Raw genomic sequence first — 144,179 nt, 5'->3', positions numbered from 1 at the left:
GGAACTATATGAACACAACTACAAAACACCCTCCACACAATTAAAACTAGATCTAAACAACTGGAAAAACATTGATTGCTCATGGGTTGGACAAGCTAACATAATAAAAATGACCATCCTACCCAAACTTATCTATCTATTTAGTGCCATACCTATTGAACTACCAAAAAACTTTTTTACTGAATTAGAAAAAAACATAACAAAATTCATTTGGAAGAACAAAGGATCAAGGATATGCAGGGAAATAATGAAAAAAAAATACAAAGGAAGGAGGAATTGCAGTCCCAGATCTCAAACTATATTACAAAGCAGTGGTCATCAAAACAATTTGGTACTGGCTAAGAGACAGAACGGAGGATCAGTGGAATAGAATTGGGTAAATGACCTCAGCAAGACTATGACAAACCCAAAGACCCCAGCTTTTGGGACAAAAATCCACTATTTGATAAAAACTGCTGGGAAAATTGAAAGACAGTATGGGACAGATTAGATTTGCATCAACATCTCACACCCTACACCAAGATAAACTCAGAATGGGTGAATGACCTGAATATAAAGAAGGAAACTATAAGCAAATTAGGCAAACACAGAATAGTATACTTGTCAGATCTCTGGGAAAGGAAAGACTTTAAAACCAAGCAAGAGCTAGAAAAAAAATGACAAAATGCAAAATCAATAATTTTGATTACATCAAATTAAAAAGGTTTTATACAAACAAAACTAATGCATCCAAAATCAGAGGTGAAGCAACAAATTGGGAAACAATCTTCATAACAAAAACCTCTGACAAAGGTCTAATTACTCAAATTTATAAAGAGCTAAACCAGTTGTACAAAAAATCATGCCATTCTCCAATTGAAAAATGGGCAAGGGACATGAATAGGCAGTTTTCAGATAAAGAAATCAAAACTATTAATAAGCACATGAAGAAGTGTTCTACATCTCTTATAATCAGAGAAATGCAAATCAAAACAACTTTGAGGTATCACTTCACACCTAGCAGATTGGCCAACATGGCAGCAAAGGAAAGTAATGAATGCTGGAGGGGATGTGGCAAAGTGGGGACACTAATTCATTGCTGGTGGAGTTGTGAATTGATCCAACCATTCTGGAGGGCAATTTGGAACTACGCCCAAAGGGCGCTAAAACACTGTCTGCCCTTTGATCCAGCCATAGCACTGCTGGGTTTGTACCCCAAAGAGATCAGAAGGAAAAGATTTGTACAACAATATTCATAGCTGCGTCTTTGTGGTGGCAAAAAATTGGAAAATGAGGGGATGCCCTTCAATTGGGGAATGGCTGAACAAATTGTGGTATATGTTGGTGATGGAATACTATTGTGCTCAAAGGAATAATAAAGTGGAGGAATTCCATGTGAACTGGAAAAACCTCCAGGAAGTGATGCAGAGTGAGAGGAACAGAACCAGGAAAACAATGTACACAGAGACTGATACACTGTGGTACAATCGAATGTAATGGAATTCTCCATTAGTGGCATTGCAATGTCCCTGAACAGTCTGTAGGGATCTATGAGAAAAAACACTACCCTCAAACAGAGGACAAACTGTGTGTGTAAAAACACCAAGGAAAGGCAACTGCTTGACTACTGGGGTGGAGGAGATACGACTGAGGAGAGACTCTAAACGAACAACTAATGCAAAAACCAATAACATGGAAATGAGTTCAGATCGAGGACACATGTGATACCCAGTGGAATGGCACGTTGGCTAGGGGAGGGGTGGCGGGAGTGGGGGGGAGGAAAAGAAAATGATCTCTGTTTCCAATGAATAATGTATGAAAATGACCACATAAAATATTGTTTTAAAAACTAAAAAAAAAAAAAGAATCACATAGCTAGGAAGTGTCTGAGGTCAACTTTGAATCCAGGACTTCCTTCTCTGGGCCAGACTCTCAATCTATTGAGTCCCCTCTGGTGATGTTTTAATTTGCTTTACAAGTCAACTTGGCCATGACAACCCATCAAACAAAAAAATATATAAAATGATACTCAGATCTCCTTTTGCTTCTGCAGTGACTATGGCAGAATGGCATAAAAGTGGAGCAGAGAGTTCTCTAGAAACATACTTGAAAACTTATTTGTATTAAAAATAGTATTTCTTCTACCTAAAAACTTTTCCCTTTGGGAAAGAGGATAGAATAATCTCACTTATCTTAACCTTGATTTACAAAATAGAAGCAGCACTGATTTTTATGGTCTGTGTGTTAATAGTCCAATAGTGATCATTCAAAGGACCTCTTTTGGATTTTTGAGGGGGTAGTTTAGGAAGGGACTGAGGGAGTGCCTATTTTGGAATGTTAACCCTCAAATTGTATTTTAAACATATTGTGATCTTTTTCCTTGTCCAAGATCCCTACTAATGTTATCTCAAAATTGTCCTGAAGCAGCAACTATCTAATGGTATAGGGTAACTGCCATTTTGGACATCTCTCTAAATCAGAAAAGAATGACAATCTAAAATTAAATTAAATTGCTTCTGACAGACTGGCACCTAAGGACAGAGTAGAGTTCTAGTTTCGCTGGCATTTCTCAGAATCACAGTTTTTAGTCTGCAAATTAATACTTTTAAAAAACAAACATTGACTATTAACACCTTAAATGTGAGTTACTTTTCCTATGACATATAAATAGACAAGTTTTGGAGGAACAAAATCACAGTAATCTTGATTTTATTTGCTAAAAATGACAACTGGAAACAAAAGAAAATTGCAGCAAAGTGAAAAAACCTTCCACAAGTTACTTGTGAAAAGTCAATAAAAAAAAAGTTGGAGGCCAAAGATAACCACCACTATCATTTCATTGGGCACTTGGTCATTTCATAATGCAGTGCTCTTGGTAAGTGGAAGAGGTTGTTTTCTCTATAGAGAAATAGTTTCTGTTTGCCTCCCAAAGGTGTGTGTTCTAGATAACTGTTTAGAGTACAACCTCTACACAAACTACCAGTAAGTGCTCCGGGCTTGAGCTGGGACCCCAAACCTATTTTGTACAAGTACAAACCCAGGTTGCCTGCCTAGATTTCTGAGGGTTAGCTGGAAAACACTCCTAGTTACTCATTGTTGGCCCTTAGTTTGATGTGAGATTTAAAAGATAACAAGTTGAAGAAAGTTGATGAGAGGGGATTCTTGATCAATTTTACAAGCTCCTTATACAGTACTTAACATGGGGGGGGGGCAGCTGGGTGGTTCAGTGGATTGAGAACCAAGTCCGGGCTCAAATATAGCCTCAAGCATTCTCTAGCTGTGTACCCTGGGAAAATCCCTTAACCCCCAATGCCCCTCTCTGACTACTCTTCTGCCATGGAACCAATATACAGTATTGATTCTAAGGAAGGGAAGGGTTAAAAAAAAAAAACAACCCAATGTGATTAGACTTCAAGAGTTCACGGGGTCACACCGTCTACCCACCCATCCAGTCCTTTACTGGCTCCACCCCCCAAGCCACCCCTACCCTCGAGCTTGCCTCTCATCCCTCTCCACTTTCACTTTCCAGCCCCAACATGGAGGAAGGAGTCAGCCAAAAGTGGTTCGAACCCTTCTTGGCCATAGTTGGTTGCACATGTGCCATAGTCTTCAGCAGTTTGGGTGCAGCTTATGGCATAGGAAAAAGTTCCGGTGGTATCACAGCCTCAGCAGTCATGCGACCTGAGCAAATCATGAGGTCAATCATTCCTATCGTCATGGCCGGGATCATCGCCATCTATGGCCTGGTGGTGGCCGTTGTCATTGCCCACAGTATGGAGGAGGACATCTCCCTTCACACTAGTATACTTCAGCTGGGATCAGGCATCACCGTGGGCTTGTGCGGGGTAGCAGCTGGTTATACCATCGGCATTACAGGCGATGCTGGTGTTCGCGGGACAGCACAACAGCCCAGACTGTTCGCGGGACTGGTCCTGATCCTGATCTTCTCCGAGGTGCTTGGCCTGTACGGCCTGATTGTGGGCCTCATTCTGTCTACATCACTGTAGACCCCCTTCTCCCCGTCTTCCAAGTACTCCTTCTCCCCTGCTCCCACCTGTCTTCAACCACCTCGTGTCTCCTAATTTGCTCCAGAACAAATGGCCTGACCCTAGGTGGAGTAGTCCAGTTCAGCCCGTAGGAGTTCATCCAGTAAAAGCGCCAAGCCTTGGGGACTCTCATTGCTCGGAGCTAGATTGTCTTGCCCTTGAATGGGCCCATTGCAGTCTCTGTTTACCGTTACTACTCTGGGTAGAAAGATGAATTCGAATCGTCATTTTTCTCTTCAACGGATATTTATAAAGATTGAACATGTTCACAACGTTTATGGAGCAAGGATTTTCCATTTCTGGTGCCTTGACTAACCTTATTTAGTTTATATTTATTTATTTAGTTAATAGGTAGATTATTGCTCTGGGGGAGGTGGAGTTAAGGTCGAGTGCTGAGAATTCCTTCGCTGTGATCATCTGAAATTAGAGGTTGCTGTAGTGTTCTGGCGTTAGTAGAAAATTGTATGATTTGGGAACGTGTGTTTCCAGTGGGCAATGGGCAAAGGCTTTCAGTGATGTTTCCAAAGAAGAGTCTGACTGGAAAAACAAAGAAACAAAAAAACAATGTGATTAACATATCCCATGACCCCCTTTCCTAATAAGATTATTATTTTCTTTCCCTATGTTGTGTCACCCAGAGGAGATATACTCACTTTATTCATAAATGTAGGAAAATACATTTATCCAATTGTATCAGAATTTTTAAAAATCTAAGTTAAAATTCCAGTATCTTTTCATCACTCTGGTGAGGAACAGAAAACCACCACACCCAGCTCCCTTCCTTTCCCCGTACTCTAACCTCCAGTCTTTGTGTATTCCCAGCACTCCCTAGCTATGTTTTAGAAGAACACGTTCCTATATTATAGTGATGGCAAATGGGGATGGGTGAAGTAAAGAATATCTTCAGTGGCCCAAGTGGGTCAAAGAAGTGGCCCAAGAGCTCTGCTCCCCTCCAGCTCTGCCGCTTGTGAGCCCATGTTCCCTATTATGGACTTGGCACATAAAGCACTCTCTATGGGGACCTGGCTGCCCTCCCCCATCCCAGTTTGTTACTAGAAAGGCAGAGGGACTCAAGCTGAGCTGCTCCCTTAACCCTTAAGCACAGGGATGGTCCTGATCCTGATCTTCTCCAAGGTCCTTGGCCTGTACAGCCTGATTGTGGGCCTCATTCTCTCTACAACAGTGTAGACCTCCTTCTGGCTATCTTCCAAGTACTTCACCCATCCCTCCACCCAGAAGCCCAATGGGATTGGTTTCTCTCTCCCCTGTGTGGGGTAAGTGGGAGGAGGGCATGCCTAGCACTTGGTGGGGAGAAGGGACATGGTACAAGGTCTGGGGGGGGGTGAAGTGGGGTGGGGGGAGGGCCTGGCACTTTGTCTCTAAAAGGTTTGCCCTTGCTGCTATATTTTATAGTTCCACAGTTGCTGGGGAAAAGCGAAGAAACTATCTCACTAACTCCAGCTCCCTTTGTCTTGGTCAAGCAGACTGCCAGAGGATTCAAGGTCTGGTGCATTTTTTTTATCGCTCCTAGGGGCAATTGCTCACCTATTTCATCCTGGCCAAATGATTTGCCTAGCACACTTTCACACCAGCATCATCTTCTTCTCTGGGTAGGATCAATCAGGTTTTCTTTGGTGTTTCTTGCACCTCCCTACAAGTGGCGATACTGTCATCCTCAACTTCTACTCTTGGTCCGCTACTCCCCAGTCCCAAGCAGAATGATCCTTGGCCAGAACCTCCATGCTATAAGTCCATTGCCTGTGGAGTCTGTCCCTTGATGCTGGTCATCATTGCACTTAAACAGCCTACAGTCTTTATTATACATGTCCGGCTCAACACTAACAATGACTTTTTTGACAACTCCCTTTAACAGTTCTGAAGAATTCAGTCTTGCAATCTCTGTATTTCTTGTCCTTGTCTAGTACTTTATTTTATTTTTAAAAACCCTTACTGTGTATTTATTCTAAAGCATATTATTAGTAATGGCTAGGCAATGGGAGTCAAATGATTTTCCCAGGGTCACAAAGCTAGGAAGTGTCTGAGGTCAGATTTGAACCCAGGACTTCCAGTCTCTGGGCCTGGCTCTCAGTCCACTGAGCCACCCAGCTGCCCCCCTTGTCTAGTACTTTAAAAAGTTCAGAAAATCACAGAGCAGGAAATTCAAACTTTTTCAAGGACAAGATACATAGCTATTAGTAAAAAGACTACCATGAAGATAATTGTATCTTATATCAACATGATAAAGAGGTAGAAAGATTATAATGAGAACTTTACAGAGGTTTCAAAATTAAATATATGCTTACTCAGTGGCCTAAAAGCAGAAATGAATAGAGGACAGTGAAAATGATGTTGAAAATCATGATTCAAAAGTAAGAAGTTAGCTGGCCCAAAGCTTGTAGACTATAAAGAAATCTTGTGCCTATAGAGTAGTGATGGTGAACCTTTTAGAAATGGAGTGCTGGGCCCCAGCCCCCCGCCTGAATGCCATGCCTGTCCCTCTCCCCACATACTTACACCCTGTCCCTCCCTTTACCCCATATAGGAGTGGGAGTAAGCATTCCCTTTGGGTTGTTAGGTGGGTGAAGTGAGGAATGTCCTCAGCAAGTGTAGAGAGGGGGAGGGGAGTGGTCCAAGCACTCCACTCCCTTCCAGCTCTGCTGCCTATGAGCTGCTGACCTTACCTTCTGTGTGCTCCCATTGGGCTGCTAGGCAGAGGAGCAGGGGATGTGAAAAAATGTCATCAGGCCTGGTAGAGACAGGAGGGGAACAGTTCCACCAGAGTTCCTCTGCCTTTCTAGTAATGAATTCTGGGAATTGGGGTTGGGGAGGGAAGGTGGCTACATGCCCACAGAGAGCACTCTACGTGCCATCTTTGGCACTGTGCCATAGGTTCACCATCACTGCTATAAAGTGTGAATATTTTCTCCAAGAAGAGAGATAGTGATCACCAAGTTATATGTGGATTATATTTCAACAGATAGTAAATAACTGGGAATTTATATAGTAGTCATTTTGAATTTTATTGTCAATGTACAGTTAGATTATTAACTAGAGAGAAGTATTGCCTCATAAAACAAGAAACAGAGAAGATCTACTAAATTTCTATAACTATTTTCTTCCATCAATGACAATGGATCCACCATACCTGGACTCATACTATTCCTTAGTGTGGAGGATGTAAAGTTATGAGGAAGTAAAATAACATTAAAAAAAGCTGGAAAAAGTAATTGGACTTAGTAAAGAATATGCCAAGGTGAAGATATCATGACTGTGGCTTTTAATATTTTATTTCTTCTTAATTACATGTAAAAACAATTTTTAACATTAATTTTTTTTAATTTTGAGTTTAAAATTCTCTCCCTTTCCTCCTCCTTTTCCCCTCATTGAGAAGGCAAACAATCTGATAGAGGTATGACCAACATATGTGTATATATATATATATATATATAAACATAAACTAAGTATATATACTATAAGTATATAGATAATATAAATACATATCTGACCAAATGCAAGGTATCTGGTTTTAGACCCATGGAAAAACTCAAAGAACTTAATTGCACTGAAAAAAACAGTGATAGAAAAACCTCAATAACTACCAATTTGTGGTAAGAGAAACATCCTAACCACCACCTCCATGCTAGTTAAGCTAGTTTTTTCTTTAAAGGTACTGAAACTGTCTTCCAGACTGATATTGATTCTAGGAACTAAAACTTCCTGGTCCCCAAAGTACAAAGTGGCCATGAGAAACTCTAGTTTTGCTCTTAAATGGAATGTCTTCCCTGAATATTAGGTAGGTGATACTGAACTGAAAATTACTAGTCTTGGTGGCAGCCTTGTGAGTTCGAGGCGTTGAGTGTCTGGGTCACCAGAAACATGAGGAATTTTCTACACAGGAAAAGATGACTACTGACAGGAAGTGTAATGTAAGCCAGAATTCTTTTGAATTACCTGAGCTATCCCATGAAGCAGTTCCTACCCCCATCAATTATAATGGACCAGCCAGAAGTGACTCTGGCTGATAGCACCCTGCCCTAGCAGAAAGTAGCCCAACTGGTCCTAGAAGAAGGTGAAGAGCAGGAGATAATGGATTATCTTCTAGTGGCAGTGAAAGAAGAGTAGATGTGTATTCATAGTAGGAAAAGGCAGGGCCATTAAAGTGTTCCATTGTTTACTATAATATGGATCTGATTGGCAGCTCCATACTTCTGCTCGTTCAGCACTGAGTGTACAATACAGGGAGCTCCTAGTCTGTGGTAGGTCCAAGTCCTTGATTTGGAACTGAGCAAAATAACTGTAGGTTTGCCCCTGGGTGGAGGCCCAGTAGGCAGTTGCTGAACACATTATCAGTTAGATGGAAATAACTACAGATGTTTATAGAGGACAGTGAAAAAGATGTTGAAAATCATGATTCAAGGGTAAGAAGTTAGTTAGCCCAAAGTTTGTAGACTAGAATGCCATGCCTGCCCCTCCCACCACATACTGAGTACACCCTGCCCCACCCTTACCCCACATAGTGGTGGGAGGAAGCATTCCCATTGGGCTACTGGACAGAGGTTTCGAGTAACAGAGCTTTAGGTCTATCTGTGGTCCATAGCCACCACCTTGGTAGCTCATCCTTAAGTTATCAGAATGAGAGTTTCCATTCTGGAACAGAGTAATAACACATCTGCAGACCCATCCTTGATTTGACCCTAAATCCCAAACCCACCTCTCTTCCAAATTTCTCTATTAATATTTTCTTTTTTTAGACTCTTACCTTCCATCTTAGAAATAAGACTGTGTCCCAAGGCAGAAGAGCAGTAAAGGCCAGGCAATGGGTGTTAAGTGACTTGCCTAGGCTCACACAACTAGGAAACATCTGAGGTCAGACTTGAACCCCAAACTTCCCATATCCAGGCCTGGCTCCCGATTCACTGAGCCATCTAGCTGCCCCTTTCCCCTCAATGTAGAGGTTAACACCATGTTTTTATTCACCCAGGTGTGAAATCTTTGTGTCATCCTCCAGTCTACTCTCACTAATCCCATATAAGCAGTCAGATCTTCTCACTTCTACTTCCACAACATCCTCCTCATCATCCCTTCTTCTACACTCATGCAGTCACCAGCCTAATTCCAGTCCTTCTTGATGCCTAGATTATTGCAGTAGCTTCTCTTTTTGTCTGCTTACTTCAAACAGCTTTCTTGCTCCTTGGTGGAGCTTTATTTATCCACCTATCCTTGCACAATTCCAATCCATTACACATATAATCACTAAAATTATTTTTACAAAGCACAGATTTGATCATGTCATAACCCCACTCTATAAATTCTAATTGGCAAATTGAAGGATTTGGGACAGCAAGTAGTAGTGGAAATTGAAGCAATTGAACCATGCTGACTCTATCTTGACTCAATTCTAGAGCTAACTTAGTTTCTAGTCAGTTATGGATCTAGTCTAAATTCTGTCTTATTTAATTGTGGGAAATGGGGAAAAAACCTTATTTCACTGTTTGAACCTAGCCCTGCTTGACTAGGAAACCAAACCACCTGTACTTGCTGTTTAGAGACCTTCAACCTTGAGGACCTAGGTTATTTTGACCAGAAAGAGTCAGATTCTAAGATTGATGCAAGAAGAGTTTTCTCATAATTGTACATGTCAAGCAATCCATATGCCTTATCTGGAAGCTGGCCTCATAATGCTCCATCAATTATTGTTTCCATGTTCCTTTGATTGTATACACATCCTTGGGGGAAGAGGAACATCTTTTTTCAGATTTCAGGGAATTGTACCTCAATTGTCACTACTCCTTCTAATTTGGAAAGTCCCTAATCCTTCCCCCAATTAGAAATCAAATTACCTAATGTTATATTGTTTCCTTATAATTAATTGTTCTTATTTGATTATGTATAAAAGTCTGTCTTCCCCTTTAATGGGGTCTAGCCCTAAATGAAGGAAGGGACTTGGTCTCATTTTGTTGGGCAATTGCCATGCATTGCTTTATAAATCAATTTGCTCTGCTCAGAAGATTGACCTTTGTTTCCTCAGTCATTTCATCTTTCATTACAATAGTAGGAACATTACCTTGTTGCTTTGAGTCCTCATCCCCTATTTAATTCTTCTACACATGTGTAGATGAGATTTACATTGTCTGCATGTTTTCCAGTTTTTCCTTTAAGTGCCTTTCTAGACTTTAATATAAAATTAATCTATGTTAATCATCTAATCTATTAATCTCCTTAAAATATATATTTCACTTGGCTTGATTGCCCCCATTCCCATAGGATTTTACTTTTTCATCTTTGTATGGGCATAAAAAATTAATCTTTTATATATAGATCAAAATCCCTTTACTAAGAGAAATCAAAACACATGCAGTCTAGAGTCAAAACCAACTAGGCTTAAGTGAGCCACAGCCAACAAAATCAAAGTCTAAACTTTCTGACTCTCCCTACTCAGTCTTTTGTGCTGAGTTTTTCAAAGGCTTAGAATTTTGGTGTCAGAGGAAAAAAGGCATAGGGTAGACTTTCTCAGCTCACCACATTAGTTTCCTACCATCAATCTTTTTCCATAATAAATAGCCACCATTCAAACTCCAAGCAACTTGCCAGGAAAGGCTTCCATTGGATACCTTAGGCAGGGCATGCCCTCAGGATCCTTCTCTTTTACTTTCTGGAATTCTCAGGAAAAGACATCTACTACGAATGCCTTGTTCATTCTCCAGTCAACTTTCTTTATGGCCATCAAGTCAGTTATATGAATCCCTCTGAAAGTACACTACCAACTCAGACTCCCAGCAGATTGAGGAGAGCTCTGTGATTTGAGAAGATGAGCATTCCCAAAGTAAGGGTTAGAGAAGAGGCTAGACGGAGGGATTGACTGAGAGAGGAAAAGAGGAAGACAGAATTACAAAGTACTGACTCCTTTCAAATTCTCACTAGGGATCATTATTTTTCATATCTCTCTAGTTTGTCCTTTAGATAAGCCAAAAGTTTCTTCACTAGTATGGTGGCCTGACAGTACCAGATATTAAACTATACATAAATCAATGATCATTAAAACAATATGGTACTGGCTAAGTCATAGGATGGATGAATGTAATAGACCAGAGGTGAATGATCTCAGCAACTTGAGTGTTCAGTAAACCCAAAGATCCCAGTTTTGGGCAGATGAACTCACTACATGACAAAAACTGCTGGGAAAATTGGAAAATAGTATGGCAAAAATTAGGTTTTAAGCAATATCTCACACACCCTATACCAAAATAAGTTTGAAATAGGTATATGACTTAAATATAAAGAGTGATATTGTAAGTAAATTAGGTGAAAATAGAAGAGTATACCTGTCAGATCTATGGGGAAGGGAAGAGTTTAAGACCAAGCAAGAGATAGAGAACATTACAAGATGTAAAATATATAATTTTGATTATATTAAAAGGCTTTTGTACAAACAAAACCAATGCAACCAAAATTCGAAAGGAAGCAACAAATTGGGGGAAAAATTTTACAAAAAAATTCTCTGACAAAGGTCTATTTTCTCAAATATATAAGGAACTAAGACAAATTTGTAAGAAATCAAGCCACTTCCCAATTGACAAATGGTCAAGGGATATGAATAGGTAGTTTTCAAATGAAGAAATCAAAACTATCAATAATCATATGAAAAAGTGTTTTAAATCCCTCCTGATTAGAGAAATGCAAATCAAAACAATACGAGTACCACCTTATACCTAGAGGTTGGCCAATATGAAAGTAAAGGAAAATAATAAATGTTGGAGGGGATGTGGCAAAATTAGGACACTAATGCATTGCTTGTGGAGTTGTGAAGTGATCCAATCATTTTGGAAAGCAATTTGTGATTATGCCCAAAGGGCTTTAAAAGAATGCATGTTCTTTGATCTAGCTATACCACTGCTGGGCTTGTATCCCAAATTGACAAACAAAAATAGGAAAGGATCTGTTTATACAAAAATATTTATAACTGTGCTTTTTGTGGTGGCAAAAAAATTAGAAAATGAGGGGTTGTCCCTCAATTAGGGAATAGCTGAACAAATTGTGGTATATAATGATGATGGAATACTATTGTGCTATAAGGAATGGTGAATCACTTGATTTCTATAAAAACTAGAAGGACCTACATGAACTGATGTGGAGTGAAATGAGCAGAACCAGGAGAACACTGTACACAGTAATTGAAACATTGTGGGATGATCAAATGTAATAGACTTTGCTACTAATAACAATACAGCAATCCAGGACAATCCAGAGGAACTTATGAGAAAGAATGCTATCCGCCTCCAGAGAAAGAACTGTGGGAGTAGACATGCAGATAGAAACAGATGATTTATCACTTGTTTATTCAGGCCTATGATTTGGGGTTCTGGTTTTAAAAGATGACTCTATTACAAAAATGAATAATATGGAAATAGGTCTTGAGTGATAATACAGGTATAACCTAGTGGAATTACTTGTCAGTTTTGGGAGGGGGGACAGAAGACAGGAGAGAGAGGACATGAATCATGTAACTGTGGGAAAAGTTTATTTTTCAATTTGAATTAATTTATTTAGTCAATTTAGAAGGAAATTTTTAAAAAAGAAAATTATATTATAAAATTAAAAAAGTTTCTTCCCTGCTCTTTCTTTCTTTCCCCCCACCTAATAGAAAATAAAAGCACCTATGGTTGTGAGGTGCTACACAGTTAAATGTTCTATAGGTCTAGAATCTCTGAGTTTTTATATCTCTTCTATTTCTCTCAGTGTTTCAGAATCTTGACTATGCCATGCTAGAGCAAATAAACCCTAATAGGCAAAGCAGCTGTAGGTGGGAGAATAGAAGATGAGTTCTCTATTAAGAACTGTTGGGTAGGTATGTGGCAATAGGTGTGTTAATTAGTTCAAGGGACAGCAGGCAGATAGTTTCTGACACCATTTCTTACATAAATAAGAAAGTGACCACAGTGTGCAAAGCCGCCCATTCAAACATGGTTCTTGCCATGACAAGCTTTGCCTAAAACCAGTTTCTCAAGCTTGTTGCAGCTTTACATAAGGTTTGTCCCTGTCAAAGAAACTGGTTTTGCATGAAACTCCCATGGCCCAGAACAGGTTTGTGTGACTTTGCATGCCACTGGTACCTTACCTCTCCCAATGTGCCAACAAAGATGAAGTGCGATTCAGTGGATGATAAAGGACATCACTTCAGTGTCCAAAGTTGAGAGAGTATTTAAAGTATGTGAAAATTCCAGCATTTCACAATTATTCATTAAGTGCCTTTAAAAGACAAGACAGAACAATCAGTGAAGAATAGTGTCTTCCTTATAAAGATCAACCTGACTTCAGCTCATACAAATTTCTTTTTTCTCTGAAATCTTATAGCATTTATTATATAGATCACACCTAAGATGGAGGTTAGGGTTTTGAAAAAGCAGTATCTCTGGTGGGTTTCAAATTTAGGTCTTTACTGACTGAGTTCAAAATTCTAGCAATTATGTCATCTAACTGCCTATATTTAATAACTATGCTAAATTGTGTTGAATTGATAATATCAGCATCCTTTGAGTGGAACAGGTACACAGCAACAGCCTAGGAGAAAAAGGTATTTTTTACTGCAGCCCCTAACCCATTTTCTGTTTTGTTTTTTGTTTTTTTGTCCCTAGCCTATCTCAGAAAGTCTAGAACAATATCAAAGAATTTTAGAGGCAGAATATACCTTAAAAATCAATTAGACTAGAGTCCAACTCCCCACATTTTACAAATGAAGAAGCTAAGGTCACAAAGCTAGTTCGTACTAGATCTGGAATAAGAACCCAGGTCCTCTGTTTAATATTCTTTGAGCTAAATAACAAGACCTTTCTCTAGTGCTCTGGTGACATATAGGATTCAAGTTATTCATTTCTTAAAAAAGAAAATTGTAGAAATTCTCACCCTTAGAATTCAGACACTTCTTAGACCCAGTCAATGAGACATTTCTATCTACCTCCAAGATAGAAAACCATAAAGGAATATGTTCTTCAAGTAAAACTCAAGGACAAGAATTGTTCTGCTTATCTCTGATATTTTTTGGAATTCTGTACTCCTAAAGTAGTCCCCAATGCCTTGTACTCTTTTACAAAATTAAAAAGATTCCAGAGTCTGAAATGTGCTGGTGCTTTATCATGTAACGTGATAAGCACACATACTTCAGGGCTGACTCATCACTTGGCTGAAAGCAGTTAGGGAGTTCATCTTCTTTAATGTGTCCAAATGTTGAGTCACCACAACCCCAGAGTCCCCTGAAGTTTCTAGGAGAACTCTATACACACACACACATACACACACACCCTAGGATGGTCCCTCTAGAGCAATTCACCCATCGATACACAGGTAGGAGGACATCCTATACAAAAAAGAATAGAGAAGAGGGATTGAACTCTGTGAAGCCAGAAAATAAGTTAATTTAAGGAGAACAGAATCTATAAAAGGAAGTGATATGTAAAAAGTCTGGAAAGGTAAGGCTGGAGACAAGTTGTAAGCTTCCAGTGCCAACAAGTCTCAATACTAAAGGCAAAAAGGTACTATTGGAGCTTTTCTTTTAGAGAACTGAGATGGTCTGAGTTGAATTTTGGAAAAATCACTTTGATGAGGATCTGAATTAAGTGCTACTAGCCATAGGAATGGAGACATGGGGATGGATATAAGAAGCATGAAGGTAGAATCAAACCAACTTGATTATGTTTGGATTGTGATTAGATATATGGTAGGGGAGTGGGGAGGGAGGTTCTACCTTTATATTCTTTTTTTTTTTAATTTTTAAATGAATTTTATTTTTTCCAGATTACATACCAATACAATTTCTTTTTTTAATTGAAAATTTTAATTAATTAATTAATTAAGAATATTTTCCCACAGTTACATGATTCATGTTCTTTCCCTCCTCTCCTACTTCCCCTCCCCTTCATAGCTGACATGAAATTCCACTGGGTTTTATTTGTGTCATTGATCAAGACCTATTTCCATATTATTAATATCTGCATTAGGGTGATCATTTAGAGTCTACATCCCCAATCATATCCCCATTGAACCATGTAATCAAGCAGTTGTTTTTCTTCTGTGTTTCTACTCCCACAGTTCTTCCTCTGGATGTGGATAGTGTTCTTTCTCATATGTCCCTCAGAATTGTCCTGGATCATTGCATTGCTACTAATAGAGAAGTCTAATTATATTTGATTTTGTCACAGTGTATCAGTCTCTGTGTACAATGTTCTCCTGGTTCTACTCCTTTCACTCTGCATCAATTCTTGGAGGTCTTTTCAGTTCACATGGAATTCCCCCAGTTCATTATTCCTTTGAGCAAAATAGTATTCCATCACCAACAGATACCACAATTTGTTTAACCATTTCCCAATCGAAGGACATCCCCTCATTTTCCAATTTTTTTTTTTGCCACCATAAAGAGCACGGCTATGAATATTTTTGTACAAGTCTTTTCCCCTATGTTCTCTTTGGGGTATAAACCAGCAGTGGTATGGCTGGATCAAAGGCCAGGCAGTCTTTTTAAGCCCTTTGGGCATAGTTCCAAATTGCCAGCTAGAATGGTTAGATCAATTCACAACTCCACCAGCAATGAATTAAGGTATCAATTTTGCCACATCCCCTCCAACATTCATTACTTTCCCTTGCTGTCATGTTAGCTAATCTGCTAGGTGTGAGGTGGTACCTCAAAGTTGTTTTGATTTGTATTTCTCTAATTATAAGAGATTTAGGACACTTTTTTCATGTGCTTATTGAAAGTTTTAATTTCTTTATCTGAAAATTGCCTATTCATGTCCCTTGACCATTTATCAGTTGGAGAATGGCTTGATTTTTTTTGTACAATTGACTTAGCTCCTTATATATTTGAGTAATTAGACCTTTGTCAGAGTTTTTTGTTATACTTTCCCCCAATTTGTTGCTTCCCTTCTAATTTTGGTTGCATTCGTTTTGTTTGTACAAACCCTTTTAAATTTAGTCAAAATTATTTATTTTACATTTTATAACTTTTTCTAACTCTTGCTTTGTCTTAAAATTTTTCCTTTCTCAAAGATCTAACAAGTATACTATTCTGTGTTCACCTAATTTCCTTATACTTCCCTTCTTTATATTCAAGTCATTCACCCATTCTGGATTTATCTTGGTGTATCTACCCTTATATTCTCCTGAGCTCAAGTTTCCTATTTCCAACTGCCTCCTATATTTCCATTTTGAATTATCAAAGTTATCTTTATTTCAAAATATTCAAAACAGAATTCTTTCTCTTTCTTCTTAAATATACCCTTTTTCCTTACTCTTATTTAGGAACCTCCCTCAGTTAATTGGTTCCTATTTCTCCTGCATATTACTTGCTTTATAGGTTTTTGTTTGCATGTTGTCTCCCCCATTAGAAGATACACTCCTTAAGGGCAGGGACTGTTTTCTGTTTCCTTTCATGTTCCAAGTTCTTAGCAGAGTGCCTGGCACTTAATAGGAGTTTAATGTTTATTGACTGCATCCTAGAAGTGATCTTGATTCCTGACTGTCTCCTCATTTCCAATAATTTCCAGGCCTTATTGATTCTACCTCTCCAGCCTCTATAACATTCATGCTCTTCTCTTTAGGCACACTTGTGGCCATTCTTCCTTCATTTTCAAAGACCCAAGTGACCTCACAGGGATGATATCTTCACTTACATGTAAACTGGATTTACATGAGGCAGAGTTTAACAAAGTCACAATCTCACTCTTCCAGGGTCACCAAAATTGTGGCAAGACAAAAGTCAGAGCATCTGGTGATGGCCCTGGACCCAATGGATGACCTTGGCATCTTCAATGTCCAACTAAGCTCTAAACACCCTACAGTACCTACTTCGGCCACTTTCATGGCCTTGGAACAAATTGTTCCCATTGGCTTTTTCTGTTGGGTGAAGTTTTCACATGCTTGAGATACATATCCCTCTAATTCACTGATGGGTTTGAGGCCCATTGGTTACCCTCAACAAAGTTTCACCCATCTGCTAAGATAATTTACCAGGTTGTGGTCACTGCTAATGCTCCAGCTTCTTGGAGCCACAGGTGAGAGTTAGTGAATGATGGACACCAAAGGTAGATAAGCAGGTCTGAAAATCCATCATACCAGAAGGGCTAGTCCTCCTACTACACTGCAAAGAGCCCTTATTCACACTCCCACCACCACATTTTGGGTCCTCATTACCTCTCATCTGGACTATTACAGTAGACTCCTAACTTGTTTTCCTATTTCTAGTCTCTTCTTTCTCTAAGCCATCCTCTTGGCTTGTTATCAAATTGTTACCCCTAAGCACAGATCTGACTATGTTACCTTCCTTCTTAAGAAGCATCAGTGACTACCACTTGTCTCCAGGGGGAAAAAAATAATTTGTTTATTTGGAATTTAAGGCCCCTCACAAATCTGACTTTCTTTCCAGATTTATTTGACATTGCTTGCTATGTGTTCCTCATTCTAGCCAAACTAGCCTACTTAATATTACCTGTACCTTGGTTCAGGCTCTCTTCCATGCCTGGAATGCTGTCTCTCTTCTTTCTACCTCTTGGAATCCTAGTTTCCTTCAAAGCCCAGCTCAGGTGACATCTCCTACAAGATGACTTTCCTGATTCCCTGCAGTTGTTAATGCTGCCCTCTCCCCACAAATGGTTTCATCAGTGTGTTCAACTTCCCAAATTCCTTTAACTGATTCTCATTCCACTCTGCTCATCTTCTGGCCCACTGCTATGCATGTTGTTACAAGATCTGCTCAACCACTACACCTGCCATATCATTAGACCTCCAAAGACCTTGCTGTGGGGGACTTAACCCACTCCGTTTTGGAACTTCTGCCCTGGGGCACCTGCTCTCCTGATTGGTGAGTTCATCACTCTATTTCTGGCAAGTCCCAGTCATGCCTCACATTCCACCCCAGCCATCTTCTTGCCATCTGTTCTGCAAGTGTTCTTCACTCCTTTCCCTACCTTCATCAGTTCCATTTTCCAGAAAAATTGTCAGCTCAATGTCCTCTACCACTAGAGAGTATATATCAACTTCCCTATGACTCTACTTATCATCCCTGTGACTTCATGTACTTCTTTCTGGACACTAGTATCCTATATGTGTTTTCTCCTCTTTATTAGAATGTAAGCTCCCTGAGGGAATGGGCTTGTCACTTTTGTATTTGTATTTCCAATGATGGCATATAATAAATATATGAATTCAAATCCATCCTCATGTACTTAGTTGTTCTGTGACTTTGGGCAAGTCATTAACCCAGTTTGCCTCAGTTTCCTCACGTATAAAGTGAATTGGAGAAGGAAATGCAAACAATTCCAGTATCTTTCCCAAGAGAACTCCAAATGAGATCATAAAGAGTCAGACATAATTGAAAAATGACTGAATGAAATGCTATAGAAATGCTTTTCATTCATATGGCATCCTCTTGAATCTTTCCATTATTTGGGTTTCCCTCCTCTATGAATTCTTCAGCCTCCCAGGGTCCTTTCCAAAGTGTTATCAAGAATCAAACATAGTACTACAGATGTGGTCTGACCAGGGCAGAGGACAGGAGCCTAAGATCTCCTCCTCACTGGGTGCTATGCCTCTTTTAAAGTAACCTAATATTATCATTTACTTTTATTGAGTTCAGGGTTCCCCCCACCTTTGCCAGACAGATTACTGACAAGACATAGGTCTCCCCTTGTCTCTTTTTGTGGTTCTTTGGCTTGACCTACTTCTTTCTGGATCTTGTAGTATTTTTTCTTTGACATGCAAGATCTAAATTTTGGCTAGGACATTCCTGAGACTTTTCCTTTTGGGGTTCCTTTCAGGCAGTGATTTGTAGATTCTTATCATCAAGGATATATGTTGACTTGAGTTTATAAGGTAGATTTATAAACTACAACCTGATTATGAAATCATTGAAGTATGGGTAGTTATGCAATAGATCATGCGTATGTCCTTAAGAGAGCATAACTGTCTCAGAATGGGTTGGGAGTGGAGCTTCCAACCCTGGCAATTAAGAAAGATCCCTCTTCTCCTGGTGGCTACCATTGTTCTCTCATTCCAGAAACAAAGAGACACTCAATAATATAAGGACATGGTCACCATAAGTGTTCATGAGAAATAATACTAAATATGGTAAATGTATTCTTTGACATAATAAATGTATGATAATACAAAATGGGGCAGCAAATAAAACTGGATCAGGGTACTGTTATTTGATGCAATTTAAAAAAATCCTTACCTTCTGTTTTAGTATCAATATATTTTCTTAATCCATTACCTTCTGATCTAATTCTGTGTATTGGTTTCAAGGCAGAAGAGTGGTAAGAACTAAACAATGGGGAGTTGAATGACTTGCCTAAATTCACAAAGCTAGAAAGTGCCTGAGGCCAGATTTGAAACTGGGACCTCCCATCTTTAAGCCTAGCTTCCAAACCTTTGAGCTACCATGCTCTACCCCCCATCCGCTAGTATCATTTCTAAGAAAAAGAGTGATAAGGATTAGACAATTAGGTTGTGACTTGTCCAGGGTAATACTAGGAAGTGACTGAGGTCAAATTTGTAGAGATATTTTATTTTACTAATTACATGTAATAATAGATTTCCACATAAATTTTCTGAAGTTATATGATCCAAATTATCTCCCCCTTTCTCATCCCTCCCCCTTCCTAGGGCTGACAATCAATTTGATTTTAGTTATATATGTATTATCATGCAAAACATATTTCCATGTTGTACATTTTTATAAGAGGGTAATAATATAAAACCAAAAATCCAAATAAACTAAAATGAAAAATTGTATGCTTTGATTTGCATTCTGGCTCCTACAGTTCTTTCTAGGGAAGTGAATGGCATTCTTTGTCATCAGAATTGTCCTGGATCATTGTATTATTGAGAATAGCATCATATGATATTACTGTTACTGTGTACAATGTTCTCTTGGTTTTGCTTATTTCACTCTGCATTAGTTCATTAGTCTTTCAAGTTCTTTCTGAAATCATATCATTTGCTATATATTACAGCACAATAGTATTCCATCACTATCATATACTGCAATTTGTTCAGCTGTTCCCCAGTTGATGGACATCTCTTTAGTTTCCAATTCTTTGCTACCACAAAAAGAGTAACTAATTATTTTTGTGCAAATCGGTCCTTTCTCCTTTTCTTTGGATCTCTCTGGGATAAAGACATAGTAGTAGCATTACTGGATCAAACTGTATGTAATGTTTTATAGCCCTTTGGACATAGTTCCAAATTGCCCCTCAGAATGGTTGGATCAGTTCACAACTCCACCAGCAATAAATCCGTGTCCCAATTTTGTCATATCCCCTCCAACATATATAACTTTCCTTTACTGTCATATTAGCCAATCTGATAGGTGTGAAGTGTACCTCAGAATTGTTTTATTTTGCATTTCTCTAACTAAGAGTGATTTAGGACATTTTTTCACATGGTTATTGATAACTTTGATTTCTTCATCTGAAAATTGCTTATTCATTATCTTTTGGCCATTTGTAAATTGGGGAATGGTTTGTATTCTTATAAGTTTGATTTAGTTTTCCATATATTTGAGAAATGAGACCTTTATTAGAAAAATTTGTTATAAAAACTTTTTGCCCAGTTTGTTGTTTCCCCTCTAATCTTGGTTACATTGGTTTTGTTTGTACAATAACTTTTAAATCTAATATAGTCAAAATTATTCATTTTATATCTTGTAATGTCCTCTTTCTCTTATTTGATCATAAATACTTCCCTTCTCCATAGATCTGACAGATAAACTATTCTTTGTTCCCCTAATTTATTTATAGTATCACCCTTTATGTCTAAAACATATACCCATTCTAACCTCACCTTGCTATAGGATATGAGATATTGGTCTATACATAGTTTCTGCCATACTGTTTTCTAGGGTTCCCAGCAGTTTTTGTCAAATAGTGAGTTCTTTTTCCAAAAGCTGGGGTATTTGGGTTTATCATACACTAGATTACTTAGGTCATTTACCCCTAATCTATTCCATTGATCCACCATTTTATTTCTTAGCCAGTACCATCATGTTTTTATGAATACTGTTTTATAGTACAGTTTGAGATCTGGTACTGCTAGGCCACCATTGGTCAAATTTTTCTTTCATTAACCCCCTTGATTTTTTTATCTTCTGTTCTTCCAGATGAATTTTTGTTATTATTTTTTCCAACTATAAAATAGTTTTTTTGGTAGTTCTATACATATGGCACTGAATTATTTTAGCTAAAATTGTCATTTTTATTATATTAGCTTGGCCTACCCATGAGCAATTCATGTTTTTCCAAAATGTTTATATCTGATTTTATTTGTGTGAAAAGTGCTTTGTAATTGTGTATATATAAGCCCTGTGTCTTTGTGGGCAAATAGATTCCCAAATACTTTATGTTGTCTAGTTATTTTAAATGGAATTTCTCTTTCTATCTTGCTGTTGGACTTTGTTGGTATATAGAAATGCTGATAATTTTTGTGGATTTATTTTGTATCCTGAAACTTTCCTAAAATTATTTTTCATGTAGTCTTTTAGTTGATTCTCTGGGATTCCCTAAGTATATCATCACATCATCCACAAGGAGTGATAGTTTAGTTTTGTTATTGTCTACTTCAATTCCTTCAATTTCTTTTCCTTCACTTAGTGCTAAAGCTAGCATTTCTAGTACAATATTAAATAATAGTGGTGATAATGGGCATCCTTGTATCACTCCTGATCTTATTGGGAAGGCTTCTAATTTATCCCCATTGTAGATGATACTTGCTGATGGTTTTAGATAAATACTACTTATTATTTTAAGGGAAGGTTCTTTTATTCCTATACTTTCTACTGTTTATAAAATAGGAATAAGTATTGTATTTTGTCAAAGGTTTTTTCTGTTTCTTTTGAGATAATTATGTGGTACTGTTAGTTTGGGTACTGATATGACCAATTATGCTGATAGTTTTCCTAATATTAAATCAGCTTTGCACTCCTGGTAAAAATCTCACTCAGTTATCATAGTAAATGATCCTTGTGATATATTGCTGTAATCTCTTTGCTAGTATTTTGTTTAAAATTTTTACATTGATATTCATTAATGAAATTGGTCTCTAATTTTCTTCTCTGTTTTTGGTCTTCCTGGCTTAGGTATCAGCACCATATTTGGGTCATAGAAGGAATTGGGTAGGATGCCTTCTTTGACTATTTTGCCAAATAGTTTATATAGTAGTTTGATTAATCGTTCTTTAAATGTTTGATAGACTTCACTAGTGAATCCATCTGGCCCTGGGAATTTTTTCTTAGGGAGTTCATTAATGGCTCATTCAATTTCTTTTTCTGAGATGGGATTATTTAAGTATTCTATTTCCTCTTTTGTTAATCTGGGCAATTTATATTTTTTGTAAATATCCATTTCAGCCAGATTGTCAGACTTATTGGCATATAATTAGGCAAAATAGCTCCTAATGATTGCTTTAATTTCTTCTTCATTGGTGGAGAATTCACCCTTTTCATTTTTGATACTGGTTATTTTATTTTCTTCTTTTTTTAAATCAAATTAATCATTCTCTATTTTTTCATAAAACCAACTCTTTATCTTATTTATTAATTCAATAGTTCTCTTACTTTCAATTTTATTAATTTCTCCTTTTAGTTTTTAATTAAGGATTTTTAATTTATTCTTTTTCTAGTTTTTTTAGTTGCATGTCCAAATCATCAATCTGCTTTTTCTCTATTTTATTGATATAAGCATTCAGAGATATAAAGTTTCCCCTAAGTATTGCCTTTGCTATGTCCAATAAATTTTGATATGTTGTCTCCTCATTGACATTTTCTTTAATGAAATAAATTGTTTCTATAATTTGTTCTTTGACTCACCCCCTTTTTTAGAATTAGATTATTTAGTTTCCATTAATTTTTGCCTTTCCATGCACCATTATTGATTATAATTTTTATTGTGTTATGATATTAAAAGAATGTATTAATTATTTCTGTTTTTTCTATATTTGGATGTGAAGTTTTATGCCCTAGTACTTGGTCAACTTTTGTGTATGTACCAAATGCTGCTGAAAAGAAAGCATATTCCTTTTTAGCCCCATTCAATTTTCTCCAGACATCTATTAGTTCTAACTTTTCTAAAATTTCATTAATTTCCTTTTCTTCTTTCTTATTTATTTTTGGTTGGATTTATCCAATTCTGAAAGGGAGCCTTTGATAGGTTTTGATAGGATTTGAGAGGACTCTTAGATAGGAGAATATATGATCTTTTCCAAGACTTCTTTTTAGAAATTTCTATCCAGAAGGGTGTCCAGTTATCACCTCAAAATGGATATATTTGACACAAAATCACTCTCCAGATCACTCCCTCCTTTATCTACCTGCCCCCCTTTTCCTTTCAAAAGTGCTATTATTGATTCAGGACAATGCTGAGGGGCTGATGCCAAAAAATATGCTATCTACCTCCAAAGAAAGAATTGTTGGAGTCAGAATGCAGATCAAGGTACACTATTTTCACTTTAGTTTATTTGAGTTTTTATTTTAGGATTTTGGTTTTCTATGAGTATCCTCTTACCATAATGGATATAGAAATATGTTTTGCATGATAATATATAAATAACCCAGATCAAATTGCTCTCATCTCCTGGAAGGGGAAGAGGAGAGAGGGAGACGATTTGGATCTTATAATTCCAGAAATGTGGAAAATTATTACATGTAATTGGTAAAATAAAATATCTTTACCAAAAGAAGTGTTATTGTTCTCCCAGTCATGGAGGATCCTTTGAAACATTTCTACCTCTCCCCATTTCTTGTATCCAATTGTCAGCAAAGGTTGGCAGATTTTTTAAGTCTGGTCCTTTCCTCACTATTTTTGTGTTGCCATTTCACAGTTTAAGCCCTTAATACCCCATGTTACAGTAATCACCTCTTGTCTCCTCTCCCCAACTGACACGACAAAATTCCATCAAATTAATATTCTTACTCTGTGCAGTGGGGAAGGGGGAAGCCTCTACAATGTAACAATTTCTTCCCCCTCAAGGATCTTATAATTTCTTGAAGTTTTTCTTAAAAATTCTTTTTTGTTTACTTGCCTGTCATCTCCATGTCATTCCCTCTCCACCTAGGCCATCATTTTCATCTCATCCCTAGTAGAAATTTGAATTGTCAGATGCTGACCTTATTTTGTCAGGATCCAACCCTCTACCTCACTTCCCAGACATTTGTACCTCCTCCCATGTCATCCAGCTTCCCTTTCTGTATTGTCCTTCCCTATATGAATGTAACCTACTTGAGGCTAGATATGAACTTGTTTGTTTGTTTGCAGTATATGGGTCCTTAGCACTTAGAACATTTCCGGTCACAAAGTAAGTACTTGAGAAATTCTTTTGCTGCCTCCTTCTCTCTCTCCCTAACCCCCATCATTCCCTTATAATACTTGCTGATTTTCCTTCTTTCCGTTCTTGGGCCTTTCATCACTGGTGAAGATGTAGAGATGCATTTCTTCATTTTTTTTTGCTTTTTTCTGGAAAATAGCTAATTATGTAGATATGTTTTGCATGATTTCACATGGATAATTGATATCATATTTCTTGCCTTTTTAATGGTTTGAGGAGGGGCAGGAAGGAGGGAGAGAATTTGGAACTTGAAAATGTTTTTAAAAGAATGCTAAAAATAAATATACAATAAATGTATGGGGGAAAGAGAATAAGGGAATTGGTCTGGAAACTAATCACGGAAAAGATAATGAAGTGTTAAATCAACTGTAAAATTATGACCACAATAAATGATCCACTTAGGAGGCGCAAATAAAGTTCATCCCTGATGGCTTTAGAAGACACAATATAATTAGTCTGAGGCAGAAGTCAGATTTCATGAGGAACTGGGGCCTTGAAGCAGTGAGTGAGTTGCTCAGAAGATGGATAGAGCTGAAGGAGAGGTCAAAGGAAAAGGCACATAGAGCTGAGAGTGAAAGCATGGGTAAATGTGGCCATCACAAAAGGGGCCAGAATTCTGGGACTGTAAGGATTGATAGATAGACAGGACTGGAAGAATGCTGGGTCAGATGCATTGCTAAAACTTCCTCTGGATCCCAACTTGGTAGTCCTGTGTTGCCTCTATCCCTTTGGGCTCTCTTGTTGAAGCCTGAAGTTTTTCCTTCTAGGCACGGGAGAGTCTATTTGACTTTCTTTGTTCTGAATGCTTACTTTGTCTTTATAAACAGTGTTAACTGCAGACCTTTGCCAATCATAGTGTACTTATTGGAAATAAGAGGCAATTGAATTGGCAGTCTCCTCAGAGAGAAGAGAGAAGCAGATCTCATTCTGAAGCATTTTGCCAGGTTATTATCTCTTCCTGGGGACTAAAAAAAGATGGTATTGTTGATCTTTTGATACAACTTCCCAGAACAGATGAGAAATATTTCTATTCATTTGGGCAATTATGAACAATCCTTCTCACCTGTCCGTACCATCCCTGCTCTAAAGCACAGATTTTGAGCTAAAAGGGACTTCATAAATTATCTTCTATCATACCTTCATTTTGCAGAAGAAGAAGAGGAGGCTCTAACGGGTAAGATGACTACTCATGGCCATACAACTTAAATAGTTTAACAAGTAGCAGACCTAGGACTTAAACCTTAAACCTGTTATAATTTCTCCTTTTCTGAATTCATGTCTATCCTATTAAATTGGCAAATTATCATGTTGTAATTGAACTAATAATTGCTTATGGTTAATTTCTTCTAATATTTTAACTTTTTAAAAATTCTATTATTATTGATTGTTGAGAGTCAACAAGGATTAGTGGATGGAAAGAATATTAGAGCTAGACCCAGAAAACCTCCACTCAGATCCTGCCTCTGATACATCTTACCTTGGAATTTTACTCAAGTCATTTGACATTTCTAAGCTTCAGTTTCTTCTCATAGGAAATAAGAAAAGAGCCAATGAGATTAAAGATAGAAGGGAAAGTCCCAGGAAGAACAAAATAATCATACTAGCACTTTTTGTTGTAGTAAAGAACTGGAAGTAAAGTGGATATTGAGCAACTGGGGAATTAATCAATGAATAAACATTCATTAAGCACCTACTTTGTGTTGGGCACTGTGCTAAGCACTGGGAATACAAAAGGAGGCCAAAAATAGCCCCTGTCCTCAAGAAGTTTATAATCTAATCAGGGAGACAGCATGCAAATATATTAAAAGCAAACAATATACCTGAGAAATAGCAAATTATTAACAGACGGAAACATTAGAATTACAAAGGGTTGAGGAAGGCTCCCTATGGAAGGTGGAGTTTTAATTGATATTTAAAGAAAGTCAGTCCTTAGAGTAGAAGAGGGGGAAATGTCCCAGGCATGAGGAAAATGAATGGACCCTGGAAATATTTGTTGAACAGCCAGGAGATCAGTGTCACTGGATTGAGTGAGACTACTGGAAAGGTAGAAGGGGATCTACATTATGAAGGGCTTTGAATGGTTAACAGACCATTTTGTATTCACATCTGTAGGCAATTGGGAGCCACTGAAGTTTATTTAGTATAGGTATGATATGATTAGACTTGTGCTTCAGGAAAATCATTTTTGTGGGTGAATAGAGGATTGAATTGAGTTGGAGAGACTTGAGGTAGGCAGAACCACCAGCAGCAGGCTATTACAATAATCCAGGTGTGAGGTGATGAGGATTTTCACTAGAGTGGTAGCAGCGTCAGAGGTGAGAAGGGAGCATCTTTGGCAGATGTTATAAAGGTGAAATTGATAGGCATTGGCAATAGATTGGATGGGGGGGGGAGGAAGAATGAGAGATAGTGAGAAATCCAGAGTGACTCCTAGGTTGAGAGCAAAAGGCATTAGGAGAACGGTGTCCTTTACAGTCACAAGGTAGAGGAATTTAGGGGAATGATAAATGAGTTCAGTTTTGGACATATTGTGTATAAGACATTTACTGAACATTCGATCCAAGATGTCTGAAAGGTAGTTGGAGATCTTAAATAGGAGGTCAGCAGAGAGTTTTGAGTAAGATAAGTAAATTTCAGAATTATCAACATAGAGATAGTAACTAAATCCATGGGAACTAATGAGATGACCAAGGGAAGTAGTATAGAGGGAAAAGAGAAGAGAGTCCAGGACAGAACCCTGAGGGATATGGTTAAAAGGAATGATCTAGAGGAGAATCTAGCAAAGGAGACAAAGAAAAGATCAGATAGATAGAATGGCTAAACAAATTCTGTTACCTGGAAGTAATAACTATTACAGTACAGTAAGAAATTATATATTTTAAGGTTCCTTCCTCTTCCATGGAGCAAAACCAAAAGTAATATCTCTTCTCCATACAAATTTTGGGATACAGCTCAAAATAGTTCACAGATAGTCAGGAAGAAAGAGGCAGAAGAGTTGGTTTATCTCTTTTGTAAATCCACAGAGTCATCATCTCCATTGGCTAATTAAGGGACTCTTCCTCATCTCTCATTACAAAGGAGTCCCTCAAGCATTCACCTGGTCCTTAGGAATATCATCTGAGGATGTTCCATGGGAAGATAGGGAAGTACCTTTGGTACAGATGAATAAAAAAGAATTCAGAGAAGAATAGGAAGTGTTACATGAATAAATGCAGAGAGAGGTAAGCAGAAATAAGAAAACAATAAATACATTATAAGAATGTAAATGGTTATATTTCAGGGAGACCTGAAACATCCCCTATCTGAACTAGATAAATCAAACCAAAAAATAAATAAGAAAGAAGTAAGAGAAGTGAATGAAATCTTAGAAAAATTAGAGTTAGTAGACATGTGGAGAAAAATGAAGAGGGACAAAAAGGAATACCCCCTCTTTTCAGCAGTACATGGTACATTCACAAAAATTGGCCATGTATTAGGACATAAAAACATTGCAAACAAGTATAAAAGAGCAGAAATAATAAATGCAACCATCTCAGATCACAATGCAATGAAAATAATAATTAGCAAGGATACATAGAGAGATAAATCAAAAATTAATTAGAAATTAAACAATATTATTCTCCAAAACTGGTAAAGCCTCCCGCCAGCAAGAAGCTTTATGGTAGGAAAATAGAAAAGGGATAAAAGTTTTTGATCCCACGAAGGGCGTGAAGGAACCTACCTTTGAGATGTCAATAATGAGTCAGTAATCAATTATTATTAATATTTGGGAGCTGCAGCCATGCTCCGATCAATGGATGTTACTAAAAGGCTATATTCCATCCAGAGATCCCAATTTAACACTGCACTGGTCAGAGGATGATATAGTTCAGCTGGGAGAATGAATAGAGACTAATAGAATTAGAGAATGCTAGGTATTAGTATTGGAAAAGAAAGAGAGAGACACCTGGCCTAAGGCCAGGTCTCAGGTAAAGATAGAGAGGAGAGAGAAAGGTGGAAAGACAGTGTAAAGCAAACCTGTAGGCTTGTCCTGGAAAAAGAAGAAAAAGAAGAAGAAGGAGGAGGAGGAGGAGGAGGAGAAGAAGCAGGAGGAGCTTGCTGCGGCTCCCCAATTTATTGTCTTTTGATACGCAAATGAACTCAATACATATTGATAAGTTACATGATGCCTCAATACATATAGATGAGTTACATAGTATATTGCCATTGGATCATTAAGACAAGGTAAAGGTGGGGTTTTTATCCTCAGGTGAGTGAGACAAAGGGAAGCCAGGTTTCGCGCCCTAAGTTCAGCCACGCTTGGAACAGAGTTCATTGCCATGTGCAGAATGGCCATGTGCCCATTCACAAACCTTGTCTCTTTATAATACCTATGGGCTGGACTGCTACAACTGGTTAGTTAAAAACAATTCATAGAAACAATTAATAACTTCATTGAAGAAAATGACAGTGATGAGACATCCTTTCAAAACCTATGGGATGCAGCCAAAGCAGTACTCAGGGGGAAATTTATGTTCTTGAGTTCATATATCAACAAATTTAGAAGGGCAGAGGTCTATGAATTGGGCATGCAAATTAAAAAACTAGAAAGCGAACAAATTAAAAATCCTCAGATGAAGACTAAATTAGAGATCCAAAAAATCAAAGGAGAAATTAATAAAACTGAAAGTCAAAAAACTATTGATTTAATAAATAAGACTAGAAACTGGTACTTTGAAAAACAAATGAAATAGACAAAGAACCTGTCAATGTAATTAAAAAAAGGAAAGAAGAAAACCAAATTGACAGTATCCAAAATGAAAAGGGAGACCTCATCTCTAATGAAGAGGAAATTAAGACAATCATTAAAAACTACTATGCCCAATTATATGGCAACAAATATGACAATCTAGGTGATATGGATGAATACTTACAAAAATATAAATTGCCTAGACTAACAGAGGAAGAAATAAATTACCTAAGCAACCCCATATCAGAAAAAGAAATTGAACAAGCCATTAAAGAACTCCCTAAGAAAAAATCCCCAGGTCCAGATGGATTCACAAATGAATTCTATCAAACATTCAAAGAACAACTAATCCCAATATTATACAAACTATTTGATAGAATAAGCCAAGAAGGGGTTCTACCAAATTCATTTTACGACACAAACGTGGTACTGATCTTAAAGCCAGGCAAGTCAAAAACAGAGAAAGAAAAATAGACCAATCTCCTTGATGAATATAGATACAAAAATCTTAAATAGGATACTAGCAAAAAGACTCCAGCAAATGATCACGAGGGTTATTCACTATGATCAGGTAGGATTCATACCAGGAATGCAAGGATGGTTCAAATATTAGTAAAACCATCCACATAATTGACCATATTAATAAGCAAACTGACAAAAATTGTGATTATCTCACTAGATGCAGAAAAAGCCTTTGATAAAATACAACACCCATTCCTATTGAAAACACTAGAAAGTATAGGAATAGAAGGGCCTTTCCTAAAAATAATAAACAGTATATATATCTAAAACCATCAGCAAGCATCATCTGCAATGGGGATAAACTGGAAGCCTTCCCAATAAGATCAGGAGTGAAACAAAGATACCCATTATCACCTCTATTATTTAACATTGTACTAGAAACACTAGCAGTAGCAATTAGAGAAGAAAAAGAAATCGAAGGTATTAAAATTGGCAATGAGGAGACCAAGCTATCACTCTTTGCAGATGATATGATGGTTTACTTAAAGAATCCTAGAGAATCAACCAAAAAGGTAGTTGAAATAATCAACAACTTTAGCAAACTTGCAGGATACAAAATAAACCCTCATAAGTCATCAGCATTTCTATATATCTCCAAACCATTTCAGCAGCAAGAATTAGAAAGAGAAATTCCATTTAAAATCACCCTAGACAATATAAAATACTTAGGAATCTATCTCCCGAGACAAACACAGGAACTCTATGAACACAACTACAAAACACTCTCCACATAATTAAAACTAGATCTAAACAATTGGAAAAACATTGATTGCCCATGGGTGGGACGAACTAACATAATAAAAATGACCATCCTACCCAAACTTATCTATCTATTTAGTGCCATACCTATTGAACTTCAAAAAACTTTTTTACTGAATTAGAGAAAGCCATAACAAAGTTCATTTGGAAGAACAAAGGATCAAGGATATCCAGGGAAATCATGGGAAAAAATGCAAAGGAAGGAGGACTTGCAGTCCCAGATTTCAAACTATACTATAAAGACATGGTTATCAAAACAATTTGGTACTAGCTAAGAAACAGAAAAGAGGATCAGTGGAATAGACTTGGGGTAAATGACCTCAGCAAGACAGTCTATGATAAACCCAAAGATCTCAGTTTTTGGGACTAAAACCCACTTTTTGATAAAAACTGCTGGGAAAATTGGAAGACAGTATGGGACAGATTAGGTTTGGATCAACATCTCACACCCTACACCAAGATAAACTCAGAATGGGTGAATGACCTGAATATAAAGAAGGAAACTATAAGCAAATTAGGCAAACACAGAATAGTATACTTGTCAGATCTTTGGGAAAGGAAAGACTTTAAAACCAAGCAAGAGGTAGAAAAAAACACAAAATGTAAAATCAATAATTTTGATTACATCAAATTAAAAAGGTTTTGTACAAACAAAACTAATGCATCCAAAATTAGAAGGGAAGCAACCAATTGGGAAACAATCTTCATTACAAAAACCTCTGACAAAGGTCTAATTACTCAAATTTATAAAGAGCTAAACCAGTTGTACAAAAAATCAAGCCATTCTCCAATTGAAAAATGGGCAAGGGACATGAATAGGCAATTTTCAGATAAAGAAATCAAAACTCCAAAGGGCGACAAAAGAATATCTACCCTTTGACCCAGCCATAGCACTGCTGGGTCTGTACCCCAAAGAGATAATGGACAAAAAGACTTGTACAAAAATATTCATAGCTGCACTCTTTGTGGTGGCCAAAAACTGGAAAACGAGGGGATGCCCATCAATTGGGGAATGGCTGAACAAACTGTGGTATATGTTGGTGATGGAATACTATTGTGCTCAAAGGAATAATAAAGTGGAGGAGTTCCATGGAGACTGGAACAACCTCCAGGAAGTGATGCAGAGCGAGAGGAGCAGAACCAGGAGAACATTGTACACAGAGACTAATACACTGTGGTATAATCGAACGTAATGGACTTCTCCATTAGTGGCGGTGTAATGTCCCTGAACAACTTGCAGGGATCCAGGAGAAAAAAACACCATTCATAAGCAAAGGATAAACTATGGGAGTGGAAACACCGAGAAAAAGCAACTGCCTGAATACAGAGGTTGAGGGGACATGACAGAGGATAGACTTTAAATGAACACTCTAATGCAAATACTATCAACAAAGCAATGGGTTCAAATCAAGAAAACATCTAATGCCCAGTGGACTTATGCATTGGCTATGGGGGGTGGGGGGGAGGAAAAGAAAATGATCTATGTCTTTAACGAATAATGCTTGGAAATGATCAAATAAAATATATCTAAAAAAAAAAGAAATCAAAACTATTAATAAGCACATGAAAAAGTGTTCTAAATCTCTGATAATCAGAGAAATGCAAATCAAAACAACTCTGCAGATCAAAACACCTAGCAGATTGACTAACATGACTGCAATGGAAAGTAATGAATGCTGGAGGGGATGTGGCAAAGTTGGAACATTAATTCATTGCTGGTGGAGTTGTGAATTGATCCAACCATTCTGGAAGGTAATTTAGAACTATGCCCAAAGGGCACTAAAAGACTGTCTGCCCTTTGATCCAGCCATAGCACTGCTGGGTTTGTACCCCAAAGGGATAATAAGGAAAAAAACTTGTACAAGAATATTCATAGCTGTGCTCTTTGTGGTGGCCAAAAATTGGAAAATGAGGGGCTGCCCATCAATTGTGAAATGGCTGAACAAATTGTGGTATATGTTGGTGATGGAATACTATTGTGCTCAAAGGAATAATAAAGTGGAGGAATTCCATGGGGACTGGAACAACCTCCAGGAAGTGATGCAGAGAGAGAGGAGCAGAACCAGGAGAACATTGTAAACAGAGACTGATACACTGTGGTACAATCGAATGTAATGGACTTCTCCATTAGTGGCAATGCAGTGATCCTGAACAACTTGGAGGAATCTATGAGAAAAACCACTATCCACATTCAGAGGAAACACTGTGGGAGTAAAAACACCAAAGAAAAACAACTGCTTGAATACATGGGTCGAAGGGAAAGGGTCAGGGATGTAGACTCTAAATGAACATCCTAGTGTAAATAACAACATGGAAATGAGTCCTGATCAAGGACACAAATAATACCCAATGAAATTGGGTGTTGGTTGTGGGAAGAGTGGGTGGAGGGGAGGGAGGGAAATAGTGGGATTATTGTAACCAAGGAATAATGTTCTAAATTGACTAAATAAACTTATTCAAATGGCGAAAATTTTTTCAAAAAGAATATAAATGATAAGAATGATAGCAAAAACCAAATTGAACACTGCATAATTATAATGAGCAAGATTTGTCCTAGAGAAGGGCTAGGAAAATGTACTTCCCTTTATTTTTAGCAGAGCTGGAGGACTGTGGAAATTTGCAAATACTGCCAGATATGACTGATAAGGTTTGCTTCATTGTTATGAAATAATTCAGTGGGTAGGGATTCAGACTCTGGCTCACTCTCCCATCCCCCGCTCATACTGTCTGGTTGGGTCCTCACAGGACCCCCACAATTTTCAGTGTGTTTCCTCCAACAATTATCATTTTGTATCAAATCATCTGTGGGATGTTTTTAGTTTTTAGAACCAACTATTTAGTTGTATGGAGGCAGCTGGGTGACTCAGTGGATAGAGTACTTACCTGGAATCAAGAAGACCTGAGTTCAAATCTTACTTCAGACACTTACTAGCTATATGACCCTGGACTAGCCATTTAACCTCTATTTGCCTTATTCCACTAGAGAAGAAAATAGCAAATTACTCTAGTACCTTTGCCAAGAAAACCCTGCAGACAGTATTGATGTACTATGGTCCACAAGTCACAGAATCAGACATGGCTGATGGTGTAGTTGGTATAAAACAATCCCCCAAAGTCTGTGATACTTTCTACCATTAAAAGTACTCCCACAAATTCATACTGTCTTGAGGAAAGTAGGTTCAAACCTAGAGCTCACGTGGCAAAGGATATATAACTCATAGCTCCTTGAAGTCTTTATGATGGAGTCTCCAAGATATTCTCCAAAGGTATGATTTTTGTCTTTCTGATATAGAGTCTTAAACTTGTCTTTTCTCATTTCATTCATTTTGTCTTTGGCCCCTGTTGGAGACACCATTGTCACTTGTGGCTGTCTTAGGGACACGACTAAGGATGCTGATGAAAAAGCCCAATTCCTCTAGTTCTTCAAAATTCATGAGGTCCTCCTCAAGCCAAAGGGAAAGGGAGAGAGAGAAGATTGGAACTGAGACCAAGACAGAGTACAGGTCCAGGATCCTTCTCCTTCTCAGAAGGATTCCTTCTCAGGGATGTGGCTTGGAAGACTTCCACCCTAAGCTACCAAATGCTCAAAGTTCTTGGTTCCAAACCCACTCAATATTATATCTATAATTCATAAAGTGTGACCAAGCTTCCTTAACCAATCTGATTATTCTTCCTGTGCAATATCACTCCAACTTATCTAGTGGTTTTCAAAGACATCTAAGAATTGTTTGTGCTTAGCCTGAAGACTGCAACCGATTTATTCAAGGAGATTTCTAGCTTTTTTTTCTTAGCCGATTCATACCCGAAAGAGTCATTGATTCAATTGAGATACATTCTCAACAGATAAAAGTATCAGTTTGACTCAATCCACCTATTCTCAAATATATTTGAAAATGAAAGTGATTGAAAAACCAAAGACATTCATAATTTTTTCATTAAAAAATTCAGGAATTGGTCTAGCAAAACTCTAAATTATCTTTTTCTGCTAAATCTTACAATGTTTTGCCTCTCTAAATAGATTATATCCTCCATGCTGGAAGGATCCTGTATTGCCCTTCTTTCTATGTATTTTCCATGGCAGCTAGTACAGTACTTTGCTTTTAGTGACACTCGCAAAATTAATTTTATTTGAGTGGATAATATTTATTCAATTTTCAGAGAGGACTTAATTTGAGATTCTTACTGAGATTGTTAGTTATGGATTCAAAAGTTTTGAATTCACAATAGAGCTAGGTGTTTGTAAAATTTAGGGATGTTAAGGGGAAAAGTTCATTATCTTTATCATTCCTTTAAAAATCAATTTAATGTAATTTTAAAAAACTAATCAAACAGATATTTAGAGGTTGGTTGGAATGTTCCATCTCCCAGTTCAAACAAAATTTTACAATAGGCTCAATTATTGGCCCTCGACTGTCACTAGAGGAAAATGTTTACATTTATAAACATGAATGTTGTTATTGAATGTTACCATTGTTCACACTGAAAGTCACTGTAATTTTAAACTGGGGCATAGTTGAAACCCATGTTTACTTAGAAAATGGAAGAACTAGACCTTTTAAAACCAGTGCCCTCTAAAAACAAACATTAATTATTTATAAATTCCCTTTCAATCAAAAATAGGACACCACAGTATTCATTCCAACTTTAGGATTTTACTAAAAGCTGTATTCCTTCCCTCTTAGTGATTTACACCTTTTTGGTGACTGTAATACTACCAAACTGTCAGCCCAGTTTTTTAGTCCCTTCTTGTTTCTTTCCTACTGCTGTGGCAAATTTACTTTTTTGCATGGAATTAAATGAAGTTTTGCATTGTGATTTTTTGAGAATTTCATAGAATCCCTTGAAATAACCAGAGATATTCTGGGATATTTCAAAACTAGGATTGGAAATAAAATTTTCTGGTCAGCAAAAAAGGACAAAAGAGAACATTGTTAACTACTTTTAAAGATTTATGTAAATAGCTCTCAACACAGAAATGAAATTTTCTTTGTCACTCAATATTTATATTGTAAAACTGGTGTCTGAGTATGCCTCTTGATGTATGAGTTTTATTTTAAGAGTACCTCATAGAAAATCACTTTAGCTTGTGTTCCCATTCAAGGTAAACCTTGGCAACTTCAGGTCTTGGATGATTTTGCTCTTCACAAGAGTTTTTGGTTTCCTTGTTGTATCAAGGAAAGGTAGCAATTGCAAAGGATTGGCAGGACTTAGACTCTCATGAGCCTACTGGGTCAAGGTTCCAAGCAGTTGAGGAGGGGTTTTTCCAGCTGCCATTCTCTTTGGAGGAGCAAGAGAAGGAATAAGGTGTGTGGCTGAAAAGATCCTGATCATCCATCAATAACTGGCCTTTGAGGATTTCATCTAGGGTGAGACAGTATATATCTGGTCAGCCTGCTGGACAGCCTGACTGGAGAGCATCTGTGAACATCAATTGGGACTCCTGGTTCATCAAGGACTCTTGTGTGTGAGATTCTGTTACCCTGTTGGACTTAACTTTAAGAAGCTTAGTTATTTAGATTTTAGGATAGGTATTAGAGGGTTTAATATCTGGGATAAGTGTTAGCAATTACCTTTCCCTTCCTTCTATTCCCAAATCCTTCATCCCTTTTCCTGTTTATAAAATCAATATTTTTACATGTTTCCCTCTGTATTATTATCCTTCCCTTCATCCAATTAATGTACTGTAATTTTTAAAACATTATGAAAAGACTAGTAAAGGCATTTAAATAAAGGATTTAATTATTCAAAAAATGTAGAAAATCCCCAAACTCAAGCCTGTCAATAGTCAAGCAAATCCTCATCTTTCCATAAGGATAAAGTCTGTCTGATTTATAATACTGCCTTCATGTCTCTAGGGCACTAAAGTTAACCAAATCCCCTCTATTGCACTGCCTCCACTATCCGTAGGTCAGAGCCTGCACAATCCACACCACAAATTGAGTGACACTTTATGGTACTTGCTCCTTCTGTTCCCTTAACCTTTGATGCATGCTTCTTTCTAGGTTCACTTCATCTATGTCTTGATCAGCTCTTCTCTTGTCTCCAGGTTCATCTGATTTGTCATTGTTGGTATTTATGAAAGACATGGAGATGAGGATGATATGTGTAAGATGTGGCAAGAAGGCCAATTTGGTTTGATTACAGAGTACAGGAAGGGTAGTGCATATTTTAAAATTGGAAAAATACACAACTTTTTAAGGGGTTGGGGACTTTTTAGCCATAAAACACATTCAGTATCTTGTTCCCATCTAGGTTTAGCATTAGAGAACTAGAAATGTTGATGTGTGATAAAGAGGATCATATAAGATGAAATGGATAACTTCAATTCTGCAAATTTAAATGGTTTTATATAAACAAAACTTGGGGGAAAATATTTGCAACAAGTTTCTGACAGATACATAAGAATAAATAAATGCAGAAAGATAATTAAAGAACTGATTCAAATTTGTAAAGAAGAAGAGTCATTCCCCAATAGATAAATGGTCAAAGGATATAAACAGGCAGCTTTTGAAGGAGGTATTTCAAGATATGAATAATATTAAAATGCTCTAAATTATTAATTATTAGAGAAATGTGAATTCAAGCAACTTCGGAGGTTCTGCCTGACACCTAACAAACTGGCAAAGATGACAAAAGAGGAAAAGGATAAATGCTAGAAGGACTGTAGGAAAATAGATACACGGGTGTACTAGGTTAAGCTATGAATTTGTCCAGCATTCATTTAAAGAAATTTGGAACTATGCTTAGAAAGTTACTAAACCGTAACCAAAGAAAGAGAAAAAATCTAAATAATAGAAAAATATATTTTAGTAATTCTTTTTTGTGGTAGTCAAAATTGGAAACTAATATGCCCCAAACTGGAAAGTAACAGATTATGTTATCAGGAATAATCAAATACATTGTGGCATATGAATATAATGGAATATTATTTTGCTATAAGAAATGATAAAATGGACAATATAACAAGAAATTGGAAAGAGCTTTATAAACTAATTAGAAGAAAGTTGACAGGCTTAGGACAATAAATTATATAATAAGAACAATATTATAGAGAAAAAAGAAAGACTTTAGGGCTCTGATCAATGCAGATAAACCATAAATTTAGAAGATAAAACATGTCACTCACCTCCTGACAGAGAAATAACAAGTGTAGGATTCAAAAAGAGATATTCACTTTGGGGCATGGCTAATGTGGGAATTTGTTTTGCCAGACTATAGGTAGTTACTAAGAGATTTATTTTTTTATCTTGTTTGTTTTTAATTTTTCTTGGGGATGGAGTTGAGAAGGACAGATTAATTTTTAAAAACCCACTTTATTTCTTGAAGAACAAAAATAATGAAATGTTTTAAAGAGAAGAACAACGATGGTATTAAGAATAAAGGAACTGCTGACCTGCAGAGGGCAGTGGATAGAAGGAGATCTGAATGGCAAGGAGAGCAGAGTGCAGCTCCAGCAGTAAGATGACAGGTAACACCTAATGAAGGTTGAAGGGTGTTACAATGGAAATTTGGAAAAGAATAGTAATCAAGAATAGTCTCACCAGCATTCTCTGCTTATAGCAAGGGTAAGCAAAAGCTTCTGGAAACAAGCAACTCTGAAGTTTGAGGGAGAATGAAGGTGAGCACTGATACAGGAGAATAAACTCTGACAGTCCTTACCTAGAGTACTAACCTATTTTTTAAAATTATAGTTCATCTCTTTTTCCTCTCATTTATTTTGCTTTTCAATTAACAAGCATTTCTTTTCTCTCCCTCCCAGTCATTCTTGATTTCAAAGGAGAAAAGCCCCAGAAGCAAATATACATAAACAAAACAAATTTCTGCATTGTCTGTTTCGAAAAATATATGTCTCTTTCTGCATCTTGGATCCATTACCTTTCTGTCAAAGTAAGTAGCCTAGATTATCACTAGTTCTCTGGTGTGGAATCATAGTTGGTCATTGCATTGATCAGAGTTCTTAAGTCTTTTTAAATGATTTCTTTTTGTGATTATTGTTATTGTACAAATTGTCCTCTGGTTCTGTTCATGCTTGCTGCCTCTGTAGAAGTCTTCTTTGATTTCTCTGAACCCATCAGACTCAAAACCTAATACCCAAGTCTTCTCTCACTCATCCTCTCCCATATCGAAATGTTGCCAAATCTTATTAATGGTACCTTTGTAGCATCTCTTCTATATATCCTTTTTTTTTAAAAAGTCTATCCCTTTTTAAAAAATTATATATAGAAATAATCTTCAACAATTGTTTTCTGACATTTTGTGATCTAAATTATCTCCCTCCCTCCCTTTTATACTCCCTGACACAATAAATAATCTGGTATAGGTTATACTAGTGCTATCGTGCAATATATATTTATATTAGTCCTATATTCGTTATATTATATATAAATATTGGTCCTATCACAAGGATATATGTATATATCCTTGTGATAGGACCAATATTTACTAACATTTCACCTTAAATAAAAAGACTCACTATATGTATCAGACTGTTGAGACTTAAGACTTGCTTCTTTTAAAGGTAGGGGCAAGGAGAGAATTAAAAGCCTAGACTCTCTGGCTTTGGTTCTCCATATTCTCCTCCACCTCCTCCTCCTCCTTCTTCTTCCTCTTATTATGGAATAATAATAATGATAATACTAGTCTACTTTCATCCACAACAAGAGGAAGCCTAGTTCCACTTCCTTCAGTAATCCTTAGAGATGGGCTTTCCCTAAAAGAAGACAAAACAACTTCATGGTCACCTAAAAGCTTAAAAGTACTATCTATGGGCACTTTTTAATGACATGACATAGTATACCATTCTACTGACTCAGTACCTTTTCACTGACTGTTCATGCCTAGAATGTGCTTCCACATCGTTGCTGCCTCCTGTTTTCCATGACTTAAAGACTCAGCTCAAATCCTGCCTTCAGCAAAAGCCCTTTCCAGATGACTTCCAACATAAGTGTGGTTCTTCTGAAATGACCTCCAATTTATCCTGTTTTTATTTTGTAGGTACATAGTTGCTTGCATGTTGACTCTCCCATTAGAATGCAAACCTCTTGAGGGCAAGGGCTGTGATTTTGCTTTGTTTTGGGATCCTTGTCCCTACAGTGCCTAACATAGAGTAAATTCTTAATAAAAGTTTGTTGACTTGGCCAGACTTTGTCACTTCTTATTTCACAATAATATTCCATGACATTCCTATATTTGTTTAGCCATTTTTCAAGTGATAGTTATCTCCTTCGTTTCCTTCTACAAGAGGGCAATAATATAAATCATGGAGATTATACAGATCTTGTGGGGGGTGTTTACTAAAGGCAATTGTTCATTTCTGTGGATTTGGATTTATTAACTTGAATTTTTAAATGTCTATTTTATTTTTGAAACATTGGCAAAAAGCTGCAAAACATTCCTCCCTGAAGACTCTTTCCATAAAAACCAGTTATCCCAATAGACTGCATTAGACTGATTACAATAGAAAATATGCACTTTAAATCATCTGAAAAGAAAACTACTCATGCTTTGAGCCTTGTGAACCAGATTGCTTGTAAGAGGAGTGTCAAATATTCCACTTTACTAGTCATATAGCTAGGGACAATGAAACAGAAAAGTTAGAGGTCCACAAAATAGGCATGGACTATTTTATACAAAAAAGGAACTTTTATATATAGACTGTGTATACAGTCTATAGTTGTTCTTTGACCTGCTCATTCTTTAGAATAAGATTAGTTTCAATTGATTTTAGACTTCCTATTGCCCTTTATTGAATTTAATTTTTATTGCATTATGGTATGAGAAGGATTCATTTAATATTTCTGCTTTTCTATATTTGGTGATGAGTTTTTTATGCCCTATTATATGGTTAGTTTTTGTGAAGGTGTCATATACTTCTGAGAAAAAGGTAAATTCCTTTCTATCCTCATTCATTTTTCTACAGAGGTCTATCTTACCAGACTTTTCTAAAGTCTATTTACTTTCTTAACTTTTTACTTACTAATTTTTTGGTTGGATCTAATCTAATTCCAAAAAGGGAAGGCAAAGGTCCCCCACTAGTATTGTTTTATTGTTTCCACCTGTAACTTATGTAATTTCTCCTTTATGAATTTGGATGCTATGCCATTTGGTGCATATATACTTAGTATTGATATTGCTTCATTGTCTATGGGGCTTTTATCAAGATGTAATTCCATTCCTTATACCTTTTTAAAAAAAGTTTAATTAATTAAGAATATTTTTTCCATGTTTACATGAATCAAGTTCTTTCCCTCCCCTCCTCCCATTCCCCTCCCATAGTCAATGAGCAATTCCACTGGGTTTTACTTGTGTCATTGATCAAGACCTATTTCTATATTATTAATATCTGCATTAGGGTGATTATTTAGAGTCTACATCCCCAATCATATCCCCATTGAACCATGTAATCAAGCAATTGTTTTTCTTCTGTGTTTCTGCTCCCACAGTTCTTTCTCTGGATGTGGATAGTGTTCTTTCTCATAAGTCCCTCAGAATTGTTTTGCTACTAGTAGAGAACTCTATTATATTTGATTTTGTCACAGTATAGCAGTCTCTGTGTATAATGTTCTCCTGGTTCTGTTCCTTTTACTCTGCATTAATTCTTGGAGGTCTTTTCAGTTCACATGGAATTCCTTCAGTTCATTTTTCCTTTGGGTACAATAGTATTCCATCACCATGATATACCACAATTTGTCCAGCCATTCCCCAATTGGAGGACATCCCCTCATTTTCCAATTTTTTTTGCCACCACAAAGAGCACAGATATGAATATTTTTGTACAAGTCTTTTTTCTTATTATCTCTTTGGGGTATAAACCCAGCAGTAATATGGCTGGATCAAAGGGAAGGCAGCCTTTCAACACCTTCCAGAATGGTTGGATCAATTCACAACTCCACCAGCAGTGCATTAATGTCCCAATTTTGCCACATCCCCTTATGTCTTTTGATTTGATCAATGTTTACTTTTACTTTGAGATCATGATTGCTACCCTTGCCTTTTTTATTTTTCTTTTACTTTAGGTGAGGCACAATGTAATTTGGTCCAGCCCCTATTTTTACTCTGTATGTCTCCTTGCTTTAAATGTGTTTCTTGGAGTGTGATAGAGGTTGGCACTAGAGAAAAAGTGCCAGACTGAAGAGTATATGAAATTGATCACCTCTATGGGGGAGGGGCCCCAGGAGTGAATTTCCTGAGGAGAGAAGACTCTGGTGAGGAGATGTTAGATTTAAATTAGTTTTGAGTGTTAAATAGTTGTGGGAGCCATAAATTGTGATAATTAAAATGTTTGGGAGCAAGGGAAATATATAACAATTATGACCGCTGAAATACGTTTTCTACTGTGTCTTGGTTTTATATAAATATAAGATGGTCGCCAGGGAATATATTCCCAATTTATGAATATGCCCAAGCCAACTGGGTTTTATAGAGAAATTTAATTTAAAATACACTGATTAAATAGAAAAAGAGAGAAAGTAAGAAAGGAATAAGAATGAAGGGCCTCAAACCAATAAGGCCTAGACCTCAGTCCTAAGAGATAAATCAGTCAGTTGGTTTTATCACTCACCCAAGATCTCTCTAGGTAAGGCTTCTCATGCCAACCTCAGGCTCCACCTTCAAGAGAGCCTCCTTTCAAGATCCTTTCAAAAAATGTTTTCAGAGAATTCTCCTTCTGACTCCTCCTGAGTTCTCCTTCCACAGCCTCCTTCAAGACCTCTCCAGGAGCTCTCCCTCCAGGACCTCTCTCCTCTCAGACCTCCTTCAGAGCATCCACCCCTTTTCAGTCCTCAGACCCCGCTATCTTTAAGCAAACAATCTAAGTTCCCTCCCCTCAGTTCTCACATCTACCAATCACTGTCCATGTCTCCCCTGTGCCAATGGTGGCTCTAGCTTAACCCAGGGCCGCCCAGAGGTCTGCCCCCTTTGCACATGTCTGTTGAAGGTCATATTCTCAAATAACTAAATCTTGATCTTTGCTGCAGCCCTTCCTAAATCCTGTTACTCTGAGTAGGGTGGAGATTGTAGTTTCTAAGACCTGGTTCTGTCATTCCAAGTATCTCTATTGTATCAATTCTAAAATCAATCATGACTCAAAGAACTTCCTGTTCTATGCTTAAGCATAGGTCAAAGCCCTTTCCATTGTTTAGCAAAAGGTTTCTGCCCTAAAGTAGTCTTAAGTAGGGAGGAGAAGGATCCTCCCATGCCAAGGAGTTTCATATTCTAATAGAGTTCTTACTATCAGTAGGAGATTTTTTCAAGTATGAAATTTCCCAATGGGGAAATTTCCAACATTCATAAGTCTAAGAAATTTTAAGGTTTACAGAGAGCAGTGAGGGTCTCTCCGTCTTGAGACATCGAAGAGAGAAGGTGGATAAAGACTTTCTCCTGAGAGTTACCCATTTTTCCTGGTAACTGGAAATCCTCCCCCCCCAAACACTTCCCAATTGAAGGGGCTTTCTGAAGAGAAACCTGAGCAGATTTTACCTTAACTCCTGTTGCCCAGGGGTGAGTCAACCTGACTTTCTCTTGGGGGATGGGGGGTTCAGGCTGTCAAGGCCTGAGTTTCCCCCAAACTTGAGGAGGGAGGAAAAGGATTTAGATAGAGACAGGGACCCCCTTTTCCCACTTTCCTTTTCCCATTATTCCCTGCCTGTTATTCCTTTTGTTAATAATAATATTATTATTATTTATTATATATAAAAGAAAAAAATAATAATAACCTGATTGAGTTAATATTAAAAGTTACCTGTTCCTCAAGCTGAGTGTGAGTGAATGGATCAAGGGGAGACCTTCGGTCTTGAGTAGTGGAGGGGGGACAAGAGAGTCAAGAGCAAATTGGGGAGAGCAGCTTTAGCTAAGGAGGGAAGGCAGAAGGGGGAAAATCTTCAAACCCCTTCTCCTCTCTCTGAGCCAACCCATTACATCTGCTGTCTCCCCTGAACCCCACTTTGTGGAAAAGGGTGGGGTTCTCCTCTCTTTCCCTCTCTCTCCATACCTCGGGGTCCATGCATCCTGCCGTGGGGGTACATCCCTCTCTTTTTAATTTTTTTTTTAAAACAGGAGAAAGCATCTTGTGGGGTCCACTCTGCTATCCTCTTCCATTTTTTATGGGTTAGTTCATCCCATTCACATCCACAGTTATGACTACTAATTGTATGTTTCCCTCAATCTTATTTTACCCCTGTTTATCCTTCTCCCTCTCTCTCCTTCAGCCTTCTCCTGTACACAAGTGTTTTGTTTCTGACCACAGTCTCCCCTAAGTCACACTCCCTTATGTCTGCTCCCTCTTCTCTTATTCCTCCTCCCCTCCTACTTCTCTATAGGGTAAAGCAGGTTTCTATAGCTGAGTATGGGTATTATTCCATTGTTGAGCTAATTCTGATGAGAGTAAGGCTCAGTATTGTCTGCCCCTCTCTCCCACCTTCTCCACTGTACTGTGTGAATCTTAAAAATTGCTCAGACTATACCTTAGAAGATTTGGTTAAGCTAGTTCCCTATTGTAACAATGGAGGTACTTGATCAGGAATGTATTTAGAACTTTAAAATTACTCCACCCTGTTCAAACAGTGCCTTAGGGGAAGATAAAGTTGTAAAATTCCTTACTAAAGTAAAGCTAGAACCTTAAGCTAGGTCTATTTTTAGATCTAATACAAAATGGTGCTAAGTACCTATAAAGGTTAAATTAATCACTAAAAGGTCAAGCAACTTACAAAAGGCAAGCTTAACAAAAGAGGTGTGAAGTTTTAGTCTATGCAGAGAAGGTGATAACAAAAGAATATGTGAACTAAGAATGGTCAGTCCTGGGGAAAACGTCTACTGTGATTGGTAGATGTGAAAATTTAGGGGAGGTGACACAAGAGAAAATTTTCTTTAAAAGGAAGGAGCTCAAAGTGGAATTTTTTTTAGTTGGAGTTTGGAGTTAATTGGAGGAGCTGGGTCTCTGAACTCAGTTCAGGAGTTGAGGATTTCAGTGAAGGACCAGAGTTTTGCTTGGGACAAATCTTGTGGTGAGTGGATAAAAGACTGACTGGTCTCTCTTAAGGCTCAGGCCTAGGCCCTTCCTACTATTTCCTCTTACTCTGTCTCTCTCCCTTCCCTTAATTCCTTCATTTGTATTAATTAAAATCTCCATAAAAACCCAGCTGACTTGAGCATTTTCATATTTGGGGATTTTCCCATGGCAACCACTTATTTTTAATATAAAATCAAGATACTAAAAGTTATCTTTACAGTTTGGCCAAAACCTTTACAGTTTTGGCAATTCACAGTCTTGAAAACCATATTTTCGTGGTCACAACTGACTATTATGAGCATCTTCAGGTGAGATAATTTATCTCCTTCTTTCTTTTTCTCTTCTCCCAGTATGTTCCTGTTATTCATCCTTTGATTTTTTTGGATATCATCCCATCTTACTTAACTGATTCCTTTCCATCTTTCTGTGTATATGCCTTCTCACTGCCTTAATAGTAATAAAGTTCTTAAGTATCTCAAATATCTTGCATATTTTAAGAAGCTTAAGTATTTTAAGTATCATAAATATCTTTAGTATCTTGTCTCCTTTCTATGTAGGAATGTAATCAACTGAACATTATTGAAACCCTTAAGTTTTCACTTTTTATGTTTTACCTTTCACTTGACCTTTTTATACTTCTTTTAAGTGTTGAATTTGCTTGTTGAATTTTCTCTTGTCTTTGTTGTTGTTGTTTTGGTCAGGAATGCCTGGATATCCTTTATTCTGTTAAACATCAATTTTTCTACGTGGAGAATTATATATACTCAGTTTCTCTGAGTAAATAATTCTTGGTTGTAATCCTAGATCCTTTGCCTTTTGGAATATCATATTCCATGCCCAAAATGTAGAAGCTGCTGGGTCCTGTGCAAATTTGATTGTGACTCTATGATGTTTGAATTATTTTCTTCTGGCTGTCTGCAGTACTTTTTCCTTTGCCTGGGAGTTATGGAATGTATTTATCATAGACCTAGGATGTTTTATTTTGGGGTCTTTTCCAGGTGGTGATCAATGAATTCTTTCAATTTCTATTTTCTTCTCTTGTTCAAGGATATCAGTATAATTTTACCTGATGATTTCTTGTAATATGGTGTCCAGGCTTTTTTTTTTATGATCATGACTTTCAGGAATTTCAATGATTCTTAAATTATCTCTCCCAATCTATTTTCCATGCTATTTGTTTTTCCAGTGAAGTATTTCAGATTTTCTTCAATTTTTTGATTTTGTATTATTTTTTCCTGGTGTCTTGTGGAGTCATTAGCTTCCATTTACCAATTCTAATTTTTTGGAAGTTATTTTCTTCCTTGACCTTTTGTGTTTCCATTTCCATTTGGCTCATTATAGCCTTTAGGAAACTGTTTTCTTTGGTGAAAATTTTTCCCAAGCTGTTAACTCTTTCTATCAATTCTCTTGCTATTTTATTTTTTAAAGTTCTTCTTCCAGGAGTTCTAATTGGGGATCTTACACCTTTTTGCACTTTCCTTTCAGGTTTTACCTATTTCCTTTTTGGCACTGTTGTTCTCATCTTCTGAAGTTGTATTTTGATCTTCTCTGTTGTATAACTGAAAATCTGTTACCCTAAAAAAGAACTACATTTCCTGGGAGCCCACTGACTTCCTGTCATTATGTACTTCCTATAGACAGAGGATATTAGCAAGTGGGTGGTACTGTTGGGCTTTTTTCTTGGGCTTGCAGCCAGCATGGTGGAGGTGGTAAGCTAAGCACGGGGATTTTGAAATGGCTAATCAGTCATGGGCACATGTTCTTTATTTTGTATATCCTCTTTATTCCTTGATTTCTAATGGTCATTAATAAATCTCCTCAAATATATTTTTATTATTGAGATTTAGTTTTAATTCTTATACTGTCAATTAATTTTCTGAAGTCAGTTTTCCTTTTCCTTTTTCTTTTTTTTCCTAGGACCCCATGCACCATTACCTTGCCTATCTGTTGAGGTTATGCTCTATTCCTGGAAAAGAGAAAGTAGTTACAAGTTTGCAGCGGATTCTTCTGTGGTGCTTTGGGTAGGCCTGGCTACCTTTGGGACCCACAATGTATACTTTGAGGGGGTTCCCCAGCTGGCTTGCTATGGGGAGGCTTGTAGTTGTCTTATCCAGCTAGATCCTGTGCTGCCAGTTCCCCTATTGTCTTGTGGACTGGGCTGGCCCCTGCTCTGACAATTCATTATCCTGGACCATGTGAAAGTGCATTGGGCTAGTTCTCACTCTGACAGTGAGTGTTCTGTACCTCCTGGGCTACTCTTCCTTCTCATCCTAGTGAGATGTGTTTCTTCTTCTTTCTTTTGTTTTGAGGTGATTTTTGAGGTGTTGAGGATCCGGGCAAACTTCAAACATTTCTTACTATGCCATCTAAGCTCCTAGCATGTATCACCTTACCCATTTCATTGTAAAGTATTATAATGAGTTATCTAGGGCCACTCAAATGGCCCAAATTTGTGTTAATGGAAAGCACTTGAAGGACAGGTCCAGTTTCATCTCTCAATAACTCTAAATATATGTGAATTGTAAGGAAACTCTAATGAAGGAAGACAACATATAAGAGTGGGTAAGGCAGAGGCAGCATGGAGAAGTCTAGATTGCAGCCTGGTGAAAAATGAGGAGACCCCTGGCTTGAGAGCTTTCCAGCGATAGAAGAACAGATGATACTTCAGATGGAGGGTTTTTCAGAGCTGTGAATTCTAGGGCTGAAGTGTTCTTCTCATGATGAAGAGGTTTCTGGGGTATGGCGGAGAAGTCCAGAGTTTAGTCCAGTGAGAAATGAGGAGACAGCTGGCCCGGGATCCCTCAAATGATGACATGAAGGAGAAGTAAAATTCCTTAATTAAGTAAAAATATTTAATGGCTCTCCTTTATCTATAGGATTAAGTACAATTTCCTAATCTCACATTCAAGATCTTCCATCAATTTCTTTACAACCTTATTTTCCATCATGGCCTAATACAAACTCTCCAGTATGAGTGGCCCATAGGACCCCAATATAATGCCTTACAACTATATGGGTAAGGAGAGACATGCTAGGAGCTTAGAGGGCAGAGTAAGAAATGCTACAACACTATCTTCCTACTGTCCATTAAATAAACCATACTTGGAGTCACTTTCGTGACCTTTAGTCCCCTGCGATAATTAAGTCTGGAGAATGGCTTTGATATCTTTATTTCTTTTTGAACCCCTTATCTTCTATCCTAGAATCAATACCAAGAATCAGTTCTAGGGCCGAAGGGAGATAAGGGCTAGACAATTGGGGTTAAGTGACTTATCTAGAGTCCTACAACTAGGAAACTTCTGAGGCCAGACTCTGATAGTCTTTTAAGGAAAATTTAGCCTATGTGGCAAGGTATTAGGAGATATTATTTCTATTATAATACTTAATTAGTCATTACCTGGTAATTATTAATTTTTAATATGTATCTTTCTTGATTGACCAACTAGATTATTATGGAGGCATAGGGGGTAGGGAGACAGGAATCATAAGATTATAGATTTCTATTAGGAAGAATTTTATTTTATTTTTAAATTTTTTTTCTTTATTTTATTATAGTAACAAATCTACATACACGTTTTCCAAGGTTACATGATTCATGTTGTCTCCCTCCCCTCTTCCCTCTTCTCTCTATTAGGAAGAATTTTAGAGATCGCCTAGTCTGACACTCTCAATTTACAGGAAATGAAAGAACCAATTTAACCAAGTGATTAAGTGATTTTTCCACAGTCAAACAAATAACAAGGGGCAAAGTCAAGACTTGAAAACAGGTCCTCTGACTCCAGATTTAGCATTCTTTACCCTAAAACAATCATGGTTTACATCTTATGTTCCTTGGCAATGACTATATTGCATCTCTAAGTATTTGTTGAATAAAGCATAATGGTTCAGGGTTTTTTTTAATTAATTTTTTTTTACTTATGAATGTAATAACATGAATTTCCACAAGTTTTCTGAAGTTATAGGATCCAAATTGTTTCCTTCCCTTCTTCCCTCCCCTCTCCCAGAGCTAGCAAGCAATTCAATGTGGGTCATAGTACAGTATCATGCAAAAGGGTTCAGGATTCTAAGGAGTGAGATCGTTAACATAGAGTCAGGGCACAGCTTATGAAGGGAGCACCATTAATTTGCCCTGGCCCTTCTCCACACATTATTTCTTTCTTAGCTCTGAATGCTGTCCATCTACCTTAAGACCACTAAGTATTTGTCTTGTTCCATTTGGGGATCAGAACTGTGATTTCAACTGGAATGGGAAGTGATGTGATAGCTAAAGTGCTGTCCTGGACAAATCTCTCTAAGCCTTATTTTCCATATCTGTAAAGTGGGGATAATAATAACACCCCCCTAATAGGGCTGTCATGAGACAAGCTAGGTGGCACAATGGATAGGGTGCTGCACCTGTAGTCTGGAGGACTTGAGCTCAAATTCAGTCTGAGATGCTTACTAGCTGTGTGGTCCCTGGGCAATCTATTTAACCCTTTTGCCTCAGTTTCCTCATCTGTCAGATGATCTGGAGCAGGAAATGGCAAACCACTCCAGTCTCTTTGTCAAGAAAACCCAAATTGGGTCATAAAGAGTGAGATATGATCAAATTGACAAACAACGAAAAGACTCAAAAGAAAATCTACATGTATATTTATTCATATCTGTGTATCTATAATGGCGCAATAGTATTCCATTCCATTTCCATGCCATCATTTGTTTAGTCATGCCTCCACTGATGGCCTGTGTCCTTCTGCAAGAGGACAAGAATCATGTGTATGTGCATAACTATAGCTCTCTCTGTATATATGTATAACAACACTTTGCACATCCTGAAGGCACCATATATATAACCGGTAACTATTTTCAGTACCTCCTTTCCAACTTCTCTACAATCTTTTAAGTGTAAGTGGCTTGCCACAGCTTGTGCCAAAGGAGGCTTTTGGCATCCATCTCTGTACCTGAAATTCCCCATTCTCCATCCATCCTTCCCAAATCGAATGGAGTTGAAGTACATTTGTCTTCCAAGCACTTTGCCCGGATTCTCCGACATTCTACACTTAGCTTGGGTGAGGCCAAAGAGGCTACAGTGACCTCTTCTGGCCACCGCTGGCCCTGGACAAGTCAGAAAACCTGACTCATCATCTCCCACCCCTTCTTCCTCTCACTGGCCCTCCTCCTCTCAGGAGAAGCTTTTCTTTTTAAGAAAGTTTGATGTTCATGTAATGCCCAGTGGATTTACGCGTCGGCTATGGGGGGGGTGGGGGGGAGGAAAAGAAAATGATCTATGTCTTTAATGAATAATGCTTGGAAATGATCAAATAAAATATAATTAAAAAAAAAAGAAAGTTTGATGTTCCTCCAGGCATTAATAAATAAGGAGTATTAATAACCATTTAGATTTTTGTGGATTTAGTTATTAAAAAAAAACAAGCAGATCCGGATGTCTTGTCAACCTAGTGTTTTTCTCAGTCTTTTCTCCAGTTTAAAAAACAAAAACAAAACCAAAACAAAAGAGCATCAAAACCCCAAAGTCCTTCGGGGCGTATATGCCTGTGAATATCCTATAACAGATGTGCTTGAGACACATTGCAAAGGCAAATATAATGTTATATGAGCCATTTTTTCCAGTGTATAAATTCTATGGGAATAAGTTTGGCTAGATTGGAATCCACCTTATGTTCTAGGGCACCTCTTCAAACACTGAATGGTACTCTAGTGGTCCCAAAGTATTACTGCAGCACCTTTCCAGAAAGCGCCTAATGTACTCCTCGGGATTACTTTAAATGCACAGAGAGAATCTGGCTCACAGAGCATTTCCACTCGCAGTGTGCTTTTCAGTCATTAATCACAGCTTTGTTATTTGATAGCCATGTGAATACTCCTAAGTAAAAGCAGTTCTTGCTCAAAGTATATTGAAATAAAGCCCTGATTATCTGATTGAGTGATTCTCAGCCCTGGGTCTGTGCCACTCCAGTATGTCTCTAGTTATCCAAAGGGTATCACAGAACTCTAAAAGCAACAAAAAATTATTTTTACTCAACTCTCATTTTTTTTAAAGTAGGCTATTTATATAGCACTTTTTGGAGTGTGTGTGTGTGTGTGTGTGTGTGTGTGTGTGTAGTGGACTCAATGAGATGTTGCAGCTCCAGGAAGACTGCGAACCACGGCTTTATTTAAAAGGCTCTCTCGTTGTCAGGTGTATAATCTTTGAGTTATGATCATTTAAAACATAATATTTACCTTTGCTCCATAAAGTCCAGTCATTTAGGAAATCTTAGCTTGAGGTTTTACCTTACAAACAGCAGCGGGTGTGAGAAGTTTGTACAGGTTACCCCATGGGAGAATTCGAACAGGAAGCTCACATGTTTGGGTTCTGAGAAACTTACATTTTAGATTTGGCTACCACAGGTTGTACGATGTTTTCTTAAACTTCCTTTAAGTTAATGAGTCAACTGAAAATCCCCTGGGAAAACGAGAATGGTTTTGAGGATGAAGTAAGGAAGAGATTTCTGGAACATCCATCCATCCAGCCTATCAAGATGTTATGGGGAAAAGAGCAGGGGAGGGAAGAAGGGCATCGGGGCTAAGAAGAGTGCCGGGATGGAAAGGAGAGGAGAGAGGGAGTGGAGAGAGGAAGACTGGGAGGAGGGAAGGAAAAAAAGAGGCGGGAACTAAAGGGAGAAAGAAGGAAGGAGTGAGGAGCGACTTATTTGAATAGCGCCTCATTGTGCAGCCAAGCTCCTCCCAGTTGCCGCTTCGGAACCTACTTGTGAATCAGTCGAACGCAAGGAGGGAGAACGTAATTCTATGCCTGGCGCTGATGACAGAGAGAAGAAGAAACACTGTACTATTAAGCACGGAACATTAGACCTAATAAAAGCCGGGTTCGGGTCACTGGGATGGAGGAGCTGGAGCCGCTGTCTCCTCACCCTGGCTCTCTTCTCTCTCTGCTCTCTTCCTCTGCCTGTCTCCTCCTTTCCCCGGGGCTCTGCTGAGTTCATTCACTGGGATTGGTTTCAAATGACGCCATCGCTTTATTTTTAAACCAATGACCTCATCCTAGCTTGAAGTTTCCTGACCAGCGACTCTTTCTCTTTTCCCCCCCGACCTTCCCCCTCCCCCCTGTCTTTCCCCTACTTCAGTGCATCTGTTTTGTTTTTTTTTATTTGAGGGGGGAGAGATTTAATTATTTTAGAAAAAAACTTTATTATCTACACACATACACCCCCCCCCCCTCCACTTTCTCTACTAGTCCCGTCTTTTCTTCCCGAAGTTTTTCATCCTTTTCGACTTTTTTTTTTTTAAACTCCAGGCAGGTTGGGGGTGGGAGAAGAAGAGTTGCAAATTTCCTCTCTTCCTAACCCTCCCATCGCCAACCCTCGAAGAAGGAGAAGATAATAGAGAAGAGAAAGAGGAGGAGGAAGAGGGGAGGAGGAGGAGAGAAGCCGGGCCAGCGTTGGCGGCGGCGGCGGCGGCTCCTCGGAAGGGGAAGAGCCCCCGGGAGACGGACGCGGGTGACAACTTTCGTTTCTTCCCGGGAGAGCGAGGGAAGCGCAGGAGAGAGGTTGGGGAAAAGTAAGTGGGGTGCTGAGTCGGGTTGGCTTTTCCAAGAAGCGGACGGATGAGGGGGTGAGTGAAGGCGCCGCAGGGGGCCCCGGCCCAGGGACGGCACCCCCCTCTAGCAGGGGACCCCGGGAGCCGCGGTGCGCCCCGGCTCGTCGCGCGGGCCCAGTCTACGCAGCGCTGGGCAGCGCAGCGTGGACACCTCGGGGCTGGCGGGCGGCACGGCTGCGTCTCTCTCTCGGGGTTTTCATTCACTTTTTCCCGACCCCGACCCCCGCTTTTAAAAGGGGGGTGGGGTGGGGATGTTGGGTTTGGGGTGGTCTCGGGACTGGGAGGGATCTGTAGGCCTCGCCGGGAGGTCCGCGGGGAGTCGTGGGGAGAAGCTGCTCCCGGAGTTGGGGCAGGGGCCGGCACGCGGGGCAAGGAGGAGCCGGGGGGGCGCGCCCGTGATCCCCTCGGAACCCGCAGCTCGCGCCTAGCCCGGAGGCGCCGCTGCCCCTCGGGGGGCGGCCGGGGCGGCGCTGCTCATTTCTAGGCACGCCTGTTTGCCCCGCGCTCCTGCCTGGAGAACGTGCTCTGGCTGCCGGGAGGATCCTGGTGTTGTAAACGCGTCTCTGGTCCACAGGCGAGTCACGCGCGGGTTTGGCGGGTGAGGATAGAAGGCAGGGCAGTGTCACTGCCAGATTTGGAGAGGTGGTCGCGACGATCGCTCTTCGGAGGGTCCGGAGCTTCAGGTGGCGAGCCTCTCGGGTTCTGTTGAACTGCTTGGGGTTTATGTAACAATAACAGTGACTCACATTTCTATAACCCTTCTGAGATCCACCGAGCTCCTTCCTCTTTCCCCCACCCCCAAACTAATCCAGACTTTAACCAATCCATCAACCAGCCTAGATTGAGGGCCTACTGTGCGCCAGGCAACGGACTAGACTCTGGGGGGCGCCATGACCAAGAACAAGCCGAGCACCCTTGTGGAACTTGTGTTCGGTGGGGGTAGAGGGACCCCATGAATGCCTGAAAGAAAATCACAAAATATTTACAAAGTAAACACCAGGGAATGGGCGGGTGGGGGCAGGAACAGCTGCGGAAATTCAGGTAAGAGGCCTGTAATGAGGGGGGGGGGGGGGGAGCAGTAGCCGCTGCGGGCATCACAGGCCGCCAGAAGAGGTGGCTTTTAAAGATTTAAAGTTAAACTTTGAAGGAAAGGGGGGAGGAACTCCGAGGCGGCGATGAGAAGAGTGCATTTCAGCTAAAGGGGTCAGACAGCGTGTGCAAAGGCACGGAGATGGGAAACGGTATTTTGGTTGGAGCAAAAACTGCCGGAAAAGCGTACTCATTCAGGAAAAATATCCTGGACCCAGGTGTTTGGAAGAAGTTTAGATGCTAAGCAGAGAAATTTGTATGGTAGAGGTCTTTTTGTATCCGGAGCAACGAAGAAGCCAAGGAGTTAGGCATTTGGTTTGTTTCTAAAGGAAACTAGAAGCTTCGGGAAAATAAAATCGAGTGTTTTTAAAACTCGTGTTTATCCTTAACCTGCTGTACCAAAATAAATGGCTAATATAAAATCTTAATTTAAAAAAATCTCTCTAGTCTGGCCTTGTGTTAGGTGGCATATTATTTATTCCATTAACTTTTTTAATTGCCAGGGGCTAACATCTCTGTGTTGTGAATGTATCAGATGTGACACCCCCTCCCCCAAATTTTTCTTTTTAAGAAATATTATAGAAGTGGAGAAAAGATGGGAACAACCATCCAACAAGCCTGGTTTGAAGAGAGTTTGTTTTGGACCACCCTTTACAACAGAGATCTCTTGGACCTAAGGGGGAGGAGAAAATGCAGGACATAGCCTTTGAAACCTTTTTATTTCTCCAAGAGTCATTCCCTCAGCCACTTTTTCTCCCTGTGCCCTTAAGAATGTAGAAAACTCATTGAGAAAATGGTCGTCGGACTGATTTCTCTGAGTAGAACTACATTTTTCTACTGGCACTTGGGCTTGGAGGACATCTTGGGAGAAGAATACCGGTTTATGTTGGAATTTATAGGGCTGATTGTGTGTATCCTGTTAATATAACCATTTCTTGAAAGTATGTAACAGTGCCTCATCTCTGGTCAAGAAAAAAATCATTTTTTTTTCTTTTTTCAAGTTCTAACTGAATTAACCACATTAACAAATGGACACAAATTCAGATAGACAAATCTCTGGATCACCCATGTTTGCTTTTTAATCTCCAGAAGTGTGTGGATGCACAATTTAGATGGCCATAATTAAGAAAAATTTGCTGACTCGTAAGTGGCAGAGGTGGCAGTGAGAAGGCAATTACATTTCTTTGTAAAGAGACTGTTGGCAAGACAGTGAATATACACTTTTATATTTTTCATAAAAAAATTTTTTTTCCAAATGTGCAAAAATGATCAAGTACAAGGACTTTTTTTTTAAACCCTTACCTTCCATCTTGGAGTCACTGCTGTGTGGAGTCACTACTGGCTCCAAGACAGAAGAGGGGTAAGGGCTGGGCAATGGGGGTCAAGTGACTTGCCCAAGGTCACACAGCTGGGAAGTGTCCCAGGCCAGATTTGAACCTAGGACCTCCCATCTCTAGGACTGGCTCTCAATCTACTGAGCCACCCGGCTGCCCCCACAAGGATTTTTTATATGGACTATCAGTATTTTACAAATTTCAATACAATTTTGAATTGCTGAAAACTTATAATATTAGCCCTAAATTGGGTTTACAGATAAACTGACGTTAGTGCTGACTGCATTAACTAAAAGTTCATAAAGCAACAAATAACGTGAAACTGAGGTCTGCGTTTCTGTCAGGAATAAAGTGATTACTGTACATTGAAAAAATCAATCCAAATACTATCTGTGTAAATTCAGGGCTAATAACTTGCTATCATCTTACTAATATAACATAGAAAAAAAATCTTCAAACTTTGGTTCATGGGATAGTAACTGAAAGGTGACTATATGATATCTGTGATCTTGAAAATATCTGTTTTATTTGAGAGTTTCTAGTCTGATTATTGGGATATTACATATTACTGTGTAGAAAAGGGATAATAAAAAAATTTAAGTTTCACAGTTCCATCTTCCTGGCCTGAACCTTTGCACAGTCTTGTCTTTTGGTATCAAGAATCAATTGGATTCAATTATGGCATATTAAACCTCTGTTAAGTTCTTATGCTAAGTGATTGGGGTTCTCTGGGCAAAACTGAAATAGACTCTGTCCTCAGGGAGTTTATATTCTTGATAGGGGGGTCGGAATATAGAGATAAGTCCAGATAAGTAAATGCCAGATAATTTCAGGTAGTACCTGACCTGAGGCTTGAAGGAATTCTAGGAATTCTAAGAACTGGAGGTCAGGAGTGAGTGCATTTTTGACGTGGAGTCTAGCTGGTAGGAAGGATGGAGTCATACTGCCTATTAAATTTATCTTGCGTAAAACCAGAAGTTTGAGACTTTGTCCTTCCAAAGTCTTCCTGGAAGTAGCTGGGGAAAGGATCTAGAGCCTTCTTGGCCATTAACTTTCCCTTTTGGGTCATTTTGACTCTCCTTTTTTCCTACCTATTAAGTTCTAAAACTGTGTCTAAACTACAATATTGGGTTTGAGTGGATGCCAAGGTCAGGGTTTAAGAACAGGACCCAGAGTTGCTGCTGGCCTTGGTTAGTCACTGGGAGCAGAGCCAGGACTGGTGTTGTGGGTTTGTTTTGCTTCGGTGATATCTTCCTCTTCTCTCCTCCCAATTTTTTTTAAATTGCTTATGCTGAGAATTTAATTGACCTGAGCAGGTGTGTGATATGGGATGGTCTTGATCAAATAAACTGAAGGGGATGTTCAGCATTCAACTTATTCAACCAGTGATGATTTTAGCTCAGGGTTACATAATTGATCATTGATAAAATATAATAAAACCACGTTTTCCTAGGTTATCTGGTAAAATTGTTCCCCCCCCCCCCAACTCAAGTTAGCCAAACTATTTCATTGTAGACCAGATATTCTGGAAATATAATTTTTAGGCTTGGATGAAAGGTTATTGACAATAAAACTATAAACCAATATGGTATAAAATGATTATGATAAAAACACCCAGAAAAGGAGTTTTAAAAGTCAAGCCCAAGAAAAAATGCCATTTTAAGGGAGATCTATGAAATGACAAGATTGTTTTCTGTCTCTTCCACTCACTCAGACTTCCTCTGATTATATAAAACAGATGGTGAGAACTATCAGGAAGACTCTTTATGATGTCAAGATTATAGCCAGATCTTCTTTTCCACTTATTTGATCAGGTGAAAGAAAGTCTTAATCTCGAGCTATGTTCTCCCACCAAACAGGCTTCTGGACAGCCTGCTTCTTTTGCTAACTTGAACACCTGTTAATGGTAATTTAATAAAAACATATGCAGGAGTAGGTAAATATTTTATGGTGAAAAATACTCCTCTTCAAGTCCATTCCATAAGTAAGGAGATCGTAAGAGAGCCCCTAGCTGCCTTTTATGAATTCAAGACTCCAGACTCAGAGGAGCTACGGACAGTTCTTGCTTTATGTACGTGAACCCTTTTTACACAATGTGAATTTACCCTCCCACTTGAGAAAGGGAGGAAGGGGGAGTTTGGTTCAAGGACACCTGGAGGAGGAGGAACAGGCAGGGCCTGGAGGAAGAAGGATGGGGAGACACCCAGGCACGGACTGGAGAGGACAGACGTGTGAAGGGAACTGCCTGGAGAGAGACACCAACCTATGAGCAAGTCAAGGGAGGTCTCCAGCCAAGCCACGGGGACAGCCCTTCCTCTCTATCTCCATTCTTCCACTTTCTTGTGACGGACCATATTTTTTAGGGGTTTTTAGGTTTGGTTTGCTTTGGTTTTGGTGGGAGGCAGAGAGCACCATCTTGTATAGTAAAGTTAATAGGGGTGTTTTTTTGGAAGGAAGATTTCTTTCAGAATTCTTTATGTGAAATCAAATTTGTGTAATATGAATTTACATATAGAGAATTGTACATTGCAGTGTGCTGAAGGAACGGATGCATGTAGCCATTGTCAGGGATCCCTGAAAGCTGGAGAAGGAGGAGAAGAGTTGAACATGAATCAACAATATAGCATGACAACCAGAACAGCTAATGAGGGGAAATGATGATTGCTGTAGCTCAGTAGTTAGTCACTAGTAGACAGATAGGGAGTTTCTTGGGAGCTGGACTGTCTCTTGCATTTTTTTAAAATATTCAATCAATCAGTTAATACTGTTAAATTCCCACTATGTGCCAAGCCCTGTGCTGGGCACACAAAAAGAGGCAAATGTAGTCCCTACCCTCAAGGAGCTCACAATCTAATGGGGGAAGCAACATGCAGACAAATAGGTATGAAGCAAGCTAGATATAGGATAAAAAGGAAATTATTCTTTTTTCCCATTCCCTCATTTTATTTTATTATTCTAATTTTTATTTTTTTAATATTAAAAAGAAAATTATTAACAGAGGGAAGTCACTAGAATTAAGAGAGATTGGGGAAGACTTCTAGGAAAAGATAGGATTTTGGTTGAGACTTTAAGGAGCCAGAGAGGTCAGAAGATGGAAGGAAGGAGGGAGAATGTTCCAAGCATGAGAGACAGCCAGAGAAGATAATCTCTTGTTCATGGAATGTCCAGGAGGCCAGTCAGTCCAGCACTTAGCATAGAGCCTAGCACATAGTAGGGGCTTAATAAATTCTTGCTGAATTGACTGGACAAGCATCCCATTTTGAGTACTGTGAGTGAATGAATGAATGAATAAGTATGAAATAAGTGCTTATCCTATGCCAGGCACTTCTTGAGGAAACAAATACAAAAGTGAGACAGTCCTTGTCCTCCAGGAGCTTATCTTCTGATAGAGTAGATACTCTCTCCAGGGGAATGATGGCCAGGAAATAGTGCTTTGGGCTGGGAAGACACAGGAGTGGTCAGTGGATTAATTGGTCAGTCAGGTGTTACTCTATCTTTAGAGCCCAGCACCAGGACAGGATTTCCGCAGCTCAGTCTGGGGGTGTCCAGTGGGACAGCGTAGTAGGGAAATGCCTACAGTGAAGGAGTATGGCCACCTCTGGGCTTAGCAGAGGAGTTAATGTTTACAGGCAGACTCCAAAACAGTATAAATTTTAACAGCCTTTGCCCCCCTTTCTGCTGTCTGTCACCATCATGGGAGAATCCGAAGGAGACTCCTGAGGGCAGAGACCTTTTCTGTTTTTCTTTGTTTTGTGCATTTCCCCTGTTCAAAGAATTCATCACTAAGTGACCAGCCTGCTTGGGATGAGCCTCTGGGTACTTGGCCAGGCTGGTCCTTGGAAAGCAGACACGCTCTGTTGCCAGGGTCATACTTGAAATTTTTCCTTTGAGGGCTATTGCAATAGCCTAATTGGCCTCTTTCCTTCAAGTTTCTCCCTGCTCTGAGGAAGCCTTTACATAGATGTCAGAGTTCCCCAAAGCACCCATCTCCCATTTCCCTCTCCACTAACACTGTACTTCATGCTGTCTACAGGATCCAATGGAAACTCTTCTTTTGACCTTTTTGGCTCTTTGTGGCTCAATGTATCTTACTCCACTCCTCGCACCAGACCAAACAGTTCATTCAGGGTGGCTTATTGGGTGTTCCTCACCCACAGAGCTCCTTTACCATTTCATCGCCTTTGCCTTGTCTGTGCCCCGCATCTAAATCCCTCTCTCCCTTTGCTTTTTAGAGTCTCTCTTTTCCTTTAAGAATCAACTCAAGTTGGGGCAACTGGGGGGTGTGGTGGATCAAGAGCCAGGCCTAGAGATGGGAGGTCCTGGGTTCAGATGTGGCCTTAGACACTTCCTAGCTGGGTGACCCTGGGAGAGTCTCTTAACCCCCATTGTCTAGCCCTTACCACTCTTCTACCTTGGAACCAATACACAGTATTGATTTTAAGGTGGAAAGTGAGGGTTTTTAAAAAAAGAATCAATTCAAGTGCCAGTTTCTGCAAGAGGTCTTTTCTAGTCTTCTATCTCCTGCCCTCAGTGTTTTCTTTTTTAAAGTTGCCAAAATCTACTTTATATGTCTCTTGAATCCATTTCTGTACAAGTTGTCTCTTCCCTTAGAAAGTAAGCTTAAGGGCAGGGATCTCCCCCCCCCCCTTTATCTTTGTATCCTCAAGATTTAGTTCAATGCCTGGCACATAGTAAGCTCCTAAATGCTTGCTTGTTTGATTGAGAATCCAAGGCCAAACACTTGACATAATGAAGCACAGGGGACTAAGACTTTGTAGAGAATCTGTAGCTAAATGGAAGGATGGCTCACTTCCTCTTGAAAAGGGGAGTTGGCTTTATCACACATCCAAATGCAACAAGAAATATCATTTTCTGGAACACTCAGTCATCTCATACTGCAGTGCTTGTTATATACTTTTTCAAAGTGATCACTGTGAAGATAATTAAAGCTGAGAAGTCAGCACAAGTGGTGGAGATGATGAGGTAGAGAAATTTTTTAAAAACTATAAGATCTTAAAAATTAAATCATCTTGTTCTCTTATACTTAATGGATATAGGGCAATGTGGACATAGGAGAGGATGATGAAAATATACTGTTCAAACATGGTTAAAGAATAAGAAATAAGAGATTCTTTCATCCTCTGTCTTGTGATACAAGAGACCAGAGGCTTAGAGATAACATACAGAAACTTTCTTCCTATTATGTTTTTTTTTTTCTAGAAGAATTGGGAGGTGTTAGGCTAGCCAAAATGATTGATTACTAATGGAGTTATGTCTGAGTCAGCTGTCTATATATAGGAAGGACACCAGCCTGTTAGAGAAAAGAAGAAAAAATACTAAATTAGGAGAAAGAAGAAAAAATATTATATGCAATTGAGTTTTTCCCAACCTGACCTATTTAAATGAGTGGTTGATACTGAAGAATAGGAAATGGATAAATGAACAGGTATTGACAGACTCAGTATTTCGTAAGGAAGTTTATTAAATGTAAATGTAAATTTAAATGAATGTAAGTTAAATAGTGAGGAAAACAAAAGAACTGAGAAACTACCTTAATCAACAAACACTTAATCTCTTTGCTGAACAGAGAGAATTGTCAGTCAAGGGCAAGAATAGTTTAGACTAATAAACTCATTGGTAAAATATCATGGAGGGGGCAGCTGGGTAGCACAGTGGATTGAGAGCCAGGCCTAGAGATGGGAGGTCCTAGGTTCAAATGTGACCTCAGACACTTCCCAGCTGTGTGACCCTGGGCAAGTCACTTAACCCCTATTCCCCATTGCCTAGCCCTTACCACTCTTCTGCCTTGGAGCCAATACACAGTATTGACTCCAAGACGGAAGGTAAGGGTTTAAAAAAATATATCATGGGTAGGGATAAGGGAAAGATTATAAACTGTGGAAGGGGAAAAGTTTGCCAACATTGTGACAAGATCCAGTTAATTCAGGTCATCTCCAAGATGTTTAAGGATAGTATTATTAGAGAAATTGACAAAAAGTGGAAGTTTTAATAATAATTTTGTAAACAGTCACATTTGGATTCTCAGAATCTTCCACATGAGAAATAAAAGAATAAGATTGAGATTGAACCTGGATTAGACTAATATGGGTACTGAAGTATGTATGAAAGCAAAATGTTGAGGGTATTGAGGAACATATTCTCAAGACATCTGAAAGAGAAGAGGATGCTAAGTGTGGAAAAAACATATTGAACTTTATTATTAAAAATTATTATCCAAAAATATACCAGAGAAAATAACTTAATTAATGAGCCATGACTACTTTGCTGTCTCTACAAGATTTTAATAAGAATAATCAAGCAATCAATTAAGAAGTATTTATTAAGCCTCCTATTTACCAGGCATTGTACTAGGTGTTGGACATACATGTAAGTCAAGTCAGGTCAGCAAGCTTAATGGAAAAAGTAATTAATAAGACCTAATTTTTTAAAAGTATCTCCTATGTCTTAGGCACTGAAGAGATTTTTTTTAATAGAGGGGGTGGGAAATCAGACCTGCTCCCAAGGAGATCAGAGTTTAATGGTGAAGACAAGATGCAAACAATTTTGTGCCAACAAAATAAGATCAATTGTAGATATTCTTAGAAGGAAGAGCACTGGGAAGGACTTCTTGTAGAAGGTAGGATTTAAATGGTACTTTAAGGAAGATAAAGAAGTTTAGGGGACTGATAGAGGGAGAGAATTTGATGGGGAAGGAGCAATCTATTAAAATGCAGTGATGGACGATGGAATATCTTGTGCAAGGAATAGTAAGGAGGCTAGTGGAAGATATGTAGGAATAAAGATTAAGACTGAAAAGGTAGGAAAGAGGGGACCAGGCTATGAAGGACTTTAAAACACTACATAGAAGAGATGGGGAGCCATTGGAATTTATTGAGTGGGATAATGTGTAGATTACTTTGACAGCAAAATGGCAGATAGACTGGAGTGAGGAGAGATGTGAGTCAGGGAGATCAGTCTGAAGACTGCTGCAATTTATAGTCTAGGTGTGAAGTGATGGGGACCTGTGCTAGGGTTGAAGCTGTGTCAGAGGACAGAAAAGGATGTATAAGAGAGATGTTGCTGAGATAGAAGCAACAGATTGGGTACAGGGGATGAGTGAGCGTGGCAAGGAGAGGATGACACCTCGTTGTGAGCCGAGATGACTGGGGGGCTAGTGGTGCCCCTGGGAAGTTTGGAAGAAAGATGAGTTTAGATGAAGAAAGATAATGAGTTCAGTTTAAGATATCTGTGAGACATCCAGTTTGAGATGTTGTCCAATAGGCCATTGGACTGAAGATCAGAAGAGAGGTCATGGCTGGACAAATAGAGAGGAGAATCATCTGCTTCCCTGGGAGCTGTTGAGATCACCAAGTGCAATAGTTGATAGGGAGAAGTCAAGAGGGTCCATCACAGAGCCTTAGAGGCCATCCAGTGTGGACTGGAGGAGGGTCTTCCTGAATAGGAAGAGGTCAGCAAGTAAGAGCGAGAGAACTAGGAAGACATGGAGAGAAAACAGAATCGAGAAGAGAATGATTGAGTGTGTCCCAGACTACAGAGAAGTCAAGGAGGCTGGGAACTGAGAAAAGGCTGTTGGTCTGGCCTTTAAGAGATCATTTCAACTTTGCAGAGAGCAGTTTTAGGTGGATAAAAAGGGGTCCCTGCAGCTGGCCCTTTGAGGTTGCTTGCATTGGCTGTACCCACTGTGCAGCATGGTTTGGAGGGTAGGGATGCTGAGTGGGAGACTTGCTTATTATTACTGTTAATTGTCTCCTGTCACTTTGTGAGATTCTTGCCTGTGTGGTACTTCTGTCTTGCAAACTCTTTACTTATCTTGTGGATTTAGCTTTGGTTACCCTACACCTGGGACAGAATGGCCTTTTCTGAGGTTTCTGGGCTGGAGACATTTGCAGAAAACAGCTTGAATTCAGGCAGTTCCTAATCCCTGATTTTATAAGGAATGACACCTAGAAACCCATGATACAAATGAACTCATTGTTCAGTTATTTCCAATTATGCTTCTCCGTGCATTTAGACTTCAACAAGTCTTTGTTAACTCCTCAATGTGTTCAAAGCACTGTACTAGACTGTGGGAATACAAAGAAAAAAAATCTGTTCCCTCAACTAGGTGGTAATTCTGGAGTTCCAATCCAGCCTCTGACACTTGCCTTGAACACTTTACCTCTGTTTGCCCTGTAAAGTGGGGATACTAATAGCGCCTCCCTCTCAAGGTTGTTGTGAGGACCAAATGAGATAATCGTTGTCGCGCGCTTAGCATAGTACCTGGGACAAAGTAGATATTGACAAATGATGATTCCCTCTCCTCTCGCATCGAGCTGGTGGGATTCCACGTGTGTACGTACGCATGAGTAAATGCAAGGTCATGTGAGGGGAGGAAAGGGGAACTGAGAGACAGACGCGGAAAGGGAAGAAATCAGAGGGGGAGGGAGAGAGAGGTAGGAGGGGAAGGAGGGGAGTCGGAGGTGGGAGGGGGAAAGATAGACACAGAAAGGAGGGAGAGAAAGCTAACATTCTGGGCATTCTGAGACTTGAGTGAATACCCAGAGACAAGAGATGGCATGTCGGGTTTGGAGAACAGTTAGTTGTCTGTTTGATTACAATGCAGAGCTCTTGTGAAATAAGGCTGGAAAGGTAGATTGGAGCCAGATTGTAGAGGGCCTTCAATGCCAGGCGGAGGAATCTATTTTATCTCAGAGGCAATAGGAAGCCACTGAAAGGTCTGACCTGGTTAAGCTCGCGCCTTAGGAATATTGCATTGGTGGCTCCGTGGAGGATGGATCGAGGGAGGGCAGGGAGCCTAGGAGGCGGCGCGGGGCCTGAGAACTTGCATTCTGGTGACAGGACAGGTGTGGGATGTTGGCGAGATGATCCCGATGGGAGCCGAGATCACCACGCGGCTTGCTCTGTGGGGTGAGGGAGTGAGGTCCCAAGGAGAAGGCTGAGGCTGAGTCTGGACGGTGGGGAGGGACGCGGTTGCCTTTGACAAGATAGAGGGGAGATTCAGGGGTTGGACAGGTTTAGAGGCAAAGATGATGAATCCCGTTTGGCTAGGTTGAGTTGACATAAAAAGAGAATGACTGTGGACTCAGTGGGTGTGGGTTCAAGTCCAGCCTCCATGGTTATCAGCTTCCTAATCTATAAATGAGTGTGGGAAGCAGTTATATGATAGACGGTGCTTAATGTCTCCAAGTCTGTCCTGTGAGCCTGTGACTTATTTCATATACACATGCACACTTAAACCCTCACCGTCCGTCTTAGCATCAGTACCGGGTATTGGGTCTAAGGCAGAAGAGCGGTAAGGGCTAGGCCAGGGGGCTGACGTGACTTGCTCAGGATCACTCACACAGCTAGGAAGAGTCTGAGGCTAGATTGGAACTCAGGACCTCCTGGCTCTAGGCCTGGCTCTCAGTCCGCCAGCTGCCCCAGTCTTATTTCGTATTAGTACTCTTCATGATCTCCTTGGGCGCAGCACTGCTGGGTTCTGGCCATAGAAACGCAAAAACCAAAAAGCTCTTGACCTCAATAATCTTACATTTTGCCAGAAGAAAACAATGTGTACACACCTAAGGAAATGCAAATGCATTTTTAAAAATGGAACATGCCTGAGTGGGGTAGAAGATGGCCTCAGTCAAGAAGACTGAAGTCTTCCTCCCTCTTCATCCTGGCTTTGCCACCCTGGGTAAGTCATTGAACTTCGAAGGGCTCTCAGTGACTGTCTGGCTAAATGGAAGAGAAACCTGAGGGAGTCCCATGCCCGGCCCACACACTTCCTATTGCAGCAGCCTGCTCTGCTGACTCTTTCCAGAACGCTTCCTTTGCACGGGTTATCTCCTCTCCAAGCCTGCCCTGGGCTTCCTTCCAAACTCGCCGCCGGCCACCCGTGGCGCCCCTCCTCGCGCCCCAAATGGCTGCGTGAGCAAACGAGCGCTGGGCCCTCCTCCGCTTGGGGAGTCCCTGGTGAGGAACTCTCCAAGATGGGATGCTGTCCACAACTTGTCTGAGAGGTTTGCCCACCACTGCCGGCCAGTTCAGTGACTTGCCCAGGGTCAGCGGGACGTCACACTCTGTGTGTCTGTCCTGGAAGTAAATAGACGCCCATCAGTTGGGGATGGCTCAACAAATTACGGAATAAAAATGTAATGGAATATCAGGGTTAGGTAGAGTATTATAAAGAATGCGTGAAGCAGGAGAAGAGTTGATGGAAAAAAAAATTAGTTAAACCAGCAAAGCACATACAGTGATTTCCACAACGAAAGAGAAAGAACAAGAAACACAGAATGCTGTGTAATTATAAGGATCTTGGCCTCAAAGAAGAGATGAGAATGAATTATTGTCATATTATAATATGTAACATATTATTCTACAACATACAAGTTAATATGTTATAACATCAAATGAACATAGGAACATATTATTATACTATTGATAACAGTTAATGTGTTAATTATAATATAGAATATATCATATAGTTACATGAATTAAAATGAATAATATTAATAGGTTACTAGGTCTCTATCCCAAAGAGAGCCCAAAAAAGAGAAAAAGACATTTTTGTAAAAAAAAAATACTTATTGCCCCTCTTTTTGTGGTGGCAAAGTACTGGAAATGGAAGGGTTATTCAAATCAGTTGGAGAATGACTGAACAAATTGTGGTATATGATAGCTATAGAATGCTATTGTGCTATTAAGAAATGATAAGCAGGGTGATTGGAGAAAATCTGGAAGGACTTACATGAACTGATGCAAAGAGAAGTGAACATAACCAAGAGAACTTTTTTTTTTTAACCCTCACCTTCTGTTTTAGAATCAATACTATGTAATGGTTCCAGGCAGAAGAGAGGTAAAGGCTAGGTAATGCCAGTTAAGTGACTTGTCCAGGGTCACCCAGCTAGGAAGTGTCTGAGGCCAGATTTGAACTTTGGAGGAAGAATCTTCCTGACTCCAGGCCTGGCTCTCTTATCTGTTGCTTCCCTCCTTCAATATTGCCATCATTTTTTTTAGTCATCTAGCACATATTTTGCTTTTGGCTTTCTGTTACCATGAATAATGCCATTATGAACATTTTCCTACATATTAGGTCAATTAAGTTCCTTGAGATACAGTTCCAGTGGTGGAATCTCTGGGTCAAAGAATATAAATAATTTTACCAACTTTTTAATATAATTGTAAATTACTTTCCACAGTGGTTGAAAGAATTCACAGCTCTATCAAAAATAAATTCATGTCTATTTTCCCATCTATAGTTAGCTCAATGACTATTGAGTGTTTTTTTGTTAGGATTGTTTTCATTTTCATTATTCTGTTAATTGGTGCTTTTGAAAATTTTTTCTTAGGTCAGTCCCTTCATTTTGCTGATCATTGAGGTCATTGAAGCCCCAAGAGTCTGATGCTCTCCCAATGTCATGCAGACACATCAGTAACAGTCAGAGTTTGAACCCAGGTCCACTTTCTCCAAATCTAGGGGGTGTCTTTCCAGTTTTTAATTTCAACATTCATCATGGCCATTACTTATTGCTTCATCTTCCTGATATAATTAATACAAGACATTGGCTCTGATTCTTTGTTCTCAATTCCGGGTATTGTCCCAAAGTAAACCACTCTTAGGACTATATCGGTTCGCCACTTGTCCCAAGACATGGCAGCAAGAGGTGGTGCCAGCCTTTAAGCAACCACCCCAGGAGAGTTCCAAGACCCGAAAATGTTCCTGGAGGGGCGGCACCATCACCTCTCAGGCCAATAGGTTACAGCTACAAAGAGGGGAACCAGGGAGCAAAGGGGTGAGAGTTTGGGGCCAGGCCTTCTAGAGGAATTTTCCAGGATCTCCCATCATGTCGAGCTGCTGCTCAGTTTCCGACACAGTTTAGAGCTCTTGAACCTGGCCCTGTAGAGCGAGATGGGATCGTTTCTGGATGATGGCAGACAGCGATGACCCTAGAGTTGAAGGGCCGCCAAGCCATGTAAGAGCAAAGACTTGCCTCATCTTTTCCTACTGCTGTGAGTTATTTGGATGGTGTACGTCGAGTGCGTAAGGGAGTCACTCCTCTCACACGTGCATTTCTTCTGTGAGGAGTCTACGCCATCTGGAAAATGCTAAATCCAAATCAATGGCCTAAATATTTTGGGGTCGCCTTCGCCACAACTCCGATGTTGTTCTGCTCTGAGACGAGTCCAAACCACAGGGTGGCACTAGGAGTCTGGATGATTACTCACGCAGGTCCCTTGGAGAGCCGAGAGACTTGTATTGATCATTGATGGGTTCCGTTCTCCTCATTCTGTCTGCAGGGTAAAATAAAGACTGTCTTCTTGATATGAATTGTTGCTTTGAGGCCTTACACTGGCAACCCCTTTATCCACATCTGAGTGTCCCAGAGTAAACTGCCTGGGCTCAAAATGAGCCAGAGCACCTCTGATATTGAACCCAGACCGTGTGAAGCCAGAGTCTGAGGAGCTAGGGAGTAGGTTCAACAAATTATTGATTTAGGATTGGATAGAACCTTAGGGCTTCTCTAGGCCAACGTCCTTATTGCCCAGATGAGGAAATGGCACCAAGAGAGTTAAAATGATATGCCAGAAATCATATGAGCAGTCGTCTCAGAACTGGGATTCAAACCCAGGGCCATTGCCCTATTAAATGTTCAGTGTAACATCCTGTCTTGTTTATCTGGCACACTGGCCTACACAGCGTTGGAACGTGCTAATTTTGGTTAATTTGTGTTCACCCAGACCTCTTTAAGTTCTTTTTTGCACAGAACAGACAACGCAAGCCTAATTCTTTCCAATTTAACTTGATTCAGCTCAATAAATATTTATTAATCCCCTCTTATGTGTAGGAACAAAGATGAAACCAGAAACAGACCCTATCCGAGACAGTTTCTTTTACATATTTATTTATTAAACCCATACCCCCTGACTGAGAATCCATAGTAAGTCTTTGCTCCAAGGCAGAAGAGTGGTAAGGGCTAGTCAGTTGGGCTCTCTGTCCATTGAGCCACCTAGCTGCCCCGAGCCTACCAGCTTTAGTCAAATTTGCCTACTTGCCATTCCTCCAGCTTGCTGTTCCATCACTAGTTTCTTTGCCTTTCACACGCTCAGATGTTTGGAATGAACTTCCTTCTTACCAGGCTAAGAAACCATTCCTGGTGCCCCTTGTGGCTAGTATTTTCTCCCTTAGATCCAAATGCATTCCATCCTCCCTTTTGGGTCCCCTGCCTTTGAGGTCACGAGCTTTAGCTTGGACCCCCTTTTATACATAGTGTCGGCTTGTCGGATGGATGCCAAGAGGGGACTCTACCAGCTGTCTTATTCTTACTTTTTATTTAGGCAGTCATTTTTCAGTTGCGCCCGACTCTTCATGACTCCATTTGGGGTTTTCTTGGCAAAGATACTGGAGTAATTTGCCATTTCCAGCTCATTTTACAGAGGAGGAAACTAAGGATCACATAGCTTGTGAGTGTCTGGGATCAAATTTTGAACTCAGGTCTTCCTGACTCCATGCCTAGCAATCTGTCTGCTGCCCACCTCGTTGAAGGTGTATTCTTCAGACACCTTTAGCTAAAAATGAAATCCTATAGTTGGAAGAATAAATATGGCACACGCTGTCAGGGTTCTTTGGTTCAGGTCTGCTTAACAGTTTTTCTTTGTTCCAAGGAGGGGTTGGATGATGGGGTGTTATCTGGAAGTGAGTGTGATGTAAAAAACAAAAGGCCTCAATAAAAAACTTATTTTAAGTGGTTCAGGAAGCAACCACTGCTTTGGAGACAGGAAGACCAAGCAGAGTTGCTATTGCAGAAAGACTCTTGGGAAATGGAATTAGCCATGATATCTCGGAATTTCCTACAGCTGCCAGAAAAGATAGGCAGGTGTATTAGGAAAGAAGAGATTGCAGGTGCCTGGAGTTGAGAAGCGTGCTTGTAAGTTCCATGGGCAGGACAGTGAGGAAGGAAGGATAGTGGAGTGGTACCTTCATTGGATGTGAAACCAGAGGGTCTACATTCCCAGCCCTGAAACTTCTTCTCAATGACCTTGGATAAGTAATTTATCCTTTCTAAGCCTCATCAGTTTCCTCATAGATACAATGAATAGTTTAGACTAGATAATCTCTAAGATTCCTTCATGCTATAAATTCCATGCCTCCTGGTCCTTTCCAATTCTTAAATGATAACTTTATTGGTTGTTTTTCCCCTTCAACCTCTTTCCTTGAGTCTTGGTATCCATTCTAAAACAGAAGAGCATTTAGGGCTAGGTGATCAGAGTGAAGTGACTTGCCCAGGATCACCCAGCTAGGAAGCATCTAAACAGATAGTCATATTTGAACCCTGGGCCTCCTGACTCCCTAGCTGCCTCAATGTTTTACAGAGCATTTTTTTTTGGTCATCTTTATCACTGTTTAGGCCTGGACCAGAGCAAGATCTCTTCAGATCTCATGGTATTTCTGTAATCTCTGATTCAGAAATTGGAGTAAGGTATTATTTTAATTATCTGTTGGGTTTTTTAATTCTCCTGTAGTACAATATAGTAATATGACCTCACCTTGAGCACACAGTTCATTTGTTTTAACTGTTGTTAGAGATGAGTCACTTTGGAAAGTGTGCTGTAAAGCTAAAGAGACCTGTACTTTACCCCAGAGATGAAGAACAGATTGATTTTTTTTTTTTTGGCCTACTTACAGGCTAATTAAGTAAAAGCCAAAGTCCACCATGTTGTTAGATAGGTTGGTATGCTGGTTTTCCTTTGATTTTAAAAAGTAATTTAGACCAATTGGTTTAGAGTTTATGGTCCCCTTAAGCTAGCCATTTTATGCTCCGGATTCTTAAAATCAACTTTTAAAAACAATTTAAAATTTTCATTGATTTTTAAAAAAAAATTGATTTTACCAGTTCCTGATATAGTTCCTCCCCTACTTTGTCCTAGGTGAACCAGACCTTGATAAGTAAGTGAAAAAGAAAGGGAAAATATGGGTGTCTATCCAATATTCTGCACTCATGATCTCCCATCCCTGTAAGGAAGTGAAGAAGGATACGTTTTCTCATCTTTGGGCTAGTTTTGGTTATTATAATTACAGAGCATGTTGCTTTGGGGTTTTGTTTGTCTGTTCTTGCTGCTGACATTGTTTAGTCATTGTGTATATTGTTTTCCTGGTATTGTTGACTCACTCTACATTGGTTCACATGGTAAGCTTTCCCATGATTCAATTCTTCATTTTCTTGATATTGTTTCTTATGATACAGTAATATTCTATTACATTCATGTTCCATAACTTGTTCAGTTATTCCCCAGTCAACAAACATCTCCTTAGTTTCCAACTCTTTGCTGCCATATTGGATTTATTTACATGGTGCTTTTGAACTCCTTGAGATAGACAGCTAATTGTTGGATTTCTGGATTAAAGAGTATAGATATTTGGGGCTTATTTTTCGCACAATTCCAAACTGCCTTGGAGAATTATTGAACCAGTTCACAGTGAGACCAACAATATGTTACTTAAAATAAACTTTTATTTAAGTATTTCTATACAAGTTTATCTCTTTTCTATGACATTTTTCTAGACAAACACACACACATATAGTGCCTAGAGAAAATACTGAATACTCTGGAATGATTTAAGTACTTTAGAACATTAAAGTACACTTAGAATGATTTTTAATTATTGATATTTAGAATTTTGTTTTACTTTTTCAATGGAATTTTTACTTCAGATCTTTCTAAGGAACCTGGACTAACATGGACCAGATCCAATCTAGGGGGATGACCCCAAGTGGTTCCATTTTTGTTTCCTTAACTCATTGCCCCTACTTGGAGTTAAACTTCAGGAAAATCTCCTAATATACTTATGGTTACTCTTCTTGAGGTTTTCCTCAATGTGTACCAAGTGGACCTTAGCTCCTAGGCCAGCATTCAAGGTCCAGCATAGATATTGGGTATGACAGAGCCTTTATTTCACTGCTATAGAAAATGTCCATAAGGGGCAAAGGATTTATAGGAGCTCGTACATAAACATGGAACACAAAGCACTTGGCTTTCCTTAAAATGGAACTAAATCTGGGGTTGCTCTCAGACAGCCCTTCCTTAGATCCTGTGAGTCTCTTTCCCAGAAAGCCCTACACAGCCTCCCTCAGACTCATAGTATCACCGTGTGGTTTAGCCTCCTCCCGGAAGGTAAACATGCTTTGAGGACTGCTAAATAAGCAATTCCCTTCCCATGAGGCTCATGCTCTTTAAATAATTCACTGGCTTTCATCTCCAAGTAGGATGACACCATAGTTAATATATGGACTGTTGGATTCTTATCTCTCCAATCAGGAAATTCCCTTCCTCCTCCAGAAGGTGCGATCCCTGGCCCGGACCTTGGATACAGGTGTATCTGCCTCAGCAGAATTCCGTCATGGCTTAGGTTGGGAAGTCTCTTCTCAGTTCTCCTTTCTCTGCCTCGTATTCTTATCAAGATGTGCCCTTTCTAAATTTCAATAAAGTCTCATCGTTTTTTTTAACTCTTGCCCTCTGTGGGATGTTAAGTGGCAGCTCCAAGGCAGAAGAACAGTAAGGGTTAGACAACTGGTGTTCAGTGAATCGCCCAGAGGCACACAGCTAGGAAGTGTCTGAGGCCAGATTTGAACCCAGGTCCTCCTGACTCCAGCTCTGGCCTTCTTCCATGGTGCTTGGATTTTAAAAAGCCCCCCTGTCGTCTCGGCAGTCCCCATCTCATCACCTTCAACAACTTCGTAGAGAGGTAACAGCTCTTTAGGAGACCTCTAGTAGTATATGTCACTGTGTAAATATCCGGGAAGTCTCTAATGCCCATAATATCCAGCGTGTCTACACAGAGGAAGAAGGGGGGAGACCCCTCCCTGTCAAGTGCCCCTGAGTGCAGATCAGTGGGGGAGAGAACAGTTTGACTATCGTGGCTATGAGAACATTTTACCCATATGGTAGAGAGGGAAAACAACTCTTTTCTCCATGTCCAGAAGCCAGAGAAAATCCATGCTAGCTAAAAAGGCATCAGGCAGTGGGTATGTCAGTGATTCCGACTTTGGTTTCACTCATGGCCATGTGAAGTCCGGAGGTTGTTCCTCCCTCTGAACTGAGTCTGAGGCTGCCAATTTCTTCGTAGCTTCCGCAGGTATGTCGTCATCGACCAACACCCTTTCTAACTAACCTGTGGGAACCATCCTTAGATTGGTGCTTGCAAACTCCTTTTGGCAGAACTGAATGCTATATTCTTGATTTGATTTTAATTTAGATTTCATCCTAATTTGGTTTTAGATGCATGACTATCCCCAAACCATGGCTCATCTCACATGATATGTAGTGAGCACCCGGCTGGGAATTGGCAATGAGTTCAAAACACCTGAATTTTAATTCTGGCTTTTCCATTGGCTTCCATTGCCTTTGGTTTGCTGGGGGACTTGAACCTTATTTTCTTTGATTTGAAGGGTGTGAACTCGATGTCAAAGGTTCCCCCAGCTCTCACATTCTGAATGACTCTGTGATTCTATGAGGTGCTAAGATAGGTGTAAACTGGGTAACAGAGCAGAATGTATTGGGGGGGGTGTGGAAATATGTGCTGAGGTAGTGGACTGGGTGTGTGTGTCTGTCTGTGTACATGTATGTGCACCCTTTGTTGTCCATCTGAGCTCTTAGTTTTTGGTCAGGTGCCAGGCCCTGATGTTTCCCTCCGTTCCTTCTTCTTCCATACATGACCAAATGCATATGTTTGTGGGAGTAGGGGTTAATGAAGGGATAAGAGAATGGTTCAGAGAGCCTCTTGGGGAGTTGCCAACACGTTCAGAGCCACCACGGCCATTTTAAACTTAGACAATAAAGTCAGGTTTGCATTTGGCAGACTTTTTAATGCCTTAGCAAAAGAATCCATGGGCAAAGGATTACCTAAATCCTTGCATCACTTCCTCATTCTCCTGACTACTGATTTTTGGCTATTTTAATGATTTAAAAACACCTCCTCTTTAGGCTTGACTTTTATTAGAGGTTTAAAAAAAATGAAATTCTGGCCTACTGTGGCTAATGTGGTCATGGATAGAAGATGAAATTAATCACATTCATAACTTTTTTCCTCCAAAACTAACATGATTCATTTATTAAACTGAATTATATTGGCAAATACTTGTTATTTTCCCTTTAAATTTTTTTTTGTTTAGATTTTAAAAATTTTTTACTGTATCTATTTGTATGGGAAATCTTTTGCTTCTATGGTGTAATATTTAGGGTTTTCAAAGGACTTGTTACTTTTAGTTATAGCATCACTACCATATAGAATTTTAGTTTATTTTGCTTCATATTTGCTGCAAAGATAATACACAAAATTTTAAAGAAGAAAGAACCGTAGAACTAGAAGGGACCTTGGGGGTCAACTAGGCTAACCCTTTCACAAGGTGGGGATGATAATAATTAGTATCTTACAGGCAGGATAAAATTATTGAGAGGCAAAAATGAATGAACACATATGAAATTTTTGAAAATCTTAAAGCATCATATAAACAAATGCTAACCATCATCATCATTATCATCATCCACAAACATTTCTTTAGTGGCTTCCAGGATGGATGTATTTTTCTTTGAATTCTTTGTCATTAAGTCTTCCTAGTGATTCTTCTGTTAAAGACTTTGAGAGCAGGGACTGTCTTTTTTGCACACTGAGATTGTGCGGCATAATGGATAGAAAATATTACTTTAGAGACAGCAAGATCTGGGTTCACATTCCATCTCTGACATATGCTAACCCTGGATCTCCATGACCCATAGGAACCAATGTACTTCTGTGTAACACCCTAGGACTAAAATCTTAGGTCCCCTCTGCTTTGGTAAAGGGAATCCCTCTATCAGGAATTTTAGCTCCTTTGCCTGTTCATCTAGCATCACTTATCTTTGTCTCTTTATCTAAATGAAGATGGTGACTTTTATTCAAGCATAGAATAGTGTTGGTTTGGGGATGAGATTCCCAATATGTGGGAAAGAGAAGAGAGGCAAGACTATAGATCCGAGTGCCTTTCTGACTAAACACTCATTCTATGATAGCTTGGAAGCACCGGCAGAGTTATTACCACTTGAACAAAAGAAATAATCAAGTTGGTTTCTCTCCCTTACCTGCTCCCAAACCTGTTTCTCTTCTGTGCTGGGTCTAATAGCTGAGACTGTCGTGAATCAAAGCTCATTGACCTGAAAGACCTTAAGAGGAGAGGTGTTTTGCTCTAGTGAAATGATCTGTCATCAGGAAACTTTGAGAACCGTGCAGACTCTAAAGCTGGCCATCTTCCCCACTTATCTGCAATTTCCTTTTGCCTTTACTAGGATTTTGTTTAGGAAGTGTCTTGATTAGTCTCCCCCCCCCCCCCCCCCCACTCTTTACCCAGTAGAGCTGGGAAGTTAATTTGGAAACATGAGTTCTCTGAACTGATAGCTGTCTTGGGGTTGATGGTACCATTACTCAGTTTTGTTTTCCCCTTTATTTGGGGGAATGTTTGTTAACCTGGTCACAGAGGGATGATGAACTTATTTTCTCCCTTGGACATTCTCACAGACATTGGACAGGTGAAGAAACAATTGAGCTCACTGTTTCCTGAATCTTTGCTGTGTTTTTCCTGATAGGAAATGATCTTAAGTGATTGCCTTGATTTAGTAGGTAAGCTCCCAATCCAGTTCAATTCAACAGGTATTAAAACTCTATGCAGTAGGTCCTTGGCATACAAATGTGGAAAGAGCTAGGAATTGAGTCTAGGTTTCCTGACCCCAAGCCAAGTCCTTTCTTCGATGTACCACAGTCTCCTGACTCTGATTTTCAGACATCTCCCACTGGATGTCCTGTACGTGTCCTAAACTCAAAATGTACAAAACCAAACTCTCTTGGCCCCAACACCCTTCCTGGAGGTAGCCTCGCTGCTCCCATCTCTCCAGCCTGATCCCTTAGGCATCTTCCTCCCCTCTTCACTCTCTCCTCATGTCTAGTCTGTGGATTTGGCTTTAGTAATACCTCTTTTTTTAATATAAAGATATTTTATTTTATTAAGTGTAATAAAAAATTTTAACATACATTTTCTAAAGTTATAGGATCCAAATTGTCTCCTTTCCTCCTTCCCTCCCCCAAATGGCAAGCAATTCATTGGGTTATTCATGTATTAGCATGCAAACTGTTTCCATGTTGTTCATTTTGTAAGAGAACAATCCTATAAAACCAACCCCCAACTCCAAAAACCCCTCAGTAAACGAACGTGAAAGATCGTAGACGTTCCTCTACCTTCCAACCCCCCCCCCCAGCCCCTCCGCACGGTCCCCACCCTCATATTGCTGAGAGCAGCCGGGGCTCTCACAGTGGACCGCTGCACATGTTCTCCCGGTTCTGCCTCTTGCACTCTGCATCCGTTCACGCCGTCTCCCCAGCTCTTTCTGCAATCCTCCCGCTCCTCTTTCCTCAAAGCGCAATAGCGCCCCATCACGGTCCTGTACCAGTTTGTTCAGCCATTCCCAGCAGATGGAGGAGCCCTCCGTGTCCTGTTCTTTGCCACCACACAGAGCGTTTGGCAGCGTCGCTCGAATGAGCCTTCTCTGGTCTGGTACAGCACTGCCGGTGCTGGCCTCATCCCTGTACACCAGCCTGCCTGCCTCCGGCCTCTCCCCACTCCCGTCCTCCACCCAGGCTCCAGACTGGCTTTCCTAGAGTTCAGGCTGACCTGTGGTCTCCAGGATCAAACAGACTGCCCAGGTGGGCATTCCATGCCCTCCCTAAGGCCAGCCCCCGCCTGCCTTTCCAGGCTTCTTCGGCCATCCTCCCTACCATGTATTCTTTGGTCCCTGACCCAGGCCTCCCAACTGCTCCGCCAACAAGACGCTGGCTCGGGCTGTTTTCCCTGGCTGTCCCCGTGCCTAGGAGGCTCTTCCCTCCTCCCCTTTATCTCCTCACTGGCTTCCTTTCAATCCGCTCTTCTGTGAGAAGACCTTTCCAGCTCCTTCCCCCCTTTAATGATTGCCTTCTTATCCTGAAGCTAGCTTGTTTGTCCATATTTATTGACCTTTTATCTTCCCCCATGGGATTGTGAGCTCCTCCAGGGCAGAGACTTGTCTTTTGCCTTTCTGTATCCCTGGCACGCACATAGTAGGTGCTCAATACATTGTTGTTCTAACGGGTTTCCCATCCTAGGGAAGTCCAATGGCCTGTGCAAAGGCACGGAGGTGGGATGTGGTGCAGAAAGCACTCCGGGCCGATCCAGCATCATCCCGGCTGCCCCGAGTACCGCCGGAAGTGTGTGCTGGCCTGCTTCTCGCCTCCTCTCCAGGGCCTTTTGTATGGCCTGAAAGTCTTTGTTCCCTTCAGATTTAGTGCGGGAGTGAATCTTAGAGATCATGTGGCCCGACCTCTTCAGAGAGGACCAGAGGTGGGATTCAAATCTAGCCTCATTACTTCAAATCAAGGGCTTTTACCATCCTGCCCCTCTGTTTGGGAATGAAGAGACCAGGCTAGGAATAGAGGTGTAGAGATTGTCTCTGTCATGGACATGTTGGAACTGTTATATCCAAATACATTATAAATGTAAATTATTATGATATATAATAACATTGTCATGTCATTATGTGTTATTAATATATAAATGTATTTTCTATATTCAGCCTGCCCCTCTCTTTGGGAATGAGGAGACCAGATTACCATGAACAAATAAGTATATTGGAACTGTTATCTAGAAATATGTAAATGCATTTTACATGTTTATGTAACAATCCGTGTATTTTACATAATTATGTATCATTCGATATAAAGATTTTTATTTATATACATATATAAAAATGCATTAGAACTGTTTTCTGACATCAGGCCTTTTCTGATGAGTCTCTGCTAGCCAGAATTGATTTCTTTCCCCTAATTTCCTAGTTGGTAGCTAGTCTTGCTGGGATATTAACTTCTTGTTATAGTTATTTCCGCAAATGTCTTCTCTCTCCTTAGAGATGGTGAGATCCTCAAGCTTAGGGACTGTCTTTTATAAGCTTTATTATCCAGGCAGGTCCTGGGGCCAGCTTTAGTTGGCTCATTTGTTAAATTTTCAATGTGAGTAGTTACTACTCGGAAATCAGCAGACCCAACAAATCAGGGCTTGATTTATTGCTTTGCTGATTGTCTAGACTTTAAAAAGGGATGAGGAAAATGTTAATAATGCCGATTGAATTTAGAAGCATTTCACAAATACAAGCTCTCCACCCAGAGCTGGTTGTTATTAGACGTTTACCCTGTTGTTATTTCTTAAAGTGTCTTACACATAGCAGGTACTCAATAAATTTTTGAATGAATGAGACACAAACACACATACACACATTCTCATGTATAGGAAGAATTGAGCTTAATAAGCATTTTCAAGTTTGATGCTTCTAAATAAATCTTCAAGATGAGAAAATGCCTGGCTGTTAGAATGCTATCTTTTGTATTTATAGCCCTAAGATTGGCCTGAGGCCCAGTTTTATTTTCCATTACTACCCATCTTTGAAGTTTTAGACAATTGGTTTTGAGGGAGAAATTCTAAAGGAACTGTATGCCTTTTGGATGGTAATTCATCCTTACAAAAATTAAATCCCTGGCCAGTGGCTTGCTTTACTATTCCCTAATCTAAAATAGATCTATAATAATAAAGTTAATAAAATAAACATCATATAATAATAAGGCTCTAAAACGAGATGAATGATTAGTTCTCTGCCCTGAGTTTGCCCAACATTTTCCTCTCTGTACAGTTTTATCTTCTCCCTAGATTCTCTTTTTGGCAATAATACACATGAATTGGTATAGAACCTTAAAGAATCTTAGAATAAGTACTTTCAAGGGGTTGGCTCAGCAAGAAGAGACAGAATCGTGATCTTGAATTTTTGAGGAAGGAAGAAAGTTCTGATATTTTCAGATTTGTGTTTTTCTTTTTAAATCCCTGACTATTCTTGAATTATTCTATGGCCAAGATTCATATATATATATTATTATATATATTATATATTATTATATTATATATATATTATATATATATATAATATATATTATATATTTTTAGAAACTAGAGGTTAGGGGTGCAAAGAATAAAAGTTATTCAGATGTTGTTATACCCAATTAACTTTCCTGTTCTAGTAAATAGCAATGAAAAAAAATTAATCCCCATTAGTACATTCTCTGGTTGTGAGCAGTTATCCAAAGAATTTTCCAATGCTTTCTTCTACCTGAAATGAACATTCTGACAGGAATTTTTCTTCATCCACTCTTTTAAAAATGTTACCCTGTTGTTCTGACAGGTACAGGGTTACAAGATTTCTGACGAAGTAGAGCAAATGCTACAGTGTGTGAATTTTTATCCGTTATCTAAGATGCTTTAGACTTGGAGTCTGTTTTGTACATTTGGCAGCATGGTCAAACCTATGGACTCCTCAAAATAACATGTTGGGATTTTTTGGCATACATTTGTAATTAAAGAAAAAGAGGAATTTCAGTGAAAGGTCAATAGAAATAAATATGTCATTTTTTCCTGTTTAAGTTCACGGACCCTTGGTGAGCTTGAGCAAAGAATCTCTGTTTTAGAATTTTATAATACTAGGTGCTTGGTGTACAGGGTAAGGTAAAAACTTGCTATTTTCAGATATTCTTGGAATATATTTGAAGGAAGGAAGGAAATGGACTTTTATTTAACAGTTGCTCTGTGGCCAGCACATACAAATACAAGCTGAAAGAAAGGCATCCCCTTACCCTCGATGGAGGAAGATGAAAAGGAGCAGAAATGGGAGGGAGGGAGGATAAAGGTTACAGAGTTACATGAAAGGCTGACTTGGGCCCCTCTACAAGATGGAAACCTGGGGAGGGACTCTCCAAAGGGAGAAGGGAACAGGTTTTGCAGGTGGATATTCCAGGGGCAGAAGGCCCCTGAGAGTGGCTGGACTTTTCTGGTGCTGGGGGAGGTTCCAGAATGAGGCTGTTGCTGGGGGCCTGGAGGAGATGAAGGGGCTGATTTCCATCTCTTGGCATCAGCTTCAAATTTGTTTGGATAATTCTTTTCTTTTTCTTTTTTTTTTTAAACCCTTATCTTCTGTCTTAGAATCAATACTCTATATTGGTTCCAAGGCAGAAGAGTGGTAAGGGCCAGGCAATGGGGGTTAAGTGACTTGCCCAGGGTCACACAGCTAGGAAGTATCTGAGGCCAGATTTGAACCTAGGATCTCCCATCTCTAGGCCTGGCTCTCAATCCACTGAGCCACCCAGCTGCCCCATTTCATGCTCTTAAAAAAAAAAAATCTTTCTTCCCTTCAAATGTGGTTCTCTTCATATTCCTCCAAATATCGCTTTTCAAGATGAGTAGTGGGACAGCTAATATATATGCGTGCATGTGTATGTGTATATGTGGATATATAGTCTGATCATGCATAGGTGGGGTTTCTCCTCTTCTCTCCTTTTGTTTTTATTTTGTACAACTGAAATGGAGATAATTTTCCATTTTTGTGGTTGTTTTTGGTCTTCTTTTCTTCTTACCAATGCATAGTAGCCACTTGGTTCAGTATCTGTGATGGGTTTCTAAATGTTACGGTTGGCCTTCTGCTCTTTGGTTTTTATGTGTGCCTCAGCCTCCCAATACGCTGCTGGTGTTTCTGCTCAAGAAACCCAAACTTTAAAAAAAGTATAGAGCCATTTAGGAATGTAATGCTTTTCCTTCCAAAGTCATAGGATGCAGGCCGAGGCCATATTTGTATTTATAAAATGGCAGGTCATCAGGTGATCTTTCATCCATTACACATGATATCTTGGCTAACTATATAACATTTTGTCCAAATGATGCTTCTTTGGGTCCCACTGGAAGCCCTTGTCTTCTCATTCCTGCCTCGTCCCTTCCTGGCTTCAATGCTTCCCATACACTGACTTCACTTGTTATTTTTTCACCTGGATTGAAAATATTGTCAGCCTCTTCAGCTTCCTTTCTTATATCTAAATATTCTCAGAAGAGAGAGCCAGTACTCTCAGCAATGCAATGATCTGATAGACTTATGACGGGGAGTGCGGTCCACATCCACAGCAAGAACTGTTGGAGTTGGATAGATGCGGATCAAAGCACGATCTCTGTATTTACAGTTTGATTTTGGGGTTTGGGGTTTGTGTCTCTCACAGCAGTGGCCAATATGGAAATGTGTTTTGCATGATAATAAAGATAAATGTTTTTTAAAAAGAGACAAGATTGTCAGTCCTTCTTGCTCTTCTTGTTTTTATCTTTTTTAAAAAATACTTCTTAGAATCCTTTCTGAGCATTCAGAATTTTTATCTATCCTTCCATTCATCTGCTAAGTAACTGATCTTTCCATTCATTCATCTCTAGCTTGTAATCACAGCATCATATTCAATTCTTCATTCTCAATCACCCCACATATCTAATCTGTTGACAAATATTGTCATTTCTACCTTCTCTACTTACAGAATCCATTCCCTAGTCCAAGCCCACATCACCTCTCACCTAGACAAAGAAGCCTTGTTTTAAAGTTCCCGCCAATAGCTCTTCCTTCATTCATTCTTGCACCATCTTTGCTGCTTTCTTTTTCTTTCTTTCAACAAATGCCACCTCTGCTCAGAATCTGATGGAAGCTGTCCAGGTTAGCATAACCACAAACACTGAAGACCCAAAAGGGAGAATTCTTACCACAAAGCTTTTGGCACTGTCCAGTGGTTTAACATTAGAAAATAATATTTTCTTCCAGTAGAAATGATATCAAAGAAGGCATTAAGGTCTGTTGCTGATATGCGCTAAAGCCCAGGAAACCTGTCCATCTCATTTTCAGCTAAAATCTTCCATCTCTATTATCTCCCCATTAGAATGTGAGCTGCTGGAGAGCTGGAGGGGGGGGAGGAGGGCTCCTGCCTTTCTGTTTGTGTTCCCAGCACCTAGCATAGGGCTTTGCATATAGTAAGAACGCAATAAAATGCTTCATTCATTCATTCATTCAGTTTGGTGACATTTTTAGTCAGCAAACACAAAGTTGGATCAATTTTTCATTCCGATCCAGACAAGTTCTCTAGGAGCAGCAAACTGAAGATCCTCCCATGATGCAAAAAGTGGTATGATCATGGGGGGAAATGGGCTCACTGGTGAGTTTCCCTTTGTTATTTTTTGAGACAATTCCAGGTCTGTCCTCTTAACTCCTGACCATGTTCATCGCTTCTTTTAGCATATCAGCACCAGCTATGCCACTCTTAAAAGATGATTAATTTTGCAACTAGGTCAAAGCCTTCATAGAATAATTCCAAGTTCTAAAGTAAAATCCTGTAAGAGTCATGAAGTTCTCTTCACTATATACTCATAAATAATTTCAGTATTATTATTTCAGCTGAAGAGAAATTGGGATAAGAGTTCTCTCTGCATCTGTACATTGCAAAGAGCTATTCACCTGTCTCTTTTCCACCACATCTTTCATATTCTGTAACATCAGAATGCTTCACATTCGTGATTTCTGTGAAATCAGGCCAGGCCTGAAGACAAGGCACATAGCTCAGTCTCAGGCATGACTGCAACTCCAATCAGCATGACAGCCCTCAAAATAGCATTTCAAGAACAAGCCACAAAAAGGCACCTGTTTGACTCATTTGAACATTTCTGTAGCTCTTGGAATGTCTGTAGGAAATTCATCTACCATGCTGCTTCCACAAAATCTTTAATGTTCTTGCTGAGAACAAGTTTGGTCATCAAGTTTGTAAATCTTGGCATCGGCACATCAGACTGATAATAAGCTTTCTTTCCAATTCATTTTTGGATGGGATGACACCAATTCCAGGAATAGTTTTTCTACCATTGACTATGCATGTGCTACCTGACCAATTATACATATATTGTTTGTGGTTCATTTGCTTATAACTTCATATAAAATAAAAATACTTTGTATAAAATCTGAGGCAAGTGAAAATCATAAGTTGATGAGATCTCCTGAAGACAGATTTGGCTGCTTTGGAGTCACTTCTCCTACAATGATTTTTATTTCCAATTCAGATTTCAACATTAATTTTGTTTGGCTTTCTTTTCCCTTTTTTCTCCCTCACTTGTTCCCCTTTTCAACCTCTTCTCAGTTTTATGTTCTTAAATCTGTTACTGATGCTTTGAATTACTTGTTCTTTAAGATGTGAGCTGTTTCTTTTTTTTCCTGTTAGGCATCCTTTGCTTTCTTGTATATCTTCTTCATGGCAGGTACTCATTAAATATCTCTCTTTTGAATGAATGAGCAAATGAATACCTGTTTCCTCTTACTAGCTTAATTTTATTTTTCTTGTTATGCAAGTTAGTACGGTCCTGTATTTCCAGGGCTTGGAAGAATAAACACCCCAGCACTTAAAAACCAAATGTTTCCCATTAAATGAATTCTGTGGATACTTTCTGTTATAACAGGGTCAAAAGAAATCTGCCATGCTTTTCTGTATTAAAAACCTGTGCTATATCGCTGGAGAACCTTGCTATAGCAACCTTGAGTGTTGAAGGGACCATCCATCATCTTTCTAGAGGCCCAGCTTGGCCACCTCCAAATCATCTTCAACTCTTCATTCTCCTCATCCCCAGGCTCTGGAGTCAGTCAATCAGATCTTGTTGCTTCTTCCTTTTCAGTATTTCTTGCCTTCCCCTTCTCTACACATCCATGGCTGTCACCCAGACTGTGGTCTCCCTCTGTCCAGTCTCCCCCCTCCAGATCATTCCTCCGAGAAACTGCCTGAACCTTCGGGCCCCCATCCAGCCTCCTCGCTCTCTTCTTTGTCCTCAGCTCACACCTCCAGATTTCCTGAGCATCCCTCTCCTCTCGGGAGCATAGCTTCTCTCCACCTCGGCCTCCTGCAGTCCTGAGCATCCTTCAAAACAGAAAGCAGGGACCGAAGCCTGTCCCGACCCAGCTAGGAGCCAGGCCCCATTTCCCTCAATTCAGTTTTTATCTACTTTGTGTTCTTATTTTATTTTCTAAGTGCTTGTTCCCCTGATCAAAAGCTTCTGGAGGGGTGGCTGCTTTGCTTCTCGTTGGGGGGATTTTTTGGTTCCCCCAGCACCTGAGAGACAGTGTGGTACTGGATAGAGTCGGGAAGATCCAGCCCCCGGGCCTGCCGCTAACAGAGTAGCCCAGGCAGGAAGACCATTGCTGAGCACCTGCTGGGGTGGTAGGCGCTCCTTAAATCAACAAACGTGTGAAGTGGCTACTGTTTACAGAGGGCAGAGAGTTAGGCTTCAAGGTGGAAAGATGAGTGGCTCAGTGAGTAGAGAGCCCCAGGCCTGGAGATGGGTGGCTCTGGGTTCAAATGTGGCCTCAGATGCTTTCTAGCTGGGTGACCTGGTCAAGTCACTGAACCCCCATTGCCCAGCTTTTATGGCCCTTCTGCCTTGGAACCAACACGTAGTATTGATTCTAAGATGGAAGGTATGGGCTTAAAAAAGAAAAGAAAGATGTATGTTCAGGTCAAGTCCCTGACTTGAGGCTAGTTGTGCGACTAACTCTGGAAAACTTATTGACTTCTCTATGCCAGATTTTATTAGAATCTAAGATATCTAGGAATTGTAGATGTGTAAAGGGAGCTCCCCTCCCCAGGCCTTCTCCATACAAATGAAGTCAGAGGGCTGGACCAAGATGGGTGGGGAGAGGGAGGGAGGGAGAGACAAAGAAATGGGGGGGGGACAAAGGGAGAGGGCAAGAGAGAAGAAGAGATGGAGACAAGAAGAGAGGGAGAGGAAGAGAGAGGAGAGAGAGAAAAGAGAGGGGAGGGGAGGAGAGAAGAAGAGATGGAGAGAGAGGGAGAGAAAAAGACAGGGAGAGGGGGGAGAGAGAAGAAGAGATGGAGAGAAAGAGGGAGAGAAGAAGGGAGGGGGAGAGGGAGAGGAAGAGAGGGGAGAGAGAAAAGAGAGGGGAGGGGGAGGAGAGAAGAATAGATGGAGAGAGAGGGAGAGAAAAAGACAGGGGGGGAGAGAAGAAGAGATGGAGAGAGGGAGAGGAAGAGAGGGGAGAGAGAAGATATGGAGAGAGAGGGAGAGGAAGACAGGAGGGAGAGAGAAGAAGAGATGGAGAGAGAGAGGGTGAGAAGAAGGGAGGAAGAGTGGGGGAGAGAGAAAAGAGAGGGGGAGAGAGAGGAGAGGTAGAGGGAGGAGAGGAAGAGAGGGAGAAAAGAAGAGAGGGAGAGGAAGAGGGGAGAGAGAGAAGAAGAGAGGGAGAGAAGAAGAAAGGGAGAGAAAGAGAGAGGGAGAGAGAGAAGAAGAGAGGAAGAGGAGGGAGAGAGAAGAAGAGATGGAGAGAGGGAAAGAAGAAGAGGGAGAGGAAGAGAGTGGAGAGAGAGAAGAAGAGAGGGAGAGAGAAGAAGAGATGGAGAGAAGGGAGGAAGAGAGGGGAGAAAGAAAAGGAGGGGGAGAGGAAGAGAGGGAGGAGAGAAGAAGAGATGGAGAGAGAGGAGAGAAGAAGGGAGGAAGAGGGGAGAGAGAAAAGGGGGGAGAGGGGGAGAGGAAGAGATGGAGAGAGAGGGGGAAAGAAGAAGAGGGAGAGGAAGAGGGGAAGAGAGAAGGAGATAGGGAGAGGAAAAGAGAGGGGAGAGAGAAAAGAGAGGGGGGAGAGGGAGAGAGAGGGGAGGGGGGGACGGAGAAAGAGAGAAGGGGGGAGGGACAGAGACAGAAATGGAGACAGAGAATGCGTGGAGAGAAGGGGAAATAGAACTAAACTTGGGGACCCAGTTACAGCAAAATTATGGTATGTTATGAGCATAGACATTTTTATTATTGGGTATGTACTCTATCATAGATAGAAAGCTCTGCTTGGGTTGGGACATTATCTTGTAAACTGTAGTAGAGTAACTGAAGTTGGGTAAAAATAGAAAGAAACGTACAAGAGGGTTCATTTCAAGAGGATGCTTAAAATCAGTAAACAGGATTTTTTAATCAAACCTTCACCTTCTGACTTATAATTGACACTGTGTATTGGTTCCAAGGCAGAAGAGCAGTAAGTAAGGGCTGGGCACTGGGGTTCGGGGACTTGTGCAGGGTCACCCAGCTGGGAAGTGTCTGAGGCCACTTTTGAACCCAAGACTTCGCATCTCCAGACCTGAATCGGAGTTTTGAGCGCCATCTTTTCCCCTGCTGATGCTGAAATTGGGTGCCTCACCAGCTCTGATCTGGCTGAGACAGCAGTGGTTTCCACTGTCTTGAAAGTGGGTTGAACTCGTGGTAAGCCTTCCCCTGCTGCTCGGTGACGCTGTGACGCTTCCCCGTGAGCTGCGGCTGCTTTGTTTCCACACGTTCTCCTGACCACACATCTCGTGGGCGGCACGGTGTGTGTTTTCTGTTGTCGCAGCGTGGGCTGGTCCCAGTGGGCAACCGCTTCATTTGGCCGTGTCTGAAGAGGAGAGGGTACGAGAGGTGGCACCACTTGACACTGGGGTCACATAAATAGCGTGGGAAGGGGAGGCCTGCTCAGGACGGCCTCCGGAGTCTGGGCCCTACGTCCTTCACCAAGTCTCAGATTCGTTCATTCTCTGTAGATTTCACCACCACCTAGACCGTCCCTAGACAGCTGTAGCCAACTATGGCCCCACGCTGGTTTTCTTAACGATTGTTTTCCTTTTGTAATTCACTATTTAAACCACTCATCTTCCAACTTGGTATCCATGCTAAGACTAGGAAGGGGACAAAGGACTCCGCCATGGGGGTCAAGTGACTTGCCCAGGGTCACACAGCTGGGAAGTATCTGAGGCCACATTTGAACCCAGGACCTCCCGTCTCTAGGCCTGGCTCTCCATCCACCGAGCCCCCAGCTGCCTCTCTGGTTCATTTTCTGTAGAACCAAGAGTATACTCTGCCCCCAACGTGGCTTTTCTGTTTGTCTTCAGATCAGGAACCTGCAGGGCCTCCCTTAGCTTGACTTCCTGCTCTCACCTGACACCTTATCAGCCCTGCTGCAGCACATCTGGCGCCTTCTGCACGCTCTCCCTCCGCACCTCTGCCGTTCCCTCCCCCTGCCTCTGATCAGTCAGGCCTTCCCTGAGCAAGCACCCAGGAATCGGCTGCTCTTTGCAGGGGCTGGGCTTGGTGCTCTCATACAAAAATAAAAGGAAACCATGTTGGCACTTAAAAAAATATAGATTCTCTCAGAATTCCAGGAGAGGCAGGCCCAGAGATGGGAGGTCCTGGGTTCAAATGTGGCCTCAGACACTTCCCCAGCTGTGTGACCCTGGTTAACCCCCATTGCCCAACTCTCCTCTGCCTTAGAACCAGTATACAGTTTTGATTCTAAGATGGAAGGGAAGGGTAAAAAGAAAAAGATTTCCAAAGGAGGTGTGTGGTAGAGCATATGCATATATATACACACACATGCATATATACATATAGTCTTTTTTAAACCCTGAAACTCCTTGTTATGGAAATCTTCCGTATTAACCTATGAAACCCTTTTTTAAATCCATTTTGTTCATCTTGCTTAATACTGTTTTTAGGTAGTATATAATATCAAATCTATAAGTACATATTTACATTGATATGGTACATAATATACATATATTATCTCATCTAATCAAAAGATGTATTATTTCTATTATGTAGTACATCATATACTTATATTTATATCATATAAATATTTAAGTATATAATATAAATGTATATTATATTTATATCATATAGAATAGAAATATATATATCTTTGATATGATATAAATATGACATATTCTATCATACCTATATTTACATGTATATTATATGATGTACTATGTAATAGAAATGTGTTCTACTTCTATTACACATTTTATTATATAGTACATCATATAAGTATATTCATGATATAAATATGCTATATTTATATCATATATAGTAGAAATATGTATTATATTTGTTATAGTATAACATAAATGTATACATATAACATCAATATACTTATATATGATAGAAATGTGCATCATCTTTATATTAGATCTAATAGAAATAGGTATTATTTCTATTACATAGTACATCATATAAATATAGGTAAGTATATTTTATAAATAGATATTCTATCTATCTTTGGAATATACTTTTATGCCTTCCTAATTGATTTTCGAATCTATTTTCCACAATAATTGTTCCAGATCTTTTCTTCTTTCCTTAAGCTCACCATAGTAGATAGACGTCCCCCACTGGTTCTCTTAGCTCTGGACTCCTTGCTTCATGCCTTACTGGACAAAAAAGAAATCAGTGCCATTGGATAAGAACTTGCCCCTTCCTCCTTTCCTCCCTATCATGTGACCCTTCCCGGTGTCCTCCTTTATTCCAGAATCTTCTGATGAAGGGACTCGTCTCCATGCCATGGCCAGTCCCTCTCCTTGTACCCTTGATCCCATCCTGAACTTCCCCTGGTACATGCTCCAGCAGATTACCCCCACTATTATCCTCTCTAATCCCCAGTTTCTTCCTTTTTTTCTTTTGTAAAACCTTTGCCTTCCATCTTAGAATCAATATTATGTAGTAGTTCCAAGGCAGAAGAGGTAAAGGCTAGGCAATGGGGGGGGGGGGAGGTGGGTAAGTGACTTGCTCAGGGTCACACAGCTAGGAAGTGTCTGAGGCCAGATTTGAATTGAAGAACGCCTGCATCTAGAACTGGATCTCAGTCCACAGAGCCACCCAACTTCTCCCTAATCACCAATTTCTACTTATCTACTGGCTCCTTCCTTGCCATTTACAAATGTGCCCAACTTTCCCCCTCTTTAAAAAATCCTGACTATATTCCCCAGTTCCTAATTGCTGGAATTTTATGTTTCTTTTCTCATCAAACTCAGAAAAAACACATCTCCACATGATGCCTCCAAAAAGCAGGCACTTAGGTGTTAGAGTGAATAGAATGCTGGACTTGGGAAGTCTCAGATAAAGTACTAATTGTATTACCCTAGACAAGTCACTCTACTACTATCTGCCTCAGTTTCCTCAGAATTTTCCATCTTTGTTAAATGGAGCTAGAAGCTTGTATCTCTCAGGATTGTTGCAAAGATAAAATGAGATGATATTTGCAAGGTGCTATATAAACACTAGCTATTATTTCCCTTCTTCTCTTCTCGTTCTCTTTGGGACTACAGTTTGATTTCTGACTCTTGTTGCTCACCTGAAACTGCTCTCTCCAAAGATAGAAATGATTTTTTTTAATGGCCAACTCTAATGGCTCAGTACAGTATTGACCAGAAATGACAAAATCACCTTGTTTGTTGGTAAATGCTCTCTCATTTTTAATGATAAAAAAGGTAGCCTTTTGTACCCTCCCTTTTCTCACATCCCTTCATTCCTTTTGTCTCCCCCTCAAAAACTCCCACAACTTCTTATGGCAGAGGAAGTAGTCTTTGGGAATGATAATTTCCACCTATCTTAACTGCCTATAAATTAAGCAGTGGATTAACTTTAAAAGATCTTTTTCCCCCACCCTGCCTCCTCTAATTTCCTTTTGATGTTTCTGGTTTGATCTTATTTTCAACTAAGGAGGTAAATAATAACCCAGGGAGCCCCCAGGGTGGAAGGATGAACATAGTAAAAGCTGTGGAGCTTCTTGCTTCCCTTCCTTCTTGGCCTGGGTGGAATTTTCTTTTTTTAAAGTTTCCTTCCTTCCTTCCTTCCTTCCTTCCTTCCTTCCTTCCTTCCTTCCTTCCTTCCTTCCTTCCTTCCTTCCTTCCTTCCTTCCTTCCTTCCTTCCTTCCTTCCTTCCTTCCTTCCTTCCTTCCTTTCTTTCTTTCTTTCTTTCTTTCTTTCTTTCTTTCTTTCTTTCTTTCTTTCTTTCTTTCTTTCTTTCTTTCTTTCTTTCTTTCTTTCTTTCTTTCTTTCTTTCTTTCTTTCTTTCTTTCTTTCTTTCTCTCTTTCTCTCTTTCTCTCTTTCTCTCTTTTCTCTCTTTCTCTCTTTCTTTCTCTCTTTCTCTCTTCCTCTCTTTCTTTCTCTCTTTCTCTTTCTTCCTCCCTCCCTCCCTTCCTTCTTTCCTTTCATTGAAAAGATTTAATTAATTAATTAATTAATTTAGAAGATTTTTCTGTGGTTATATGAATCAAGTTCTTTCCCTCCCCTCCTCCCACCCCCTTCCTCTAGCCAACGAGCAATTCTGCTGGGTTTTAATAATTGATCAAGACCTATTTCCATATTATTGAGATTTGCACCAGGGTGATCATTTAGAATCTACATCCCCAATCCTATCCCCATTGACTCATGCGATCAAGCAGTTGTTTTTCTTCTGTGTTTCTCCTCCGTTCTTTCTCTGGATGTATATAGTGTTCTTTCTTATAAGTCTTGGGTGGAGTTTTCAGCTCTCCAAAACAGAGGGAAGAAATCAGATTTTTGATGAAGCCAGCTTTCACCACATCTATCCTTTCTGTTTCAGAAAATCTGTATATTCAAATGTAAACTTCTCAGGTAAAGGATCTAGCATGAAAAAGATTGAGAAATTATTCCTTTCCCATGTAGAGGAAAAGCTGAGGAGGAGTCTGGTGAGACAGGTTCACAATCCTTCCGATGTTTGAGATTCAGGTTAATTACTTGTTAATAAGGCTGTCCTGATCTTACAGATGTGTCTTTTAAAGTGTTAACCTTGATTTTTATAAAAATAAATTTTTATTGGTATCTTTTGGTTTTATAGTGACTGAATTTCACAATGTGGTCCTCCCCTTTCACCTCCCTAGAGAATCTTTCTTTATAAGAAGTAATAAAGGAAGGAGGAGGAAAAAAAGTTTAGCAAAACTAATTAACATCCGAGGCTGCTAGATGGCTCAGTGAATTGAAGGCCAGGCCCCAAAATGGTAGGTCTGGGGTTCAGATGTGGCTTCAGATATTTCTTAGCTGTGTGATTTTGGGCAAGTCCCTTAAACCCTATTGCCAAGCCCTCACCGCTCTTCCACCTGGGAACCAATACATAATATTGATTCTAAGACAGAAGTAGAGTTGTTGGGTTGTTTTTTGTTTGTTTTTTCAAGAGTTGATTCAACAATGTTTTATTAAAATGCTTCCTATGTGCCAGGCAGTGGGAATATGTATACAAACAAAAGTAACGACTGTCCCTGCCTTCAAAGAGCTGACAGGCAACAAGGAAAAGTAGCTGAAAAGTTGGAGACTGCGACAAGCAGAAGTCTGGAAAGTCATGAATAAAGCCAGGAGGGAATGATCTTAGGCCTGCCCTTCAAAATGGCGGGTCCAGTGAAGGGGTGGGTGGATCTGCTGAGTCCAGAGGAAAGCTGGGAGAGGAGAGACCCGACCTGTAAGGAACTCCTTGGGGAAGGATTGGGGAGTTAAAAGTGGGTCGAGAGCCAAAGACTCCCAACTTCCACCCAGGGTTCCTTTCAAAAAAGAACACCACCTCCTGGGATATTTGTGAGCGCTTGGGGCTTGTTTTTAGCCAGCAGGAGCTCAGAGTTTGGAACAGGAATGAGGGTTGGGATGAAGCCTGAGATCACTGGTAGTTTCCTGACATTTTTTTATAAGTGTAAAGACTTGTTGCTTTTAAATGTCAGTGTGGTGGAGGGGAAAAGCCTGTTGTCACCTTCCTGGCTGGCCAGGGGCCCACTTTTTAAACCCCACAGCTATTTTTGGCTCCCTGGCCTTGGAAGCAGGTGTGGTCTTCACATGTAGGCCACAGTGGATTGCATTCAGGTCTTGCTGTTGCACGTTTGGGTTGGGGTTAGGATGAGATGAGTCCCCTGCGTGGTATGGTGGAGAGAGAGAGAGAGAGAGAGAGACAGACACACACACACACACACACACACACACACACACACACACACACACACACACACACACACACACCTCTCTTACTTTCTGTCTTAATAACAACTCTAAAACCGAAGAGCAAGGGCTAGGCAAACAGGGTTAAGTGACTTGCTCAGGATCACACAGCTAGGACCATGGTCCTCCTGATTCTGGCCCTTGAAACAGCTTGGTCTTCCCCTGTTTGGGACTGGGACAGGGAAACTGAGGCAGGGCCCACGTGTTCCACTGTGAGCATTACTTTTATTTGCTGAACACACTCATTTTTGCTTTATGTAGCAGATATATTCCTGAAAAGTTGTAACTTGAATTTAAAAAACTGAAATCTTATTTTAAATGCAATAGTAATTTCATTCTAAAGAAATATAGCAACTTGGCATCAGATCTTTTTTTTTTTAAAGGATTCCTTTGCAGTAAGAATAGTCACGCCTTCATTTATCTGTTTCGTAAGCTTACACTTAGATACCCAGGTGTGCCTTTCTATGGCAGGACACACCTTTCTATAGTGGGACACACATTATCAACACTGGACTGGGTAGAAGCTAATGTTTGTAAATATAATCCTACTTCACATATGCGAAGATACCTTATACTTAAAGGAATACTGCTATCAGCTTTTTTGTGATTGTTAGAATTTATGTAGCATTTTAAGATTTTATATATTTATAAATAAATATTTATATATACATATATTTAGCTATTTGTAAATATATTTTTATGTACAAATACATTTTGATACATTTATGAACATACACATAAATATATTTATAAGCATGTTATATAGAGATATATGTCTATATAAAATATATTTCTACTCAGATATATTTCACACATTTATGTAATGTAGATATTTATATATATTTTGTATATGTATTTATAAATAGATTATGCATAAATATATATCTATATTTATAAGTATATTATAAATAAATATATTTATATAGATCTATTTCTATATAAAATCTATTTCTATTTAGATATAAGTATTTCATATATTTATACATAATTCATTTATAACTATTATACATAAATATAGTCTATATATGTCTATAAATAGATGTTTATATTTATACAAATTTTACATATTTATATATTTATAAATATATTGTACATAAATATGTTTCTATATTTATAAGTATATTATACATAAATAGATTTCTATATAGATATAGGTCAATATAAAATACATTTATATATACGTATTTCATATTTATGCATAATTATTTTATATATAAACACCAAATGTTTATATATAAAAATAAAATATGATATATAATATATGAAAAGATTCATGTGTATGTTATATTTCTGCAATATTTCTATATTATGTTTTATAAAATATATATTATATAATATATTAAAATATATTTAAGATTTTCAAATCACTTTCCATGGATTATCTCATTGGACCCTCACAACAACCTTGAGAAATTAGTGCTATTGTTATCCCCATCCCTGAGATGAGGAAATTGAGGTTGAAAGAACTTAAGTCTCTTGTCCAGGGTGACCCTGGACAAGCCAATGAAGAATCCGAGGTGGGATTCCAACCCAGCTGCCTCTGAACCAAAATGACTTCCTGTAAAATTTCAGGATAAAGCTAGATTTTTAGCCAACCATAATTTGCTTAAAGTATCCCCATACTAGATTTCCTGTCATGGCGTAGGCCTGCTTCTATTGGGGAATTTCTAACGATGCTTCTTAAAACAACGGGAATAAAGTCAGTTCTCCTGGTTTTTGTGCTGTATAGCCATGGTTCATGGGGTGGATTCTGGGCCTCTTCCTCGTCCTCCCACACTCCCCAGCCTCAGGTGGAAAGTTTTCTGCTCCTTTCCGTCTCTCCCCGGCCCTGTGACAACCACCCACATGCCTACCCTGCTGGCTCTGGGCTTTTTGTTTGGTTTTCGGTGTGGTGCTTGTGGGGAGGGCCATGGAAACAAATATGAGCCTCTAGAGGGGACGGGATGGGACTTTTCGCCTCTCCTTTGGGCCCCTTCGGAGGGAGAAGGCCTCGGGGATTGCTGTGGAGAGGTGCATGCTGTCCTGGACAGAGGCCCAGAGTTTTCCCTCTGGCCCGGGCTGGCCTGTGATCCCCAGTGATAAGACACTTAGGTCTCAGATTCCCCCCAGAAAACACTGGAAGACCATAAAGTGCTGAGTGGCCTTAGAGGAGAGGGCATCTGGGGGCAGAGTGGATAGTGCCAGGCCTTCGTCCCCCGGTTCAAACATGACCGTGGATGCTAGCCGTGGGACCTTGGGCAAGTCATTTAAACCCCATTTGCCTTAGTTTTCCCATCTGTACAATGAGCTGGAGAAGGAAATAGCAAACCCCACTTTGCCAAGAAAACCCCAAATAGGGTCACAAAGAGTCAGACACGACTAAAACAATCAAAAAGAACAAGAACAAGAACAAAAAGAATATATTTTTAAGTTGTCTGGGCAGAGATTTAGCAAAGGGCCGGAGTCTCACTTGTCTTTTAAATGCCTGTATTTTGTAACCAGTTCAGCCTTCCAGAGAGGCAGCTCTTGGAACTTAATCTCTTGCCATCTCTCCTGTTGGCAGGGATCTCTTAGGATGAGGCGCTTTGTCTCTGGCGCAGAATAACGATATGCAAATTCGGTTACCTGTTCCATTTCTTTAGTGGTTGCCATCCAGTGTTACTGTGGCACAGGTGCCCATATCATGCCAACATTGGGGGAAATTGGGAAAGAGGATTTCTTATCTGCCTTCTGAGAAACAGGAAAGTGGGTAAGATAGATATTTTCAAATAAGAACTTACACGTGCCTTGCAACAAGCTTGGGAAGCCGAGACAGAAGCAAGCTTTGTTTTTCTGCTTTCGGAAGAGGCGGCAAGGGATGGGGCCTGGCTCTGGGCTCAGAAGACCTGTTGGACACTTGACCCTCACTCTTTGTCCTTGGGCAAGTCACTTGATTGGCTCGGTTTCTTCAGCTGTAAATTGAGTTGGATTTGATGATTAAGGTTTCTTGCCGTCCTGGCACGGTGGCGTTGTGATCTTTTGATAATTATGTTTTTCACGTGATAGAAATAACATGTTCCTTGAACCCTTCACTGTTTTTAGGAAATAAGACGGGTGAAAGTTACTGGTGGAGTTTTCAAGTTTTGGGGGGAAACCCACAAGTGGACTCTTTGTAAGAAACCGATGCTCTCCCTCTCACTGTGAGACCATACAGTATATATGGCTTACACACACACACACACACACACACACACACACACACACACACACAGAGTTCAAATGCTAAGATAAGAAAACCTGTTTTTCATCTCGCTATCCATGAGTGTGATAATAGCATTGTCTCTGAATAGAGATATTTTCAAAATACATTTTAACCTCATTCCCAGGCACCACACACTTTAAGAGTTGATGTTTTTTTAAAAAACAATTTGGTCTAAGATAAGTGTTTAATGTGCATTGTTGAAGATTCAGAATTTTTACTTGGATTTTATGTCTATTTTTTAAAATTTACTTTAAAAATATGTTAAAGTTCTTTCATGAGGTTTAAATAATTTTTGTTTTGGTTATTTGATTGTTTTAAATAGTATCTGACTCTTCATGCCCCCATTAAGGATTATCTTGGCAAAGGTACTGGAATGGTTTGCCATTTCCTTCTCTGGCACATTTGACAGATGAGGAACTGTGGCAAGCAGGGTTGTCTTGCACAGGGTCATATAACTAGTATCTAAGGCCAAATTTGAACCGAAAAAAAAAAAATATTCCTGACTTCAGGCCCAGCCCCTTATCTATTACCTCTCCTAGATTCAGGAAAGACCTGAGTTTAAATCCAGCATTTTACAGTTACTACTGTGTGACTCTGGGCAAGTCACCTAACTGCTTCAGTTTTCTTGTATTTGGAATGGGGTAATAATAGTACCTACCTCCCAGAGTTGTGGTGAGGATTAAATGACAGAGTATTTGTAAATCACTTAGCACAGTAGCTACTTAATAAATCTTCCCTCCTTCCCTCCCTTCATCCCTCCCTCCCTCCTTCCTTCCCTCCCTTCATCCCTCCCTCCCTCCTTCCCTCCCTTCATCCCTCCCTCCCTCCTTCCTTCCCTCCCTTCATCCCTCCCTCCCTCCTTCCCTCCCTTCATCCCTCCCTCCCTCCTTCCTTCCCTCCCTTCATCCCTCCCTCCCTCCTTCCTTCCCTCCCTTCATCCCTCTCTCCCTTCATCCCTCCCTCCCTTCATCCCTCCCTCCCTCCTTCCCTCCCTTCATCCCTCCCTCCCTCCTTCCTTCCCTCCCTTCATCCCTCCCTCCCTCCTTCCCTCCCTTCATCCCTCCCTCCCTCCTTCCTTCCCTCCCTTCATCCCTCTCTCCCTTCATCCCTCCCTCCCTCCTTCCTTCCCTCCCTTCATCCCTCCCTCCCTCCTTCCTTCCCTCCCTTCATCCCTCTCTCCCTTCATCCCTCCCTCCCTTCATCCCTCCCTCCCTCCTTCCCTCCCTTCATCCCTCCCTCCCTCCTTCCTTCCCTCCCTTCATCCCTCCCTCCCTCCTTCCCTCCCTTCATCCCTCCCTCCCTCCTTCCTTCCCTCCCTTCATCCCTCTCTCCCTTCATCCCTCCCTCCCTTCATCCCTCCCTCCCTCCTTCCCTCCCTTCATCCCTCCCTCCCTCCTTCCTTCCCTCCCTTCATCCCTCCCTCCCTCCTTCCTTCCCTCCCTTCATCCCTCTCTCCCTTCATCCCTCCCTCCCTTCATCCCTCCCTCCCTCCTTCCCTCCCTTCATCCCTCCCTCCCTCCTTCCTTCCCTCCCTTCATCCCTCCCTCCCTCCTTCCCTCCCTTCATCCCTCCCTCCCTCCTTCCTTCCCTCCCTTCATCCCTCCCTCCCTCTTTCCCTCCCCCCATATAAATGCAAGCTCTTGGGGGAGGCAGAATAATTTTTAAGAGTATAAATAGGTCCCAAGACCAAAATGTTTGAGAACTCTTGATGTATCCCATTGTGCAATGCTGCCTCTTAAATCTTATGCTATTACTCATTCTATAACTTGGGCACTTAGGATTTCATCTAGCTGGAAACTCCCCTCATGTACATGTCAGGCATTCAGTGCCCCCCACCCCCCGCCATGATCTTCACAAAATGCTGTGACTGAAAAAAAAAAGATTCCCCGGAGTGCCAGCACTTTGGTCATGAGCTTCTTGGGGTGATCTTAATGGGTTCTTAACACTGAGCTGGTTACCAAATACATTTGCTTCAGAGATGAGTGGAAATCTGGTTCTTTAGGTGCATTTTATTACTAAATCTCTGCCAAAACACACTTTTAAAAATGTTCTTTAGCTATTGCTAATAAAAGGGCTTATAGCCATCAATCAATACACACTTTTTTTGAAACCCTTACCTTTTGTCTTAGAATCAATAAAGCAGAAGAGTGGTAAAGGTTAGGCAATGAGGATTAAGTGACTTGCCCAGGGTCACACAGCTAGGAAGTATCTGAGGCCAGATTTGAACCCAGGGCCTGCTGAGCCACCTATGTATCCCTCAATAAACGTTCATTAAAATTATTCACTTACAAAAATTAACAATATGGAAATGTGTTTTGCATGATACTACATATATAATCCAGACTGAATGGCTTGCCAGCTCTGGTGAGGGAAAGGAGGGAGACAATTTGGATCATATGACTTTGGAAAACTTATATGGAAATGTGTTGTTACATGTAATTGGTGAAGTAAATAAATAAATAAGCATTCACGGAGTGCCTGCTTTGTGCCAGCCACTGTACTAAATGCTGGGTACGAATTCTGTTCCCAGTTTTCCCTTCCCTTCTCTCTTCCCTGATTTCCCTTGCTGCCCCCAGCGTGTTTCAGGGGTTCAGGTTTGTGAGTTCAGCCAGAGCCAAGTAGATTTGACAGACATTCACCTCTGATAGACTGACCTTGTTCTTCCTCTTTGTATTTCCTTGACCTGCTAACCCAATGGAAGACGTTATCTTATCCCGATTCTCAGCATTAGTGGTTTGGAGTCAAAGTTTAGGGCCTGCGAAGGTATTCCTACTGCCTTTGCCCCCAGATGCTAATGGACTCATTGCCACCATTACCAGCCAGCAGCAGTTACTTCTATCTTAAGGCTTACACTTTATACTTTCCAGATATCTTAATTTCACAATAACCCTGGGAAGCACAGCTTTGTTATATTATTCCCATTTCACAGAGGAGGAAACTGAAATAGCAATTAAGTCACTTGTCCAAGGTCATACAACTAGGAAGTGTCTGTGGTCAAATTTGAACTCAGGTCTTCCCAACCTTCAATCCAATGCTTGGTCTACTTCACCCTCTAGTCCCATGTGATATTTTCAGCCTGGTTCCCTTCCCAGTACAATTACTCTGAGAAAAGCATATCCCTTTAGAAAGAGCCTTGCTCTTCAAACACTTCCTAGCCGGGTGACCCTGGACAAATCACGTGGCCCCCATTGCCTAGCCCTTATCTCTCATCTGTCTTGGAACCAATACACAGTATTGAGTCTAAAACAGAAGGTAAAGTTTAGAAAGAAAGAATGCAAGAAAGCAAGCCTTGATCTTCTATCTTAGAATTGATACTGAGACAGAAGGTAAGGGGGAAGGAAGGAAGGAAGGAAGGAAGGAAGGAAGGAAGGAAGGAAGGAAGGAAGGAAGGAAGGAAGGAAGGAAGGAAGGAAGGAAGGAAGGAAGGAAGGAAGGAAGGAAGGAAGGAAGGAAAGAAGAGAGAGGGAGGAAGGAAGAAGGAAGGAAAAAAGAGAGAGGGAGGAAGGAAGAAGGAAGGAAAAAAGAGAGAGGGAGGAAGGAAGAAGGAAGGAAAAAAGAGAGAGGGAGGAAGGAAGAAGGAAGGAAAGAAGAGAGAGAGGAAGGAAGGAAGGAAGGAAGGAAGGAAGGAAGGAAGGAAGGAAGGAAGGAAGGAAGGAAGGAAGGAAGGAAGGAAGGAAGGAAACATTGATCTCCCATCTTAGAAATGACACTAAAATAGAAGGTAGGGTGAAGCCAGCAAGCCTTGGTGTTGTATCTTAGAAATGATACTGAGACAGAAGGTAGAGGTTAAAAAAGAGGGGAGATCTAGAGTCAGGCCTGAGGTTCAGAGTTCCTGGGTTCAAATCTGGCCTCAGACACTTCGTAGCCCGGTGGCCCTGGACAAATCACTTGTCCCCCACTGCCTAGCCCTTGCTGATCTTCTTTCTTAGCATTGATGCTAGGACAGATATTAAAAGTTTCTTTAAAAGCAGGCCGGGAAGCCTTGGTTTGGGAGCGAGGACCTCCTTGTCATGACTGTTTAGGCACGTCCAACTCTTGGTGGCCCGTGCGCCATACTGCCCGTGTGGCTTTCTTGGCAAAGATACTGGAGCGGTTGGGTTGCTGCGCTGTTCTCTGCTGCATGATTGACTGGATGAAACAATTGTTTTGCCCCCATTTCACCACCTTCCCCTTATTGCTCCGCAGAGATTCTAAAAACATGAGATAACACAGGTTTAGTTTCTCAGAAGTCAAGAAATATGTCAGTAATGAATTGTTCGCTAAGCTCTACCTGAGAACAGCTTGGCTGCCAGAGTCCTGGAGGATTAGGCGCTTTTGTGTGGGAGCATTCAGATGTCTTTGAGACGCCAGACGTGCCAATTTTCATGCCGGTGTTAAACTTCAGCATCTTAAAAGGATTTTACTGTTGAGATGAGTCTGGACCTGTCATTTCCTCAGTGTGGGAAACACGAGGTGTGGAAGCTCCGTCTCCCAGAGCCCATCTTTGGAAGGGAGGGCATTCGAGGTGCTGCTGGGCTAAAGGACGCCTGTCCTGGCTCCCTGAGCCCCAGCGTGAAGATGCTCATCATCGGGGTCACAGTGCTGCCCTGGGATCCAGTGAGGCCCGAACTTGAACCCCACTTCTGACCCTTATTAAATGGTGGGGAACTCGGCCTCAGGATGCTCAGCTGTAAACTGGGGATAACGGCACCCGCCTCCCGGAGTTATTGGCAGAATTGAGTAGAGAGTATATCTAAGTTGCTTTGCTGACCTTTGAATACTTTGTAAATATTTAGGCTATTATTATGTGTCAGAATGAGACTTCTCTTTCAGGGATTCATCCATTACACTACTTTGTTTCCCCTCATATTTTCTTACAAGATTCTGTTTTAAGAAGCAGCTGGGTGACTCAGTAGATAAAAAGCCTAGATTGGGAAGGTCCTGGGTTCAAATTTAACCTCAGATACTTCCTAGCTGTGTGACCTTGGGCAAGTCATTTAATTCCCATTGCCTAGCCCTTATTGTTCTTCTGCCTTGGAACCAATATGCAATTTTGATTCCAAGATGAAAGGTAAGGGTTTAAAAAAACTTTTTAAAATAAATAAAAGTTAAAAGATTCTATTTTAAAATTTTATGTTCCCCCCTTTTGTTGTTGTTGTTTTCATTGTTTTCGTTGTTTTCTGGGGCTAATGCATTGTGGCAAAAATTGGCTTACACTTAATAAAATGTATAAAGCTTCCATGCATACAATTAGAACTTGAGAAATGTACCAGGTAGGCTTGTGAAGCAGCCCTCCAGCCGCCTCACTTGGTGCCTAGAAAGGAGAGAATGGTGGATGACTAGCTGTGTGATCCTGTAGAAATCGCTTCGCTTCTCTCATCCTCAGTTCCCTCATCTATATAATGGGAATAATAACAGCACCTTCTTTACAGGGTTTGATTTGAGGGTAAAGTAATTTATGAAAAGTGATTTGCAAAACTTCTGGTAGTTATTATTTCATCTAATTTTCACAACCACCATGTGAAGTAGAGAGGGTAAGCATCATCCAATCTGAAAAAAAAAGAGGAAATAAGGCCCTTTAGTGGAGTCAAAATCAATATGTTGCTCTAGAAAATGCCTCAAGACAAAGCCATTAAGCTATGTTTAGGTCTCCCAATTTGTTGTTGTTCAGTTCTGCCTGACTCTTTTGGGACCCCTTTTGGGGTTTTCTTGGGAGAAATACTGGAGTGGTTTGTCATTTCCTTCCCCAGTTCATTTTATAGATGAGGAAACTGAGGCAAACAGGGTTATGTGACTTGGGACCCCTTTTGGGGTTTTCTTGGGAGAAATACTGGAGTGGTTTGTCATTTCCTTCCCCAGTTCATTTTATAGATGAGGAAACTGAGGCAAACAGGGTTATGTGACTTGCCCAGGGTCACACATCTAGTAAATGTCTGAGGCCAGCATTCTATTCACCATACCACCTCGCTGGCTGGTCCTCCTAATAGCTAAATGGCAAAAGTAATTTAAAACCCTGGAGTTTGCCTGCCTGTCTTTCTTATCCTCTCCACCCCACCCCCCATTTAATGAGACTACTGCTGGTTTATTTTTCACTTTGTTCTCTCTTATGCATATTGTCAGCCTTAGTCTCTGTCTGTGACTTTCTGTTTTTCTGTCCTTTGTACCTGTCTTTTTTTTTTGACCCTCTGTTTCTCTTTGTTTCTGTGTGTCTGTCTTTTTCTGTCTGTCTCTGTCCGTCCCGTCTGAGTTCCTCCTTTTGTCTCCATATGTCTGTCTCTTTGTTTCTGTCTCTTTTTCTGTCTGTCTGTCTGTCTGTCTGTCTTCCTCTTTTTGTCTCTCTGTCAGTTTCTCTTTGTCTCTGTATGTCTGTCTCTTTGTCTCTGTCTCTTTTTCTGTCTGTCTCTGTCTTTCTCTTTCCAGGTATAGAATATTTCCTCTTCCTGCTCTAGAGAACTCTCTATCCTGGAATTACTTGGCCATTCTTAGGGATTTTGCCAAATAAAAGCAAATATAATGGAGGTATTTCCCCTTCCCAAAGTCACTTAGTCCCTCTGCTCCCGAGATCAGCCTTCATGGGCCCACGTTGACCTTTTACTATTTTGAGTTCCCCATAAATCTACCACTGCTACCTTTGCTTTATTGGGGGGGGGGGGGGGAAGCCCATTCACTTTCTTTTTGCTTCAATGAAACAAGTGCCAAATGTCATTATGTAAATATTATGAATTTCCTAGACAGCAGTAATCTAATGTTCCTTCTTTGTTTTTTTTCCCTGTCTCCCATGTTTTTGCTCATCACTTAGGCTCTCAGTCTCCCGTAAAGCTGCCCGTGCGAGGGTGCCGAGGTAAAAAAAGGATGATGTAATGCAGGGGTAGCCCGAAAGCATCCTTTGTTGGAGTCGTGAAATGGTTACTCCAGTCATCTCTTTATGAATCAAATGTGAGGGGCCGCTTTGTGGAATGAGCCTTTTGTAACAGCAGATCCACGGGAAAGAGAAAGAGACATTCACTTGGAGGACTCTAGCTGAAAATGGGTTTAAGTTTCATTTTGCCAGTCGCTACCAGGCTGACCTCATACATCTTGGGCACAATGGAGTGGCTAAACCTTTGAGTACACAACCATTACATCATCGTTGCAAATTAAAAGGGAGGTAATAAAAGAGGACTGATTGTTGACATGGCTGATGAGATGACTGGGACTCCAATTGTTACCGAGAGGTTGGTGGCTCTGCTCGAAAGTGGAACCGAGAAAGTCCTCCTAATTGATAGCCGGCCCTTTGTGGAATACAATACGTCCCACATTTTGGAAGCCATTAATATCAACTGCTCCAAGCTGATGAAGCGCAGGCTCCAGCAGGACAAAGTGTTCATTACGGAGCTCATCCAGCACTCTGCCAAACACAAGGTAACTTCTCTCTCTTCCTCCTAGGCGGATCCTCTGAACGAGGAGCCATCTAAACTAAAATGTTTCTCCGACCTGCCGGAAAAAGTAATTTGTGAAAGTTGAAAATGCTTCTAACTTTGGTACATCGAGTCCTTGGAATCTGTGAAGGAGCATTTTTGTTATTGTTCTGGTCAAGGATATTTCTCAATTAAAAACAAGTTTGCATTTTGAAAAATAAGTTTCTTGTTATTTACTCTCCACCAACATGCCCTTTGAGTAACTTTTATTGATTTCATTTAAACATCATTCATGATATTTTACAAATGAACCTAAAGGTTGGGTCAGCTTAGAGCTGGAAGGGATCCACAGACATTGTCTAATCCACTCCCTGTCCTGCCCCAATTTATATAAGAAAACGGAGATCCAGAGAACTTAAATGACTTGCCCAAGGTCACACAAGTAGTAAGCAGCAGGATTTGGGTTCAAACCCAGAATTCTTCCTATTTTCCTACTGCCACTTCCTTAAACACCATTTTCCAAAGTACTGGGGGGAGAGGGGGAGTGAAACAATATACAAATTAAAGGGACAAATAAAGCATCTGTTTGGTAGATTGAGACAAAACACTTGGCCCCATTTCAGCCTTACGGTTAAAAGGTCATTCTTTTTTCTTATAAATTTTTTTCATTAAATCAGAACTGAAAAGTTGCCCTGAAATATTTTACAAAATACTTTCCTACCGATAACTGCCTTCCTGTAGGAAACATTTTTTAAAAACAACTTTAGATCTTTAGGGTTCGTGGTGTGTCGTTCTCTATGCATTCTGGTTTTCTGTTGCTGTTCTCTCTCTGGTGGTTTTACAAGATTTCCAGTTATCAAGGTGAGCTGAATTCAGATGGAAATAGCATCATTATTTCCCCCTGTAAATTGTCCTTTATGCATAGAATGAATATTGGTGAGATTCTCTACCTAATCATTCAGCCTTTTTATTCTAACCACAAACAAAGTGGGAGACATCAAAGACCACGAAAGAGATGAAACTCAATATGGATTATAGATGCAAAGAGGAATAAGAATAATGGCTAGCATTTATATAGTGCGGACTGTGTGCCAGGCTCTTTACAGTTATTACTTCTTTTCATCCTCACAACAACCCGAGGAGGTAGGTGGTGTTATTATCCCCATTTTATAGATGAGGAAATAGAGGCAAAGTGAAGTCAAGTGACTAGCCCAAGGTCATAACATCTAATAAATGTCTATGGCTACATGTGTGCTCAGATCTTCCTGACTCCAGACCCAGCACACCACCTACCTACCTCCGTACCTAGACAGCTGCTTTAGGATTATGAATTATGAACCAGTGGAGTTGGGGTGGGCTCTCATTTTGTTCTTCCACGTATAGCCCACTTTTTGTATTTCAGGTTGACATTGATGGCAATCCAAAGGTGGTGGTATATGATCAAAGCTCTAAAGATGTCGCCTCTCTCGCTTCCGACTCTTTTCTGACTGTACTCCTGGGTAAACTGGAGAAGAGCTTCTCCTCTGTGCACCTCCTTGCAGGTAAGATTAGGAGTAAATTCCAGAGGACCCTGAGTCTTCTTCCATGGACACACCTACTACAATGGTTCTGCAAGCTGTGTAAACATTTCCTTTATTTAATTATTTTTCTAAACCTTTACCTTCCATCTTGGAAGCAATACTGTATATTGGTTCCAAGGCAGAAGTGTGGTAAGGGCTAGGCAACGGTGGGGGGGGAATTACCCAGGAACACACAGCCAGGAAGTTTCTGAGGCCAGAGTTGATCATCTTTTTTCTAATCTTTTAAAAATAAATATAAATAAATAAATATAATATAATATAATATAAATATTTTTATTAAACATAAATTTATTTATATTTGATTTATTATTTTAAATTATTATAATAAATTTATTAAAATAAAGTATAAATATTAGAGATATACACTGTAGTGTATATCTCTAATATAAGTAAATAAACATTGGGGATTATGCAGAGAATATTATTGCTATTAGGGGTACAAAGTCAAAAACATTTGGAAATAACCGGTTTAGATAAAAAAAACATTCTTCATCTACTTTGCTTTCCCTTTGCAGATTTTTGTTGTTAGACCAAGGTCTTTAGAGTGATTACAAATGTGATTAAGAAGCCTCTGTACCATTTTAGGATTTGATGCAGTTAGCCCAGTTTGTAGGACCTAAAAATCTATTATAGAGAATCACTCTCTTTGGACTTTGTTCGAGGTTGCCTCCATGACACCTTCCAGAGTATATTAGCTCAGCCTGCCCATGCTCCCAGTTGTTTAGATCTGACCGTATCTGTGCGAATTGTTGTTTAATAGCATTTGTATATTTCTTGGGTTTGTCTCAACAGATAGACTCTCAAGTATTTTATATTGTCTACAGTTATTATAAATGCCATTTCTTTTTCTTTCTTTTGTTTTGTTGATATTTGCGGGTAATACATCAATGTGCTGCTAATGGTTTAAATGGATTTGTTTCATATCCTGCAACTTTGCTAAAGTTGTTAATTAATTTCAACTAGTTTTTTAGTTTAATCTTCTAGGATTTTCTAAGTATTACCATCATATCTGCAAAAAACCCCAAAAACCCACACTTTTTTTAGATCTTACCAAAGGCAATGGAGAAACGTATGGTGGGTTAGGTATAAACAGGCTTTAGTGTGTTTCCAGTGACAACTTGGAAGCAAAAAGTGACATAAAAGATACCATTCGAGAGATGTATGGCTGGAAATGAAGGTGGGCGGGTCACGGAGTGAGAGAGCAGGACTGACTGATGAAGAGTAGCTCAAGACCTGCATTGGTACCCCAGAAGGATCAAAGACCAAGAGAATGGCTCCTGATGTGTCTGTCTAGTGGATCCCTTGGGGGGGGGGGCATAGTTAAAAGCAGCATGAAATAGAAAGTGAGGGATGCGTTGAGATCACATGTTAGGGGGAAGGTTGCAGGGGTTGAAGGCTTGCAAAATGGCTTAGCTTTGTTACCTTATTTGATCCTTGACAACTCTGTGAGGTAGATGCTCTTATTATCTCTGTTTTGCAGATGAGAAAACTGGGGCTGGAAAAGTAGATGATTTTTCCAGGGTCACAAAGCTCCTAAGGATTTGAGGGAGGATTTGAAGTCAGATCTTTCTGATGTCAAGTCCAGCATTCCATTCACTGCCCTTCCTAATTGCCTCATCCATGGAAGTATTGTCATATATAACTGATATAATACAACTATTGGAAGAATCTTAGTTTTAAATTCTTAAAAAAATTTCTTTAGAGGCAGCCAAGCCATTCTGAATAAGGAGCTAGTCTTGAAGCCAGAAGGATCTGGATCTGTGTCTGTATCTGACACAAGACTGACTATCTGATCCTGGGCAAATCTCTTCACCTCTCCGTATTCTAGACAACTTTTAAGGATTATTAGTTACAGAAAAGGTGCATTTAGAGCGAGTTTCTCTATGTGAAGTACCATGTATTAAATGACATCACAGGTTCAATCCTAATAGAAAATGGGAATTTAAAGCCACTGCTTTTACTTAGATTCCTAAGTGTTCGATTCTTTACTTTTTGAAGAAGGATTATGCATAAGCATTTGTGTAAAAACTGTTAAACTGACAGCAAGTAAGCTTGAATAATCTCTTCTCAGATTCTCTGAAAATCAGCTTCTTTTTCATCCTATTAAGTGAGAGAGTTCCGTTTTTTCTCAGAGAGAAGACTTTCCTTTTCTATTTGAGACTACTCTCATCCCTCTTGCTGGTGCCGTGATCTCATCTGTTTCTGTATCAGTCAGTGCCCCGCCATTGACAACTGTTCACCATCCAGAGCTGAGGTTGAGTCATGAGAATGAATGGAATCATGAGAGTAATCCCAGGATCAAAGTCCCTCCTCTTCTGCGGTGAGGCACCAGAGCCCTGCGGTGCTCATCACGCAAGATCGGTGGTCCTTCTTTGATAGAAGTAGAAACAGTTAAAACTCGCTCCCTCCCAGCATCGTGCCGTGTAAGGGTGCTTCTCTGTTTCACGTGCAGAACCTTCTTCAGCGTCTCCCGATTCCCGCTGTAGGTGTCCTTGAAGCAAGCAGACTCGGATGTTATCCTGAATGCATTCTAGGGTTTGTACTGAACCCTTTCACACATGTCTGAGATTGCTTTAATGGCTTATCAAGCACACTCCTTGGTGGAAACCTTCAGAAGTTCCCCTAGCCCCAAGCACAACGAGGCGGTTTCTTCACAAGTGTATTTATAACATCTCCATCTCAGAATGCATCCAGGGGCAGCTGGGTTGCTCAGTGGATAGAGCCAGACCCAGAGATGGGAGGTCCTGGGTTCAAATTTGGCCTCAGCTGTGTGACCCTGGGCAAGTCACTTCACCCCCATTGCCTAGCCCTTATTATTCTTTCTGGGAACTAATACTTAGCATAAGGGTTAAAAAAAAGAAAATAAATAAATGAACATTTAAAAATAATAGGATAACTACTGTGTAGTTTGGTGGGCCTGTCTGCGTTACATCTCTCCCCACTCCAATCCATACTCCATTTACCCATCAAAGTGATTTTCCTAATGTGCAGGTCTGATCATGTCACCTTCCCCCCCCCCCCCCCCAGCAATTCAGTAAACAGCAGTGGCTTCCTGTTGCCTCCAGGATCTAATAAAGCAATCTCTTCGGCATTCAAAGCCCTGCCTCTCTAGTCTTCTCATGCCTCTTCAGTCCAGAGGCAAGGGCTCCTGGCTGCATCACACACAAGATGCTGCTCCCTCTGTGCCAGGAATGCTCTCCCTCCTCCGTTCCAACTCCTGACTTCCCTGGTTTCCTTTTAAGTCTCCCCTAAGCTCCCAGCAGCACCAGAGGCCTTCCCTGACCCCTCTTCAGGCCAGGGCTTTCCCTCTTTGAATTAGGCCCAATTTTTCCCATGCACATCTCGTTTGGTTTCCTCTCTGATAGGTTATCAGCTCCTTGAAGGCAGGACTGCCTCTTGCCTCTTTTCCAATCCCCAGCGCTTAGCACAAGGACCTGCGTAGAAGAGGCACTTAATAACCATTTACTGAATGGAATTGTTCCATCTGCTGCTTTTCATATGATTGCAGAGTGTGGATGGGCCCTTTTCTGTGGACTGTGGGAAAACGTGGCTGCTGCTGGTCTGTTCTGGACTCTCAGAATTAGCCTGCAGCCTTTCACCCTGTCAGAGGTGGGTCTCTGTTCGGTAGGAGGCCCTGCAAATTCGAAGTCAATAAACGAAGGAGGAAGCCAAAGAAGCCAGAGATTAAGGCAGTGGGACCAAGACCCTGTAAAATAGGGAGGAGCTTCTGCTTCCAGCTGAGACATCTCACAGACAATGTTTCCAACTGCTTTGCTTGGGAGCTCTGCTGATTGGAAGACAGACATTGCCCTGCCTTCAGCTATTGGCTGAAGAAGACTTCATTGCTCTTTGGTGCCATCTATAGCTTGAGAGAAGAGTTACACTTCACTAAAAAGGGAAGGAGACAGGGAAAGGCAGATTTTCCAGCTACTTTGCCTGGGAACTATGCTGATTGGAAGAGGGATTGCCCTGCCTCAAGCTGATTTGCTGGAGAAAGACTTATTTCATTGCTCTTTGGCACCATCTGTAGCTTGAAAGAGGCATTGCACCTTTAAAAGGGAGTGAGAAAAGGAAAGACTTTGCAGCTGTTTTGCTGGGAGCTTTACTGATGAGAAGCATCATTGCTGGGAGCTGGTGAGAGATAGCAGAAACATGCTTCAGGAGGAGCTGGCTGGGCCAATCTTTATTGATTTTCAGTGTCCCACAGAGGAACAGATCTAGAAATCTGTAGGCCCCAGTTTTGGACTGCTGTGTTTCTGAAAAAGTAATGCTGATATGTTTTGGGTGAGAAAGGATAACACTTCCCCAGAGCCCTGCCAAGGGTGGCTGTGTTCCAAAAGAATCTGACACTGCTTGAGCAGTCCAAGAGGAGATGAAAAGAATCTTTACCCACCAGGTGAAACATGTACCAACCTACATTTACTGACTTAACTCCTCTGACTCCTTTATTCAGTCATCCACTCCAGCCATATTGGATTTTGTTTTTGTTCTTACCTTTTAATACCAGATGATCTCACTTTCATCCTGGGGATGAATACCTTCACTGTCTAAATCTTGACCATCCCAAATGTTCCCATGCTACCTGTTCCTTCAAACCTTACCTGACCAATACTCAAAAACATAACTAAATACTAAACCAAAAAGTAAACTTAGAATTGATTTGGCAGATATTCACATACCAACTTGTAATGTCCTATATGTCACTTTCCTGAACTATCATTTCAGTCTTACATTGTTATTTGTCTATCACTTGTTTCTGTCTTGTTTCCTTAATTAAATCATAAACTCCTTGAGATCAGGAACCTTGTTTCAGACATCTTTGTATCTCTCAGAACCCCTAGAATAGTCTAACACTTAATACGGGCTCAAATACCTTTCATATTTTTGCAGTAGTTTTCATTTGTAGGGTAAGACATTTCTGTTTCACATTAATACCATTCTATAATTCCAAAAGTATAGATCAAACTATGTAACTTCCCTATTTAATGAACTTCTGTGGCTCCCTATTGCTTCTAGGGTTAAATACTAATTTCTGTTTGTCAAGTGCTTCAAAACCTTACCCTAGGGTCAGCTAGGTAGCTGTGTGTAAAGTACCAGGCCTGGAGGCGGGAGGCTCTGGGTTCAAATTTGGCTTCTGACACTTCCTAGTTGTATGACCCTGGGCAAGTCACTTTGCCCTGATTGTCAAACCCTTATTGCTCCTCTGTCTTAGAAGGGATACTAAGACAGAAGGTAAGTATCTCAAATAAACAAACAAGCAAACCTTTACTCAGCCTTCGAAGCTTTGTAGACTTACTAGACATTTCTGCTCTCCTACTCTAAGGCCACTAAGATATAGTTCTGATTCTTCCTCATACAGTATATTCCTATTCCATCTCCTGTTGAAACAGGAGTACCTTCATGCAAGCAGGTTCCCCATATCCAGGATCCACTCCCTTTTCATTCATGTTGCTTAGAATCCTCCCGGGATTCCTTCAAAACTCAGTTTAAATGCCTTCTCCTACTTGAGATTTTTCCCAATTCTTGAACACCCTCTTCACTACCAATGCCAGTGCTTCCTCCCCAAATTAATTTTTACTTTATTCATTTTCTTTTCTATTTTCTTACATATGTACGCATTGAGTCTCTGAATAGAATGTAAATTCTTTGAGCTTAGACACTGGTTCATCTTTGGTTTTTGTTCCCATCACTTAGCATGATGACTGGTACATAATAGGCACTTATTAAATGCCTTTTGGTTGGCTGATTAATTGGTGGATTGGCTATCCCCTTCTTCTGGATATTCTCCTAACTGGCTTTTCCTGTTTATGGTTCTGTTTGTACTTGTTTGGCAAATAGGACCTCTATGCAAATAATTTCCAAATCTGTATATCTAGCCTTATCTCTAGTCTCACATCACCATATCCACACCTGGATATCCCACAGATATCTTAAACTCAGTATATCTAAAACTGAACTCATTATATTTTCCCCTAGAATAGACTGGCTTCCTCCCTTTCTTCCTCCCTCCCTCCCTTCTTCCCTCCCTTCTTTCCTCTCTTCTTCCCTTATTTCCTCCCTCCCTCCCTCCCTCCCTCCCTCCCTTCTTTCCTCTCTTCTTCCCTTCCTTCCTTCCTTCCTTCCTTCCTTCCTTCCTTCCTTCCTTCCTTCCTTCCTTCCTTCCTTCCTTCCTTCCTCCCTTCCTCCCTTCATTCCTTTCTCCCTTTTTTTCCTCTTTCCTCCCTTTTTTTCCTCCTTCTCTTCCTCCCTTCCAGGGGCAGTTTCATGGCTCAGTGACTATCAAGCAGGCCTAGAGATGAGAGGTCTTTTGGGTTCAAGACTCTTCCTAGCTATGTGACCCTAAGCAAGTCACTTGACCCCTCATTGCCTAGCCCTTACTGTTCTTCTGCCTTGTAATCAGTACATAGTATTGATCCTAAGGAAGATGGCAAGGGTTTTAATAATAGGGGGTCACATAGTTAGGAAGTGTCTGAGACCAGATTTAAGCCCAGAACATCCATCTCCAGGCCTGATTCTCTATCCACCAAGCCACCTAGCTGGTCCTGTATAGGTTTCTAACCAAGAGATGTTCTCTACTCTTCACTCTTCCTCTTCCTTCTCCCTCAATAAATCAGTTGCCAAGCCTTATAGATTCTGTCTCTTTTCATATCTGTTTCCCCTTTCTTGTTTCTTGCACCTACACTACCCTTTTCAGGCCCTCCTCCTCCCTGGTCTCCTCACATCCTGTTTCTCCCATCGAATCTGTTCTCCCAGAGCTGTCAGATTTGATGCCAACTAATCAGTCAGCAAACATTTATTAGTATCAGTTATGTGCTAAGCACTAGTGGTATTATTATACGCTAAGCATAGGGATACTAGGATATAAAAAGAAAGGTAGACTGTGGCCTGGGTTGATTTTCATTCTCTGGTAGGGGAAGAGAGACCACAAAAGGAAATAGAAAGGGGCGGTGGGGCAGGGGTGGGGTCTTGGAGGAAGGTTCATGGCACAATATCCCATCAGAGAGGAAGAGCTACGGTAGTGATGAGGCGGAGTACCAAGGCGGCCCTACAGGATGGTGAGGTTACCCCAGGCACGAGCTTCCTTGGATAGACTGGAGAGTCCCAAAGTAGTGCGGCCAGATGAAAAATGAGAAGTTCCAGTGGCTTCCTATTCTCTCTGTCAAAAAATACAGGCTCTTCCGCTTGGCAAGTAGAATCCTCCCATTTATTTCTAAGCTGATTATAATTACTCCCTGAGGCTGCAGCCAAACTGGCTTAATTACAGTTCCCAGAACACAGCTTTCCCCAGCCTAGAATGGCCTCCCTCTTCACCTTTGCCGAGCAAGCCCCTGACTCCATTCAAGGGCCGGCTCACAGGCTCCTCCGTTCCTCATTTCCCCCGTTAATAGTCCTTTGTCCATTGCCTTTCTCTCTCCCACCAAAGCACTCTGTATTGATTTAATATTTCCTTATCGGTGCCTGCCACATAGTAGGCATTTAAGAATTACTTATGGATGGACAGAATGAGGTCACGGATCCATAAAGATGGTCAGGGACCATCATCATTTCTTTTGATGAGTTTAGCGAATAGGAAATCTTACTACAATATCAACAAGACTAGTCTTTTGAAGAGTTAAAAGATAGGAGAAGTGGGTTTTTTTCAAGTGATCAAGACTTGGAAGTTTCTTTTGTATAAAAAGAGCAAACATAATGTCTTATGGGAAAGTAGCCAATTCCCCAATGTTCCTTTCTGTTTATTTAAACTCCATTATAGCAGTATTAAAATACAATGAAGTAGATGCCCTGAAGAGATTTCATATGAGCTCGGATGGGTCTTAAAATAGTCAATCTGAGCGAGAAAGTGGGGAGGGCATACAACATCTGGAAACGAATAGCTTCATATTCAAGATATGATAAAAAGGATTTGAACATATGCATGTAGCGTGAAGCCCAAATAAATTGCAGCAAGAAGAACTTGTTTTTCATTGGCAAGGAAAAAAGAATTCCATTTAGTCATCAGTCGTTCACTCTGTACGCAAAGTATTCCATTAGAGTAAACAGCCTGTATTTCTTCCCAGAGCATCGCTGATATAATTATCTATACAATGCCATCGAAATGAGGAAGAATACATTTAGTTCTGCTTGGAAACTTTTCTTTAAAGCCATAGTGGGCTGCCAAACTTTTTTATTTTTAATTGTAACTAATTAGGAACCCATGAGGTCAATTCCTGTCCCACTTTCATTGTGCCTCAAGAACCAACTCATAAAGAAGAGCAATTTGGCGAAATTAGTGTTTTCAACTTCAGTGTAAACTTATGTAATGGAAAAATGGCAAAGGCCTTCGGGTAAAGAGGGATGCCTGAATCGTGCTGACCTTCGAACTGTTATTCACTTAATTGGTGAATATATAATGGAACTCTTGGGAGTTCTTGGGATTCAGACATATTTATATACCAGTCTTAAATGGGAAGACACAGTGTGACTGAGCTGGAGAAGAAAATGTAAACTTGAGAATATGGAAATCATTTCATTCGGTCTCTGTTTCTGCACTCAGCACATAGTAGGCTCTTTCTTTTTTACTCTCACCTCCCATCTTAGAATCCACACTGATTCCGAGGCAGAAGAGCGGTGGTGGGGTTAAGTGACTTTCCCAGGATCACACAGCTGGGAAGTGTGTGCAGTTACCCTGCCCTCATTCTCTCCGTTTGGGCTCTTTCTTACCTCTGGGATCTAATAGAAATTCCTGTTTAGCCTTTCAAACCCTTCCTGTCTTGGTGCCATTCCGCCTTTCCAGTTTGCCTGCCACTCCCTTCCAGGTCCTTTTTGGGCCAGCCACTGGCTCCGGCTGCCTCCTGCCCTGGGAGTGCTCTCCCCTCTTTCTCTGACTCTTGGAGTGTGTCCTTTCCTCCCAGCCTGGGCTCCAGTGCTAGGGCCTCCCCTTCCAGCCTCCCTTTGTGGCAGACTTGTGAGAATAGCCAGTCTGTGCCTAAACCTGTAGTTGAGGTCCCCTCTATTAGAATGTAAATTACTGGCATTCTACAGTTTGCTATCATGGGGATATTTTTCCTTGTTGTCAGGTCATTTCATAACCTGAGATCCTGGAGCTCTTGGCCCCATAGAGCCCCAGCACGCCTTGGTCTGACCCGCTGTGAGCACCTTGGGGGTGTGGGGAGCCATCCTAAGGCATTTCTCTGTCCTGCCCCCAAGCAGAGCTTTTTTTAGCAGGGAATCCCAGGAACTCCCTCTCATCCCTCCCACCTGCCCTGAGGGAATCCATCTTCCCCCAAAAGACCTTCAGGGAGGAAGAATCCACCATCCCTAGGCTGCCCTTTCACCTTTGGGGTGGAAAGATGATGATGAAACTCCTTCCCTATCTCTTCTCATTCTGCTTCCTTGGGCCCAGGGGAACCAGTCTGACCCCTCTTCCTTGTGGAATCCCCTCAGTTCTTCTCCTTTACAGTCTTCATGGCCCCAGGCACTTCAACCACTTGTCATATTTTCCAGCCTTCTATCCATCTTGGTTGACCATCTTCTCCATATTTTCCATCTTATCTATGGCCTTTCTTTAAAAAAAAATCCCAAGATTTCTTTTTTAAAGAACACATCCAGTTTAACATAATACCTAGGCTAGTACCCTGCTTTCCTCTGCCCCTTCTAAACATTCTTTCCTGTGTATTTTATTATGTTGTATTGATAGTCTTTTTTGGGGGGGAGGGTTGGGACATCATTTTCACCACCCACCCACTCTGCCACCCTGACCCAAATAAAAGTACTCCCTTGTAACAAAAAAGTACAGTCAGACAGGACAAATTCACACATTGGCTGTCTGAAAATGCCTTATTCTGCTAAGAAGTAGAAGGCGTGTTTCATCATTCATTTTCTAGATCAGTCATTAAAGTTGTTTTCCTTCACATTTTTGTAGCCATTGAATGCTGGTTCTGTTCACTTCCCAGGCTCCTTTGAATCTTTCCCTTTTATCATTTCTTATGGAACAAAAATGTTCCATCACATTTGAATACAATCATTTGTTCAGCCATTTCCCAGTTGATGGGTGTCCACATTGTTTCCAGGTGCTTATTGCAACAGAAAAGGCTGTCACAAATATTTTTGGTTCATAGGCAGTTCCTAAAGCTGAATGCAGTGCTCAAGAAGGGGCCTGGCCAGGGCAAATTATACGAGAACCTGCCTTCTTCTGGACAGAGTCCAGGAGGTAGTCAGTGTCGGGTCATTTGGAATCCAAGGACTTGAGTTCAACATTCTGACTCTGCAGCTCTGGGGATGAAGCAGAGAAGCCAGCAAACCTCTCATCCTCAGTAGTCAAGATGACCTTTGTGGGTCCTCCAGCTGTAAATCTAAGCATTTGTTATTCATCCAGACTTGAATAATATATTTTTAAAATCCTTATCTTATTAGTCTCAACTCCAAGTATTGGTCTCAAGGCAGAAGAGCTGCAAAGTCTAGGCGGAAGGGACCAAGTGACTTTCCCAGGGTCACACAAGTAGAAAATATCTGAGGCCAGAGTTGAAACCAGGACCTGACACTGTACTCACTAAGCCACCCAACTGGCCCACCTTTTTTTGGGGTAGGGGGACTGCCATGTTATACCATAGGCTCATACTCTACTTGTTGTTCATTGTTCAGCCCCGTATGATTCTTCATAAACTCATCTGGAGTTTTCTTGTGTAAACTCCAAAACTTTAAGGATAATTTTTAGTGTTTTGACTTAAAATCTAAAACAAGTGGTCGCCATGGGAAATTCCCAAATATGAAAATACCCAAGTCAGCTGGGATTTATGGAGATTTTAATTAATAAAGAAAGAAGGAATTAAGGGAAGGAGAGAGAAAAAGAGAGTGAGAGAATGAATTTAAACTGTTCTGGCTCAGGCTGAGCCAAGCAGTAGTTAAAGACCTAGGCCAAAGTGGCCTCCCTGAGCCTAAGGGAGAGTGAGTCAGTCTTATTACTCACCACAAGACCGGCTCCAAGCAAGCTCCAGTCCTCCACTGAATCTCCTGAACTTCAATTTTTTTTTCCTGAACTGATTTTTTACCCTTCCTTTTAAAGAAAATTTTCTCTTATGTCACCTCCCCTAAATTTTCACATCTACCAATCACAGTAGATGCTTTTTTCCAGGACTTTCCATTCTTAGTTTTCACCACTCTTTAGTTCACACCTTAGATTATATTTTCTGAGTACTTCACACCTCTTTGTTAAGCTTGCCTTTTGTAAGTTACTTGACTTTTTTGTGATTAATTTAACCTTTACGGGTATTTAACACCTTTTTGTATTAGATCTAAAAATAGACCTAACTTAAGGTTCTAGCTTCACTATAAGGTATGAGTTAGGGACTTTCATTGTTCGATCAGGAGTTTACAACTTTATCTTCCCTTCAGGCACTGTCTGAGTAGGGTGGAGTAATTTTAACGTTCCCAATACATTCCTGATTCTTGTTAGACCAAGTATCTTTATTCTTTCAATAAGGGAATAGTTTAAATCAAATCTGCTAAAGTATAGTCTGAGCAGTTTTTAAGATTCACACTTGGCAGAGATCTTGAAGTGGTTTGCCATTTCCTTCTCTAGCTTATTTTACAGAAGAGGAAACTGAGGCAAACAGGATGAAGTGACTTGCCCAGGATTATGTATTTAGTAAGTGCCTGAGGCCAGATTTAAATTCAAGAAGATGAGTCTTCCTGACTTCAAGCCTGGTACAGTATCCTCTGTGGCTGCCTAGATGCTTGTAGTCCAATACAAACTCTATTACTGATAATGCAGTGGATAGAGCATTGGGCCTAGAGTCAGGAAGACTTGAGTCAAATCCAGCCTCAGATACTTACTAGTGTGTGACCCTGGATAAGTCACTTAACTCTATTTGCCTCAGTTTTCTCAACTGTAAAATGGGGATCAGAGTCACACTTATCTTCCAGGGTTGTAGTGAGCTTCAAGTGAAATATTTGTGAGAGCACTTACGTGTGTGACACATAGTAGGTGCTGTATAAGTGTTTATTCCCTTTCCTTCCTCCTCAGATGCCCAACTCTTACCCCAGTGTTGACAATTTATTATTTTAGATTTTCTTATATTACAAAGTTGGTATTTGACCAAAGTTTGTAGTTATCTGAAAGTGCTAAAGAATTTGATGGATGGCACTCAGTTTCCTGAGAAAAGGCTTTTCAGAGCTTTATTTTCTTTTGATACTTGACCCATAGTAGGTGCTTAATAAGTGCTTTTTAATGGATTGAGTGAATAAATGGCCAAAGCATTAAGTACTTATCATGTGCCAGATACCATGTCAAACATTAGAAATACATATCCTTAAGGACAGTTTTCTTCCCATCCCCTGGAAGGACGCGAGCTTGGCCCTCCTATTGGCCTCTACTTCCAGCTGTTTCCCAGGAGCTATTTTCTGTCTGTGCCTCCTGGTTGTATTTGTGAAGCCAGAAGCACATGGAGAACTTGACACTTATCCAAATGAGAAGGTTTAGACGCAGGGGCAGCGAAGCAAGGTGGCTGGAGGGCCAGGCCTGGAGACAGGAGGTCCTGGCCTCAAATCTGGCCCGGCTGCTTCGGGGCTGGGCAATGGTCACTTGGCACCCCTGGCCCAGCTCTTCTGCCTCCATCCCACACAGCATTGATTCTAAGACAGAAAGTAAAAGGGTATTTAGAAGAAGAAACCGTAGACTAACTGATGAAGAGTGAAGTAAGCAGACCAGAAAACAAGAGCCATGATTTCTCCAACAGGGTCGGTGGAAGGGAAATGGAATGCGTCTGAGCCTGGACCCAGAGAAGGGGCAGCAGAAGGGACGTCCCTCCGCTCCGCTGCCCATCGGGCCCGTCTTTTTGATATGGTGCCCGGTTTTGGTGAATGTCTTTTCCCTCTTTTTACCAGGGCTAGTTCTGGGAGACAGGAGGAGGGATGCCTGGGGAGCTGTCGGGGATGGCAGAAGCTGGATGTGTAGTTAAGATGGTCAGGGGAAAGCTTAGAGAGAAGCCTATTTTCTCCCCTCTCCTCCCAAGTAGGAAGACTCTAGAAAGACGTGAGACAAAGGAAACCTAAAAGAACTGGACATACCTCTATCCAGGCCAGAGGGGCCCCAAAGCAGCCAGGAGCCAGAGAGGGGTCTCCCCAGGGAAGCCAGGGGGAGCACAGACACCCCAAAAGCGGGCAGGGGTTGGGGGGGTGAAGTCGACCTGAACTCTGGGAGCACAGAAGTCCCCACAAGCCGGTCAGAGCTGTTGGAGGTGGTTGTCCCAGAGAGGCTCAAAGAGATATTCACAAATGGATCTGAGACTAGTTGGGGCGCTGTCTGCGCAGAGGCTTCCGTCCTGGGGTCCCTAAGGTCGAAGCCTGGCCCTGGCTGGGAGGATTTAAGCCGAGGCAGAATCCCTCCTGAAGGGTCAGTGCCCAGGGAGACGGGGCTCAGCTGTGCTTTCCCAGAGCACGGGAAACCGCAGGGTCAGTGTGGGAGAATCTCTGCCCTTTCCCACTGCCATCTTAAAGAGAAGTCAAGCAGTCTGCTTCTTCGGTCCCCTACAGGCCTCGGTGTAGCCCTCCTTGTGCCTCCCAGAGAGTTGCCCCTTAGAATAAAGACTTTTAAAGGGGGGAAATAGCATTCAGTAGAACAAAGACTTTTCGTGCCACTGGACCCAGGCTTCCAATGCCGAGAGAGTGGGACTGTCTCTGTGCATCGACTTTTCCACTTAAATCTTCATGCACAAGTGTCTTTGTGCACAAAAAACGCACAAAGACAATCGTCATCCTCGGTTACCGAGAGACTACTACTACTAGAACAAATCAATAGATGTCAGAAAAGTCTTATATTGTATGTAGTCCATTTGGCATCTAGCAAGGGAAATAACACAAAACCTGGCCAGCAATGCAACTCTCCATTGAGGACAACTTGTCCACTCGGGACAGAAGCCAGACATTGAGCCAGGGGATGGGGCCTTTACCAGCCACTCCATCCAGACTGGCAGTATCCAATCCACAGAGGGGACATGACCAAACAAAGCTGACCTATCGAGTTGATCCAAGACTGCCAAGTGGAATGGACTTATACACAAAATTCTAATCCAAGAATGAAGCTAAAAATATGAATAAAGAGGAAGAACCCCAAATACAATGAAGAAATATTATGTTATGAGACATTCAAGAAGTAATCCTGAAGAATACAGTATCTTCACAGAACTACAAGCAGAAAATAAGAGAAAAATATGTCCTGGTCATAAGAACTGAGAGGAGTGAAGTAAGAGAGAAAAAAGAAAATTATAAATGAAATGAAAATGTAGGAAGAAGACAAATTTAGGGCAAACAAATAGTTCAGAATGGAAGGTAGCAAACTATACCCTCATTGTGGACTCCCTGAAAGACAGAGTACAGTGAAATGGACTCAGTGATTCAATGAGACAACAAAGAATATTAGAACAAAATCAAGTCAAAAAATTGAAGGAAAAAAATAATAAAATATCATTTGCAGGAGTAAAATTCCCCAAGTGCTCCTTAGATTAGAATGCATTTGGGAAATGTTTAAGAAAAATAAATGAAAATATAGTACAGCGTGGATCATATTTGCTTGTGGTTTTCTAAGTCAATATGCGCCCAGCAGGGATCTGTTTCTTTTTGTGTAACACCACTGATGTAAGGTATATTTATTCTTTTAAAAATAATTGACCTGGAAAACAGATCAAGGAGAGAGAATCTGACTCTTCAAATTAAGTGAAAGCCATGATCATACAAAAATCCTCAACATAAAATTTCAAGAAATTGTAAACAAACCCTGCCCAGATTTATTAGAATCAGAAGGCAAAGTGAGAATAGAAAAAAAAATCACCAATCACCTTTTGAAAGAAACCCCAAATGAGAATACCTAGGAATGCCATAGCCAAGATCCAAAACTAGGCAAAGAAAATATACTGTAAACAATCAGAAAGAATGAGTTCCACTACCAAAAATTACAGTTAGAATTCTATAAAACTTGCAGCAACTACTGTAAAGGAGAGGAGATCTTAGAATATGATATCCCAAAAAACAAAAAGGCTTTTTTAGCATCAGGAATACTTTATTTATGAAATTAAGTATAATCCTTTGAGAGAAAATAAAAATGTAAAAAAAAATAGAGGCTTTTCAAGGATTCTTGGTAAAAATACTTGAGCGAGGTAAAAACTTTGAAATGCAAAGATAATAGTAAAAAGAAATCTAGAAAGCTTTGAGCAATGGAAAGGAGCTAAATGAAGTGCTTACATTCCATTGGGGGAAAGAGACCTTTCCCTTCAGAATCCTACTATTCTCAAAAGTTAGAGAGGGAGTTAAGTAAGACCAACATTTGCCTGTTTTATTGATCGATTGATTTAGTTGGTTTTGCAAAAGGAAAGAAAAGCAATATAATAGATAGGGAATGAGAAAGAAGAGGAGGGAACATATTTCATATGCATGGGATAGGCAAGAAGAGTGGTGGTTCATTTCCTATGTTATTCCCTAAATATCATTTTCTGCAGCCTTGTCACAGAGGGAAGTCATATCCTAGAGTTGTTTTTGTTTTTTCTTTTTTTTTTTTTAACAAACACTTTTATTTCCAGAATTTCCTCTCTGGGGTTCCTAGGTCCCAATTGATCAATTCCATGGATCCTCTATTTCGGGCTACCTCAGCCATAATTTATTTCCCTCTCTACTCATTGACCATGTTCTGAATAGCTTCACCAGGAGCCTTGCTGCCATAAACATGCCTCTTTTCATGCCCTCTATTTCTGGAACTCTTATCAAATCAACTTTGCCATTGTTCCTGGAAAAGGTATTATCAGTCTGCTTCTGTATGGGCCCCACTATTCTGCATTTTGGAATTCATGTGTGTGTGTGTGTGTGTGTGTCACACACACACACACACACACACACACACACACCATTTCCCACCATCAAGTCTCTTCTGTTGCCTCCTTCTTCTATTGGAATGTAAAATCCTTGAAACTATGGTTTTGCCTTTCCTTTTATCCCTAGCGTTCTGCATAGTGCCTGTCACAGATGTGTTTAGTAAAATGACTTGTTGATTGACTGACCAGCAGGAACTGCCTTTGCTTTATTTTCTGTTTATAGTACTTGGCCATAGTATATAGTAAATAAATGCTTTTTTCTTTCATTTATCCAAGGATATACAAATAGAGAAACATAACTAGAAGCGGACATCAATCAAGTTAAACCTTCTTGGTTGTCATGCAGCTTTTCTTCCCTTTGTAACTTTCTTCTGCCTTTCCTTTTCTTGAATTTTAAAAAGAGATTGTCTTGTGAAATTTTTGGAGCCAACTAGGAAATAATGAAAAATGTGATGAGAGAAGACATCAATGCCACAGAATTTGAAAAGGTATATTCCAGACAAATTAAATCAAGTTATAATTGTGTGAGATTTAAAATGGTTGAGGTCTTAAACTGTAGTGATTAAAATAGTGGAAGATATAAATTTTGATAGATATAAGAGAAGGTGAGTAAATTTGACCACAGAAATATGTTTCACTACAGTGTCTTGGGTTTTAAAATCAAATATAAGGTGGTCGCCAGGGAAATATTCCCAATTATTCAAATACCCAAGTCAATTGGGTTTTATAGAGATTTTAATTAACAATATAATGAGTAATCAAAGAAAGAGAGAGAGAGTAAGAAAGGAATAAGTATGAAGGGCCTCAAGCCAATATGGCCTTGACCTGAGTCTTAAAAGAGAAATCAGTCAGTTTTTTAACACTCACCACAAGGTCTGACTAAACAAGGATACTAGTGACACCAGGCCAGTGTCCTTCCTCAAAGAGTCTTCCAGCCAGAGATTGTTTCAAAGGGCCTCTCTCAAGAGCCTCCAGAGCTCCTACCCCAGAGGGACAGAGCCCCTCAGAGGAGCTCTTCAAGGAGCTCTCCTTCAGAATGAGAGTCAGAAATCGAGATCCCTGAATGAGATCCAAGCTCTTATTCTTAAGGGCAAAATTTCCTCTGTCACCTCCCCTAAGTCCTTACATCTACCAATCACTGTAGATGTTTCTAAAGGACCACCCATTTTGAATTCACAGCTGAGTAGTTTTAATCTCTTTAGTAAGTCAGGAAAAAATGCTGCTGTGTCGACAAATTTCATTAAGAAAAAAACCTCTGAATAAGTTATCACCCTTTTAGGTTTAAGTAGTTTACAAGTTGCCCCACCTTTATAGGTACTTAGTATCCCATTGTATCAATTCTAAAACAGTCATGACTCAAAGAACTTCCTGTCTCTTCCATAAGCATGGATCAAAGTACTTTCATTGTTTAGCAAGCCATTTTCTGTCCTAAAGCAGTCTTAAGTAGGGTGGAGCAGGGACACTCCCATAGCTAGGAGCCCCCACACTCAAGTAGAGTTCTCACCATCTGCTAGGGAATTTTTTAAAGTAGAAGATTCCCCAATGGGGGAAACCCCTAACATTCATAAGTCTGAGAAATTTTTAGGTTTACAATTGAAAGAACTGATGGTGGGGTTTATTAAAAGAGCCATGCAGAAGCTGGGAAAGTTTGCTCATTTTAATTGATTCTAAAAGAGCCAGTGCCCAGGAAGGCGTCTTACACTTTACTACAGAAAATCAGCCTTATAAACAAAAGCATGGTTGGATAGCCATTTGCCTGAAAAAAAGATTTGGGGATTTTAGTGTATTAAAAGTTCAAGTTAAATCAACATTGTGATAGCGTTTATATAATAAAAGCACCTGTGTGGGACATTAAGGTTTACAAAGTGCATTTCATATGTTATATATGATCCTTATAATAGTCCTATGAAGCAAGTGCTATTATTATTTCCATTGTACATATGAAGAAACTGAGGCTGAGACATAACATAACTTGCCTTTGGCTACACAGCGATCGGTGATTGAGGCAGGCTTTGAACTCTTGTCTTCCTGGCTCCCGAGCCCCATCCCGCATTTACTGCACCGCCTACTTGTCCATAAACATGGCAGCCTGAGAAGCTCATGCAAACTTGGGCGGCTTTAAGAGAGGAATTGGGTCGTGGTCGCCCCTCTGTACTCTGTCCTCATCAAAATACATTTGGATGCTGTAATTTAAGGACGTGTCCTGTGACAATAAATGTCTTCTCTCTATCCTATTACCTGCCTTCTTAGGAAGGAGAGGAAAAAGAGTGAGAGATTGGGGAATAACGGATAAACATTTATTAAAATGTATTAAATGGTTATAACATCACATCGATTACAGTCATGTTATATATTATATTGCTGCATATTTTTAAATGATAGCATTAAAAAAAGGATGTGGAGATGCTTTAGAGCATTCATCAGGGGGCACCCAGGAGGGATGATGGAGGATCTGGAGTTAGATATCCTTGGTGAATCCTCGGAAGGAACGGCGCTGTTCAGTCTGGGGGAACAGAGGCGCCATTCGGGTCCTAGAAGGCCCGTGGTGAGAAGGAGGGATCAGATTTGTTCAGTTTGGGTTTGAGGTCAGGAAGAGCCTTCCTGAGGACGGTTGGAGCTGTCCTCGAGTGGCCCGGGCCGCTCCCCAGACGGGGTGGGTTCCTCCTTCCCAGAAGCTGCTGGGAGACCCTTGTGCATTGTGGGATAGCAGGGATTCCTTTTATGTGCGTGGTTTGGACTGGACGGCCACGGAGAGCCCCTTCAACGATCCCATTCTGGGACTGTGCGAGCTGCTCCCTTTAGAGACCCGGCATCAGACCCGTCCATGAGCATTTGTTAAACACTTGTGTTCGCATCACTGTGATAGGCACAGGGGAAAGTAGTGCTTTAGATAAGACTCATTATTTAGGGACTAAAGACCCAGATATGGATGAATCAAATACGAGAGACTCCATTTGTAAGATTTGGAGCTGGGCAAGACCTTTGGTATCCTCTCATTTCATAGGTACAGAAACCCAGGCTTAGAAAGCTAAAGATGACGTCAGCAAGGTTGTTCATTCACCTAGCTAGGATTTGAACTCAGCTCCATGCTGAGTGAATTCCAAGAGACAAAAGATCTTTATTGACAGAGGTGGGATGGCATTGGTTTTGAGTGTTTTATGGGGAGAGGTTTCTTAGAAGAAGCATCATTGAAAGAATTCTTATGGGGATGAGAAGGAATGTACTAGGGAACGAGGAAGAGTTCTAGGCGTGGAGACTATAGAAATCTGTTTGAGGCTATCAGGAATTCATTTGGGCTCCATCTGGTGAAGTCTCAGTTACTGAATGTTCATTAAAAATAGAAGCTAGCCAACTGCTTAGCGAAATGATTTTAAGTTTCCATCCACGACTTTTATTTTTACGTTTATTTAATTTTTATTTTGTGTTTGTTAGACAACTGCTATTGACTAAGAATTGCTCCAGGGGCTGGACATAGAAAGACAAAAAGAAACTGTACCTCCCCTTCTTTTGGTCATTATGTTATATATGAAAAATAATAGAACTTTTCTCATATTCTTTTTTGCTCTAAATAAGGCTCTACAAAATAAAAGATCGTTTGGGGGAGGTTCTCCTTTTACAAACTGACGATCAGAATGGATACTTAGATGCTTCGTCCTTCAGAGAGAATCTAAGAATCTCCGGCATGACACAATTTGTCAGTAGGGTGGTGCACTCTGTACACGGAATAACGCACGTGTGTATGTAGTACTTTAAGGTTCGCAAAGCCACCTTCATTACAACCTCGGAGGCCATTGTACAAAATGGCATTCCTATTTAAAAGATGGGGAAACTGAGGCTTTCGCGGGTGGTGTGACTTACCCAGCTGATACGTATGCAAAGCAGGATCTGAACAGGTTTCCAGCACGTTTGGAGCGCCAGCTGTCAGAAAAGAAAACCTTTTTCTGGAGGCCCTTCAGTTCCAGAAGAGCTCATACTCGAGGCGTGGGGACGTAGGCCAAAAGATCAGCCTCGCCTGCTAGACTCTTATGAGCCTTTGTGGTATCTGCCCAAACAGCGTAGACTCGCAGGTGTACATCAGTAGCGCAGCTCGCGCCGTCCCCCGCAGGACCATTACTCGTCTGTTTTCTAGGAATCTGAATCGAATGCTGTTATTTGGGACAGTGAGTATTCAGGGGCTGACTAGGGAAGAGGCTAGCAAAGGACTACTCTTGGGGAAGAGAAGATCCAATTACAGCTAGAGCTCCTGCTGAGGACCACGTAAACAGGGCGGGTGAAAAGATGTTGCTTTGCTCCTCCGGTGCCCTAGAATTCACACTGTTGTGGTTCAGACTTTCCTAACATCCAGAAACTCCAAGAAAATGTGGCCCACCGCCTGCCTTTATCACCTGATCATTATTGAGGTGCTTCTGAAAGAGACTGCGATTGGTTTTCACAACAGCCAGGTCTGATATTTAGTCCACACGCTTGCTCTCTGTTCTCAGTCATGGCCCAGAACACTCATCCCTCAGGGCACGCAGCCCATCACTCCCGAGACAGAATTAGGAAGACTTTCCTTTTCCTAATTTCTAGTCCACACACCTTCCCACCCGGCGCCAGTGTTCTCTGAGCCGTAGGGACCGCCAGCACTCTTCTGAAGTACCTTGCCATGTGACCTCGGGAGCGGAGGTGATGATGGGAGTCTTGACTTCCTGCCAGGGGAATCCCAACTACTTCGCTTTCCATTTTCTTCTCTCTCTCTCCACCCACTGTCTCTAGATTTGAGGGTGGAGACAAGTTTAGGGAAGGAGGACCAAAATACATCTGCTGCCACTGAAATATGAAATTTAATATTATAATAGGAAGACTTTGGTTGTCCTTCTAGAACTAGATTTTGTTCAGATTTTTCCAGAGGCAATGGGATTGGCAATAAATTAAGTTTATAGCACCTTTTTTGTGGTGAAAGATTTTGGTGTGATTACTTGCTTTTGATTTTTAACTTTACTTTGAGTTTCTTCTTTATCTCATCAACAAATGCTGATTGGAAGTGAATGGGGGATGGGGAGCAGGAAGCAATGAATGCAAGATGAGTATTATAAAGGAACTTTGTGCCAAGATTGCCCCCAGAAATGGAGGCAGGCTGTGCAGTTCCTCAATGCTCACTCTAGTAAAACCTTAAAGTTCTTACCAGACCAAATATCCAACAAGAAGTCCATCGAGGGACGTTGGGGAGTGCCATTTTCAACCCTAGACCTACACAAAAAGTCAGTCAGAAGCTCAAAGGCATTAGGAGAGGCTCCATTTCCTTGTCCTCTCCCCAGAAGTTAGTAGTAGTAGTACTAGTTAGTGACCCTGATGATAAAGTACCCAGCTCTGTGGACAGCTCAGACCCACAGACTCTGAGGCCCCTAATGTTGTGTCCCCAGATGCCTGAGAGAGCCCCAAGGGTCCGGCACTCTGAACCTCAAAGAACCAGGGAGGCCCAATCCCAAGAGACAGAATCAGAACAGGGATCTAATGGACCCAGAGTGAGGCCTCACAGCACCTGCCAACCCATCCGAAAGTTTAGGTCAGCAGAGAATTGCCCTGGCACAGAACCCCAATTCAGGCTCTAAAGAGGAGTAAATAAAAAAAAAACAATATAAAAACCTATTTCAAATCTACCTCTGTATTGTCTTCAGACTCAAAATAAATAAATGAATGAATAAATAAGCAGATAAATAAATAGATAGATAGATAAATAGATGAATAGATAAATAAATAAATAAATAAACAGAAGAAAATCCTATATTTCCTACAAGAACTACAAGAATACCTAGAATAAATGTAGCAAGGCATTTAAAAAATGAAATAAAGGATTTTGAGGAAAGAATTGGAAGGAGAATAAGTATATTAAAATAAAAGTGGTAAATATACTTCAAGAAATGAACTCCCTGAAAAGTAAAATTAGACCAAAGTAAAATCATTGACTTCTTGAGACAAATAAGAAAATTAGAACAAAATAAAAAGATTGAAAAGAATTATAAGAAAATTTCAGATAACTGATATTTTTAAAAATTTGACCTAGAAAATGAATCAAGGAGAGATCATTTAAAAATCATTGGACTCAGGGGGCAGCTAGGTGGCTCAGTGGATTGAGAACTGGGCCTAGAGATGAGAGGTAGGTCCTGTGTTCAAATTTGACCTCAGACACTTCCTAGCTATGTGACCCTGGACAAGTCACTTAAGCTTCATTGCCTAGCCCTTACCACTCTTCTGCCTTGCAATCAATACACAGTATTGGTTCTGAGGTGAAGGTAAGGGTTGAAAGAGAGAGAGAGAATCATTGAACTCCCAGAAAAACATTATTTTTTTTTTAAAAAAGCCCAGTCACTAGATTTCAAATAATAAAAAAAATGCAAATTACCCAAGAGAATTAACAATAGAAAGAATACAGAACTCTTATATCAAAGAAAAAATACTGCAGGCATTCTTCTCTGTGAATTAATAGAATGGCTGATATAGGGAAATGCATAGTCACAATGGAAATAAACTTCCTAATTATGTGGGGAAAGAGGAAGAACTGAAATCTAAGCGGCTGCCTTGGGTGGCCTCCATTGGAGAATGGCTGAACAAATGGCGGTTTATGGCTACAACAGAATATTAGTGCTGTAAAAAATAGCACAAGAGGATTTTAGGGACTCTTGGATAAAGTGAAGAGAGCAGAAGCAGGGGAAGACTGTTTTTTACAAAATCAACAGCATTATAAAGAAAAACAAGTTTGAAAGACTTAAGAACTCAGCATAAAGCAGTAGCCAACCATGACTTCAGAGGACCTGCCCTGAAGCATGTTACCCACCTCCTGACAGAGAGGTGACATGCTCAGTCCAGAGTCACACATTTTTGGACATGTCCACTAGACAGATTCTGTCTTTGACTTTGCTAATTTGTAACAAGGGGGTGTCCCCTCTTTCTTTTTTTTCTTCTATGGGAATAATTTATTTGATTTCACAAAGCTGCCATTTTTTTTTAATAAACCCTTACCTTCCATCTTGGAGTCAATACTATGTATTGGCTCCAAGGCAGAAGAGTGGTAAGGGCTAGGCAATGGGGGCTAAGTGACTTGCCCAGGGTCACACAGCTGGGAAGTGTCTGAGGCCAGATTTGAACCTAGGGCCTCCCATCTCTAGGCCTGGCTCTCAATCCACTGAGCTACTCAGCTGCCCCCTAAGCTGCCATTTTTTTTTCTTTTATAAACCCTTACCTTCCATCTTGGAGTCAATACTGTGTATTGGCTCCAAGGCAGGCCTGGCTCTCAATCCACTGAGCTACCCAGCTGCCCCCACCATTTTTTAATAAAGAAAATTTTTAATTTTTAAATTCCCTCTCTACCCCCCCCCCTTTTTTCTTGGTTAATAGGGGCAAGAGAGGAAGTTTAGAAATGGTCAAAAAAAAAAAGGTCCATAGGAACATTTTTTAATACTAAGAGAACCAGAATTTGAGTACCTCAAAGAACCAAGTTATACTAAAGGGGTAAAGATAAAGGGATAAAGAAAAGGGATAAAAGAATGAAAGTTTTGAGTTAAAATTTTTGCATCAATCGATGCGCTTGGTCCTTCTAGCATTAAAAAAAAAAGCAAAGAACAAAGAAATTCAGAAAAAAGGCTGGGCAGTTTTGAAAGTTCGCATAGAAGTTACCCTCTACTTAGAATCTTCTTTTTTTTGTATTTTGCTGTGTGTATGGAAATGCTCCTGAGTGTGATGATCAGGATGCCGGACCCACTGCTCAGTTATGGTGTCCATTTAGCCGTCAGCAGCATTCAGCTATATGAACTTGAATCCGTGTGATTTTTAAAGCCACGTTAGCGTGAGGGTTCCCAGAAGACGGGCTTCCTCTTTGTGAGTGCCATGACCATTGTATGACACAACAAATGTTTGTTCCCAGGTGGGTTTGATGAGTTCTCCCGTTGCTTCCCCGGCCTCTGTGAAGGAAAATCTTCGTTAGTCCCTACCTGCATTTCTCAGCCCTGCCTACCCGTCACCAACACTGGGCCAACCCGAATTCTACCGAATCTTTATCTCGGCTGCCAGCGAGATGTCCTCAACAAGGTGGGTACTTGAGAGCATCTTTGGTAGCTGGGGTTACCGTGAGCTGTTAAGAGACGAGTTTTGGTCACTGACTTGCTCCTGTTGTAGGCAGTGAGGTGGCACCTTAGTGCACAGCGCCCTGGACTTGGAGCCAGGAAGACCGGGTTCCAAGGCTGCTTATTTGTTGTGTGACCCTGGGAAAGTCACGTAACCTCTGCCTGCCTTGGATTCCTCGTTTGTAAAATGGAGCTGATAATAGCACCAACTTCCCAGGGTTGCTGTGGGAGTCAAATGAGATAATCTTTGTAAGCAGTGGGCACAGGGCCTGGCTTTTAGTAAATACTAGATAAATGTTAGTTATTATTGATTACATTGATGTATTGATTAAAATTTCATGGAGTTTCAAAATGCAGACTTGAAACCCACAGAGGAAAGGCAGAGTCACTCGTGGTTATTTTGTGATCTTGATGTTGGATGTCATGATATAGGAGTATTCTGCTCTTCAAAGGTTAGCCAAGTTGTTTCACTCAATTTTCTCCCCAGAAGTAAATTGTACACTCGACTGCTTTTTTAAGCAAGGAAAGAGGACAGAAGGAAAGCCAGTGCATTTAGCTGTTTTGCTGGAAGCTATACTGTTATATTTTTATATTTTTTTAACCCTTCCCTTCTGTCTTAGAATCATTATTAAATATCAGTTCCAAGGCAAAAGACCAATAAAGGCTGGGCCATTGGGGTTAAGTGACTTGCCAGGGTGCCATAGCTAGGGAAGGCTGTTCTATTTTTCTTTAAAAGTATGACATTCTCTCCACACCCTCCTAAGGATGTCTTTATGCAAAAAAGAACTCGACCCTGTTTTTAGCCACCAGAGGGTAGTTGAAAAGCCGGGGACTAGCAGGGCAGCACTCGGGATTGAAATGGGAGTGTTCCCCAGCAGTTTAGTGCATGATACAAACTGTTTGCGTAAAAAGATCAAGGATATCAGAGCCTACAGTCCAGAGCACGCAGTTCTGGAGACGTGGCTCTCCTCCTGAATCTGCCTGCCGGCCGGTATTTTTGTAAGCCAGCTTTCTAGGTGGGCTCTATAGGATTTTGTTTCTGCTTTCCATTGAATCACTGCAGTGATTTTTGTTTATGGATGTAGTAAATATTTCATGTTTACAGGCCAGTAGCATCATTTCTGACTGACTTGTGTAAGTGGGTCTCCAGTGGGCGGGGTTTGTTGCCCCCACCCCAGGGCCAGCCCCTGGAATCTGACAGTTGAGGAGTAGCCCTGTGGCCATGACCATTCCAACCCATGAGAAGTGGGTCAAGCCCAAGCTTAGGGACAAAGAGAGCCTGGGGAGAGCTGGCACCCTTCCTTACGTGGTCATCCCCAGTGACAATACCAGGAACATATGTTTGCCTCATTGTGGAGCCTTTGGGCGGTGTCTGCATGAGACCCATTTTTTCTCCCCTCAAATTCAGAAAAGACTTGATTTGGGCTCTTTCTTGTTTATCCTATTAGTTTCCTTGGAAATCGCCCTCTTCAGAGAGATGAACTAGCACATATATTGATCACCCAGCATGGAAAAGACACCCAGAGATAGTTTTCAGGGGATGTTCCTGACATAGCCAGGGGGGCCAGGCTATCTTAGCTCGAACGGGGCCCTCCCTGCTACCCTTCCAGGTCTCCTCCTCATCTGGGACTGACTCTGAATCTGAATTAGGAGAAAACCCAGAAGCCAATTTGTCCCATCTGTGTGGACCTCAGTGTGATCCCCTTTCCTCTACATTCTGCCTGAAAAGAGACTGTTGGGGCTTTTCTCGAGGACCTCCAGGAAGGGGGGATCCACCGAGGCAGTCCCTTCCCTCCTGGAGAGCTCACGTTGTTGCTTCCTTTTTCCTTCACATCAAACCTCAGTGTATTGGTTCATATTCGCTGTGCCTTGCTCTGCCTGCTGGACCAGCCTGTCCTCCTCCTCCCTGCCTCTCTTCTGAGCCTCCCGGTCTTCCCTCTGGTCCTCCCCATTCACCCTCTCCCCATCCCTGCTAGCTGAGGACTTCTCTTCCTTATGAGCCAGGGAGGCCCTCTGCAATCTACACCTGTCTGTCCGATTCCTCCCCCCATTCCTCTTCTCTTAACTGAGGAAAGGAAATGGGGCTCTGCCTTGGATCCTGGCCCCACCTCCCGGCTTGCCCTGTCTGCTGCTCAGTTCTTTTCCTGCAGACCTCTTTGGCCTTTCCCTGTGTCTTCCCTTGACCCTGTCACTCTTCAGTCTGTCATCCTGTAGATCTGGCCTTCGGTGTGATCAGCATTGTGGGCATGCCAAGATAATGGTGGCCATATCTATAACATATAGGATATGTGTGTGTAAAAGGCTGTGCTCAAGGGGGGCAGCTGGGGGCTCAGTGGATGGGGAGCCAGGCCCAGAGATGGGAGGTCCTGGGTTCAAATTTGGCCTCAGACACTTCCCAGCTAGGTGGCCCTGGGCAAGTCCCTTACCCTCATGGCCCAGCCCTTACTGCTCTTCTGCCTTGGAAACAATACACAGAAGGTTTTTTAAAAGGGCTTTGCTCATACAAATATATGTTTCCATAGTCATAGATGTGAATATGAATGTTCATCTAACTATGAATTAAGTGTCTTTGTGTAGTAAGAGCTTGATAATATCCATTTATGAGGAAGGATTATGAAAACTATTGTGGAGTAGATGATAGAATGTTGGCCTTGGATTCAGGAAGACCTAAGATGCTGCTGACACACATACTAGCAGAGGCAAATTCATGATTAATTAATTGGTTTATTATTTATTATTCATTTCAGTGCCAGGTTGTTTTTTTTTCTTTCAGTCCAAGGTCAGGGGGAGGGAGAGTATACAGATTTCATTCATCAAAAAAATTAAATGAAAAAAACACCCTTGGCAATGTTGAAAAGAGCCATTTCAGTTGAATGATAAGTCATTTGCTAAGTATTTCCTGTCCTTAGATCACAGCTTCAGGCGCCACCTTTTCGGAAGGATATTAATAACCCAGAGAGGAGCTGGAGGAGGCAGCCTGGGATGATTCAGAGCTGGGACTTGGGCTCTAAGAGCTGGTGCTGGAGCCCAAGCTTACACTTTCAGTAGAAGCATTTACACCTCAGAAATCACAAATGCCACACATCCAGGCTTGATTCATAGTCGTATTGATTTCCAAACTTCAGAAAGTAATGGAGAAGATGTTAGTGCTATGGATTGTGTTTAAAGTCTGCTCCATTTAGGGGGAGGCTGGTGGAGGCTCGGGACGAGGGGGAAGATGGCTGTCCTCAGGCTTTTGGAGGTCTGTCACGGAGAAGAGGGTTTAGACTTTTCCTGCTTAGAAGCATTGTGCTGATGTTAGAAGAGCATGTTTAGAGGAAGAGAGTGGATTCTCTCTCCTCTGCTGATTGTCAAGGGCTCCCATAGGAGCAATAGAGAGGGGCTTCCTTCTCTCATACTAGCTGGCTCTTGTGAACAGGGGGATTTTAGTATTTTGAAAACCTGGATAGGTTTTGGTTTGCATGAGTGTTTAAAAAGAAGGGGATCCTCATTGTTCTCCTCTCTACACCCATACAGCCCCTAAACATTTACCAGCCTGCAGAACCGCTACATCTAGCTCTGATCAGATAACTTAAGACCCTATTATAATATCTCTATGCGAAAATCAAATTCAACTTAAAATAGTTCAGCTCTTCTAGGAAAATAATCATAACTGATATTTGCATGTCAGTTTTCAGAGCATTTTACATCCATTGCCTCATCAGTTTTCAGTGCGAAGGCTACCTAGAGTCTCCTGACTAGGCGGTAATTCTTTCCTCAAGGATACATCATGGTGCCTCCACCTCGTAAGCATTTAGTACCACTTATTGACTGGATGGGTGATTTCTTCCCCTCCTAACTCCTAGGGGCCTTATTGATCAGTTTATGATCTTCCAACATTTCTGCTAGTGCCTATTACATGGGCCTTTATAGTATCAGGAGAATGGGAGGTGCCCTGCTTCTGTTTAACTCCCAAGAACTCTTTGGCACCTATCTTCATTTTTTTTCCTCTGCCCTGATAGTTCTGGGTTATCCATTTCTGTGCCTTATTTTCCCTTTTCACATTATACAATAATAATAACAATGACAACAACAATATATGTGCAATAATAATAACTAATGTTTATATAGTAATTACCGTGTGCTGGCACTGGGCAAGAAACTTTACAAATATCTTATTTTATCCTCAACAACACTTAAAGGTAGATTCTATCATTATCCCCATTTTACAGTTGAGGAAACTGAGGCAAACAGAATAAGTGACTTGTGGAGTCAGGAAGATTTTCTTTCAGTGCTACCTCCAGAACTTACTATGTAATCCTGGGCAAGTCACGTCACTCCTGTCAGCCCCAAATTTTCTCATGTGTAAATAGGGATAATAATCCTCCCAGGATAAAATGTTTGTTAAGCACCTTCCTCAACCTTAAAGGGCCATAGAAATGCTAGCTAGCATTGATGATGATAACATCAATAGAATCTGATGAGTTGATCGCAATCCATGCCAAAGCAGCAGTACTTTTAGGGCAGTACAATAACTTTCTCATTGTTTGTTTGTTTTTTTAAGTTAACCTTATTTATTGAATCTCCTTTCTCTCTCCCCATTAAATGAAGAAAAGAAAAAATAAAAATCTCTTCCAATAAATAGGCATGCTTAAGTAAAACAAATTCATGCATTGGCCATGTCCAAAAATGTACGTCTCATTCTGATCTTGAGTCCGTTGTTTCTCTCCCAGGAGTTGGGTATCATGCTTCACCACTGGTCCTCTGGAATCATGGTCAACGTTGTATTGATCAGAGTTCATGAGCCTTTCAAAGTTGTTGGTCTTTGCCATGGTTCTTGTTATTGTGCTTTATACAGATTCATAAAGGTCTTTCCTGGTTTCTCTGAAACCATCCCCTTCATTGTGTCTTATGGCACAATAGTATTCCATTCTGTTCATCAACTATAATTTGTTTGGATTATATTGGACACCTCCTTAGCTTCCAGTTCTTTGCCACTACAAAATTGCTATAAAATTTTTCTATCTATGAGTCCTTTTACTCCTCCTTTGATCTCAAATATCATACACAGAAGGGATAATTCTAAACTGGCTATTGGCTGTGTTCACACTTGAAAGTCATTAATATAAGCCTCCAAAATTGGGTTTCTAAAAGCAATTGCCAGAAGTAACATGTACCTACCTTTCCAATTTAACCAACTTAGTAATTGCCTAGATCTTTAAAGACATCGTGCTAGGCCTCAGGGGTACAAAGGCAAAAGGAGATATGTTCTCTGCCCTCAGGGAGATTACATTACTAGGGAAAATAAATAAAAAGTCAAAATTGAGAATTAGGAAACTGACAACTGGGAATGACAGAAAAGACCTCCTGCGCTGGGTTTTGAAGTTGGGGTTTCCCAGAGTTAGTTAGAGGTGCGGAGGAAATGTGTTCTAGACACTGGGGAGGTAGACAGCCCATGCATCTAAAGACACAGAAACTGGAGGTTATATTTTGTATGGAGGAGAGCTAGTAGACCAATTTGATTAGAATGAAGAGTACCTGAAGGCAATAAGAAATAAAATTGGGAAGGCATGTGGGAGCCATTTTGTGGAGAGCTACAATAAATGCCAGCTTGAGGATTTTTATATTTTCTCCTAAAGAAAATAGAGAGCAAATTGAGTAAGATAAATGACATAATGAGACTTATACTTTGGGGGGGGGGTGTCTCTGTGGAAGATGGTTTGAAAGACTCAAAAAAAATACTAAAATAACCAACAAAATCTTATTCGAAATCCAAGCCAAGGGACATAGGAAGAATCACTCTGAGTTGGAACATTTCATGGAAACTGAGGGTAAAGTCCCTACTTTGATATTTGGCCTGCATCTTTCTACCCCTGGAAGCATCTCCCCATTAAGCTGCCAGCAGTGTGGTTCAACTGGGAGTAGGAGATAGAAAAGAATGTCTAATTCAAGATATATGAGCTTATCTGTCTGAATATAATTTAGTAATTTGAGAACAGATTGAAAGGATTTTTTTTCATTATTTCTGTGTGTGTCCTCAGTAAAAATAGACTCTAAAAATGGGGTTTAATTTTGAAAAATACCATTTCACCCCACTGCCTTGCCCTTACCACTCTTGTGCCTTGGAACCAATATACAGTATTGATTCCGAGACAGAATAAGGGTGTAAAAAGAAAGAAAGAAAACTCCATTTCAACCCAGGGGCAGATTTTTTTAAGTGCCACATTTTGAGGTTTGAGACATCACTAATTGAATGAATTCTGATTCGATTATAGAATACAAATCATTATAATTTGACACATTTTTCCAAGGATAATTAATTATATTGCTTTAAACAACTCTATTGAACTGATCATGTCAGTGACTCTCTAATTGATGTTCCTGTATAGGAGCTGATGCAACAGAATGGGATTGGTTATGTATTAAATGCCAGCAATACCTGTCCAAAGCCTGACTTCATCCCCGAGTCTCACTTCCTGCGAGTGCCAGTGAATGACAGCTTTTGTGAGAAAATTTTGCCATGGTTAGACAAATCAGTCGATTTCATTGGTAAGTAGCTCAGCTAATAACAACAAACTCTTTGGCATATTTTCTAAATGGTGGTTGTCTTTCAAATGGAAAACAAGAGGGAAAAGCAGCCTATTCTAGAGGTTCACAAAGCCCAAGAACCACATGATGCTGCTTACCTCATTACTGGTCAAAGGTTAAATGTGTGTGTGCCACACAAATCCTAGGGGATTGGCCTTGTGATGCGATAGCTAGCTTGACACTCCCATCAGTGAGAACACACTGATACCATTTTTCCAACTATTTGAAAGTCAGGCTTTAGGGATTGAATTTTGTTTGTTTGTTACGTGCTAAAATTATCTATGGGGACTTAAAAAAGGTGAATAAAATGAATATGATTAATAATAACCAAAAATGAGCTTTTCTTCAGGATGGGATCGGATCCTAACAAATTATGTTACAAAAAGAAAACACTGTGTACTAAAATTCCAACCCCTAGTTTTTCAAGCAGTTTCAGAAACAATCAAATTCCAGTCCAATCAAAGAATGTAACTGGAGCCTTTCAGAGTTTTTTGTTTTTTTTTTTACCTGTACCATATTCTTTCCCACTAACATCAGTTTAGTTTCAGAACTTTTATTGTCTGTGAACTTCTCTTGCTGACATGACATTTCTAGAATCATACTTAGCCCGAGGGGTCTAGTTGTTAATAGGCCTGGTGAGTCATGTCTGGAACTTGGTCTGGGAGTTCTTCAACCTCTCAACCATCACAAATCAGTTAGAATTCATTTCTGAAGATTGAGAATTATTTTCAAAAAATAAAACTTTTTAAAACTCCAAACTTGAAGGTCCTTTGAGGAATTTTTGAGAAATTCACCCTTCCCCCCTTTTAAATTCTGAAATTGCCACAAATCTTATTCTTCATTTAAATCAGGGACTCAACCTTTTTTATGTTATAAACCCATTTGGCAGTCTGGTAAAAGCCTATGGACTTCCCTCAGAATGGTATTTTTAAATGCATAAAATAAAAAAAATGTAGAGGATTACTAAAGAAACCAATTCTATTGAAATTCGCCTATCAAGATGTTTTTTTTTAAATGAGGTCAAGGACCTCTGATTTAGGGATAGATCAGTTCCTTAAACCCTCACAAAATAGAGTATTTTAATTTAAAAGCAAAAAACAAGCAAATTGAAGCCAATAGTAATGCTCTTTTTGGTTTTTAAAAAGCAACTACCTGACATAGTTGATGATCCCATTTCATAACCCAGTGCTGCAAGAGTGACTCTTAATTTCTATTTTAGTTCTGGTTTTATAATTCCCCTTTGAGAATGGATTAATGAATTCCACCTAAATACCAGCACTTTTTAAGCTTAAATAATATTATACAAAATATTCCTTCCTACTACTCCAATGTTTTTTCCCTTTCAGACTTTTATTCCTTTCCTCTTTATATTCCTTCAAAGAGAATTGTATATTATTATTGCAAGGAAGTTGTTATTTTTAAGCTCTGAGCCAAAAACACCCATCAATGAATCACAAAGGATTTTTTTTAAGCACCTACTTTGTATTGTTAGGTAGCTCAGTGGATGGAGTGTCTAGGCTTGGAATCAAGAGTTCAAATCCATCCTCAGAGACTTCTTAGCTCTGTGACCCTAGACAAGTCACTTAACTCTGCCTTAATTTTTCATCTGTAAAATAAGCTGGAGAAGGAAATAGGAAACCACTCAGTACTTGTGCCAAGAAAACCTGAAAGAGGGTCGTAAAGAGTAGTAACAATGTCTTATGCAGTGTTATACCCTAAGGATTCAAATAACAGAAATAATCCATACTATTTGTTGGAAGATTTTCATCATTTTAGTGATGCTAATCTTATTCTCACTCATTATATGAAATTCACAACCAAAAAAAACCAAAAACCAACAACAAAGAAACTCCAACCTCCTTTTAAAAATCTGGCTTGAATTCTCTAACTCACTGTCCCCCCTCTTCTCCAATTTATGGTGGCAGGTCCTGTGCACTGTATAAATGGAGATTTTGAACCTTTGACTTCATTCCCCAGAAGTCCTTAGTATTTTTGGTACTTAAGTGGATGCATCCACTTAAATACCAATAACGTGATCTCACCAACGTGGAGATCCAGGAGAGAGTATAGGGAATTTGGGGAAATACTAAGGACTTCTGGAGAATAAAGTCAAAAGTTCAAAATCTACATTTCTACAGCACCAAATGAGTGTATACTGACTCCAGGGAGGGGCCACCATCCAGGGCTGTATAGTAATCCCCATCCCTGGTGCTCCTTTTATGGGGTGTCGTGTTTGGGGTGGGAGAACCTGGGGTCTGGCTTGTGTGCGCTGATGTTCTGAAAGCCAAAGGACCCTGCACCCTTAATGTAAAGCTCTATTCAGCAGCTTGGGGGTCCTGTTTACTTGTCATTCTGCCTCCTTGGGAGGTGCAAAGAACCCTGGGAAGGAGGCAACCCAGATTCCAGGCCCAGGGCAGCCACTAACTAAATCATTTAACCTCCCCGGAGGCAGCTTTTCTCATCTATCAAATGATAGGCTTGAGCTAGATTTTCTTTCAGATAACGAATGTGCAGCTAGAATTCTGTTTCTAGAAACCCAGATCATAATCTACGTGTGTATGTCTATGGATATATATGTGGCTCTACATACCCTCATATAAAAAGACACATACCTAGATGGAGACATAAATCTATAAATGCATGGATCTGTAGACTCAGGGATTAGAGATCCAGGCCTGAGGGCAGAGTTCAAATGCGGCCTCAGACATTTATTAGGTATGTGATCTTGGACAAGTCACTTAATCCTGTTTGCTTCAGTTTCCTCATCTATAAAATGAGCCCAAGAAGGAAATGGCATAAAACACTTCAATAGCTTTGACAAAGAAGCCCCAAATGGGGTCATGGAGAGTCAGACACTAAAACAGTCGGTATTACAACTAACTACATAAATATATGTAAAAATATTTTCTTAAATATATTTTAATATATGAAAATAGGAAATTAGCATATGAAATGAATTATAATTATTATAACATCGATATCATATATTAATATAATAAATTAAAATATGTTGTATTTACATATGTAAGATATAAAATGTACTTTATAAAAATTTATATTTCATATATTTAAAAGTATGATTTATCAAGTTTTATATTTCAAGATCAGCCACAGCTCCTCTCCTTTTCAATTTACACAGTCTCTGTAGTATTGAAAACATTATCCCTGACTCTCCTATCCCCTGACCTTCCCAGCTATTGTCATCCTATTTTTGCCTAGAGTTCTCCAGTGAGTTTTCTCCTCTTTCATTTCTTTCCCTTTTATTTTCATCAAAAAAGGAGAAAACTCAAGAACTTCCACTGGCTCCCTATTACCTGTCATATAGAATCTAAAGTTTTCAGCTTGACATTCAGAATCTTTTAGCAGCTGCTCCTCACCTTTGTAAATGCTTCTCTTCCCAACATAGACTTTCTGCCCCAGCCAAACCTGTATCTTCCCAAGTTCCTCCAGCTACTACTCTTCCTGTGCCCATAGCACTGACTGCTCCCTTCTCAGCCAGGTGGTGGTGACCACTTCTCCTGAGACCTCTTTTAAAGCTCTTTAAGAAACCTCTCTTGAAGAACCCCATCTTACTCTGATTTTCAACACATATCAACCAGTTAATCAGGAGGTATTTATGACTGCACATCTTGACTGATTCCTAGACCTTCATTAGGCTCTTTATTGATACAAGAAAAAGTACAGGAAACAGCCCTTAATCCATAAGGAATTTGCAATCTGGATGGTAGAATCATAGATCTCAGAGCTAAAAAGCAACCATAGAGATCTGCTTTTTAAAACTAATTATTTCACAAATGAGGAGGTCTTGAGAATTGAAGTCATTTGTCCATGGTCATAGAAGTTGGAAAGATGAGAGTTAAACATGAGAAACAAGGAAAGAATAAGATAAAGTAAGATTTAATCAAGTGCCAAATTGTGTGTGATATAGACAAATACAATATGGGTGCTAAGTGTTGCAAAGGAGAAGAGAAGTATTGCCTGGAAGAGGATGAGAAGGTATCATGGTGGTAGTCTAATGGGGGAGGGATGTTTCTAAATACACATATATTATTTTGCACTTGCCTTATGTTGCTTTACCATCATTTTCTATTTTATAGGAGTAAGCTTGGTCTCCCCAGTCAAACTGGAAGCTTCTTAAATATCTTCTGTTTCTTCACATCACCCAAATTTAGTACCATACTTACTACCCATTAAGGACTCAATAAAAGCAACTTGTTGAGTTATGAATGAAAATCCATTCAATGGAAATTGCTTTAAGTTTGAACAGCAAAGCTGTGTCATTCATAACGTCCATAGCTACGCCTTTCTCATGAAAGCATGGCTTAATGTTCGTCATTCATGTGGAGAAACGCTTTAAATCTTATACGGTCCAGAAACAACCACAGAGTTCACACTTCTTGCCCATGACACTACAAATACAAATTTAAGAGTGTTGTGATAAGTCAACTTTACTTTTCTACTAAACACTCAATGTGGGAAATTCCTTTACCTTCTACTTATTGTTATGACTAAATGTGTATTCTTTTCCTTTTTTGTTAAGATTTTAGAACAGTATTTTTTAAAATCCTATAGAAAAGTAGACAAACTGACTTAGTGATGATGGATTCTTTAAGTTTTCAAGCATTTTCTACTTAGTCTAATGAAAGGATTCTCAAGCCAGTCTTTTTAGGGTTGTAGTCACATATTCAATTCAATTACCTTAATTTCAAGGCATAAATACAATGTGCGTTTCCTTGAAATTAATGGATATTTAAATGGATTTGGGGAGAAATTCATAATGTTCCTTTGAGACAGGGACAAAATAAGATTGAGAACCACTGGGCAAAAGCACTAAAATAAGGAATGACATAACCTGGATTGTAAATCAAATCACTTAACTCTTATGAAGTCTTCTGTTTTCCTGTTAAAATGATGCTTGCCTATTGCAAAAAGTCTTTCAAAGTGACATTTCTCAAATGTGATTCTTGCCTAGAGAAAGCAAAAGCTTCCAATGGATGTGTGTTGGTACATTGCTTAGCTGGAATTTCTCGATCGGCCACAATTGCTATTGCCTACATCATGAAGAGGATGGATATGTCCTTAGATGAAGCCTACAGGTAAGGATTTAGAAGTGGCTCGTCTTTGGGAGGGGGGGGGTTGGAACTGGATAAGCATTCATTAAGTAGTAGCTGTGTCCCCCTCATCACCTCCCAGTCTCCTGCCTCACAGGCTGATGGTGAGGATTGGTTCTTTGTAAACAGAAGAGCGCTGTACAGATGGGAGTGAGGGTTGTTGAATAGAAAGTGAAACAGAAATGTCTATATATCAGCAGAACCTAATGGGATCTGCACTCAGTGTGGGATCTTCTGTCTATTAGCACAGGGCAGCCACACCTGGATCTCTGCTACAACTCTTGTCCATGGCCTTCTGGCCCTCCTCCACAGGCCAACGTGGCAAGGGCATTCCTCAGTATCAGTTCACAGCTGCAAGGAATGGGCTCTAATGAGCTTACTAGGAGCAGTGACCTTTTCAACAGTGCTTTTCACCAACTGCTGGGATCTAAATGTAGTCCTTCAATAACTGGGAAAGATTTAATCGAGTAATTCTTGTTCCTTAGTATTCATTCAACATTAACCCTATTCATTCAACATTAACCCATTTAGTTAAGCATTTTTGTTACTTCATATTCATTCATTCAGCATTAACCCATTTCCAGTGAAATTTAATAAATTTTAGACACATTAAATCTAGGCATAACTATTCTTCCACTGTTGTTTCTCTTTATTACTTACTCAAATCAAGGGGAAGATAATCATGCTTTTTTCATCCATTAAAATCATCATCTGGTATATATGTATGTGATAGATTGTTCACAATAAGCCCTTTTTTCGCCATCTGACATAACTCCCTTTCCACAAGGAATGAGAAAGCAACTTTTGGGCAATGTTAGGAAACGAATGAATGATACACTCAAGTAGCAAACTCTAGTTATCATTGAGGGAAATGCACAGGCCCCAGTCTCTGCCAGCACCCCAGTAGCTGTTCAAAGTTTGTTTATTGATAAATTGTCTTTTGGTCTGCTTCTCTGCTATTTCACTCAAGATGTAAGGCAAGGAAATGTGGACACCACCAGTCTCTGATTAGAGAGTGGGCAGGCTGGTGGGGTTGGCAGGCGTGAGCCCCAAAGAACCTTCATGGGTACTGGTTGGTGCTTGGGTATTTAAGGACTTTCTAGAACAGTCCACATGACAAATAGGAAGGAAAATAGCAGAGGTGGACATAGGCAGTTCAAGGCTTTTCTGATACTGGCAAATGTGAAGGTGAGAATTTTGGCATTTAAATACCACCAATGGAGAAAACACAGTGTGAATGTCTCTCATTTATTTCTGCCAACTTCCTACATCCTCCATCTGACTTTGAAGTTTATTTGTGAAAGAGAACAAAATCAATTCTGGTATCCCACTAAGGTCACTCAATTATTTGAATCCCTCTACTCATCCTTAAGTTAATGTTCAATGTCCAATCAATCATTGGCCCTTTTCTTTTGTTTCAAACTATTTTATTTCAATGGGGTTGTTTTTCCTTAGTTTCCTCTCTTCAGAAAAACTTAGTTCTCTATATTTTTTTTAAAGAAATAGTACCTCCTCTAACATAAAAAGACCATAGAGAAGTGTTAGTACTTTCTCAGTCTTTTACTGCTATGAATGTTTTTCTTGCCTTCCCTCTCTCTAGTTTTATATTTCTGACAAACTTGCTTTTAGTGAGGACTCCCTGATAAAGGCTTAAATTGAGCAAGTCACTTTGAGTACCAAGATGCATTGGGAAATATGCCCTTTGATGCCTTGGCCATTTAATGCCTTATTTTCTTAATTAAAATTGTGAACATTGAAATGCCTTGAAAATATGATTACAAGCACCTTGATGAGTCACACGGGAAATGGAAGGACCAGTGAGCCATTCCCACAGCACATAGGCTCTCTGAATCTTCCTCAGTGTTCCTAATTGTGGCAGGAAAGCCTTGCTGTTGAGACTGATTTCTCCATCTCTCATATCAGTTACAACATCCTTGAAAATTCTTTTAGCACATTCACTTTAAGGGACTGGAATACTCTTTTTCCATTGAATAGGAAGGCAGTGATGTCCAGACTTACCCACTGGTTTTCATCCAAAGACCCTCCTATTATCTATTAATGTATGAAGAGGAACATAGTTTTATGCTGTGGTTTCTCCATTAATGTTTAATATATTTTAGCTTCCAAAGAGTACCACGTTGATTTGGCTGAAGCTTTTTCCAATACTTCTGTCCTTGCTTCAAAAAAAAAATGTTCAAATTATGTTACTTTGGGTTTTTAACATCTTTCCTTCTACCCATCAGATTTGTGAAAGAAAAAAGGCCAACTATTTCTCCAAACTTCAATTTTCTGGGCCAACTGCTGGACTATGAGAAAAAGATTAAGAGCCAGACTGGAGCCCTGGGTACAAAAAGCAAGCTTAAATTTCTGCACCTAGAGAAAGCAAGTGACTTTGTGGCCACGGTTTCAGAAGGTGCCCAGAAGAGTGAAACCTCCATTGGTACCAACTCTGCTACCTCAGATCCCATGGGGCAGAGGTCCGTGCACCCTGCAAGTCTTCCAGGCATGCAGCTAGCAGCATTTGAGGATAGTCCTCTGGTACAGGGAATCAACGGACTCCACATGTCTTCAGATACACTAGAAGACAGCAACAAACTCAAGCGTTCTTTCTCTCTAGATATCAAATCCATTTCGTACTCCTCTAGCATGGCGGCCTCTTTACATAGTTTCTCCTCATCGGAGGAGACCCTGGAATACTACAAACCCTCCAGCGCATTGGATGGAAGCAGCAAGCTGTGCCAGTTCTCTCCAGTTCAGGAAGTGTCTGAACAGACCCCAGAGACCAGCCCAGACAAGGAGGAAGCCTCCATCCCCAAGAAGACCCAGACTCCTTGGCAGTCGGAAAGCCAGAACAAGAGGCTGCACCCTGGAAGAAGCAATGGCAGCAACACTGCCCAGAGGCCCCTGCTATCCCCTCTGCACCGAAGTGGGAGTGTAGAGGACAACTACCGCACCAATTTCGTGTTCGGCCTTTCTACAAGCCAACAGCATCTGGCCAAGTCCGCGGCTGGGCTGGGCCTCAAGGGCTGGCACTCAGACATCTTGGCTCCCCAGGCTTCCGCCCCTTCCTTGACCAACAGCTGGTATTTTGCCACTGAGTCCTCTCACTTCTACTCGACATCAGCTGTCTACGGGGGCAGCGCCCGGTACTCCGCCTACAGCTGCAGCCAGCTGCCCACGTGCAGTGATCAGGCCTTTTTGGTGCGCAGGCGGCAGAAGCCCAACGACCGAGCTGATTCGAGGCGGAGCTGGCATGAGGAGAGCCCTTTTGAAAAGCAGCTAAAACGCAGGAGCTGCCAAATGGAGTTTGGAGAGAGCATGATGTCAGAAAACAGGTCACGAGAAGAACTGGGAAAAGTGGGCAGTCAGTCGAGCTTTTCAGGTAGCATGGAGATTATTGAAGTATCCTGAGAAACCATGGATATGGGTGCGTGTGGACTCTATTTGAAGATTTTCATCTTCCTCTTTATGAAAAAGAAATTCCCTGTAAATCTGAAATATATGTAGGGACGTATATATTTTTGGAAAGTGGGGCTTTGGTGTAAAAGCTGTTTTCTCTTCCTGTAACGTCTCCATGTGGGAGAGCAGCTAATTTTTCTCCCAGTTAAAAGCGGAAGGGCACATGTCGAAGCTTTTTCCCTGGACCGACGAAGCCTTCGTATGCGATAAATTGCACATCTTCTTGTTCTCATAAAAGAAAGCTTTATTGGTAATAGAAGACGGCACCGTTTCCAAGTCGTGCTACTAATAATTCTCAGCAATGAGTCCTTACCCGATTCTTTCCCAGTGCACCTTAGCCCTGAAACTGAGCCAGCTTTGGGGTCAGGCGGGTAGACCCTGTTAGGGACAGAAACGCAGTAGTGAATCCAAAAGAAATAAGTGACTGCCACCGAGGCCCATCTGAGCATCAAAGCACAGTCAGTAAAATCAGTGACATGAAATAGCCTTCTAACGGACGGGCCAATAGGTGATTTCCAAGAGCTGCTTGACAAAAAGCAAAAAACCAAGTACCTCACATAGTACAATTAGGGCTTTTACCACTACCCACTTCTGGTAGCCGGTCCTGCAAGCATTGTGAATAAGGAGTTAGCTAGTCATACTTTTAAGGGCAATTTAAGCTGTCCATGCACAAATTTCCAGTTGGGCCTAGATTGTGAGTTTAAAAAAAAAAAGGTTTTATTCTCTGGTTTGGGAAGGAAAAGTCTGAAAACCGTCTCATAGTTCACTTAAATAGCTAGAAATCAGGCACTCTGCTGATTTAAACGGCAACCAGCGCTTAGGCAAGTCTATTTCCATCCTACAGTTCAAGTTGAAACTTCAGAAAAGTGAGATCACTAACCATTGTGTTTTCTTTAAAACCAAACGTGTGTTGGGGGGCAACAGCAATGGCTTGGGTATTCTCGGCCAGTGGTGCGGGATTTCCACCACTCATTGCTGAAGTTTAGTCACCGTGCAACCTGAAGGCATGGGAGGATTTATGGGGAAGAGAGAGCTTAGGGAATGGGAGAATGTATCTCCTTCCCCAGCAGCATTTCTTTCCTGAGTCTAGGGTTCCAATGGTGGTGTCTACACTTTCCACAATTAGATTCTCAGATTTATCAGTCAAAGCAAGTTCAAAACATCAAGTAGAGGAAGGGCTGGGGAACACTGTGGCATTCTCTTCACAAGCAGTTCCCCAAACGTGAAAAGCCATGTTTTTTGGGTAGAAGGGGGCAAGAAAAAAAGAGCACTTGGTCCTGAGCAGTAATCACTGGATGGCCAATCACTCCAGGCAGCTGAAAATAGAAAGTGATAATGGCAGGTAGGGAAGGGATATCACTTATTTCCTTTTAATCTTTAAACTTTTTAAGCTTGAGTCTTGTCAACTACATTGTGGTCCTCATTTGAAGCCTTAATTCATGTCAGCAACTTGGTTTGTGTTTTGTTCTGTTTTGTCTATTTGTCTTTTTTTTTTTATTCCTCTTCAAGGGTAGCTAGTTGCTGACTCAAATCTCAGGTTTTTTATATGGTGAGAAATGGACAGGTCTTTTTGACCAGGATGTGACTTACATTTCCTGTGGTGACTGCAAAAATCCAGCCCAGAGCAGCACAACGCCAAGACGAGCGCAGTTACTCCCAATGAGTGTGAGGGCTCCGCTGGTGGCCCGCTGGGTGTTTGGGCACTGCACGCGGGGAGGGAGGGCATTGACCACCCCAGAGAGTGCCGCTGGGTTTCTGTACGTGGAGAGCTTAACGCAGACCCATTCTCAAGGTGTCACGTGGACAGGCATTCTGAATGTGGCATCTCTCGAGACATATCAACTCCTCAACTGCTCAGTATTCAAGTTAGTGAATGGAGCCGAGTCATTCATTGATAGTAATCATCTATACAGGGACAATCGGGCATCTCCATCTCCGTCTGGATGGTCACATTTCTTCCGCTGTCGTTTCAGCCTTGTGGACTTTTCACAAAGATTGGGAGGACTCGATCTTTTCACGAAGGTGACCACCACGGAAGCCTGTCAACAGAAACCCAAATCACAAAGCCCTCCCTGGCTTTCTGTTCCATGCAGCTCTTGGCCAGGGTCACCCCAGAACTGTTGTGGATTCTGTGGGGTGAGAGGGGGGCCTCCAGACCCCTCGGACAGCGCTGGGGGACACACACTCAAGAATCCAGGCCTAGGGGAGACTGTAAAGCCAATGTAGCGGTAGACAGGATGGTGATTCAAAACAAAACAAAATCAAAACAAAAAACTACCAACTAGAGTTCTTCAAGAAATGCTGGAAACGGTTTTAAGATGTTTGTCAAAGTTAGGGGGCTGATTCTGTAAATGTTGAATATGAATATAATGTTCTTTGGTGTAAGGCAAGCTACAGACGTGGTTAAAAATTGTGCATTTCTCACTTTGTGTCATGAACATTCTTGTATGTTAATATGAGGAATAAAATCAGAATTGGTACCTGTTTATATGGAAAGTCAAAGAATGTCGTTCTTTTTCTTACAGCAGTATTTTCTGTGTGCCCATGAGGGCTGAGTCACAAACAGCCTCAAGGCCAGAGCCTCAGGATTGGTCTTTTAACTGTGGTTCCCTACTATTCATTTCCATGTGAATAAGAATTACCTTTTTTCAAGTGCAAAGAGACAGTGATTAAAAAAAAATGGTGGGCATTGCTAAGTAAGGCCAGCCTAGGGAGTCAGAAGGGAGGGCCTGACAGTGGAATGCTCATTGGCTGTGGAAGGGGGATGGAAGGAGGGGAGAGAAA

General features: G+C 40.6%; 2 protein-coding genes across 2 annotated transcripts; both read left to right on the top strand.

Annotated features, from left to right (window-relative positions):
• Positions 1–3,400: 3,400 nt before the first annotated feature.
• LOC100018100 (V-type proton ATPase 16 kDa proteolipid subunit c-like) lies at positions 3,401–4,297 on the top strand. Its single transcript, XM_016425933.2, has one exon. It carries the CDS (start codon positions 3,516–3,518, stop codon positions 3,984–3,986), a length of 471 nt encoding a protein of 156 aa, XP_016281419.1. The 5' UTR covers positions 3,401–3,515; the 3' UTR covers positions 3,987–4,297.
• Positions 4,298–51,819: 47,522 nt separating this feature from the next.
• On the top strand, positions 51,820–143,883 carry DUSP16 (dual specificity phosphatase 16). The gene is made up of 7 exons (XM_001365651.4): positions 51,820–51,958; positions 100,146–100,747; positions 102,146–102,284; positions 126,060–126,223; positions 132,627–132,786; positions 137,798–137,921; positions 140,180–143,883. The coding sequence occupies exons 2-7, from the start codon at positions 100,520–100,522 to the stop codon at positions 141,345–141,347; spliced, it is 1,983 nt and encodes a 660-aa protein (XP_001365688.2). The 5' UTR covers positions 51,820–51,958; positions 100,146–100,519; the 3' UTR covers positions 141,348–143,883.
• The last annotated feature ends 296 nt before the right edge of the window (positions 143,884–144,179 follow it).

The sequence above is a fragment of the Monodelphis domestica genome, chromosome 5, assembly GCF_027887165.1.
Source record: "Monodelphis domestica isolate mMonDom1 chromosome 5, mMonDom1.pri, whole genome shotgun sequence".
In the NCBI taxonomy this organism is placed as follows: Eukaryota; Metazoa; Chordata; class Mammalia; order Didelphimorphia; family Didelphidae; genus Monodelphis; species Monodelphis domestica.
The sequence above is the reverse complement of the archived record's forward strand: the minus strand, read 5'-3'. Positions and strand labels throughout refer to the sequence as shown.

Excerpts from the sequence above, each read along its gene's own strand:
- DUSP16 (XM_001365651.4), top strand. The coding sequence starts at position 100,520 with ATGGCTGATGAGATGACTGGGACTCCAATTGTTACCGAGAGGTTGGTG. Across the intron at positions 100,748-102,145 it reads AGCACTCTGCCAAACACAAG|GTTGACATTGATGGCAATCC; the intron begins GTAACTTCTCTC and ends TTTGTATTTCAG. Across the intron at positions 137,922-140,179 it reads TCCTTAGATGAAGCCTACAG|ATTTGTGAAAGAAAAAAGGC; the intron begins GTAAGGATTTAG and ends TCTACCCATCAG.
- LOC100018100 (XM_016425933.2), top strand. The coding sequence starts at position 3,516 with ATGGAGGAAGGAGTCAGCCAAAAGTGGTTCGAACCCTTCTTGGCCATA.